General features: G+C 43.1%; 1 protein-coding gene and 2 long non-coding RNA genes across 9 annotated transcripts; 2 read left to right on the forward strand and 1 right to left on the reverse strand.

Annotated features, from left to right (window-relative positions):
• The first annotated feature begins 6,307 nt into the window (after positions 1–6,307).
• On the forward strand, positions 6,308–15,421 carry LOC122896874. Of its 2 annotated transcripts, none has more exons than XR_006382443.1 (3): positions 6,308–6,510; positions 7,018–7,121; positions 14,908–15,421. It is a non-coding gene; the product is annotated as an uncharacterized LOC122896874 (long non-coding RNA). The 2 variants fall into 2 exon arrangements; XR_006382444.1 differs by having other exon boundaries at positions 6,308–6,454.
• An 11,881-nt stretch (positions 15,422–27,302) lies between these two features.
• On the reverse strand, positions 27,303–76,440 carry ZNF674 (zinc finger protein 674). 6 transcript variants are annotated; one of them, XM_044235360.1, is made up of 6 exons: positions 76,415–76,440; positions 55,450–55,553; positions 53,590–53,634; positions 49,652–49,778; positions 49,255–49,350; positions 27,303–28,947 (listed from the first exon to the last, which is right to left on the reverse strand). In XM_044235360.1, exons 3-6 carry the CDS (start codon positions 53,602–53,604, stop codon positions 27,455–27,457), a joined length of 1,731 nt encoding a protein of 576 aa, XP_044091295.1. In that variant the 5' UTR covers positions 53,605–53,634; positions 55,450–55,553; positions 76,415–76,440; the 3' UTR covers positions 27,303–27,454. The 6 variants fall into 6 exon arrangements, with proteins under 6 accessions (XP_044091295.1, XP_044091294.1, XP_044091292.1 ...); XM_044235359.1 differs by lacking the exon at positions 76,415–76,440 and adding an exon at positions 56,272–56,359; XM_044235357.1 differs by lacking the exon at positions 76,415–76,440 and adding an exon at positions 56,117–56,263.
• Positions 56,856–63,666, forward strand: LOC122897179. The gene is made up of 3 exons (XR_006382478.1): positions 56,856–57,275; positions 62,902–62,986; positions 63,509–63,666. It is a non-coding gene; the product is annotated as an uncharacterized LOC122897179 (long non-coding RNA).
• Positions 76,441–144,179: the final 67,739 nt, after the last annotated feature.

A 144,179-nucleotide genomic window follows, 5' to 3' on the forward strand; every position in this document is an offset into this window, starting at 1 on the left:
GAAGTTTAAAATAGAGATATGAAAGTTTAAAATAGAGATATTCCTATGACCCAGCAATTGCACTACTGGGTATTTACCCCAAGGATACAAATGTAGTGATTCGAAGGGGCCCGTGCACCCCAATGTTTATAGCAGCGATGTCCACAATAGCCAAACTATGGAAAGAGCCTAGATGTCCATCAACAGATGAATGGATAAAGATGATATGGTGTATATATACAATGGGGTATTATGCAGCCATCAAAACCCCCCCAAAATTTTGCCATTTGCAATGACGTGGATGGAACTAGAGCATATTATGCTAAGTGAAATATGTCAATCAGAGAAAGACAATTATATGATCTCACTGATATGAGGAGTTTGAGATATAAGACAGAGGATCATAGCGGAAGGGAGGGAAAAACGAAACAAGATGAAACCAGAGAGGGAGACAAATCTTAAAAGACTCTTTTTTTTTTAAAGATTTTATTTATTTATTTGACAGAGAGAGATTACAAGTAGGCAGAGAGGCAGGCAGAGAGAGAGGAGGAAGCAGGCTCCCCGCTGAGCAGAAAGCCTGATGCGGGACTCGATCCCAGGACCCTGAGATCATGACCTGAGCCGAAGGCAGCGGCTTAACCCACTGAGCCACCCAGGCGCCCCTTAAAAGACTCTTAATCGCAGGAAACAGAAGGTTGCTGGAGGGGAGGGGTGGGAGGGATGGGGTGGCTGGGTGATGGACATTGGGGAGGGTATATGCTATGGTGAGTGCTGTGAATTGCGTAAGATTGAAGAATCACAGACCTGCACCCCTGAAACAAATAATACATTATATGTTATTTAAAATAATTTTTTTTAAAAAAGGTAAGAGTCCAATTGCCTGAAGTTCATGGATTAGGTTTATGTGCAATTGGGTTTTTATAGTACTGCATTTATATTCAGGAATACAGTTTATTCTTTTATACAGATGATGTGTAATCTTCTTAGCTTTATTTAGAGTTGTATTTTTGCTTTTTGATGTGTATCATTCTTCCTAGGATATGTATTTTACTAGTTATCACTGACATGCACATGATGGCTAATCTAGATTCTATAAAGTCCCTAGTTGGTATCCAGCTAGGAGGTCCCTGCATACTGAGAATGATACAATTTTCATTTCAGAAAATAAAGTGACAATGCAAAGGTTGCTCTGAGATACAGAGGGTAAAGGAGAGGCATTTCAAGTAAAAGAGTGTTATCTATACCAAAGAAAAACACACAGACAAAAGAAAAAGCAAATGTAACTGGTCAAGGTTTCCATTTGAAGTCAGTGGTTGTTGAACAAGAGCATTTTCACAAAAGAAATTAGAGAACCACAATATTATATGTATGATTACAAATTTCCAAATAAGTTTAGTTACAATAAAGCAAGTTGCTTACACAAAAGAAACCCCCTTGAAATGAAATGGACATGAAAAGAATTCTACTCATTTGCTCAAGGACAGAGGCTGTCTTTTGGAAAAAAAAAAAAAGACAGACTTTTACGTAATGCTTAGACTTTATGTAACATCAGAGAATGCAGAAAGTGCAGAGAAAAGCCTACAATTTAAATCAATTTGCAAATGCAATTAGCTCTGGATTACAACTTATTCAGCATTAGAAAATTCATACTGAATAGAAACTTTGTTAAAATTAGGAACACAGAGGGGTGCCTGGGTGGCTCAGTCGGTTGGGGGTCTGCGTTTGGCTTGGGTCATGGTCCTCAGGTCCTGGGTTCAAGCTCTGTTTCTCCCTCCACCTGCCACTCCCCCTGCTTCTGCTTTCTCTCTCTTTGTCAAATAAATAAATAACATATTTTTTAAAAACGTTAGGAACATGGAAAAACCTTAGCCAATACCTACACATTACTCAACATAAGAGAATTCATATTGGAGGGAAATCCTGCAAATGTGTTGAATTCGCCAATCCTCACATCTTACCCAACATCACAGCATTCATACTGAAATGAATATAAATGAAATAAATATATATAAACATATAAAGGATGTGAATGAGGAAAGGCCTTGAGACATGACTTCACTCTTGTCAATGTGAGATAATTCTTCCTGGGGAGAATCCTTCAAATGTATTATATTTGGGAAATCCCAAATACAAATATGGCTGCACTGTTGGCAAGCGTGAGACAATTCATCTCAGAGAAATCCCTATGAATGTAATGAATGAAGAGAGGAAGGAATGCGTTCAACTCTTACTCAGCATCAGCGAATTCACATAAAATAGAGATAATATGAACCTAGGGTACGTTCTTTTACCCACTGCCCATACTTTATTCATCATCAGATAATTTACTATATGAAATTTAAATAATTATAATTCATGGGTCATCCCTGGCTTAGCTATGTGAAATTCATTGTAGAGATGGACATTAAGAATTTTGTTTTGTGCTTCAACATAATTAACCAATAGGAAATCCATATAGAGATAACCAAAGCGGGCAGAAATGTAAAAATCTCTTTGACTGTAGAAAATAATTTTCTTTTATGAACCAGTATTACACCAAAAGTTACCTACTGAAAAGATAACTGGCCAAAATAACTGATAAAGTCACAGAAGACAGTGACTTCAAGAGAGGAGGGGACTATAAAGCACAGGTTACTGCAGGGACTGGCCCCAAAGCCCTTCATTTCTGACTATAGCAGTGCCCCTCACTCCTGTCTGCTCCTGCCTGTGGCAATCCATAGGGTCTGCCGGACAGAGGGCAGTGCGGTGCAGCCAAGAGAACACCTGACATTGGCCTTCCATTCTTGACAGAAACTCATATAGTTCAGAGAGCAGAATACCATCAAAGCATTGTATGATGGGCCTGTCGCCTTGGCCACTGTGGGGAAGAACTCCAGGAAGAGGAAGGTACCAGGGACTCTCAGCAGAACATGGCACCAGGCCCTCTGCTCCTCAGTCATGGAAAAGCACTGTTCTGCCTTCTAGGCCTTCCAGATGCCGCTGCTGCGACCCATGCATTGCTGAGGGCGGACTCACTGGGTTCAGAAGGTCCACGTCCTGGGATGGCAAAACACACTAGAGAGTGAGGAACCATCTGAGCATTTGCAGCAACGGTGTGATACAGGTCTCCAAGGCCCCCCTCGGACTCCATGATGCCCTAGAATTCAGGACTCAAAAACACTGTTCCGCTTCTCAGAGGCGTGTGAGGCCTCCTGAGCTGTTTGATGCATGGTTAGGACTTACTGCAGGGAAAGCGTGCGGAATAGAAGCAGCAAAGGGAAAGGGGGAAGGGGCGAGGCCCATTAGCAGCCAGGCATGACATGGCAGTGATTGCCCCCCAAAGGAGTCCCAAGGTCACCGATTCATTCTCCCAGGAACGATGTGTGTGACAAAACCTGCCATGCCCAGCCAGCCAGAGAAGCTCGCTCCAGCCTTGGGGGCCGGGGCCTTGCTGGGAGGTTGTGCTGGCAGGGGGCATCCCTGTGACTGACAGTAGCTACTCAGGCTACCGCCCTCCAGAGGCCAAACTAATACAGCACGACCCAGGGCCTCACGCAGGCAAACCCAGACCTTCACCCTGAGTCACACTGTCTGCAGACGCTCTCGGGCCACACTGGAACAGCGACGCTCAGACTACAGTCTCACTAGGCAGAATGTGACAGGGGCTTAGCGGTGGTCTCCCAGGAGCCAGACAACGACCAGTGCTCCTGCAACAGGATTTTCTGTGGAATGTACGGGCCTCGAGCAATCCGGGCCTCCTGGGTTTACCCTTTACAATTAATTTTCACTTCATTAGAAGTCTAGTGGCCGAAGGAAAAAAACGTTTTCAGGTGAGTATGAGTGGGGACCCTGGGTAAGGATGGAACCGGGCACGGGCACGATTGTGCAAGAAGGCAGCAAAGGGGAAGCCCACGCTATGGGAAGGTACAGCCACGGCACCAACGTGCTACCGAGTGTGTGCGAGAGGGCGTAAACCACCAGCACAAACCAGGAGCCCAATGTGGGCTAAATCCTGGGCCTGGGGCTCTAAGATGTGCCCTAGGTCAGTCACAACAGCCCTTTAGGCAGGTGGTCCTCAGCTGTGACCCAAGGGACCAGAAAGTGCTGCAGACAAGCCTTCTCCCCTATGGACTGATATATCCGAAAATCCCGGGCAGAAGACAGACCGGAAGAACACCTTGCACGCTTCTCGGGTCTGAAATGGCAAAATCACACTAGAAATGCTACCGTTGCCTGAGTAACAAACACGTGTCCTGCCCCAGGCCCCACGCCAACCGCTCGGCCTAGTCTTACTGTGCGAGCACCTGTGCCCGTGTCTTACGAGGATCCGGGAGAGTCTGACCAGGGCCCAGCACCAGGGACTTCGGCAGCTGGAGGTTTCTCAGCTGTCCTCGGGACACTAGCATACCAACTCTGCTAAACCTTTCCTGCCTCCCGACGGTGATGGCCGAAAAGAAGGACGTGAGCACGTCTCTTCTCTAAAAGAAACAGGCGGCGTCTCCAAGCCTGGCCGTCACCTACAAACGCACACGGAATGCATTCACAGTGGGCAGCAGTACCCACTCACGCGCCTCAGGGAAAGCGGGCTCTTTCCCCGGGATCCTAAAGGCTTGGGCCGTCACTTCCCAGAACTCTGCGCTGTAGATCCGGGCTAGGAACCCCCCAAACCACCGGGGAACCTCAGTTCACTCCTAGAAGGCAAAGGGAAAGACAGGGAGAAAGCAGTATGTTCCCGTGGAAGCTTACCGACGTGTACGCGGGACTGCGTGATGGTTTCTGCCACAGGCTTCCCTCACAGTGCGTGGCACCTGTGGCTCCAGCTCACAAGGAATCGGGCACATCTGACCTGACACCCGACCACGCACGGCCCAGGGTTCTGCTCGGGGCCCAGGCAGCTACAAGGGCGCCCCACACCCTGACGGAAACAGCAAACTTTCCTCAACGGCACTGACAGGCTGTATTAGCGGCCACGCTACCAGTGCCTGCCACTGTCAGAGACCAAAACTCTCTGCTTCCTTAGGCGGTGCTGCCAGCAAAACCACACTCTCCCGGGACGCCCGGGGTCCCTGAAACTGGAGCAGCGCGATTTCTTTCGGGAGAATCGGGCAGAGGCGTCCGCGTCTGTGGGTGTGGCTGCCCTCCAGCCCGGGTTCCAGGCTCTCCTCCGGGACTCTTCCCCCGACGGGGCCTGACCCCTGCTCTCTGGCCCCCTCGGACCCGCACGGCTCCCAGCGAACGGCCCCGCCCCCAAGATGGCCATGCCCCTGTGCCGCTGAGGACAGCAGCGGGAGCCGCTACTGTTTTTTTTTTTTACCGTATTTATTTATTTATTTCAATTTATTTATTTTCAGAAAAACATTATTCATTATTTTTTCACCACACCCAGTGCTCCATGCAAGCCGTGCCCTCTATAATACCCACCACCTGGTACCCCCAACCTCCCACCCCCACCCCCGCCACTTCAAACCCCTCAGATTGTTTTTCAGAGTCCATAGTCTCTCATGGTTCACCTCCCCTTCCAATTTACCCAAATTCCCTACTCCTCTCTAACGCCCCTTGTCCTCCATGCTATTTGTTATGCTCCACAAATAAGTGAAACCATATGACAATTGACTCTCTCTGCTTGACTTATTTCACTCAGCATAATCTCTTCCAGTCCCGTCCATGTTGCTACAAAAGTTGGGTATTCATCTTTTCTGATGGAGGCATAATACTCCATAGTGTATATGACCACATCTTCCTTATCCATTCGTCCTTTGAAGGGCATCTTGGATCTTTCCATAGTTTGGCTACTGTAATTGCACTCCTGGGTATTTACCCCAAAGACACAGATGTCGTGAAAAGAAAGGCCATCTGTACCCCAATGTTTATAGCCGCTACTGTTTCTTATTCCGACGAGCTGAAGGAAGCGGAGAGCGTGGCTTTGCGGGGTGGCCGGTGCGCAGCAGAACGGCGCGGGACACAGCGCCTAGGCCTCCGAGGCGGCGGGACTGGAGCCGCTGAACCCCTCCGCAGGCGTCTCGCCGCCCGGAGGCCCATTCCCGCCCCGCCCCAGCCCGTCCCGCGCCTGAATGTGCGACTCGTCGCGGAAAATGTTCGCACGCTCTGGTCGCCGCTTCGCGCCGCAGAGGAACCCCGACAGGATCACTGTCCGCGCCACCGCCCATCTTGCCCATCGACAGTGCGGACCCGGCCCCCTCGCCCGGTCTCCGTGCGCGTGCGCCGCGCTCTGACCTCGGGCTGCGAGGAGACAAGAGCGGAAGTGCTCCGCTGACCCGAGGGCGGCGCGCCGTCGCGCGGGTTGTTGTTATCCACCGCGACCGTCGGGTTGTGGGAGTCGAGTACGGGAAGGCGGAGCGGACACGGGCTGCAGGGGAGGGCGGGGTTGGTGGGTTCGCGCCTCTGAGGGCTCGCGGCACTGGGCGACAGGCCGAGTGCGGGCATCGGAATGCGGGCGGCGGCGAGTGATACAGTCAGTGAGTTTGCTGAGTGCCTAGTAAGTGCGAGGCACCTTTGCGGTCCCCGCTCCTCTTCCTGACGGCCTGTGAGCAGGTGCTACGATTATCTTCGTTTTATTGCGAGGAAGCAAGAACAGAAAGGCTCAGGCAGCTGTCCCAAGTCACACAGCCACGCAACCCCGGGGGATCCTTCTGCCTGTTTCCCTCCTGCCTAGCGCTTGGCCTCTCTAACTACCGTTTCCGAAATTGATCAAGTTTGTGGTTGCTGTCTGTCTTGAATAGAGGTCAAATAGAGCTCCACAAGGTCGGGGACCTCTGACGAGTTTGTTCCCTGGTGGATCTGCAGCGCTTAGTATAGGCACATAGCGGGCCCTCCCCATTTTCACTGGACGAATAAAAGCGACAGAGCAGGCCGTGAGTTGATTGCAGAGGCAGTGCTCAGCTCCTTGTCTGGTGTTAATAGGGTCCTACTAAACATCGCTCTTCCAACTCAGATGAGGCCTTGGGCTTCCTCGCATAAAGTAAAACACTGGAGTTTTCCTCAGCTTCAGTCCATCACAGGGGTTGCTGATTGCATCTCCTGTGTGGTCCTTCTTTCCAGGAGCGGGGTGCGTCACTGGGACCACGGCTCACCGACTGCGGGTCCCAGCTCACCTGCACCTGGGCTTCTGAGTCTACAGAAGAGCCAGTCTGAGGCCTCAGAAGGTGAGTCCCCCTGGGTCAGAGGCACAGATGTGGTGCTGCAGGGATGGTCCCAGCTGAAACGCGTTTGTCTCTGAATCCTTAGGTCCTGCATCTTTAGGAACAAGAGAGCTCTTCTGAAGGGCCTGAGAGGAGGAACCTCAGCCCAGACCCAGAGCCCATGGCAGAGGGAGGAGCCTCAGAGCACAACCCCAGAGCTCGGGGCAGAATGGCAGGGACTCCAGACAGAGCCAGAACCCAGTGCAGGGGGTGTAGGTTCCCGGGACAGACCCGGACCCTAGGCCAGGGGGTGGAAGCTTAGAGGATGAGTAGGTCCAGGAAGAGCTGGACCTGTAGTGGCCTCTGTCCCTCCTCCAGCTGAGGGAGAGCATGCCCACTGTGTGATGGTGGGCAGTTGGACCCCATTGGAGGAGAGAGATGAGATGTCCAAGTGGATGGAGGGACGATGCCATGAGGCAGGGGGTCTGCCCCTGTCCTGCAAGGACAGGATCAGGGTGACGAGTGACACTGCCAGCCTCACAGGACTGTCTCCTCTGCTGACATGCCTGTGTGCACAGCATAACGGCCCCCTTTTTTCTAATTCGCTCTTTCTGACACCTGCCTCTGCACAAATGTTCACACTCTCCCTGGTATGAGTGAAGTGTGGAACATTTTTGTATTGTTTTCTTTTTGCCTTGGTAAAATGTGCAAGTAGTCTGGAGGTATGCTGTCTTCTGGTTCTGCTGCCTTGTTTTGGTTTATCCCAGGAGCACTTAATTCCCGTTTGAATTGTTCATGTTTTTTGGTCATTATCAGTGAAACTTGTGAAATTCTGTATAGCTATTTATGTGGACATATGTTTTTATATTTTTGGGGTAAATATCTGTAGTGAGGTTGCTTGGTCATATGGTAAGCATATGTTTAACTTTATAAGACATTGCAAAACTGTTGTCCAACATGGCTATACCATTTTGTTTTCCTACTAACAACACACTTTTCTTGTAGGTGTGTATGGGTAGCTCACTGTGACTTAAATTTGCATTTTTAAAAGATTTTATTTATTTATTTATCAGAGTGAGCACAGGCAGACAGAAGTGGCAGGCAGAGGCAGTCGGAGAAGCAGGCTCCCACTGAGCAAGGAGCCCGATGTGGGACTCGATCCCAGGACACTGGGATCATGATCTGAGCTGAAGGCAGCAGCTTAACCAACTGAGCCACCCAGGCGTCCCTTAAATTTGCATTTTTAAAAAGATTTTGTTTATTTATTTGAGAGAGAGCATGAGCTGGAGGGAGGGGGAGATGGAGAGGGAGAAGCAGACCTCCTGCTAAGCGAGGAGCTGGATGTGGGCTCAATCCCATGACCCTGGGATCGTGACCTGAGCTGAAGGCAGATGCTTAACTGACTGAGACACCCAGGTGCCCCTTAAATTTGCATTTTTATAATGACTGTTGATCCTGAGCATCTTTTTATGTGCTTGTCTGCAATCTGTTTATCTTTGGTGAGGTGTCTATTGTAATCTTTTGCCAGTTTTATATAATAATTGTTATCATTTTATACATATATAAATACATAGATCTTTAAATATGTCTCTTTGTTTTCTTTATATATTTTATTTGCAAGTTCTTTATCTTCTGTGCATTTTCCAGCATTTACTCCCAAGTTGTGGATTGTTTGTGTCTTTTGAAGACATTTTTATTTTTGATAAAGTCCAGTTTAGCATGTTTTTCTCTTATGGTTCATGCATTTGTGACCCATTTATGAAATTTCTTTCTAACCCATGGTAAGAATGATTTTTCCCATATGTTTTCTAACAGAATATAATTTGGTTCTTATAGTTAAGGCTATGACTGAAGGAGGCCTCAGTTGGTTGAATGTCTGCCTTCAGCTTAGGTCATGATCCCCGGGTCCTGGGATCGAGTCTCATGTTGGGTTCCTTCCTTGGCAGCGAACAGCTTCCTCCTCTGCCTGCTGCTCCCCCTGCTTGTGCTCTCTCTTTCTCTTTCTCTCTCTGACAAATAAATGGGTATAATATTTTAAAAATAATAAAAATAAAGCTAAGACTGATAATGAGTTAACTTTTATATCTGTTGTGAGGTAAGCATCAACTTTTTTTATTATTACTATTTTTTCATACTCAATTCCATTTGTTTCAGTGACTTTTTTGATGATAAGGTTTTTTAAACGTATTCAGTAAAGGTTTATGTTTATTTTTAAATTTCAATTCAATTAATTAACATATAGCATATAATTAGTTTCAGAGGTAGAGTTCAGTGATTCACCAGTCTTATGTAATACCCAGTACTCATTACAACAGATGGCCTCCTCCTCAATGTCTGTCACCTAGTTACTCCATTCCCCCCACCAACCCCTTACCCCCCAGCAACCCTCAGTTTTTTTCCTGTGATTAAGAGTCTCTTATGGTTTGTCTCTCCCTCTGATTTCATCTTATTTTATTTTTACCTCCCTTCCTCTATGATCCTATGTCTTGTTTCTCAAATTCCTCATATCAGTGAGATCATATGATAATTATCTTTCTCTGATTGACTTACTTTGCTTAGCCTAATACCCTCTTGTTGTATCCATGTTGTTGCAAATGGCAAGATTTCATTTTTTTGATGCCTGATTATTATTCCATTGTATATATATATATATATATATATATATATACAATGGAATAATATATATAATGTATATATATATATATACACCACATCTTTTTTATCTATTCATCTGTCAGTGGACATCTGAGCTCTTTCCATAGTTTGGCTATTGTGGACTTTGCTGTTATAAACCTTCGGGTGCAGGTATTACTTGAGATCACTGCATTTGTATCTTTGTGGTAAATACCCAGTAGTGCAATTGCTGGGTCATAGGGTAGGTCTGGTTTCCAATTTTTATCCTCCATATTGTTTTCCAGAGTGGCTGCACCACCTTGCGTTTCCACCAACAGTGTAAGAGGGTTCCCCTTTCTCCGCATCCTCGCCAACATCTGTTGCTTCCCGATTTGTTAATTTTAGCCATTCTGACTGGTGTCAGGTGGTATCACATTGTGGTTTTGATTTCCCTGATGCCGAATGATGTTGAGCATTTTATTATGTGTCTTTTGGCCATTTGTAGGTCTTCTTTGGAGAAATGTCTGTTCATGTCTTCTGCCCATTTCTTGGCTGGATTATTTATTCTTTGGGTGTTCAGTTTGATAAGTTCTTTATAATGATACTGGGCATTTATCTGATATGTCTCTTGCAAATATCTTCTCCCATTCTCTCAGCTGTCTTTTTGTTTTGTCGACTATTTCCTTTGCTGTGCAAAAGCTTTTTATCCTGTTGAAGTCCTAATAGTTGACTTTTGCCTTTGTTTCCCTTGCCATTGGAGACATGCCTAGCAAGAAGTTGCTGTGGTCGAGGACGCACAGGTTGTTGCCTGTGTTCTCTAGGATTTTGATCGATTCCCGTCTCACATTTAGGTCTTTAATCCATTTAGAGTCTATTTTTTGTGTATGGTGTAAGAAAATGGTCTGGTTTCATTCTTCTGCATGTGGCTGTCCAATTTTCCTAAGACCCGTTGTTGAAGCAACTGTCTTTTTTTCATTGGATATTCTTTCCTGTTTTGTTGAAGTTTAGTTGATCATAGATTTGAGGTCCATTTCTGGGATCTCCATTCTGTTCCACTGATCTGTGGATGTGTTTTTGTGCCAAGACTATACTGTCTTGATGATTATAGCTTTGTAATAGAGCTTGAAGTCCAGAATTATGATGCCACCCACTTTGGTTTTCCTTTTCAACATTCCTTTGGCTATTTGGGGTCTTTTGTGGTTCTGTACAAATTTTGGGATCATTTGTTCCAGTTCTGTGAAAAAAGTTGATGGTATTTTGATAGGGATTGCGTTGAATATATAGGTTATATATAGGTAGCATAGACATTTTCATAATATTTGTTCTTCCAATCCATGAGCATGGAACGTTTTTCCATTTCTTTGTGTCTTCCTCAGTTTCTTTCATGAGTGTTTTATAGTCTTCTGAGTATAGATACTTTGCCTCTTTGGTTAGGTTTATTCCTAGGTATCTTATGGTTTTGGGTACAATTGTAAGTGGGATTGACTCCTTAATTTCTCTTTCTTCTCTCTCATTGTTAGTGTATAGAAATGCAACTGATTGTGTATTGATCTTATATCCTGCCACTCTGCTGAATTCTTGTATGAGTTCTAGCAATTTTGGGGTAGAGTCTTTTGGGTTTTCCACATAGAGTATCATGTCATCTGCGAAGATTGAGAATGTAACTTCTTCTTTGCCAATTTCAATGCCTTTTATTTTTTTGTTCTTGTTGTTGTTGTCTGATTGCTGAGGCTGTGACTTCTAGTACTATGTTTAACAACAGTGGTGATTGTGAACATCCCTGTTGTGTTCCTGACCTTAGAGGAAAAGCTCTCGGTTTTTCCCCATTGAGAATGATATTCGTTCTGGGCTTTTGGTAGATGGCTTTTATGATATTGAGGTATGTTCCCTCTATACCTACACTGTGAAAAGTTTTAATCAAGAAAGGATGCTGTACTTTGTCAAATGCTTTTTCTGCATCTGTTAAGGAGATTGTATGGCTCTTGTCTTGTCTTTTATCAATGTGTCATATCACATTGATTGATTTGTGGATGTTGAACCAACCTTGCAGTCCAGGAATAAATCCCACTTGGTAAGTGAATAATCCTTTTAATGTACTCATGGATCCTATTGGCTGGTGTCTTGGTGAGAATTTTTTCATTTTTGTCTGTGAGATTTGCATACTTCACTATTATATGTCAAGGTGTTGACCTGTTTTTATTGATTTTGAGGGGGGTTTTCTGTGCCTCCTAAACTTGAATGCCTGTTTCCATCCCCAGATTAGGGAAGCTCACAAGTATAATTTGCTCCATTATTCATTCTCTCTCTCTCTCTCTCTCTCCTTCTTCTGGGATCCCAGTTACTCTAATATTGTTTCGCTTTGTGGTATCACTTATCTCTTACATTCTTCCTTTGTGATCCAGTAGTTGTTTATCTCTCTTTTTCTCAGCTTCTTTATTTTCCATTATTTGGTCTTCTGTATCACTAATTCTCTCTTCCGCCTCATTTATCCCAGAAGTTAGAGCCTCCATTTTTTATTGCATCTCATTAATAGCCTTTTTTAAAATTTCAACTTGATTAGATTTTAGTTCTTTTATTTCTCCGGAAAGGGATTCCCTAGTGTCTTCTATGTTTTTTCCAAGCCCAACTTGTATCTTTATAATCATTAGTCTGAACTCTAGTTCCAGCATCTTACTAATTTCCATATTGATTAGGTCCCTGGCAATCAATAGTACCTCTTGTTTTCTCTTTTGAGGTGAGTTTTTCTGTCTTGTCATTCTGTCCAGAGAAGAATAGATGAGCAGGAGAACAAAATACTAAAATGGCAACAACCACTCCAGAGGAATATACACTAATAAATCAGAAGACACCCGAAACTGAAAAGAAAATTAAAATTAAAAAAAGAGAATATAATCAGACAAGTGAACACAACAGACCAGTACAGTGGATCCTGTGTGTATTTTGGTCTGGTTGTTAGAAAACTGTATCCCAAAATTAGATGCAATACTTAGATGTGTACAAAAAGAAAATTTAATACAATGAAAGGATAGAATGTAACTGTAAAGATGAAATTTTAAAAAGACTTAAAAAAAAGAAAAAAGAATATCAGACAAGTGAAGAGAACAGAACAATACACTGGATCCTGGGTGTATTTTAGTCTGTTTACTAGAAGAAACCGCATCCCAAAATTTTAAAGAAAGAGAAATTTATATATACAAAAATAAAATACAAGGAAATGTTGGAATGTAACTGTAAAAATGAAAATTGAAAAATACTTAAAGAGTTGATAAAATAAGAAACAGGTTCAAAGGGAAAGAGAAAAAAATTAAAATTGAAAGACTAAAGAATAATGAGAAAAAAACTCCCATGAGTTCTATATACTATTTTCCTCTAGTGCTTGAGTTTTGCCATTCTGTGTGACTGTAAACTTGGTCTTAGCTGAATGTTTTTGCTGATCTTTTGGGGAAGGGGCCTCGGGTGCTGATTCTCAGGTGTCTTTGCCCCATGTGGAATTGTACCGCCCTTGCCAGGGATCAGGGCTAAGTAAGAGGTTTGGACTGCTTTGTGAATTTTTAATAATATTTTATTTATTTATTTGACACACAGAGATCACAAGTAGGCAGAGAGGCAGACAGAGAGGGGGAAAAGCAGGCTCCCTGCTGAGCAGAGAGCCCGATGTGGGGCTCGATCCCAGGACCCTGAGATCATGACCCGAGCTGGAGGCAGAGGCTTAACACACTGAACCACCCAGGAGACAGAGGCCTAACCCACTGAGCCACCCAGGCGCCCCATGCTTTGTGATTTTTGTTCCCTGAAGGCTTTCTGCTTTTCCACACCGCTTAAAGGATGAGAATGAAAATGGCGGCCTCCCAGTCTCCAGTCCCAGGAAAGTTCACACCCTACACTCCTGAGGGTACCCTCAGGGAAAAGCAGTGAATCACTCCTGTCTCCTTGGTCTCTGTCCACACTCCATGCTCACCTGGCCTGTGGCCGAGCTTGTCTATCTCAGGCATACTTCCCCACTTCGAGTCTCCAAACCCCGTAGACTTCTGTGGCGTGTACCCACTCCTGTGGGTGGGGCGTGGGGGTGTCACTGCAGTTCTGCTGCTTGCTGGGCCCCTGCCTGGGGAGCGGTCTCCCAGCTGTGCAATAGTTTGCAGTTTATGGCAACACCAAGCTGAACACCCACTCCTCAGTTCGCTGATTGCATCCAGCTTCCCTGCTGCAGTGCCTGGAAACTCTGCAGCACTCAGGTACCCCTGTCCTTTTTGTGACCCTAGGGATCCTGAGATCACACTGTCCTATGTAGGATTCTGTCCCGCTTGGCCACCTGAGCCCCTTTCCGACAGGGATATCCCTCATAGAAGCAGACTTTCATGATACTAATTCTGTGCTCTGCTGCTGTATCACAGGACCAACTGTTAGGGGAATTTTTCAGCTTCTAGGTTTCGTATTTTACTTCGCATGTCCATTTAGAATGCATCCCTATCTGTGGTACAGGACCAGGTTCTGATTTCTTCTAAGTAACTCCTGGTTCTTCTGTTTTCATCACCTGGAGGGTGACCTCTTTCCAGTTCCTATTTCAAAAGCTTCAATGTGCTTTATGACTTCCAGCTTTTATGAGGTAGCTCAGTTCTAGTACTTTGTCCATTTGTGTCCTGTGGCCTAGAACCCACTCTGCTCATGATTTAGAGCCAGAAATCCCCCAACTGCAAAGCCACAGAGCATCAGTTCCTGTTCACTCCTGACTTTAAATCTCCTCTTGATTTTTGTCACAATATTCTTTATTGATCTCCAGCTTGACTGGATGTTTTCTTTAAAGATTTTATTTATTTATTTACTTTATAAAAGGAAAGAGAGCACAAGCACGGGGAACAGCAGAGGGAGAGGGGAAAGTAGGCTCCCCGCCAAGGAGGGAGCCTGTTGAGGGACTTGATCCTAGGATCCTGGGATCATAACCTGAGTGGAAGGCAAGACGCTTAACAACTGAGCCACCCAGGCGCCCTTGACTGAGTGTTAACTATTTTCGTTAAATATTAGCCAGCATTTCTCTGTGTTTGCAGCCGGAGGAGGTGGCAGTGGTGGAGCACAGGGACAGCCCATCCGCATCAGCCCAAGCCCTAGTGTCAGGGGTTCACAGCAGGGCTTTTATGAATTAATTTTATCCCATAACACGATATAGAGTAGAAATGATGATTCATTGCATTTGTTTCCCTAGAATTCCGGCAAGTTGGAGACCGGATAGACAACCACAAGGAAAAAGACCAACCTCAGTGGCAAACTGCATTAGCAGACAAGGAAGCACGGAAGGATCAAAGTGGCCAAGAATTCACAACCTTCAGAAAAATCATTTATCAAGGCTCAGACTTTGTTTCTATAAGGCAAAGACTCTCTAAATACAAGTGTTCAAACATAATTTAAACTTTCTCCATGTAAGTAAAGGCTTTTTTGTTTCATAAAAATGTTACATTAATGGATTTTTCTGCTTCTCAGCAACACTCTTAAGCAAGGAGGATAACGACAGTCACACGTATCCTAATGTTTTACAGCTTGAGGAAACAATCATAAGGAGTGTGTCTAAGACGCAGAGGTACTAAGCAGTATAGCAAGCATTAGCCCCCTACTCCAAGTCACAGTCTGTGGCTCCTTTGTAAAGCCCGTTTGTGTGCTTTTCCACGAGGCCCTTCATCCCTCCAGACTTCACCCGACAGAATAAAGGTGGGAACATCGTATGTGGTTTATTTGCTACTGTCTCCCTTTTGTCTTGGATTTTGATGTTTAATAGAAAGTAATGAGCAGACTTGAATTTCCATGGACATTGTACTTGGTCTTGCCAGGCCAGCAATCACGACAGCTAGGAGGGGAAGGGGGATAAATGGTACAAGAAATATTTTGGAGCTGTTGCAGAGCTGTGGAAACAATGAAGACTAGATGAATTAAAATTCTAGAGAGTGAAGTGTGTTTTCTAGGTGACCAGACAACTTCTGTCTGTTATCTGGAGGCATTTGCTGATTCTGGGTATGAGCGGAGGATGGGGCTTGGCCCAAGCTGACAGACTTTACAAGGGGAAAGAAGTCCGAAAGAGCTTTTAGAGGTTATATAGGGCTGACTTGGAAATGAAAAGAGCCCCAGGAGCATGACGAGTTTTGTCCATAGGATGTTTGCTGAGTTCGTGATGGTGTAGGGGGGTTAGCGGCCTGGGCCAGGAAGGCAAAGTGAGCCCTTGTGTGGTGTCACGTGGCTTTCGGAAACAGTCTAGATTGAACCAGAGGCCTGTACGATGGTGGAGAAGAAGGCTAAAGAGCTCAGCTCAGTACCTATGAAGGGGAACTAAATCTCAAGCAGTCTCAGGCCTGGTCAGAGAGAGACCCAACAGGCTCTCAAGCAGAAGGGCAGGAGGGCTAGCCTGAGGAACAGCGCTACAGAGAGCTGGGTTATCTTAGTGCTGCAGTACAGCCCTCATTCGTTTGAGGTGACAGTCCCAGACTTTATCTGCTGAATAGAGGAAAAGGCAAACTCTGCAGTCTTTAAATACACAGTGTCTGATACATATTACTAGGCATGAGAAAAAGCAGAAAGATGTGGTTGTTAAAGTGAGCAACTGCGGTCGGCATGCTTCTAAGAATGACCCCCACGGCCTCTGTTTTGTGATCTGCCTCCTCCCGGCCCTTTGACTGTGGGTAAGACCCGTGAATGTGATGAGATCCCCTTTCTCTGGTATTGTTACATTCTGTGGCCAAAGGGAGATGATTTGAGTGGGTCTCATCTTTTCATAGGTGCTTTTGAAAGGTGGTTCCTCCAGCTGGGTGGCAAAAAAGGAAGTCAGATATTTGAAGTTATGGAAGGGGTTCAACACGAGAGATTCTCCATTGCTGACATGGGGAAGAATCTGTGAGCATTACCCAGGATCTGAGAGCAGCCCCTGATGGACAGCCAGCCAGGAAGTGAGGGCCTTGGTCCGGCAGCCCTGAGGAACTGAATTTGGCCAATAGCCGAATGAACTCCGAAGTAGGTTCTTCCCCACAGCCTCCAGATAAGAACCCAGCCCAGCCTATACCTTGAGTCCCACTTTCTGAGATGGAAGGTAGCTAAGCCCACCAGGATTTCTGAACTGCATAACTAGGAATTGATAAATGGGTGCTGCTCTAAGCCACCACTTGTGCTAATTTGTTTCAGCAGCGATAGAGAACTGACACACAAAACTCAGATGAGTTTGATATTGGACTCAGCAAAAAGCACTCTGATCATTACCATAACAGAAATCAAGGAGAAGACAAAATGGGTGAAAGAGGATTTAAATTGTTGGAATCTTTAAAAAGGGATAAATATGTATGCTACAACTGAAAAAAAATACAGTAACTAAGAACTCACTGTGTATGGGTTTTAACAGCAGATTAGACACAGCAGAAGACATGATTAGTGACTTTGAGGACCATAGACTTGTCCCAAAGAGAGGGAAAAAGTGCAAACAACTGTAAGTAAATTGTGAGAGGCATTTGGGAAACAGCTAAAAGGTAAAACACATATAACTAGAGCAGGAATGTTTATGAAACAGCAGTTAAGTTTTTCAAAAGCCAATGAAAGAGATCAAGCCATGGAGTTAAGAATGTCTAGGTATCCCAAGGAAGAGTAATAAAATCACACCATTTGAAAACTGTCAGCCCTGTATAGTGTATCTGTGATATCTAGTTGTTTACAGCATGTGGAGAAGTTCGGTCCTGGTTACTGTGTCATGGCCGGAAATGGAATGGTGCGGTGGAGTAACCAGGACCAACCTTCCCACCTACTATAAACAACTAGGTATCATAGATACAGTTTACAAGGCTAACAGTTTTCATATGGTGAACAAAGGCCATGCAGGATTGTAAAGCTGAGAACGAAGACTCTCGAGGTGGGCCCTTGGACCACCTTGGCTTTCTGCTGGGAGACACTTAGCAAAATACGACATAGGGAGAGGATCCCAAGAAGAGTTCGGTGGTTCATGGAGTTGAGGAGAAAGAGATGAGTGCTCAAGAAGGCTGAGGCAACTCGAAGTTTCAGGGCATAATAGTACACACAAAAAAGAGCAACAGAAGTAGGGAGTCCCCCTCCTCGAGAAGAGAATTCTCCAAAATCTGTAGGTGTTACAGGCAGTCCGGCAAGCATTTGGTGCATGTTTTGACTTGGCTTCTGGCCTCATAAGGCTATTAAAAATTCAATCTAGAAATTCCTTATGAAAAATTCCAGCAAAGCAGATTTAAAAGAACCTATATGGCCAATCACTATTCCTGTCGAGGTTCTGTAAATAATTCGGCCAAGTTGTTAAAATTAGACTTATTTTACAATCAAATGTTAATTTGGCTGTCTTTGGTAAAAATGAGGGTGATTATAGAGAAAAAAATGTTTCAGTAACATACCCGAGTAAATATTAGATTCTGATATTTTTTTAAACGAAGATCTTATTTATTTATTTGAGAGCGAGTGAGTGGGCATGCAGTGGGTCAGGGGTAGAGAAGAGGGAGCGTGACAAGACTGTGCTGAGTGTAGAGCCTGAGGAGGGGCTCAATTTCAAAATCATGACCTATTGAGCCACCCAGGTGCCCCCTAATACTGTTTATTATAGACTGGACCAGATCCTGATTTCTTCTAGTGCCTGACAGCAACTCTCCAAACCAACATTTTTTATTTTTCTCCCACCTTTGAGTTGGATTCATTTGAAAACGAAAGCTGAAGGCTTTCCTGGAGCCTTGCAAACTAAACATGAACAACTGGATGTAAGCTTAAGAGGAATCCCCACGACCACCCGCGCGAGGGCAATCTCCATGCCTGTTGCTGTGTGGGACATCTAGCGATCTCGAGACATTTGAACTGCAAACCAGGAGATGGGTCAGACTTGCCCCTGCTGCTCTCGGTATATCTGAAGTTTCAACTTGACAGCTAGCAATCTTTTCCACCAGCTGGAATCCACCAGCTGTCCTCAGGACTCAGAGACTGACTTCTATTATGACCTGATCATTCACCATTGGCTTTCTTTTGTTTCCGTAGGAGTGCCTCTTGTTTAATTCCTGATTTCTTTTTTTTCTTTAAAGATTTTATTTATTCATTTGACAGAGATTAAAAGTAGGCAGAGAGGCAGGCAGGGAGAGAGAAGGAGGCAGACTCTTTGCTGAGCAGAGAGCCCGATGTGGGGCTCGATCCCAGGACCCTGGGATCATGACCTGAGCCGAAGGCAGAGGCTTTAACCCACTGAGCCAGCCAGGCACCCCTAATTCCTGATTTCTTGAACCAGAGGCCTAACTTTGAAAACATATCTTCATTATCATCTCTCAGAATGAATTTAAACGGACCTGTTGTCAGGACTGAGACAGCCTCAATGAGACTAGCTCTTTCCTAGCTCAGCTTTGAGTATGTGGAACTTCCTGGGAAGTTCCAGATGGGGGAACTGAGTGGGTACAGGATGAGACAGGCCAAAATGTGCCACTTTGGCATAAAGCTTGGTGCCAGTTAAAAGTAATAAAAACTCAGCAGGTCAGGGAAGGTGCTCTGCCTCCCTCAGAATGGCCTAACCACACTGGAGAGGAGAGCCTACAACAGGAAGAGTAGTTACAGAGGCCCCCTTTACCAAGGGAACTCATCTGCATAATAGAACAATCTTGTTTTTCCAGACATCTCCTTTCACCTTCTTGCTAATGACTTTCTTTTCTTTTGTGTCCTCAGGCCCTTACCTTTCTCCTTAGCTCATAGACGCTTCTTGTTGCCATATCGTATTTGGAATTTTCTGTCAGTGTGGATTCCCCATTCTAAGGCCTGTTAAATTGCATTTTCTCCTGTTTAAAAAAAAGAAGGAATAGGGAGTCCCTATCAGGTTTTAACTGGATATTAAGGTGTGTGTGTATAATATATGTAATATATAATATATACAATATATTATATATACATATATAATATATGCATGTATAAAATATATGCAATATAATATAATATGTGTGTATATAATATATACTATATCACACACACATGCACACACACACATACATATAATATATAAACTCCACAAGGCCAGGAAAAGAACAACTGGGGAGCTAGGAAGCTGAGGGGTTCCCAGGCCACACAGGACTGGAATATGTGAGTTCTGGCAGGTCAGAATGGACAATTCCAGTTAAATACCCTAAGCAATCAGTGGACACATGGGGAGTCAGGAGCAAGTCTTAGCAGTGGGGGTAATTAGCCCTAGAGTAAAGGCTACCATAAACCTACCCTAACAAAGCTAAAAAACAACCCTTGAAAGAACTAATTTGATCTCCAAGTCTCTTAACTGCTTGCCAAAATGAAGGCCAGCATCCTTTAAAGCAATATAACAAAAATCTAGCCTTCAGCAGTGTAAGTTTACTATGTCCAGCATCCAATCAAATATTAAGATGCGAAGATACAGGAAAATGTGATTCATAGCCAAGAAAAATAATCAGATAATGGAAGCAGACCAAGAAAGGACAAATATGTAGACTTTAAAACACCTGTTAAAATATTATAAATACGGGCACCTGGGTGGCTCAGTGGGTTAAATCCTCTGCTTTCGGCTCAGGTCATGATCCCAGGGTCCTGGGTTCGAGCCCCGCGTCGGGCTCTCTGCTCAGCAGGGAGCCTGCTTCCCCTCCTCTCTCTCTGCCTGCCTCTCTGCCTACTTGTGATCTCTGTCAAATAAATAAATAAAATCTTTAAAAAAATATTATACTTGAGGACTGAAAGGAAACATGATGATGTAAGAAATGGAAGATAGTCTACGGCCATACCACCCTGAACGCACCCGATCTCGTCTGATCTCGGAAGCTAAGCAGGGTCGGGCCTGGTTAGTACTTGGATGGGAGAAATGGAAGATAAATATGTTGGAAATGATGCAGTAAACTTTCTTTAAAAAGATTTTATTTGTTTCTTTGCCAGAGAGAGCGCACGTGAGAGTACAAGCAGTGGGAGTGGCGGGCAGAGGGAGAAGCAGGCTCTCACTGAGCAAGGAGCTCCGTGCAATGTGGGACTCAATCCCACGACTCCGGCATCATGACCTGAGTTGAAGGCAGACATTTAATCAACTGAACCACCCAGGCGTCCTGATGCAGTAAACTTCATAAACCTCTAGCCAGATGGCTGACGAAAAAGGGGGAAAGATACAAGTTACCAATATAACAAATGAAAGAAGTACATACATCTTAGAGACATACTAAATGTATAAGAAAACCATGAAATGTGAACAATTGTGTCAATAAATTAGACCGTTTATAAGAAATGGACAAGTTATCTAGAAGACATAAAGTATCAGATTTTCCCCAAAAGAAATAGGAAATCTGAATAGCCCTATATCTAGTAAAGAATTTGGCTTCATAAGTTTAAATCTTCCTACTAGGAAAACTTTAGGGCCCGGGTAATTTCAGTGGTGAATCTTAGCTCACATTTAAGAATGATCATACAGTAAATAATTGAATCTTGCCCAAAGAAAGTCTAGGCTGTGCCCTTGCCTCCTGGGAGGTAATCTCTAAGCTCTTGGCTTGTCATGCCCGATAGTCTTGCTTTCATTTGTTTGGGTACCTTGGGCCAGGCAGATAGTAACACCATGATTTAGGGTACAAGCTTTGGGTCACACCAACAACATGTTTTAGGGTGTGGCCTTTGGGTCATGTATAAGCTCAACCTGCTGAGGACCTGGAGACTGGGCATGTGGGCAGTGAACTAAGCTCATGTGACAGAGCCCCAGTAGAGCTCTGGACACCAAGGCTCAGGGAAGTTTCCCTGGATGGCGGTACTCCGTGCGCATCGCTAGGCATCAATGCCAAGAAAGAAACACTGTCCAGGACTCCACGGGGAGACAACTGGAAGCTCCACGTTTGGTACTTTCCTGGACTTTGCCCTCTGTATCTCTTCCTTCGGCTGATCTTAGTCTGTGTCCCTTAGCTATGCTAAACCATACTCATAAGTATAATAACTTTTAGTGAATTCTGTGAGTCCTTCTATATAATTAATGAACTTTGGTGTTCAATGACTGTGGGGACCCCTGTTCTTTCAACTAGCATCAGAAGTGAGGGTGGTCTCATGAAGACTGTCCTCCAAGACCTTTATAGTGATGTAGTATCAATCCTATACAAACTCTTGAAGAAAAATAAGGAAGAAATAATTCCCAGTGAATTTTTCACACCAGCATTACTCTGACACCAGAATCAGACCAAGAAATTACAGGAAAAGAACAGACAACCCTCATGAAGACTGGTGCAAAAACACTTAAAATATTAGCAGCTGGAATCCAAGAAAACATGAAAATGAATGCAAGTTTAACATTCAGAATTCAATTTAACTAAATACATTAACAATAAAGGGAAGACATCATCTCAGTGGTTATAGGAAAATAACATGGTAAAATTAATACACAGTCATGATTAAAAAAAAAAAACCCTCAGTAAACTAGAAGTAGAAAGGAACTTCCCCAATCTATTAAAAGACATCTCCAGAGGGGCCTGGCTGGCTCAGGCAGTGGAACATATGACTCTTGATCTTGGGGTTGCAGGTTCCAGCCCCACACTGGGTGTAGAGATAATTTAAAAATAAAATCTTTGAATAGACATCTACAAAAACCCACAGCCAACATCCTATTAAATGGCAAAAACCTAAACACGTTCCCTCAAGCTCATTAAGTTCTCCTTGTCTGCATTGACTCTGCTGATAAGCCTGGAATCTCTAGGCGTAAAACTGATGGGCAATCAGTAGGAATGTTGTTTAACATTGTGATCAGAAAAGGGCAAAATTCAAAGAGCAGGAGTCCAAGGGCAATTGCTTTTTTAAGAAGGGTCCCTTGCTCAGTTCCCAGATCTGAGCCAAATTTAAGACCTGGAACAAATTGGAGAGTCTCCCATGTCCCTCGAAGGAAGGACCCTACAGCTGTAGCAGGTGTCTATTGCTCACCCTTGTCTCCCCACAACCAAACCTATCGCCATTTATTTGGGTGACTATTCACTGAGAAAAGGGGAGTTCCCAGATATTTTTAGGACTGCTGAACATAGCTTTCGGAGTTCATGTTAATACCCAGACACAAAGCATCATCATGGCCCTCCTGTTGGAATGGGGGCTGAGTGCTAGCTGAAGTCTGACTCACAGTGCCCGCTGCAACTGCAGACATACCCAGTGGTTGTTTCCCAGTCTTAGCCATTGGATTAACGTCCATGCTGGGTCCTTGGCCCGTGTACCAAGATCCTTGATAGTGGGGAGAACAAAATGGAAAACTCTTGCTTTCGCCCTCCCCCACCAACCAAGACGGTAAACTGAAACCAATATTGCACTCTAGAGGATGATGGAGATCAGTGCCACTAGTAAAGGCTTAAAGGGATTAGTGATCCTTAATCATGTTTCTGTTTAATTCTTCATTCCCACTCTTGGAGAAAGCAGCCAAAAGAATGGGACAATGGAATAACGTGTTCAAACTACCACAAGTTCAAACACACAAACTTCACAATAGGGAAATACAGGCCTCTTTGGCATCTGGAGGGAACGTATTCCACACCAAGTACATCTCTGGCCCATGTACCAAGTACAGAAGGCTGCCAGCTTTGAGGAGGCCCCAAAGCAGGAAAGACTGTAGCCAGCCCAGGTTGTAGCGCAAGCAGACTTGTTGCTTGGACCCTGTGATCTGGCCGACTCTGTGGCATCAAGGGTGTCAGTGGTAGGGAAAGTTGCAGTGTGAGTCTCAGGTCCTTAAGATCTGGGAGGGAGGCCATGGAATCCACAATAGAGAATACTACTTTTGAGGAACCACTGCTGGACTGTTAGACACTTCTGTCACGCTGTGCTAGATCACTTACTGCATAACACACAACTGCCAATTTTTAGTGTGGCCCAAAGCAAGAATGTACTTAAAAAAAAAAAAGATTTTATTTATTTATTTGACACAGAAAGAGAGATCACAAGCAGGCAGAGAGGTGGGGGGTGGGGAGAAGAAGGCTCCCTGCTGAGCAGAGAGCCCAGGGTGGTGCTCGATCCCAGGACCCTGAGATCATGACCTGAGCGGAAGGCAGAGGCTTAACCCACTGATCCACCCAGGCGCCCCAAGAATATACTTTGAAATAGGTCTCGCCTACCACATGCCATGTCTCCTCGGCTACATGACCTAGCATTATCAAGGTGCTTGAAGTGGCTGTGGCAGATAGAAATGATGGATAGAGCCTTTGGAAGGTCCCTGTATGAGAGTCATAGTACCGTCCATGAGGATCTGGGAGTATAGCAACACTATAACAACACTTCTGCAGATAACTAACTATTCTTTGGAGAAGTTTCTAGCTTGATTTGGGGCTCCTTCCTCTGCCCTTTCTCAGCCACCCCCCCTCAGTTAATAACTACCCTAAATTCTAATACCAGAGGGAGAACCTCCATAGATTGGATGGTAAGTTTGTGACCCTGGAAAAATGAAAAAAAAAGGGGGGGGGACCATTTAGAAACGCCAAGAAAATAAAGCACTAGGCAAAAAAGTAAATAATTATTGGAAATAATTTGCATTTTCCCAAGAATTTCATCTTGTATTTTCTTTTTTTTTCTAGATTTTATTTATTTATTTGACAGAGATCACAAGTAGGCAGAGAGGCAGGCAGAGAGAGAGAGGAAGGGAAGCAGGCTCCCTGCTGAGCAGAGAGCCCGATGCGGGGCTCCATCCCAGGACCCTGGGATCATGACCTGAGCCGATGGCAGAGGCTTTAACCCACTGAGCCACCCAGGTGCCCCTCATCTTGTATTTTCTTGTTTGTATTATTCTGTTATTTTAAAGACCATGACTGGGGGCACCTGGGTGGCTCAGTCACTTGGGCGTCTGCCTTTGGCTTGGGTCATGATCCCAGAGTCCTGGGATCAAGCCCCAAATCAGGCTCCCTGCTCAGCAGAGAGCCTGCTTTTCCCTCTCTCTCTGCCTGCCACTCTGCCTGTGTGTGCTCTCTCTCAGTCAAATAAATAAATAGATAAGATCTTAAAAAATACAAACAAACCATGACTTGTGTTTCCTGTCTGAATTACTTGGGGGTCTGTTTCTACTGTCTACATTTTTCCTGACTCTGGATGTGCTTGGCAATTTTCTGCCAAATACCACGGTGTGTGAGAAATCGTATAAACTCTAGATGAGCTCTAGTTCCTGATGGGCGGTTATATAAATTACCTTGATTCAGTTAGCTAGTGAGCTAATTCAAGTTGGAGTATCAATCTTTTAAAGCTCTGGTATATATTTACCTCTTCCTAATTCCTCAAGTCCTTCAGAGATTCCAGCTGGGGGTCTTGTGGTATTTACCAGGGCTCTTCACCACTGGTGGGATCTGAAGTCCACGTTAGATCATCTTGGTACATGGTCTGCTGAAAGCTCTCCTCGGTACCTCAGGCACGTGGCTGTTGTGCATCTCTCTCATAATTTATCTTGTGCCATTTACTGGTCTGCTCCTTATGGGAAACAAAGCTCTACTGGGCTTACTTTTCTTCACTTCTCTTGTCTCCAGAGTTTTGCCACTCAGGTCCTACTGTCTTAGCTCAGAGTTCCCTCAGGTCCTAGAAGCCAGCTGCCGTTCTTTGGCCCATGGGTTTCCTCAACATGGCTGCTTACCTCATCAGACCAGCAAAGAAAGTTTCTTTCCAGTCTGCTAAGATGGAGTCTCATATGACACACTCATAGGAGCAACATCACACCACTTTTGCCATACTCTATTGTCTAGAAGCAAGTCTCAGTTCTGCCCACACAAGGGGAGAGGATTCCATACGGCACAATTAATTGGAGTCACCTGGAAAGTGCCTGATACCAAGACAAGAAGAAAAGGAAGTAATGTGAGCAAGTGACATTCACAGATATCACAGTGAAATAAGCTTTATATTTGTTTGGTGTCAGTGGTCAGTTTTGTCTCATTACTTGTGCTATCTTTGACAATTCACTACATCTCATCTGTGAAAATCTGTTAGCTGATAACTTATGTCACAGGATTTGATGATCTATGGAGGTGTTTTTATTTTTATTTAAAAATCACATATAGATAATAAAATCACAGGATACCCATTCTCAACATGCAAATATATTCTCAAAACCAAAGGCAAAGCTGAAAGGGAAAATGGGTGGGAAGAAAGAATCCAGTATACACAGGATTACTGTAAATAATTTATTGGTAGTTTCTGGAGACTGTGCTCAAAACATTTAAAAACCGATTTCCCAACACCCAAATGATAATTTGTGTAATAATTTGGTATATTTCCTTCCTAGCTTTTTGTTCTATGTGTCTATTACCTACATACACACATCTAAATAGATATAAATACAAATAATATATTTGCACATAATTTTACTCATCATAAGGTTGCCATATTTCTACCACTCAGAATCACTGATACAATGGTGCATATCCTTCCTCTATGTATTTTTTTACACATTAACCATATATTGTTTTATAATCCATTTTTTAAAATTTAACAGATTACCACAAACATTTCCCCAAATCCTCAAACATAATAAAGAAAAGATGATTCTTAATTGGTCCATATTATCAATTGGCTATTATAGGATATTCATTTGTTTTTCAACTTAAATAATATTGCTCTTACAGGAGATACTCTGAAAATTAAAAATCTCTTATTGTGTCACCATAAAGTGATTACTCTTTCTTAAAAGACAAAGAATATTAAATTCTAAGCACTGTTTCTAAGCAAGGTGAGCCTTCTCTGTAAGGGATGTGCATTTTTGCACTTAAGATGATGAGTAACATGTATAAGATCTCTTCGAGCCCCTTTGTTCCAGGGATCCTGATGATTCATCCTCTCTCACGCTATTTAAGGGAGCAATTTTTCTATTTAAGAAGTAACATGGGGGGGGGGGCGCCTGGGTGGCTCAGTGGGTTAAGCCACTGCCTTCGGCTCAGGTCATGATCTCACAGTCCTGGGATCGAGTCCCACATTGGGCTCTCTGCTCAGCAGGGAGCCTGCTTCCCTCTCTCTCTCTCTCTCTGCCTGCCTCTCCGTCTACTTGTGATTTCTCTCTGTCAAATAAATAAATAAAATCTTTAAAAAAAAAGAAGAAGAAGAAGTAACATGGGGGAGTTTGCCCCAGCTGGGATTAATGGTTTATACTCTGTACTGTTCTTTCAAAAATGTGATACTCTTTTCCACGGTGAACCTCACTTTTTATATTTAAGTGCTTGTTTGCAACCTCTGCACCTTTCCCACAAAATGTTTGGTGTAGAATATGGAACATGGGGGTGCCTGGGTGGCTCAGTTGGTTGGGTGACTGGCTTGGTTTTGGCTCGGAGCATGATCTCAGGGTCCAGGCTCAGCAGGGAGTCTGCTTGTCCCTCTGCCCCTCCCCCCACTCATGCACATGCTATCTGAAGTAAATAAATAAAATCTTTTTAAAAATTATGGAACATGTTTCTTTCATAATTGCTAACACAGTTTTCTAAACTCATTCAATTCTTAGTTCTTCCTAAGCATAAATACCCTGATAGGCAATGACATTTAAATTCTTTCTCAAGGTACTCTCACGTCAATACACTCACAATTTTGCCACCTTGGAATTCTCTGATATATAATTTTCCACTCACAGGTAAGAATTCTGGGTAAAAATCTGATCACATTTACTGCATGCTCCTGGAATTATGCTTTTGTACCATTTATTATATTAAAGGAACATTAAATAATGTCTTAAGAGTTTCCGACATTCTTGGCATTTATAAGGTTACTGACCGGGATGAACGGATACATAATGAGAAATAAGGAATAGTGACATTATCTCACGCTCAAGTGTCTTAAAAGGTTTTATCTCCTGTGTGGCTTCTCTGATGCTTAATGAGAGTTGACTTCCCACTGAAGGCTTTTCCACAGTCCCTGCATTCATAGGGTTTTTCTCCCGTATGAGTTCTGTGATGTACAATGAGAGTTGATTTCACGCTAAAGGCTTTCCCACATTCACTGCATTCGTAGGGTTTTTCCCCTGTGTGTATTCTCTGATGTTTAATGAGAGTTGACTTCCTACTGAAAGCCTTCCCACAGTTACTGCATTCATAGGGCCTTTCTCCTGTATGAATTCTCTGATGTTTTATCAGCGGTGACTTCTCGCTGAAGGCTTTCCCACACTCGTTGCATTTATAGGGTTTCTCTCCTGTGTGAGTTCTGTGATGTACGATGAGGGTTGACTTTTCACCAAACGCTTTCCCACATCTTCTGCATTCATAAGGCTTCTCTCCTGTATGAGTTCTATGATGCACAGAGAGATGTGATTTCCCACTGAAAGTCTTCCCGCATATGCTGCATTTGTAAGGCTTCTCTCCTGTGTGAATCCTCTGATGAACAGAGAGGTGTGACTTTCCCCTGAAGCTTTTTCCACATTTACTGCATTCATAAGGTTTCTCTTTTGTATGAGACCTCTGGTGTTTAATGGGGTTGGCTTTCTCGTCAAAGATCTTCTTGTGTTTATTGCACTCAGGTTTCTCACCCTTGTGAGTCCTTGGATGCATAAGGCTGGACTTACCACAGCGAATTCCTTCACAAAATGCTTGTCTAAGGTGTGTTTTCTCATGTCTAATAAGGTGATAGGAACTCTTAAAGGCTTTTGCACATTCACCACATACAAATGGTTTCTCGGCTGTGTGAGTTCGCTTGTGTTTAATCAGAGTCGACTTCTGGATGAAGGTTTTCCCACATTCACTGCATTCATAGGGCTTCTCCCCTGTGTGAGTTCTCTGGTGAGCAATGAGGGTTGACTTCTGGCTGAAGGCTTTTGCACATTCAAAGCATTCATAAGGCTTCTCTCCTGTGTGAGTTCTCTGATGTACTACAAGGTTTGCTTTCTGGATAAACACTTTACTGCATTCAGCACACTCATAGAGTTTCTCCTTAGTTTGAAATCTTTGGGTTTTATTAAGTGCTTGCTTCTGGTGGAGGGTTCTTCTATGTTGATTAGGCTCAAAAAATTTCTCTGCAGGTTGAGCATTATTGAGATTAGAATGGAAGCACAATTTCCAATGTGCCTGACGTTCACCATCTTTCTTTCTTACATAGCTTCTATTTTGACAAAGAAAGCTTAAATTGTGTTTTGAACACCGTCCCCAGGAACAATATTTAGGGAGTCTTTGTCTTATAAAAATAAAGTCTGTGTTTGGATACACGATTTTCCTCAAGGTTGTGAATTCTTGGCCACTTTGATCCTTCCGTGCTTCCTTGTCCGCTAATGCAGCTTGCCACTGAGGTTGGTCTCGGCTTTCCTTGTGGTCGTCTATCTGGTCATCAGCTTGCCAGAATTCTAGAAAAAAAAATGCAAGGAACTCTTCAAACTTGTAAATACTTCTACTACAATGTTAGGGGATAAAATTAGTTCATAAATGTCTTGCTGTGAACTCCTGTCAACAGGCTGTGAGCTGATGCGGGCGGGCTCCCTCAGTGCCTCACTAACGCCACCTCCTCTGACTGTAAACACAAGGAAATGCTGGCCCACATTTAACAAAAGTAATTTAATACACAGTCAAGCTCAAAACCAAGAAAAGTACTAGGTGTCAAAAGTGAAGCAGAAATTGAAAGCGATGAGGTGAAGAGAAACTGAAGCTTGAGGATGTGCAGTAAAATCCAGACCAAAGGGTAAAAATGCTCAGGAAACTGGTATGTAATTCCCACTTACAGCTGGAATTACAAGGGGCTTCCATGTTTGCTAATGGGGAGTTAGAAAGACTCTCCACTGGTCAAGGAAACTGGAAAGAAAGGTTTTATATATAAGAAAGCAAAAGCCTAGTAATGTAACTCAATCTGAAAACATCATAGTTATAGTACAGAGGCCCACAAGCTGAAAAACTAACATAAAAATTGGTCCTATTATTCACTGATTCCTAGCAGTAGCAAACTTGAAAGATATATTCTTATGTTTTTATAGCTAAGGACTCACAGAACTTCTAAGGAAAACCAATTCTCACTGAAGTGTTCACAGTAAAATAATTTAGATGAACCATCTTGAGAGATACTCAGCAGATACATTTAAAGATGCCCCATTCCTAGAACTGTAGCTGAAAGAACAATCTAGAGTTTATAATTTCAAATACTCAAAGAAATAGCGTAAGATCTACATTATGGGGTTAAAAAAAAGGAACATCTGAGAAAAGAAACATGTAAATGGAAAATATAGGCATTGTTGAAACTCTAAATAGAGAGGTTGAATGGTAGAATAGTCACAGATTAAGAGATTTAATGAATCAGATGACAGATCTTAGGAAATCACCCAGAATGTAACATACAGAGCTAAAAAAATGGAAATATGGTAAGACAAATAGAAAAACGTAAGTTCCAACACAGATTTTAATATAAAATCCAAATGGAAAGAAAAGACAGAAAGCGCCAGGGGCAACATGCCCAGGAAAGGATTAATAGAGCAGCCCCGAGACTCCCATACTTAGGCTAGCCTGGGATGCTTGGGTGGCTCAGTTGGTTAAGCGACTGCCTTCAGCCCGGGTCATAATCCTGGAGTCCCAGGATTGTGTCCCACATTGGGCTCCCTGCTCAGCAGGTCCCTCTGACCTTCTCCCCTCTCATGCTCTCTCTCACATAAATAAATAAAATCTTTAAAAGAAAAATAAGAAAAAGAAAGGCTAGCCTGCAAGGTTGGACCTTGGCTGACATCTGGGAATTTGGAGTTCAGGAATATCTCCACCATTCCCTAACGGATAACGCTGCTTGTACAAACCATACGATTTATGCTGAACATTTCCTTTCCTTTTGTGAGTCTGGAGTTTTGGTATGTGCCATGCAGAGTAACCAAGGGTGCTGAGTTTCTAATGGGCTTCTGTGTGCACACATGTTATTGCATTTTCTCTGCTGGGAGAAGTGTGCCCTGTGTGACCCTAGATGGGAGGGAGGGAGCACAAGGAATCCTGTACATGGATGCATTCAGATTCTGCTGGTGTCTTTTTCCCCTTGTGATCTAGTAGACTATCTTTACTACATTGCTGTAATAAAGCATAGCTGTAGATACAATGGTATGTGGAGTCCCAAGAGTCCTTCTCAAAAATTTCTAAATTTGGTAGTAGTCACGGGGATGCCTGAGTTGGGCAATATTTGAAGAGACAATGATTGATAGTTTTCTAGATGGAAGAAAGGTACATCCTACCACTGAATGTCCAGAGTCCTGAGTGTGGTAAATAAAAGGAAAATTGAATCTGGGCATAGTTTAGCGGAAAAACAAGAGTTTTAAGTCAGAAAGTAAGTATGGAAAGCTACCATGGAGACATTTCTTAAATCACCTATAGAGAAACAATGAGATCAACATTAGATTTCATCAGCAAGGAGCCAAAAGATTAAACAATGTATTCAAAGTCCTGAGAAAAGCTTGATGTCATCTTAGAACTCTATCCCCACATAAATTATCTCAAAGAAAGATGATAAAATAAAAGTGGTTTTGGACAAGAAAAGGTAGGGAACTTACCACACCACAAAGCCTGGCTAACAATAATGCTTGATACTTAAATTTTTCAGGAGGAAAATAACCAAAGGGAAAAAGTTGGGGAGGGGGTTAAAAATGCAATAAGGGCAGGAAAAAAGAGGTAAAGAGAGGGCACCTAGGTGGCTCAGTAGGTTGGGTATCCGACTCTTGATTTTGGCTTGGGTCACGGGGAGCCCCGTGTTGGGCTCTGTACTCAGCATGGAGTCTGCTTGGGATTTGCTCCCTCTCCCTCTGCCCCTACCCCTGCTTGCTCTCTAGCTCTCTCTAAAATAAAGTCTTCTAAAAAAAGAGGTAAAGAAAAAGCAGGATATGTAGAAAATACAAGAAATACTAACACAGTAATGGCACAATATATATTAACCCCATTCATTAAAGGGCAACCGTATTAAATTATACTTTTCTTTTTTAAAAATATTTTATTTATTTGCCAGAGAGAGACACAGCAAGAGAGAGAACACAAGCAGGGGGAGTGGGAGAGGGAGAAGCAGGCCTCCTGCTGAGCAGGGAGCCCGATGCGGGGCTTGATCCCAGAACCCTGAGATCATGATCTGAGCTGAAGGCAGATGCTTAATGACTAGAGCCACCCAGGCACCCCAAATTGTATTTTTCAAAATCAGCTTTATGTTTTCCAAAGACAATTAAAGCAAAATGAGAGAGAAATGTTGAAAATAAAATTATGGAAAGAGATGTACTGGTACTTAATAACCAAAACACAGGTGGTAAAACAATGCTTATGTTACATAAAACAGATCGACTTTGATGCCAAAAGCAAATAAGGACAGAATAGGAGTATATTTTAAAGCAATTTCGCTTAAATAGATGCAAAACTTTTTTTTAGAAGATTTTATTTGCAACACGGGGCTCAAACCTACAACCCTGAGATCGAGAGTCACACACTCCACTGACTGGGCCGGGCAGGTCCCCAAACTGATGAAGAACTCTTAAATATACAAGGCAAATTGATTCTATGGAGTAACATCCAGTAATGTTGAAAAGGTACATACCCTACTATGTATTCCACTTGTAGTTCTACCACAGAGGAAATTCTGCTGGTGTGAGCCAGGGTACATGTACAAGAATGGCAACAATTCTAAGGAACAACGAAGTTCTCAGTAATGGAGGTATGGACTGATGGACTGTAACAGTCAGATGGCGGAATGTTATACCAGAGTTAAAATGAATGAACTACATGTAATGTATCAGTATAGATAAGACTCAAAGGGCAATGCTGAATACAGAAAGAAAGTTTTAGAAAGAACCTTATAGTTCAAGTCCGCTAATCTGACTACAGATACAAATATATGTTCTGCAAGTATAAAAACTTCGATGAGAAGGATACTCACAATTCATAATACTGTTTGCCTGGGGAGTGAATAAGGGCAACAGGCCTCAGGAGAGGAAAAGAGGCCTTCACCTTTATTTGTAAACCTCTATTTCTACAGTTTAAAAAAAATACCACCACCAAGTATCAAAATATTGACATTTGCTAATTCTGGGAGGTAAGTACAAGGGTATTAGTTACGATGATGATTTTCTGTACTTTTCTGTAGTTTTTTTTTAAAAGATTTTATTTATTTATTTGAGAGAGAGAGACAGTGAGAGAGAGCACGAGCGAGGAGAAGGTCAGAGAGCGAAGCAGACTCCCCATGGAGCTGGGAGCCTGATGCGGGACTCGATCCCGGGACTCCAGGATCACGCCCTGAGCCGAAGGCAGTCGTCCAACCAACTGAGCCACCCAGGCGTCCCATGTACTTTTCTGTAGTTTTAAGAGAAATGCCCTAAGGCAGGACTTCTGGAAAGGCAGTGAGGATCTCAGTAAATCTCCCCCATGGAAATACTGGCAAAATAATCAATATCCATCCTTTGAAGACTTCGGAAATTGACCAAAAGCATACAACAAATTAAGAAGCATTTACTCAAAAAGAACCAGTGAACCTGGGTGAGAACAGCCAAATCTGTGGTGTTTCACCTGGCACTACTCACCTCTTCTCACCCAAGCCACTAGCTCTCCAGGTCTGACCCGTAAGTGGTGAAAACTGGTGGCCTCACAGCAGCCTGCGGGGCTGTCCTGTTCTGGATCTCCACCTAAGCCCCATCCGCACATCGGCTGTGCCATCTGACCTAACTTGAAGCTCAGCTCTAAGAAGGAAAGGACACGATATGGGAACGCAAAGCCACATGAAACGAAGAGCACCAGTAAAGGTAGCGGGCAAGTGAGGGCTCACACAGCAGTCCTGGCTCCTGGCTCAAGTCCAGGAATTCAGCTTTTGGAATGTTCCCTATATTGATGACTATTTTGCCTGCTTGGGGGCACCGGACACCTCTTGCTCTTCTGGGAGCCTAGATGCCTGACCATTAGAGGCTGATTTGAAGATGATGATTTTCTGACCCAAGGTGCCTGTTTTTACTGGGTTACCTTGGAATCTTCCACAAAGTGAAAAGGGCTTTAAAAAAAAACAAAAACAAAACAAAAAAACAGGCTTGCCACTTAGACCTGAAATGTAGCTGTCTAGCTCTTCAGCATCTTGGCTCTGCACTAGAAAGGAGCCTAAGCCTGTGGGGATTTATCTCTTACCCCAATGCCCAGCAATACTGGTGAAAAGGAACCCGTATCAGGGCACATGGAGAAATGTCAGAAGGCATGACATAAAGGGTGAAGGGAGAAGTGTACAGACAGAAAAAAAATTGATACCAGGTATCAACAATCAGAATATATTCAGAGCCCTAAAAGGAACACTGAAAATCAGAAGACAATGGTGCAATGCCTTCAAAAGTCTACAGGAAAGAAATGTCCATCCTAGAACTCTACCCCAAGCTCAGCTCTCCATCTAGGACAAGGATAACAAACATGTCTAGATATAAAAAAAAAAATCTCAAAAAATTTACCTCCCCTGGACCTATATTCTTTCTTAGCTAGGTACTGGAAGAATGCTCCAGTGACACGTGGAAGAAGTCATGGCATAAAGCAAATGGGGAAATCCAACAATGCAAAAAGTAGAGGAAATTCCCAGAATAATGGGGAGGGATGTGAGGACAGCAGCTGCCTGAGCAGGAGTAAGGAGAAGTCACCCAGAAGGGAGAGGGTCAAATGGCTCCGCACAAACTCGGGGGCGTGAACTGATGGAACACCTGCTAGCTGGGGAGCCACTCAGAGTCACTCTCGACAGCTGGATAAGGGAGTATTAGAGTTGAACTGGTGGTAAGGACATAGAGAAAGAAGCAAATGGAAGAAACAAAACAATTATTAACCAAAAGAAACAAAAAGTTATGCAGTAAAGCTAAATGAATCCTAGATTACTGCATGGCTCAACTGTGTCCAGTGTTTACATAGTCCTAATGCCATAAACAACAGTACTGTTGGAAACTGTATTTGTGGTATAATCGTACTGGGAATATTGGGGGAACCAAAAGTCTCTGTGTGCCAGTGTGTGTGTGAGTGGTAGGAGCAATGAGGTGAGCTAAGTCTCAATCTTCTGCAGCAGAAAATTCTGTATAATTATTTGAAGATACAGTAAATTATAGTGATACAAAAAAAAAAAACCAAACCACCACCTGCCTATCCTCCACTCATTAAAAAACAAATTATCATGGGGTGCCTGGTTGGCTCAGTCATTAGAACGTGTGACTCTTGAGCTCAGGGTCGTGAGTTCAAGCCCCATGAGTTGGGTGTGGAGCCTACTTAAACAACAAAAAACCCCAATTATTGTTACCTTTGAAGCTGATATGCCCACTGCATTTTCTTTCTTCTCAGGTAATCACTATTCTGAATTTTATGTTTATATGCCTTTGACTTTCCTTATAGTTTTATCACACTTATTTTATTCTTTAAACCTTGGCCATGATTTACTTTGACAAAATCAAATCTATTTTTCTTTTCATCAAGGGAATCCTGCCGTAAGTCAGTAAATTAGAAATCTCAAACAAAACATAATTGGCTAAAAAAATGACTAGAACTGGCAGAAGAGGTACAAAACATGAATAAATCAGCAATTATTTTAAAAATGGTTAAATATACTCTTTGATCAAAAGTCTTGCCCTAGGGGCGCCTGGGTGGCTCAGTGGTTTAGCCTCTGCCTTCCGCTCAGGTCATGATCCCGGGGTCCTGGGATCGAGCCCTGCATTGGGCTCTCTGCTCGGCGGGGAGCCTGCTTCCTTCTCTCTCTGCCTGTCTCTCTGCTTACTTGTAATCTCTATCTGTCAAATAAATAAATAAAATCTTAAAAAAAAAAGTCTTGCCCTAAAAAAGGGCATCCTATCTAGATATTTTTGTAGATGATATCACCTCACAAGAACAGGTATGTATCAGTCAATACAGTTTCAGGAAGTAGAAAAAGAAGGAAAAGTACCCAGTATGTTTTATGCAGCCCATATAACTGTGTATAGCAGAGTAAGAGGACAGCACAAGGAAAGGAACCCTAAGCTCCTTTTCCTTTCTAAACATTAATGCAAAACTTTTAAACATGAGGAGACCAAATTCAATGAATTAAAAAAAAATCCTTCACAACTAATTAGAGTTTAGCACAGGAATGCAAGAACAGTTCAATATCAGAAAATCTAGTAATATAATCCACCCCATTAACAGATCAAAGGAGAAAAAATTATCTTCTCAATAGATGTGGAAAAGAGGCATTTGAGAAAATACAACATCCATTCATGATTTTTTAAAAGATTTTATTTATTTATTTGAGAGAGAGGGAGAGCAAGCGATCACATGAGCAGGAGAGGAGCAGAGGGAGAGGGACAAGCAGACTCTGCACTGAGCACAGACCCCGATGTGAGCTTGATCTCATGACCTCGAGATCATGACCTGAGCTGAAATCAAGAGTCAGATGCTTAACCAACTGAGCCACCCAGGCATCCCTCACAATTTTTGAGAAAGTCTTAGCAAACTAGGAATATAAAAGAAGCTTTTGGTGAAAGGGAGCCTTCAAAATACCGAAGCAAATATACTTAAGGAGGAGTTGGAGAAGCTCTCTCATCTCTCTGTGCCTCAGTTTTCTCATCTATAAAATGAGGATCACAACTAGCCTAGTTAATAGAGTTAATCAGAGGACTAAGTATGTACGATGTATCCAGAACGCAGGAAGCATTCAGATACTGCCTATCATTATATTACTGTCACTGTCCCACTATTTTCATTAAAATCAGAAACAAATAAGGAATTCATTATCACTGCATCTATTAAACACTACACTATAGGCCCTGACTAACATAAGAAAAAGAAAGAAATGTGTAATTGTTTTTCTTAACTTTTAATTTAAATCACAGTTAACATGTAGTGTAGTATTAGTTTCAGGAGAATGTAGTGATTCATCACTTACATACAATACCCAGTGCTCATCCCAACAAATGCCCTCCTTAAACCCCATCAACCATCTAGCCCATCACCCCCTCACATCCCCTCCAGTAACCCTCAGTTTGTTCTCTATAGTTAAGAGTCTCTTATGGTTCGCCTTCCCCTCTTTTTCTTTCCCTTCCCCTGTGTTCATCTGTTTTGTTTCTTAAGTTCCATATATGAGTGAAATCATATGGTATCTGTCTTTCTCCGACTGACTCGTTTCACTTCGCATAATACACTCTAGCTCCATCCATGTCATTGCAAATGGCAATGATGGTTGAGTAGGATTCCATTGTGTGTATATATATATATATATATATATATATATACCGCCTTTTCTTTGTCCACTCATCAGTTGATGGGAAAATATATAATTGGAAAGGAAAGGACAAGATTGTTTTTATGAAGAGAAGTGTTTACACAGAAGACTCAAGGGAGGGTACCTGGGTGGCTCAATGGGTTAGGCCTCTGCCTTCAGCTCGGGTCATGATCTCAGGGTCCTGGGATTGAGTCCTGCATCAGGTTCTCCGCTCAGCAGGGAGCCTCCTTCCCCCCTCCTGCTCTCTGCCTGCCTCTCTGCCTACTTGTGATCTCTCTCTGTCAAATAAACAAATAAAATCTTTAAAAAAAAGACTCAAGAGAATCTAAAAACTATGATTATTAAGAAAAACATCTAGAAAGGTTTCTGTTCACAAGCTGAATGTATAAACATCACTAGCGTTCTCATGTACCAGTATTTACCAGTTAGAAACTGTCACAGGGAAAAAAAAGATCCCATTCACAATTGCTATAATAACTAAGAGATATCTAAAAAGATGTGCAAGCACTTCCTGAAGACAAATTCAAAACACTACTGAATGGCAGAAAAGAGAAGCTGAGTTAAGAATTCGCTGATGGGAAAATTCAATAGTGTCGAGATGCCAATCCTCAGCCCACTCCCAGCTCGTCTCTAAACACAGTGCAGTTGCATTAGGGATCCCAAACAGGGTTTCCCATAAACTTGAGAAACTAATCCTAAAATTCCTATATGGACGACCAATGAGTCAAAGGAGATAAGGGGGAGCATCCGACCAGCTACTACTAATATCAGTAACGTAAGAACGGTGGAGCAGCTGACGTTTATATCACATTCACTAAGTGCCAAGCAGTTTTCAGAGCTTCGCATTTTTTTTTAACTCATTAGAATAATGATAGTGGCAGAAGGACAAACAGACCAATGGAACAAAATAGAGAGCCCGGGCACAGACCCACGCCTCTGAGGAACTTGACCTCTGACTGAGGCATCACATACCATGGTAGAAAGAGTTCCATACGTGGCATGATACGAGTGGGTGTCCGTGTGGTGAAAAAAGGTGAACTCAGGGCTCCTTCCTCATGAATTACATAAAAACAAATTCCAGGCAGATTGTAAGAAAGTAAAAAAGCAAAATTTTCCAGTGTCAGAAGAATACTATGTGACAATATCTTTATGACCGCAACCAAAAAAAAAAATTATTTCAATTTACACAAAAAGCACCAACTAATGAAAAACTGATAAATCGGATTACATTATAATAAAAACTTCTCAAAAAATGCCATCAATAACCCAAACTAAGATACTGACTATACACAAAATTGGAATCTAGAATATATAAAGAAGTCATTCAAATCAATAAAAAAAGACAAACACCCCAACAAAAACACCAAGGATATGAAGAGCGAAGCCACAGAGAAGGAAATCCAAACAGTCAATGCCATTTAAATGATAAATACCTTTACTAGAATGGAAAATGGAAATTACAATAAGATACCAATTCACACTTAACAGATTACTAAAATGGAAAGAGTGTGTCCACACTACAATTTTATATATACAGCGGAAACACTGCCATCAGTGCAAAAAGTTCTACTGGGCGGCACTTGTCTAAATCACGCCCTGTCTGTACTAACAGTTCGGCCACAAAAAGTTACAGAGCTTTACATTTTAACATCTTTGCTTCCTGTTCCAAACCTCAAGTTGCAGACATTTCAGGAAGCCCTGTCTGCCCACCCAGCTGCAACCCATGCTCTTAGGGAATTGGTTTAACATGGTATTAAAACCCATGTAAAGCAACATGACTATAATTAATAATACTGTATCATGTATTTGAAAGCTGCTAAGAGAGTAAATCTTAAAAATTCTCATCACAAGAAAAAAAAAGCTCACTCTTTTTATTTCAAAGGCTGGTAATACAATTCTACCAAGCACTTCTCCAGTCCAGAGTCCCTTGCAGGACCTAACAGGAGCAGGTCAAAACCACTTCATGTCCCTCAGCACTAACATATACCTCAAGAGGTTAAGGTCAAAGAAGCTTCCGGGAGAGCTGTGGCAAAAACATAGCCTTTTCTCTCTCCAACATTACGGGTGGGAGGAGTATATCCATCTGACCCTGAGTCTAGTAAGGACTTCAAGTAGACAATGTGCTTGACACATGTTGGCTAGAGTTTGGGGGACACAGAGGACTTGGCACCTAGTGTGCTCCTAGAAAACCTATAAGTGTTGGTGGGCTCAGGCAGTCCGTGGCAGCAAAGAGGTTGCATCGGGGCTAAAGAGATCAAGGTGCTGGACATGTATGGATGGACACACAGACACAAACTACAGGGCTGATGTGGCCCCTTAGGATGTGAACAGGGCCGGGTTACTCTGGAAAGAGGACTTCCTGCTAGCATCAAGGTGACCTCAGCAAAGAGAGACTGGAGGTGTGCCATGGGGCTGGAGGTTTGCTAAACGGGGAGGAGATACGCTAAATGCCTTGCTGGAGTAGAGACACTGCCTCTAAGGAGAAAATTGCAATCAGGGCACTAGCCAAAGCATCTCCAGGAAACCACAAAAGTGCCAAGGACAGGAAGAAGAATTGGTCTTTGGAATGTGCTGTGTGCAGAGGGCCCCAATACCAGATTACATCTTTATCAGTCAGGTCAAACTATTTTTGTCCTTTGTACATCCTTCCTTCCACACTTGCTTCAGCCAGGGATCCAGGGAGCCAGAGATGGCCTAGTTGTGGAGTGGGGGATGAGGAGAAGGGAGAAGAGCTAGTGAGGAGAGTAAAGAAAGAAAAAGCTGAGCATGCTTCTTTTGCCACGAAAACTGCTCACCCAAAGCACTGGCTGGGGGAGAGATTTCCCTTCCAATGAAGTTCACAGTTTTCACTATTACATGTCATTGGACCTTTAAAACGAGAATGAGGCTACCAGGGACCCTCAGACATTAAAAGGAGAGTAAAAGAATATTATGAACACCTTTATGCTAAGAAATTTGACAACTTAGGTGAAACAGACAAACCCCTTGAAAGACACAAATGACCAAAGCTCATTCAGGAAGAAATAGTATGAATAAACCAATATCTGTTAAATAAATTGAAACTATAGTTTAAAGCCTTTCCACAAAGAAAACCCCAGGCCCAGATGACTTCACTGGGGAATTCTACTGAGCATTTAAGGAAGAAATAATACCAACTTCTATTCAAATTCTTCCGATGAACTGAAGAGGGAAGAAATCCTTCCCAGCTCATTCTATGACTTCGTTATCTTTTTTAAAAAAAAGATTTTATTTATTTATTTGTGAGAGAGAGAACAAGCAAGCATGAGAGGGGTAAGGTCAGAGGGAGAAGCAAAATCTTCCCCCGATGTGGGACTCGATCCTGGGACTCCAGGATCATGACCTGAGCTGAAGGTAATTGCTCAACCAACTGAGCCACCCAGGCACCCATGGCTTCATTATCTTGATTGTGGTAATGGATTCATGTGTGCACATGTCAAAACTGACCAGGTTGTACAACATAAAATGTGCAATTTCTTGTATACCACAGTAAAGGGGTGAAAACAGCTCAAGTAGTACTCGAGACAGTCAAAGGTTTCCCAATGCTTACATTAGAAAAGGAAGCATTCAAAGCAATGACCTAATTTTCTACCATATGAAACCAGGAAAGGAAAAAATTCAATTCAAACTAGCAGAAGGACAAAAATAACAAAGATAAAAGCAAGAAGGAATAAAACCAAGGTTTTCATTACTGGCCACAATGGAGGAGATCTACCACAGCCTCTCTCTCCTATTGATCCTTGCAGTGAATAACTCTGGACAAAATACATAGAGCAACTTCTTGAGGATTCTGAAAAAATAAACAATGCCGGCACTCTGAGGGGGAGTCAAAAGGTAGAGAAGCAGCTCATACAGTGGGTTTCCTTTTTGTCCCCCCTCATATTTTTGCAAGACTCTGTCCCCATGGCATATGAGCTCATCCAAGGGTTATATGTGCAGGGGTAAGGAAAGCCTTACACTAAATCTTTAAGAACTGAACTAAACTAAGATTTAAACAGCTCCAGGGAGGCCTGGGTGGCTCAGTTGGTTAAGCACCTGCCTTCAGCTCAGGTCATGATCCCAGGGTTTTGGGATCAAGTCCCACATTGGACTCCTTGCTTGGTGGGGAGCCTGTTTCTCCCTCTGCCTGCCGCTCCCCCTGCTCGTGCTCTCTCTCTCTGACAAATAAATGAGTAAAGTCTCTAAAAATAAAAATAATAAAAAATTATTATTATAATAAAACCCACAGCTCAAGTCTGAGAGTAACACTGGAGTGACAAATGTATGAGACAGACCCAACGCAGAACAGCAAAGTCTTTGATAATTGCACAAAGACTTAAATCACCACTCAAATCTCAAACTAACCCTTGAATGGTGCATACACAGGAAAGATCCAAACAAGCATGGCAAAATCTTTGAAAACTGAACTGAATGGAATTAACACCCACAGAAGGTGAGACAAAATTGGTGGTCTGAATCTAACCAGGTGTATTACGTAGTAAACAAAGGTTAAAAACAAAACCATCTCCATTATTCAAGATAGAATCCTTGAATAATCCTTAAAATTATTCAATGTAACAACCAACCAGCAAAGTCTGACCAATTATTAAGGGAAAACACAATCAACTGATGCCAATCCTGAGATCACTCAGGTACTAGAATTATCAAAGACATTTAAGCAACAATTACAACTAAGCTCTATGAGATAAAGGTAAATACACTTGAAATAAATGGATAAATAGAAATTCTCAAGATTACAGAAACTGTAAAGAAGAAATTGAAAATTTAGAACTAAAAGACACAATTATCTGAAATAAGAAAACCAACTCATGGGATGGACTTAGGAGAATGACAATGACAGAGGCAAGAGTCCATGAACTTGGAGTTAAGCTGACAAAGATGATCCAACCTGCTAACCAGCAGAACAGTGAGGAAAAAGACTGGCTCCCTGCTCAGCAGGAAGTCTGCGTGTCCCTCTTCCTCTGCAGACCCCATCCCCACTTGTGCTCTCTTTTTAGCGTTCTCACTCTCTCTCAAATAAATAAAATCTTAAAAAATACTTAAAAATAAAAAAAAAAATTTTTAAGTCTCCAAATTTGGAGAAAGACATAAATTTACAGATTCAAGAAGCTCAGCACAGGGGGTACCTGGGTGGCTCAATCGGTTGGGTGTCTGACTTTTGGTTTCAGCTTAGGTGATGATCTCTGGGTCATGGGATCCAGCTCTACACTGGGCCCTCTGCTCAGCCAGAGTCTGCTTGTCCCTCTCCCTTTGCTCCCTCTCTCTAATGAATAAATAAAATCTTACCAAAAGAAGAAGAAGAAGAAGAAGCTAAGCACCCCAGAAAAAATATAATCAAATTGCTGGAAAGGAAAGTTGAAAACAAAACAAAACCTTGAACTGCATATGAGGAAACAATGATCCAAATGACTGTGAAGTTATCATCAGAAACAATGGAGGCCAGAAGATAATGGAACATCTTTTTTTGTTGTTTTCAGAATATTTTTTAAGAGAGGGAAGGTGGGATAGGGCAGAGGGAGAGGGAGAATCTGAAGCAGGCTCCATGCCCAGCATAGAGTGCCATGTGGGGCTTGATCTCACAACCCCAAGATCATGACCTCAGCCGAAATCAAAAGTCAAGGACACTTAACTGAGCCATTGAGGCACACTGATAAAGGAACATCTTAAAAATACTATAGGTGAAGAAATGTCAACAGAATTCTATATCCAGCAAAAATATCCTTCAAGAATGAAGATAAAATTTAAAAATTCACACAGGGAAAGTGAAGAGATATTGTCACCAGTAGATCTGTTGTAAGAGGAATGATGGATCTTCAGAGTGAAGGGAAATAATATCAGAGGGAAGCACAGAACTTCAGGAATAAATAAAGAGCAGCAGAAAGCATGAAATATCTGCATAAGCATAACATTATTTTTCTCCTTTTGAAGTCTTTGAGATACGTACGGTAGTTGGAAGCAAAAATTATAACACTGTCTGGGGGGGTTAAAATGTATGTAGATATAATACATTTGAAAACTATAACGAAGAGGAGATAAGGTAAAGGGACCTATATTAAAACTTCCACATATTGTTTGAAATGTTAAAACATAAGCCTGAGTAGCCAGGAGGAACTGCACTGTGTGTGGTCCCGAAGGCTCCATTAACTCTAACCCTGGGGCAAGGACCATCTCCAAGCCTGGTGAGGGCAGCCTTCCTGCCCCCTCTGGACCCTCCTCCCCCAGGCTGCTTCCCAGGAGGAGGAGGCATGGCCCAGGCTCCTCTGAGTTGCTGGCTGCTGCTAAGCCTGCCAGAATCTGTTGCCATGGCAACCTGCTAGGTTACCAAGGCTCCTTAGTGGGACGTCCTTGGAGCAGCTGGTGACATTTGAATACAGACAGTGTGTTAGCTACCAGTACTATATCAGTGTGAAAGTTCCCAATTGTGGAAATCCTGGTTTTTAGAAAATATACAGTGATGTGTTATGGGTGAAGGGATATTGGACCTCCAGTCTTCAATGGTTCAGAAAAGTCTATTTAAATATATGCCTATAGATAACAGACAGACATGGGCACAGGACACAGCAAAGCAAACAGGGCAAAATGCAACCCGCTGGTGAATCTGGGCAAAATCAACAGGAGTCTTTGGTATTGATTTTGAACTTTTCTGTAAATTTTAAACTATATCAAAACTGAAAGTTATAAAAACAACAAAGCTAACTAAAATACAAGTCTAAGCAGACTATAAAAGGTTAACTATGTATCTTAATCCTTAGAGCAACTATTGAACTAAAACAATGAGATACTGACAAAAAGTAAATGTATTAAAAAGAGAATAAATTACAAGTGTACATCCCATACAAAACTACAATATCACTGAGATAGATTTTAAAAGACCTAAATAAATAGATACATCATGTTCATAAATTGGAAGGCTCAATATTGTTAGCATTTCAATGATCCAGATTCATTGCAATCCCAAACAAAATCCCCGGAGGTTATTATGCAGGAACTGACAAGCTGATTCTAAAATTTATATGAAACTCTTTAAGGATCTAAAATAGCCAAAATGTTATGAAAAGGAAGAACAAAGCTGGAAGAGTCACACCAGCTGATCTGAACATTTAACATAAAGCTGCAGTAATTAAGAAGTGTAAAAAAAAAAAAAGAAGTGTGGTACAGACCAACACATATGTGTTCAACTGTTTTCAACAAGTGGACCAAGGTAAACCGATAGAGGAAATACAGTATTTTCAAAAATGCTGCTGGAGCAATTGAATATGTTTAGGCAAAAAGAAAGAACACTGATCTTTACCTCTCATCAGGTAAAACATACTTCTCTCATTATGTCCATTGGCCTAAATATAAGAGCTAAAATTGTAAATCTTCTGATTTAAATCACATGAGAAACTCTGTTACCATGGATTAGAATGAGAATTGTTTAACAGGGCACAAAAGGCATGGATCATAAAAGCAAAGCTTGACAAACTGGGCATTATCAAAATAAAGCATGTCTTTTTTTGAAAGATCATATTAAGATAAAAACAAGCCACAGCCTGGGAGCAAATGCACAGAAAACACATAGGTGCTAAAGGACCTGCAGGCAGAATATATAAAGAACTCGGAACCATTTGATAGTAACAAAAATGGCAAAATGTTACCACAGACAGTTCACCCAAGACATAGAGATGGGAAATAAGCACTGGAAAAGATGATGAACATTAGTTAGAAAGACTAACAGTATTCATAACACCAAGTGCTAGCAACGATGCAAAACACCTAGAACTCTCGCACTGTTGATGCTCGATATGAATGGTATAGCCACGCTGGGAAATGGTGTGGTGAGGTCCTGTGAGGCGAAACATATGTTCACTATATGACTGAGTAATCCCAGTCTGGGTATTTACCCAAGAAGATAAATACGTGTCCATACAAACATCTGGACATGAAATTTCATACCAGTTTCTTTCATAATAATGAAAAATTCAAAAAATTCAAATATGCATGAACTGCTTAGTGAATAAACAAATACAACGTAATTTACCTTTGAAAAGGAACAAAATGCTAATATATCTTAAACATGGATGAACCTAAAAAAGCATCAAGTAAAAGAAGCAAGACACATGAAGTTTTTTTTACTATAAAATGCATTTATACAGTAGTGTAGAAAGAATAAAACTAGAAGAATAGAAACGAGAAGAATCCAAACCCAAATCCCAGATATGGGAGTGAGAAAGAATTTTTAATTACAAAGGGGCACAAGGTGATGCTTTAAGGGAATGAAGAGGTCCAATATGTTGATGGTGTTGGTGGTTACATGACTAAATCTTTGTCAAATCTACAGAACTATACACCTAACAAAGGTGAAGTTTAGGATATATAAATCACACCTCAATAAACCTCACTTAAAAAAAGAACAGTCATTATCTGCATAAATACATAAGGAAAATATGTGAAAGATATGTATATTAAAACATTATTGTATATAAACAAATACCATATGCTGCTATTTATGAATTTCCTTTTATTAAAATATCTATTAAGCATTAAGACTAAACAACATAAAAAACTTGTGACCTCTAGTTAATGATTTACCTGTGGAAGTATTTAGGGGTGAAGTGTACCGATCTCTGAAACTTACTATGAAAGTCGTCACAAAAAGAAAGGACTGATGAAAGCACAGAGGAATTAGTACTTAGAAGACAAAGCAAATATAGCAAAATGGTCACTGTAGAATCTAGGGGAAATTCTGTGGGTGTTCAAGCTATAATTCTTTCAGTTGTCCGCTGTAAACATTTTTGTAATAGAGTGTTGGGGGGAAAGCCTAGATAAAGAATAGCAAAGTAAGGGGCCCGTGGGAGACTCAGTCATTAAGTGTCTGTCTTTGGCTCAGGTCACGATCCCAGGGTCCTGGGATCAAGCCCTGCATCTGGCTACCTGCTCTGTGGGAAGCCTGCTTCTCCCTCTCCCACTCCCCTGCTTGTGCTCCCTCTCTCGCTGTGTCTTTCTCTGTCAAGTAAATAAATAAATAAAATCTTTAAAAAAATAGCAAAGTAAACCCAAAATATGTAGAAAAAAAGAAATAAAGGTAAAAGGAGAACTGAGCAAAAGAGAAAACAGAAGACAGGGAAAATTCAGAAAGGCAAAGACTTTTCTGTGAAAAGCTCAACAACATTTTTGATGGACTTCAGACTTCACAGCACATGTGAAGTACTGTGAATCTCACTACATGGGTTTAGACAAATCGGATTACTACAGTGAGGCCACTCCTGGGACTAACTCTTCCTAGAAGATTTTTTATTTCAGAAGAACCAGAGAATTTTTAAAAAGATGTATTGAGAGAAAGAGAGCGGGAGAGACAGAGAGACAGAGAGACGGAGAGGGAGCAGAGGGTAGGGCTGAGGGAGACGAGCAGACTCCCCGCTGCGTGGAGAGCCCAATGCAGGGCTCGAGCCCTGGACACCCAGATCCCCACCTGAGCCAAAATCAAGAGTCACACACCCAACCAGCTGAGCCACTCAAATGTCCCATCAGAACAACCAGAGAATTCCTGGGACCTGCCAGAAATTTCTTCCAGGACCCAGGGGAATAGGCAGTCTGAGGTAGCTTAAATTCTGGAGGAACGAGAGAAGAGAAAAAGCTTTCCTGTAGTGAGTCCCCCTGCTCCCATCGTCTCATCCCACCTGACCCCATGCTCCTGGGTGAGGCCTGGTTGTGTCTCCTGAGCCTCTGAACCCTTCCCAGGAGATATTTAAACCAGTGCATCCTACATGGCCATGGGCATCAGACTATCTGCAGTGTGACTCACAGTGCACAGAACCAGAACCACCCCAGGCTTTCTGGAACAATTACCACAGGATGGGGCCTAACCGTGAGGATCCTGAGAGGTTCACAGGTCACTACATGAATGCCTTGAGTTAACAAAGACGGTGGTAAGACCTATTTTACCATCAGCAACAATAGAAACAGTGGTAACATCTCCGGAAAGCTCCTGGGGGCCAGGCACCCTTTTTTGGTGCTTTACTTCATCCCCTCATTAAATTCTGGCAATCTCACAAGTTCTAGCATGAGCCCCATTCTATAAACTGGCAAAGGGGCTCTGAGACGAGTGTGCAGAGGGACAGCTAGCAAGTGAAGATGCCAGAAATGCAATCTGGGCTGTGGCTCCAAAGCCAGAGCTAGTGACCGCCAGCTGTGGATGAATGCTGAACCTCCGTGCTCCGCCCTCCTCCAGAAGGGAAGATTATCTATCGAATGTCCTACCAGAGCCTCGTAGGTAAGATGCAGGCGTTCTCTCTAGGGTTTTGTGTTCTAGGCAGAGAATAAGTCACAGACACTTAGGTAGGTTTAAAAACAGTTACCAGGGGCACCTGGGTGGCTTGGTCATTAAGTGTCTGCCTTCAGCTCAGGTCATGATCCTGGGGTCCTGGGATGGAGCCCCGTGTCGGGTTCTCTGCCAAGCAGGAAGCCTGCTTCTCCCTCTCCCACTCCCCCTGCTTGTGTTTCCTCCCTCGCTGTGTCTCTCTCTGTCAAATAAATGGCTCAGTCGTTGGGCATCTGCCTTCGGTTCAGGTCATGACCCTGGCGACCTAGGATTGGGCCCTGCGTCGGGTCCGATGAGAAGCCTGCTTCTCTGTCTCCCACTTCCCCTGCTTGTGTGCCCTCTCTCGCTGTCTCTCTCTGTCAAATAAATAAATAAAATCTTTTTTAAAGGATTTTATTTATTCATTCATTTGTCAGAGAGAGAGAGCACACAAGCAGGCAGAGGGGCAGGCAGAGGCAGAGAGAAAAGCAGGCTCCCCGCTGAGCAAGGAGCCCAATGCGGGACTCAATCCCAGAACCCTGGGGTCATGACCTGAGCCAAAGGCAGCGGCTTAACTGACTGAGCCACCCAGGCGTCCCAAATAAAATCTTTTAAAAACAATAAGAAACAATTAAAAAATTTAAAGTTACCAAATGGAATGCAGAAATAGAAGCTTAGCTCTGTTACTTCCACATTAATGTAACCAACAGAGAAACTACAAATACTTAACAAGCCTTGTGAAGAGCTGAGGAGAAGGCCAAGGTGTACTTGAGATAAATCCTGACTTTTCATAGAGGGAGTTAACTAGCAATCTCCAGAAATGTAGGTGTGAAGGGATTCCCGGGACCTAGGAGGTAGCCATCCACAGAATGACAAAGAGAAACCCCGAGAAGAGGCAGAACTTGGAGGTGGGGTTGGGAATGTGCTGACAGGACACCGAACGCGGGGACAGCTCCTTCCGACATGTGCGGTTACTGGACTCAATGACTGTGCCTCTGACTTGGCGCTTCCTCCTTCCAGGCCACCACTGAACTGAGAAGGAGACTCAGTCACTTCGATTCCTGAAAACCCTGGAGGTAGGAAAAGGCAGGCCACAAGCAGAGCAGCAATGCTGACAAATCTGAACAAGGCAGCGGATATGGGGTTGAGGGAGCATGAAGAGGACACTGTTCCCCCAAACAATCATGGGAGAGGCCGGTGCAGGCAAGCCCAGGTAATCCCCAAGAGAAATAGGGTACATGGTCCAGTGAAGGCGGGCTCTAAGGAAGCCCTCCAGGATGGGCGCCCAGAGTGGCTGTCATAATGATGCCAGGAGATGAGGAGGACAGGCGTGTGAGGGTGTGTGGATCCCCACAAGGGGCCCAGAGCCAAACCAACCAAACCCACGAATGAGGAACGAGTTGCAGTGCCCAGGACGGAGGCAGTGCTTGCTGGAGCAGGCCGCCTGGGAGGAATGTTCTCTCTGGATCCCTTGTGTTCTGAGTAAGGACAGAGATGACATGGAAGACAGAGCAGGTGGGTGGGAGGGAGGCGGTGTGGTAAGAGCAGGAAGCTGACGACAGGTGGAGTGGAGCTACAATTACAAGAGATGGAGGGACTGAGAAGCGGGGACTCGATCCCATGAAGGTTGATGCTGTGGAGCACAACAGGAGCGCAGAGAGAGCATGGGGGCTGCCCGGCCCGGCCAAGCTGGAGGCTGCCAGCAAAGCTTTTGGTCCCCACCAGCTCCAGCAAGCCAGGCAAGATGACTTCCCGAGGCTGAAGAGGAACCCCAGCGTCAGCTGTAAAGGGCCCACAGGATGGCACATAAAGAGGACGTGTCACACTGACAGCACATCTCTTCTGAGGAAAGGGCAAATGCCCAAGGAAGGAAAACACCCTCAAGGCTTCCAGAAAGAAGAGGGAGCAGGAAAGGAACACCAGGATTTGGAAATGGGATCTGAACAGCAGTGGTGGCCGCGCAGTTGGAACCCCAAGAAGGACAAGGGGGCTGCAGAAGGGTCCTGGGCGGGGGCATCATGTGGATACCATGGTGGCCGGTTTCTGTGAACCCAAGTCATGTCCCCGAGCCTAGGGGCTTTGAGAAGCACTCCCAGGCCTGCCCCTGACACCCAGCTCCTGCTGACCTTCTAGGTCCCCAGCCCTGGCCCAACGGGCCCTGTGCGTGCTTACCTGGATGGTTCCGGGCTGGTGGCTCTCCCTCTGCCCCCATGGCCTCTTCTACTTGTCTCGGTCTCAATACCTCATCTGGTTTGGTAATAAGGTATCCTGAAGAAGGAAAAGGACACAGGACGTCATTAGTAATGCCGGAGGTGTTCCGGAACCAAGAGCCAGCCTTGCCAACCGAGACAGTCTGGCCTTGGTGCGGCCCCATGAGGACAGCTCTGTGCCCCTCAGTGCAGAACATTCGCCAAGAGGACGAGAGCAAGACACCCCGGGTGGGACTGTAACTTCCTAGTGGTGAACCCGAGGCCCTGGCTCATTCTGGGCTTCAGAGGCCCCAGAGCAGGTAGCAGCTGAGGGGAGCTGAATGTGTGTGTCCCGGTCACCCTGCACAGCCATCCCTCACCCACGGACACCAGGTGGCTGTAGTTCTCCAGTGTGACATCTCTGTAGAGGTTCCTCTGAGCGGAGTCCAGTTGCTGCCACTCCTCCAGGGTAAAGTCCACGAATACGTCCCTGAAGGTCAAGGATTCCTGCAACGGCACATTCTGTATGAGCCCGGAGTGCTGGGCTCGGGGAGCGGGACACTGTGTCCCATCCACAGTCTTCCACACATGGCAGAGATTCAATCCGGCGCCCACCCTAGGAGACCCCAGACAGTGGAAGACAGACTGGCTTACCGCAGATGGAAGGTCACTTGCCCAGGGTCAAAAAGCAAGGAAAGAGGGATGAAAATGCATGTGTTCTGCATTCTACATCCACGTTTCTCAACACGACACTGCACTGCCTTTCTCGACACAACTGTTCCCTGCTGTTCCCTGCCCAATTTGAGACCATGTAGTGTAGGGAATGCTTCTGTCACCTACATTATTTTAAACTTTATAAAGAAACAGAAAAGGTGGTAAAGATATCTTCCTCCAGAAATGCAATCTCAGCTCACTGACTGAACACCAACCAAGCCGCTAAGTCTGGAGGATATCGAGATTGATAAAAAGAGACACCCTTTCTGAACTGAAGGCGTGTCCGTCTGGTAGAGAAATACCAAGTTTAGAAATGCACACAGGAAAAGGACAGAGGGCAGGAGGGCTGGCTACCTGTCCTCTAAGGGCAACGGGAGAGGCAGTATAGGGAAAAGAGAATAGAAAGAAGTCAGTTTTGCTCAGGGCAGGCAGAGAAGGCCTTGCAGAGGACAGAGAGCTAGGACAACAGTTATAAACACAGCTCTTTGGTCAGGACTGTGAGGAGACAGAAAATATATCCTAGTCTTGGCTCTAGGTCCCTGTTGCAGAGCCCCCAAACCCTTACAAGTCCCCACATGAGAAGAATACAAGGAGCATCTCATGCTCTTATGAGGAGACTAGAGGTGCACGGCAGGGGCTCGGGACCAGAAAGGCCAAGACATGACTAGAAGCTCTGGATTTTCAGCCCCACCACCTTCTCCAGAGATGGAAGAGGGGCTGGAAATGGAGTTGACAACCGATCACTGTTGTGTTATGAAGCTGCCATAAAATCCCCAGAGCATGGGTTTCGGGGAGCCTCCAAGTGCGGGAACGCATCCACATCTTGGGAGGACGATGCTTGCCGAGTCCACACGGACAGAAGCTCTTGTGCTCAGGGTCCTCCCAGACCCTACCCTACGTGTATGTTCATCTGGCTGTTCATGTGTATCCTTCCTCATATCCTTTAATAAACCAGAAGTGTAAGTCAGCATGTCCCCGAGACGCTCTAGCAAACAGTCGAATCCAAGGAGGGGGCCACCGGACCTCTGACCTATGGCCAGTGGGTCAAAAGCCTGCAACTGGGGGCTGGCATCTGCCAGGAGGTGTGGGGGGCGGCAGTCTGGTAGGATGGAACCCTTAACCAGCAGGATCCGATGCTATCTCCGAGGACACAGTATTCCAACTGAGTTATGGGTAGGATACCCAGCAGGTGTGGCAGAGTGTCTGGTGTGGGGGAACCTTCCAGATATCAGTGACCAGAAGTGTCAGAGATAAAGTGTTCTATGTGAGACCAGAGGAGACATGCTGGAGAAAGACACAGTAGAGAAGGGCTGGGCTGTTTCCATATAGAAGAAGGCCACACAGTCACCCGACCGCTAATTGTGGCTAATCAGCCTGAGAGGTAACCGGAAGCAGGAGGGTGGGAGTCTGCATGGGCAGCAGATGGAGGTGAAAAAGGAAAGGTCTGTGTTTGGTCTTGGCAGCACCAAACAAATGCTCACTTTTAGGAGGGCCTGTTGTCCTATCAGAGAGAGAGCAAGACCCCCCCTGCTGACACCCTGACACCCTGCCTGTTCCCCCTGCACTGACTGGTCTTCAGTCCGGGTGGCCCGGGTGGCACCCATGGGGCCCCAACAGGCCACATGGGGCAGCCGGTTTCCCAGCGCTGCCGATGGAGACGAGCCAGGACACGCCTTGTGTGGCAGGACAGTGACAGGCAGGTGTCGCCAGCAGGAGGAGTACTCAGAGCGGCCTACCCCTCCTGTCACCTTCCCAGGGGACAGCGCAGGTGTCAGGGACCATGACCACACTGGTGAGCAGAGGGGAACCACTGGCTCAGAGGCCCTCAGCTGTCAAAATTCACGATGCACAGAGCCTCTGACCTAGAAGCCTCACCCCCAGAAAGCTATCCTGCAGAGGAGACCCGCTCACAAGGAACCAACAGAACCATACACGGCTAAGTATCACTGCATCCTTGATGATATCAAAAGACCAGAACATCCTCAATGTACACCCTTGGCAGAAAGCAAATATATAATATGGTAGTTCCAGCCAGTGGAATGTCATAGAGTCGTTAGTGCCAATGGCATACCACCCAGGGGTGATAAAGCCCTTCAGGGTACAGCTAGAATACCTGCAAGGTCTGTAGAAACTCTTCGTTGTCACCACAAGGGGCAAGGGGTGGGGATATTGGCATCAGGGGAGTCCATGGCAGGGTCAGTTAGATATCCTCCAACGCACACAACCGCCCTCCACAACACAGTACTGCCTGGCCCCAAATGTCAAGCGTGCCCAGATGGGAAAAAGAGTTGTTCAGACACACAGTGAAATACAATGATTGTGGAAAAGTCCAGAATGTGTCGTACTATACAAAGAAGGAAGAGATCCAAAGTAAATGGTACTCTTACGTGGAAAGAGATGTACACACCTGATCTCTCCAAGATCATATGAAACAAGGAAGGAGATGGGGCATGGGGTGACAGGGAGAATTCATTTTCACCTTTTGTTAAACAAGCTTTTAATGTTTTACCATATACACCAATCATCTTTCAGAATGCTCAGTTCAATGTATTAACCCTGTATTCAGAGTATGTGTTTAGGATCTTGATCTTTAGGGTCTCAAGTCAATCAGGTGTATCATTTATTTTCTGTAGCCTCTTTATCAAATCCAAGGTTAAAGGGCTCCATAAAACCAACTAGTTTCCTTTTCAACTTTCAACAGCCCGGGAAAGCTGAACACAGAAATGATCTGGTCTTTAACATTTTGCGACAGTCGTAATTAGTCTAGGATCTGGAATAGCCAATTCAAGTGTGAATACCTTTGACCCCCAAATCCAACTTCCCGATATAGCCTCCATAAACACCTGCACTACTGAACATACACATAACAAGTCATTCAGGAGCCACCATATAGAACAGAAAAAGAAAATTCAAAAGCTGAGTATGTACAAACAGAGCAACAGGTGAATGACATGCCCAGAACACTGCACGAAACGGAAATCTTTCTGCGCTGAGGAGGACCACCACCCAGAAGAGAACGAGGCAGGAAAAGGAAGATGGCAGTGGGACTCGGATGGCACTTGTGCAAACACTCATCCAACAAAGCCTATAGACCCGTTTTCAGCTCACGAAACTGAGGGAAACACAGCCACCCCACCCCATTCGCATACTGTACCAGCGGGCACTTGGAGGAGAAGCATGGCACTGGGCACAGAAGAAACGGAGATGCTGGGACTCTTCCTAGTGCACAGAATGTCAAGCACGGATTTACTTTCATTATTTGAATAGAATAAAAAAGTAAACAGTGAGGTGGAAGTGAAGACACAGAAAAAGTGGGTCTCTGGGCTTCAGTGAGCTTCCCTGAGAAGCAGAACAACAAAGAGGAGGTGCATTTCCCAGAGGAAGCAGCAGACGAGACCCGTCATTTTCCTTCCATCTTTTCTCATTTTAGATTGTTGGTTTTTGTGGTGAGGGGAAGGACTGGAGAAACCGGAACTGGATTACAGCTGGAATGGAAAACAGCCGCAGCAGAGAGGAGGGACAGGTTTGTCGAGCTTACAATCCAAATGTCCCAAAGCTGCCTCAAGTTCCTTGAAAACTAGAGGGAGGGGGATAAGGAACTTACCTGGGCTGTGGCCATCCTGTTCTGCCCTGGACAAAGGGCGGAGATCTAGAAAGACAGAATGAGGGGGGTCGCAAATTCAGTGTGTTCAGCCATGAGACCATCCCCACCAGCCTGAGGGCAATCACCCGTGCACCTGGGGAGAATAATGTGCAGCAAGCCTGGAAGCTCCAGCCTGGTCCCTGGGATGTGGATAAGCTCGTGTGGGCTTTGCACAGGACCTGTGTCTATGGGTTTCCAAAATGCCCAATGTGAATCTAGTTTCTCTTCCTAACATATATAAAAGCAGATTACAAAAACGCAGGTGCAGCACAAGCTCATTTGTTTCCCAATTATGTACATACTGAGGAACGGCAGTGTCCCAGAGTGGTTACTAAAATATTGACACTGGTTTTCTCTGACTGGCGATTTCAGTTCTCTTTTGTTTACCTGCATTTTTGAATGTGGATATTATCACTCATAAAACGGATTACACTGAGCCCCAGAAGTGACAAAGCCTGGGCAGAGTCTGGAGGACAGGGACCCCTGCTTGTGGTTTGCAGGAGGGAGACAAACCAGGGCTGGAAAAGGGGCAGGGAATGGGTTGCAGGAGGCAGAGAGGGAGGTGAAGAGCCCAGCACTGGTCATTCCCTGAGGAGCTGGAAGCCACTGACCCTGGCCGCCTGTGAACACTGCCCTTCACTGCCCTCCTCCACCCTGTTCCCGGCTGGTGATGTCTTCCTTTCCTGCTCTTCCCTTCTGGGCAGTTTTCTTTCTTTCTTCCCTTTTTTTTTTTTAAAAAAGATTTCACGTATCTATTTGACATACAGAGAGTAAGAGAGTGAGAGAGCGCATGCGCGCAAGCAGGAGACGTTGCTAGCAGAAGGAAAAGCAGGCTCCCCACCCAGCAGAAAGCTCCAATGGGGCTCAATGCCAGAACCCTGGGATCATGACCTGAGCCAAAGGCAGACGCTTACCCACCTGAGCCACCCAGGCATACCGGCTTGGCAGTTTTCAAAACAAAGTCTCCGCAAGGAGTTTCTGCACAGAGTAGCTGCTGCCATCGCAGCACCCCTGGGGCAGCCTCAGGACACCAGGGTTCAGCTGCAGGCAGCTTAACGTCTCATGCTCTCAGACCCAGTCACAGCAGCACCAAAACGAGGCAGCAGAACCAGAAGACAGCGGACCTCTGACTACTTGAAAATTTTACCAAAAAGAAAAGAAAACCATACAAAAGTGTTCTGCACTTGACTCAGACCAGGGGGAGTGTCAACATTTGTGTAGAGGTGGGTGTTAGAAACAGCGAATTGGAAAAAAGGGGGCTGTTATGCTGTGCACACAGGCATGTCAGCAGAGGAGACAGTCCTGCGAGGCTGGCAGTGTCACTCGTCACCCTGATCCTGCCCTTGCAGGACAGGGGCAGGCCCCCTGCCTCATGGCATCGTCCCTCCATCCACTTGGACATCTCATCTCTCTCCTCCAATGGGGTCCAACTGCCCACCATCACACAGTGGGCATGCTCTCCCTCAGCTGGAGGAGGGACAGAGGCCACTGCAGGTCCAGCTCTTCCTGGACCTACTCATCCTCTAAGCTTCCACCCCCTGGCCTAGGGTCCGGGTCTGTCCCGGGAACCTACACCCCCTGCACTGGGTTCTGGCTCTGTCTGGAGTCCCTGCCATTCTGCCCCGAGCTCTGGGGTTGTGCTCTGAGGCTCCTCCCTCTGCCATGGGCTCTGGGTCTGGGCTGAGGTTCCTCCTCTCAGGCCCTTCAGAAGAGCTCTCTTGTTCCTAAGGATGCAGGACCTAAGGATTCAGAGACAAACGCGTTTCAGCTGGGACCATCCCTGCAGCACCACATCTGTGCCTCTGACCCAGGGGGACTCACCTTCTGAGGCCTCAGACTGGCTCTTCTGTAGACTCAGAAGCCCAGGTGCAGGTGAGCTGGGACCCGCAGTCGGTGAGCCGTGGTCCCAGTGACGCACCCCGCTCCTGGAAAGAAGGACCACACAGGAGATGCAATCAGCAACCCCTGTGATGGACTGAAGCTGAGGAAAACTCCAGTGTTTTACTTTATGCGAGGAAGCCCAAGGCCTCATCAGAGTTGGAAGAGCGATGTTTAGTAGGACCCTATTAACACCAGACAAGGAGCTGAGCACTGCCTCTGCAATCAACTCACGGCCTGCTCTGTCGCTTTTATTCGTCCAGTGAAAATGGGGAGGGCCCGCTATGTGCCTATACTAAGCGCTGCAGATCCACCAGGGAACAAACTCGTCAGAGGTCCCCGACCTTGTGGAGCTCTATTTGACCTCTATTCAAGACAGACAGCAACCACAAACTTGATCAATTTCGGAAACGGTAGTTAGAGAGGCCAAGCGCTAGGCAGGAGGGAAACAGGCAGAAGGATCCCCCGGGGTTGCGTGGCTGTGTGACTTGGGACAGCTGCCTGAGCCTTTCTGTTCTTGCTTCCTCGCAATAAAACGAAGATAATCGTAGCACCTGCTCACAGGCCGTCAGGAAGAGGAGCGGGGACCGCAAAGGTGCCTCGCACTTACTAGGCACTCAGCAAACTCACTGACTGTATCACTCGCCGCCGCCCGCATTCCGATGCCCGCACTCGGCCTGTCGCCCAGTGCCGCGAGCCCTCAGAGGCGCGAACCCACCAACCCCGCCCTCCCCTGCAGCCCGTGTCCGCTCCGCCTTCCCGTACTCGACTCCCACAACCCGACGGTCGCGGTGGATAACAACAACCGGCGCGACGGCGCGCCGCCCTCGGGTCAGCGGAGCACTTCCGCTCTTGTCTCCTCGCAGCCCGAGGTCGGAGCGCGGCGCACGCGCACGGAGACGGGGCGAGGGGGCCGGGTCCGCACTGTCGATGGGCAAGATGGGCGGTGGCGCGGACAGTGATCCTGTCGGGGTTCCTCTGCGGCGCGAAGCGGCGACCAGAGCGTGCGAACATTTTCCGCGACGAGTCGCACATTCAGGCGCGGGACGGGCTGGGGCGGGGCGGGAATGGGCCTCCGGGCGGCGAGACGCCTGCGGAGGGGTTCAGCGGCTCCAGTCCCGCCGCCTCGGAGGCCGAGGCGCTGTGTCCCGCGCCGTTCTGCTGCGCACCGGCCACCCTGCAAAGCCACGCTCTCCGCTTCCTTCAGCTCGTCGGAATAAGAAACGGTAGCGGCTCCCACGGCCGTCCTCAGCTGCACAGGGGCGCGGCCATCTTGGGGGCGGGGCCGTTCCCTGGAAGCCATGCGGGTCCCGGGTCCGCGGGGGTCAGAGGGCAGGGGTCAGGCCCCGTCGGGGGAAGAGTCCCGGAGGAGAGCCTGGAACCCGGGCTGGAGGGCAGCCACACCCACAGACGCGGACGCCTCTGCCCGATTCTCCTGAAAGAAATCGTGCTGCTCCAGTTTCAGGGACCCCGGGCGTCCCGGGAGAGTGTGGTTTTGCTGACAGCACCGCCTAAGGAAGCAGAGAGTTTTGGTCTCTGACAGTGGCAGGCACTGGTAGCGTGGCCGCTAATACAGCCTGTCAGTGCCGTTGAGGAAAGTTTGCTGTGGCGCCCTTGTAGCTGCCTGGGCCCCGAGCAGAACCCTGGGCCGTGCGTGGTCGGGTGTCAGGTCAGATGTGCCCGATTCCTTGTGAGCTGGAGCCACAGGTGCCACGCACTGTGAGGGAAGCCTGTGGCAGAAACCATCACGCAGTCCCGCGTACACGTCGGTAAGCTTCCACGGGAACATACTGCTTTCTCCCTGTCTTTCCCTTTGCCTTCTAGGAGTGAACTGAGGTTCCCCGGTGGTTTGGGGGGTTCCTAGCCCGGATCTACAGCGCAGAGTTCTGGGAAGTGACGGCCCAAGCCTTTAGGATCCCGGGGAAAGAGCCCGCTTTCCCTGAGGCGCGTGAGTGGGTACTGCTGCCCACTGTGAATGCATTCCGTGTGCGTTTGTAGGTGACGGCCAGGCTTGGAGACGCCGCCTGTTTCTTTTAGAGAAGAGACGTGCTCACGTCCTTCTTTTCGGCCATCACCGTCGGGAGGCAGGAAAGGTTTAGCAGAGTTGGTATGCTAGTGTCCCGAGGACAGCTGAGAAACCTCCAGCTGCCGAAGTCCCTGGTGCTGGGCCCTGGTCAGACTCTCCCGGATCCTCGTAAGACACGGGCACAGGTGCTCGCACAGTAAGACTAGGCCGAGCGGTTGGCGTGGGGCCTGGGGCAGGACACGTGTTTGTTACTCAGGCAACGGTAGCATTTCTAGTGTGATTTTGCCATTTCAGACCCGAGAAGCGTGCAAGGTGTTCTTCCGGTCTGTCTTCTGCCCGGGATTTTCGGATATATCAGTCCATAGGGGAGAAGGCTTGTCTGCAGCACTTTCTGGTCCCTTGGGTCACAGCTGAGGACCACCTGCCTAAAGGGCTGTTGTGACTGACCTAGGGCACATCTTAGAGCCCCAGGCCCAGGATTTAGCCCACATTGGGCTCCTGGTTTGTGCTGGTGGTTTACGCCCTCTCGCACACACTCGGTAGCACGTTGGTGCCGTGGCTGTACCTTCCCATAGCGTGGGCTTCCCCTTTGCTGCCTTCTTGCACAATCGTGCCCGTGCCCGGTTCCATCCTTACCCAGGGTCCCCACTCATACTCACCTGAAAACGTTTTTTTCCTTCGGCCACTAGACTTCTAATGAAGTGAAAATTAATTGTAAAGGGTAAACCCAGGAGGCCCGGATTGCTCGAGGCCCGTACATTCCACAGAAAATCCTGTTGCAGGAGCACTGGTCGTTGTCTGGCTCCTGGGAGACCACCGCTAAGCCCCTGTCACATTCTGCCTAGTGAGACTGTAGTCTGAGCGTCGCTGTTCCAGTGTGGCCCGAGAGCGTCTGCAGACAGTGTGACTCAGGGTGAAGGTCTGGGTTTGCCTGCGTGAGGCCCTGGGTCGTGCTGTATTAGTTTGGCCTCTGGAGGGCGGTAGCCTGAGTAGCTACTGTCAGTCACAGGGATGCCCCCTGCCAGCACAACCTCCCAGCAAGGCCCCGGCCCCCAAGGCTGGAGCGAGCTTCTCTGGCTGGCTGGGCATGGCAGGTTTTGTCACACACATCGTTCCTGGGAGAATGAATCGGTGACCTTGGGACTCCTTTGGGGGGCAATCACTGCCATGTCATGCCTGGCTGCTAATGGGCCTCGCCCCTTCCCCCTTTCCCTTTGCTGCTTCTATTCCGCACGCTTTCTCACAGTAAGTCCTAACCATGAATCAAACAGCTCAGGAGGCCTCACAGGCCTCTGAGAAGCAGAACAGCATTTCTGAGTCCTGAGTCCTAGGGCATCATGGTGCCCAAGCGGGGCCTTGGAGACCTGTGTCACACCGCTGCTGCAAATGCTCAGATGGTTACTCACTCTCCAGTGTGTTTTTGCCATCCCAGGACGTGGACCTTCTGAACCCAGTGAGTCCGCCCTCAGCAACGCACGAGTCGCAGCAGCAGCATCTGGGAGGCCTGGAAGGCGCGGCAGTTGCTTTTCCATGGCTGAGGTGCAGAGGGCCTGGTCCATGCCCTGCGTGGGAGCTGAGCAAGTCTGCTTTCTTGCAGTTTTTAATTCTACTTGTATAGTTACCCTAGAGCTTATGACAGACACCACTGATTTATTAGTCTCTTGTAGATGAATGCCGTTACTTCCTCCCGAATTCAATGATGTAAAAAATTGTTGCTCAGTTCCATCCTTTTGTTTTGTTGTCAACGTGGTTTTTAACTCTACGTATATTTTATTCCTCTCGATGTAATATTATAATTGTTTAAGACCGTCAGTATCTATATAGATTTACCTACTTATTTTCTCTTTGTAGTCCTCTCCATTCCTTTTTGCCCTTTTATTTTTTAAGGATCATTATTTTCTAACTTTAAGGCGTATCTTGAGTATTTATTTTAGCGTCAGTTGCTGAAAATTAATTTGATCAGTTTTGGTTTTTGTGAAACCAACTTTATTCCATCCTTATTTTAAAAGGGTGTTGTCTCAGGGTGCCTGGGTGACAAAGTTAGTTAAGTGTCAGACTCTTGGTTTTGGCCCTGGTCGTAATCTCTTGGTCATGAAATCAAGCCCTGCCTGGGGCTCCATGATTGGCTCGGAGTCTGCTTGAGTTTCTCCCTCCCTCTCCCACTGCCTTTCCCCACCATGTACTGGGCCTCACTCTGTCTCTCTCTCACTATCTCAAATAAAAAAATAAATCTTATAAAATCTGGGAATAGAATTATAAGTTAGCAGTACTTTCATTTCAGCCCTTTAAAGATACCATTTCATTCAGTCAGTTGAGTGTCCAGCTCTTGATTTCTGCTCTGGTCATAATTTCAGGTTTGTGGGAAGGAGGAGCCCCTCACTGGGCTCTGCACTGAGTGTGGACCCTGCTTGAGATTCTCTCTGTGGGGTGCCTGGGTGGCTCTGTTTGCTAAGCATCTGCCTTTGGCTCAGGTCATGATCTCAGGGGCCTGGGTTCAAGCCAGTGCATGGCGTTCAGTACGCGGTGGGCAGTCTGCTTCTCTTTCTTCCTCTGATTCCCTCCACCACCACCCCCTGCTCATGTTCTCTCCCTCTCTCTCAAATAAATAAATTTAAAATCTTTTAAGAAAAAGAGATTCTCTCCTTTTGCCTCTTCCTCCTGCTCACACGCAGGCTCTCTCAGAAGAAAAAAAAAGAAAGAAAGAAAGGGAAAATAAAGATAGCACTTCATTGTATTCTGGTTTTCATTGAATTTGTTGAAAAGGCAGCTGCCATTTTTATTGTTTCTCCTGTGAAGGTGATATGCCTTTCTCTCTGGCAGCAATTAGATTTTCCCTTTTTCTCTTTTGTTTTCAGCAGTTTCACTATGATTTGCCTAGCTCTGATTTCCTTTGTATTCATTCTGCTTTGCATGAGTAGAGAGCTTTTTGAATCGATGGTTCATTATCTTTTGTGAATTTTGGTATCTCTTCAAATTGATATCCCTTCCATTTAAACATACATTGGATCCATGTCTTACATTCTTTCCATTGTTTTTCTTTTTTTTCCCCACAGTGCTTCAGCCTGGACATTCTCTACTAACTCTCTTCCCATTCACCAAGTTTTTATTATCTAACATCTATTTTTATTTAACATCTAACATCTATTTAGTGCTTAATTTAAGCTATGTTTTCAGTTCTAGAATTTCCATTCCATTCTTTGTAATAGATATCAATCATTTTGTCACCTAATTTCTTGACATAGTAATCATAGTGTCTTTTTTTTTAAAAGTTTTTGTCTGATAATGCAAATATTTGGATTGCTGTTGGGTTTATTTGTATCATCTGTTTTATCTTGGTTTCCTTCATCTAATTCATGGCAGCCTGGGATTTTTTTTTTCTCGAACACCAGAAATTGTATATGCAAAGTTTTAAAAGATTTCTCTGGGGTGCCTGGGTGGCTCAGTGGGTTGGAGCCTCTGTCTTCAGCTCAGGTCATGATCCAAGGGTCCTGGAGTCGAGCCCTGCATTGGGCTCTGCTTGGGAGGGAGCCTGCTTCCCCCCTCTCTCTCTTCCTGCCTCTCTGCCTACTTGTGACCTCTGTCTGTCAAATAAATAAAATCTTTTTTAAAAAATTTTTAAAAAAGATTTCTTTGGATGATATTATCTTCCAGAAACAGTTTCCTTTTTTCTGGCAGCCCAATAGAGTAGAAACCAATAACCTTGATCCTATCAAGGAATAAGATAATTTGAGGCCCTACTTCGTGTTTATGAGACCTCATCTTTATCTGCTTTGCTCCTCCTAGGTCAAAGCCATTCAGGATTTTTACCTGAAACCCTGACAGACCTTGATCTCTGATTTTTGTCTCTCTGTCACTATGAGATTTCTAAAAGCTCTCCTTAAGTTTTTGGCCACTTACTTGCTTGCTTTCTTTTTTCTTTTTTTTTTTAAAAACCTTATTTTTTTATTTGACAGAGAGAGAGATCACAAGTAGGCAGAGAGGCAGGCAGAGAGAGGGGGAAAGTAGGCCCCCCACCAAGCAGAGAACCCAATGTGGGGCTCGATCCCAGGATCCTGAGATCATGACCCAAGCCAAAGGCAGAGGCTTTAACCCACTGAGTCACCCAGGCGCCCCTACTTCTGCTTTCTGCTTGACTTCATGACATCTTGTCTTGTGTAGTTTAGAAATTGAACTATGCCCACTATTTGGAGTTCCATTTTCTGTGGTGCCCTTTTTTTTTTTTTAATTGGTCTTGACCTTCAAGTTCTGGTTACCTTAGCAGGAAGCAGTAAAAACAGTTTTTATGCCCTACTTCATGAGACGTCTCATGAGACTTCTCAAAGCTCTGAATTACCATTTCTGCTTTTTTTTTTTTTAAAGATTTTATTTATTTATCAGAGAGAGAGAGGGAGAGAGCAAGCACAGGCAGACAGAATGGCAGGCAGAGGCAGAGGGAGAAGCAGGCTCCCTGCTGAGCAAGGAGCCCGATGTGGGACTCGATCCCAGGACGCTGGGATCATGACCTGAGCCGAAGGCAGCTGCTTAACCAACTGAGCCACCCAGGCGCCATTTCTGCTTTTAAGCTTGGCTCCATACAGCTTCAGGATTAACAAATGCATCAAGGGAAAAAGCAGCAGCTCACTTCAGTGTGTTTCTCTTCATTTAATCATCTAGACCACAATAAAGATGTTTCCTGGGTTTATATCTGACACCTTTAAAAAAGCTGAGGTTTGGGGGGTATTTTATCTCGTTTTTATGGTTTCTATTAGCCAAAGAATTAGTATGAGACGAGATAACCTGTCCTTTTTGGGAGAAGAATCCTTTCTATACAATTTCTGTAGCTACCAGTTACCGGTTTAAGAAAGTTCCCTTCTATCCTTGGTTCACAGAGAGGCTTTAAAATGAATGCATGTTGCATTTTTAAAATGTCTTTTCTGTATCTGGTGAGATGTGAATTTTCTCCTTTATTCTATTGGTGTAATGTATTCATTGATTTACAAATACTGCATTTCCAGAATAAACCCAGTTTTGTAATGATGCATTATTTTTAATGTATTTATGGATTCAGTGTACTAACATTTCATTTAGAATATATTGAAAAAGATTGAACTGAATTTTCCATTCTTGTAACATTCTTGTTAGCTCTTGGGTCAAAGTAATGCTGATCTCAAAGAACAAGATGAGAAAGGTTCCTTCTTTGGAAGAGTTCTTTTTCTTTGGAAGAGTTTGTGTAACATCAGTGTTCTTCCTTAGCCACCTGATAAAATTCATCAGGCAAGCCATTGGAACCTTGAGTTTTCCTTGTGGAAGAGTTTTTAATTACAGATTAAATGTGTATAATAGATACAGGACAATTTAGATTTTCTAATCATGTGTCCTCTCCCTGACAGGATCATTGAGCCATTGCGTCAGTCACAGACTAGCTATCACCAGGCTCCTTATTAGATGAACAAACTAACCATCTTGCTTTTCCAGGTGATTATGAGCCACCTTTCTGTCATTTATAGCTGGAAATATTTTTAACTGATAGAGAATGATATTCAGTAGAACTTGATTGTAATCTGATGTGACCACAGTGAAATATCTGTATAAAAATAAATTATATTTCTGTATACCAGCAAAAGACATTTAGAAAGTGAAATTAAAAGAACAGTTTACGGGGTGCCTGGGTGGCTCAGTGGGTTAAAGCCTCTGCCTTCAGCTCAGGTCATGATCCCAGGGTCCTGGGATCAAGCCCCACATTGGGCTCTCTGCTCCGCAGGGAGCCTGCTTCCTCCATCTCTGCCTGCCTCTCTGCCTACTTGTGATCTCTGTCTGCAAATAAATAAATAAAATCTTAAAAAAAAAAGAACAGTTTACTCCTAGTACCCAGATCTTGATTTTTAGTACCATTCCCCCTAAAAGGAAATGAGAGGGTTTTAGAGAAATGTCTTGATTCTGGGGCTGGGAGGCTCCATGGTGAGCATGGGTAACTTACACGCTGATCTTATGCTCTAGAAAGCAAAGATGGACTCAAAGCCTAATGGGACATGTCTAAAGGACGCAGGAAGCATCATGAAGGACCTTCGCTGGCCACATCTGAGATCATTTGAACACCAAAAAGTAATGGCTACAATTTATTGTAATACTTTAAATAAATAGATAAAAATCCCTGAGTTCATTGTGATACTCAAAAAAGGAACAAAAAAAGATAAAAGAAGAAAAGAACAAAGCTCTTTTTTTTTTAAATATTTGCAAATCCTAATTCTTTTTTTTTTTTTAAGATTTTATTTATTTATTTGACAGGCAGAGATTACAAGTAGGCTGAGGGGCAGGCAGAGAGAGAGAAGGAGGAAGCAGACTCCCTGCTGAGCAGAGAGCCCGATGTGGGGCTCGATCCCAGGACCCTGGGATCATGACCTGAGCTGAAGGCAGAGGCTTTAACCCACTGAGCCACCCAGGCGCCCCAGAACAAAGCTCTTTGTCTTATTCTTAGAATGAGTTCCAACTTAATAGCGAGGGAACTGCATACAGATTTATTGGGGAAAAACATCTGCAAGAGGGTGAAAAAGATAGGCTTGGATAGAGGGAGGATTTGCCGAGAATGTAATTGCAACCAAGGCCTCAGACAACCCTACGGGGAGCTCCAGAACTGAGATGGCCCTTCAGAGTTGTCCCAAGTTGAGGATATTGGGCTGGACTTCTGTATTCCTACATCAGACACTCATTGACTACCGCCTGCTCCCTGGGCAGTGGTGGGGGGTGAAGTATAACTTTGAGTGAGGCAGTTCTCTGTGGCTGAGAGCAGTTTCCAGTAAGAGACAGGTGTGAGGTCAGAAGCTGATTCTCCCAGAAGCTGGGGGGATAATGTATTGGCCCTCAACAGGAGCTCTGAGTGAATACTACAGTATTCACTACAGCAAATCTTTCTCTGTTTCTATTAAGAAGCAAGACACCAAAGAGGGCGTATTGTCTGACCCTTTTTTTAAAAAGATAAAGAAGATGTGGTCCGTATATACAATAGAATATTACTCAGCCATCAGAAAGGATGAATACCCAACATGGGTTTTCATCAACATGGATGGTACTGGAGGAGATTATGCTGAGTGAAATAAGTCAAGCAGACAGTCAATTATCATATGGTTTCACTTAATTGTGGAATGTAAGGAATAACATGGAGGACATTAGGAGAAGGAAGGGAAGATGAAGGTTGGGGGATTGGAATGGGAGATGACCCATGAGAGACTGTGGACTCCGGGAAACAAACTGAGGGTTTTAGAAGGGAGGGGGTTGGGGGAATGTGTGACCCAGGTGATGGGTATCTATTACATGGAGCACTGGGTGTTATGTGCAAAGAATGAATCTTGGAACACTACATCAAAAACTCATAATGTACTGTGTGGTGACTAACATAATAAATGAAAAAAAAAGATTGATTTATTTGAGTGCAAAAGAAAGCAAAAGAAGGGGAGGGTCAGAGGGAGAAGCAGACTCCCCACTGAGCAGGGAGCCCGATGTTGGGCTCAATTCTGGGACCCTGGGATCATTGCCTGAGCCGAAAGCAGATGCTTAACCAGTGGAGCCACCCAGGCACCCCTTTCACTACAGCAGCTATTCTATAAGAATGCCACCTAATAAATATTAAAAATTGATGTAAATATAAAATCACTTTTTTACATCCCTCCATGTAACCATAATTGATTCAAGCAAGGAAGCTTAAGAGATATTTTCTTAGTTTGAATTGTTAAAACAAATACCATAAACTAGCTTATCACAGCAGAAATTTACTTTTCATAGTTCTAGAGGCTGGAAGTCAAAAATCATGGTGCCAGTATGGCTGGCTTCTTGGCAAGAGCCCACTTTCAAGTTGCAAATGACTGTGTTCTTGTATCCTCACATGGTGGGAAAGGGGTGAGCTAGCTCTCTACCCTTTTCTTATTAGGGCACTAATTCCATTCATGAATCCACGCTCGTGACCTAATCACCTCCCAAAGGCCCCCACCTCCTAACACTATCATATTGGGGGTTAGGATTTCAACAAATGAATTTGAAGGGGGGGCACAAACATTCAGTCCACAGCAGATGTTGAAAGCATTTGATAAAAGGTGGTTTTAGGGGCAGCTGGGTGGCTCAGTGGGTTGGGCCTCTGCCTTCAGCTCAGATCATGATCTCAGGGTCCTGGGATCTAGTCCCACATCGGGCTCCCTGCTCAGCAGGGAGCCTGCTTCCCTTCCTCTCTCTCTGCCTGCCTCTCTGACTACTTGTGATCTCTGCCTGTCAAATAAATAAATAAAATAAAGGGGAAAAAAGGTGGTTTTAGAACAGGTCCTTAAATGTAGAATCAAAACATCACTCTAAGATTATTTGCTCCTTGCATAGAAAACTTAGCATCACAAACAGCGGGTTGCACTGTAGCACCTATGACATATTCTTGGCAAAAATGCTTAACCTGGGGGCGCCTGGGTGGCTCAGTGGGTTGGGCCTCTGCCTTCAGCTCAGGTCATGATCTCAGGGTCCTGGGATCCAGCCCCGCATTGGGCTCTCTGCTCAGCAGGGAGTCTGCTTTCCTCTCTCTCTGCCTACTTTGATCTCTCTCTCTGTCAAATGAATAAATAAAATTAAAAAAAAATGCTTAACCTGAAACGGATCAAGCCTGGAGACCTAACTTCAATTCTATAGAAAGTACAAGAGATAAAGGAAAAGTTTAGGTGACATCATGAAGAAACAGAGGATACAGAGTGTGAGACATTCTACAAGCCAACTGGACTAGCTTTTCTTCTAAAAGTCAGTGTTAACTGGGTTGGGGGATGGTGCTGATGGCAGTGTAGTTTTTGATTTCCCTAAACACGGTCTCAAAACAGAAGCATTACAGTGAAAGAAAAAAAATCACTGGCTACCTTTTGAACAAAACAAGGTGACAAGCATCCCCAAGAGCCCCAGAATGCAAATGGGTGAAACCAAGCCATTGACAAGAGCAAGAGCTTCGCAAGTTCTGCACAGGCTTAGCAGTGATACAGAAGAGCAGCAGAGGGACCGTAGGGTCATTCTGGTGGTCCCATGCCAAAAGACATTAAATTCATACAAACACCCCTCAGCTCGGTTACTTACTACCTCAGTTTCTACCACAGGAGTTACTCCTAGGCCCCAGTCTCCTCCACTGATAGGCTCTCAACTTAGGGCAAGATCCCTCAAGATTCTTCCAGGTGGCTGCCTTCTGTGGCATCCGCCTGACCCCTGGGAAAACTCACACCCTCACTCCACCAGACTCTAGAACTGCACACTGTCTACACTGCCGCTCTCTTTCTTCACCCGGCCATTCCAGGCTGCCACACCATCCTGCTCTTTACAGGTTCATCTGGGTGGGAGCAGTCATCAGTATAGCCTCCCACCCCCAAATCTTAAGGGCAAGCCTTACCAGAAACTCTCAAGCTGTGCCACAGAGACAACATCTGCAGATCAGATGTTAGTCTTCCCATCTAGAAGGCAACCTCCATGATTCTGAATCACCTTGGGGTCCCCTCTCTTAGCTTGAGGTGGCGGTGCAGAGGTCCAGAAGAAAGGGGCAAAGTGCTCCCTACTGCAAAATTTCCTTTCAAAAAATATTTTTTTAAAGAATTTAGTTATCTAATTGACAGAGGCAGTGAGAGAGGGAACACAAGCAGGGGAATGGGAGAGGGAGAAGCAGGGAGCCCGATGCAGGGCTTGATCCCATGGCCCTGAGATCATGACCTGAGCCAAAGACAGACACTTAACGACTGAGCCACCCAGGTGCCCCCAAAAATAATTGTTAAAAAAGAATCTCCAACCCGCTCTCACATCAGCTGGAGGAGGAGGATGGGCTGATAATCCAAGAACTTGCTGGCACCTCACAGTTAAATTGTCTAGACTATGGGTAGACACCTCATGAATATGAGTATGCCTGGAATTAATGGATACCAATAAAATATTTGTGCTCTTCTTATTTTATCCTTGTACCTGCCTCTAGTTTGGTTTACCTGGTATTTTGTAAAGCCAAAAATAATCTTTTTTTTTTTTCACTGATGGATGTGTTTTTCTGGAAATAGTAGTCCTTCAGGTTGCCAGAAAATGACATTAGATAATTCTAATGCACTTGAAGAAATTAAAATCTCCAGAAAAGGTAAATATGTAGGTAAATTTAAAATACTGTATGTTTTAAAATCTTCTCTTAACAGATTTAAAAGATATAATATTGCATAAAATAATTATAAAACTGTGCTACTGAGCTTATAACATATAAAGATATAATATATATATGACAACAATGAAACAAAGAGGGGAAAGGAGGAAATGGAGCTATATTAGTGCAAGTTTTCTATATTTTACCTAAAGTAAATTAGTACTAACATGAAGTAGATAGTGACAAGATAGATTTTATAATCCTTAAAGCAACAATTAATAACGTGATTTTTAAAAATGCAGTAAAATAATTCAACAAAGGAATTTAAATGGTATAATGGAAAAAAAATCTAACACAAAAGAAGAAAGAGAAGGAAGAGTGAAACAAAAAAGACACCAAACATATAGAAAAGAAATAACAGAATGGGAAATATAAATTCATCATGTAAATAATCAGATTAAATGTGAATAGATTACATATTCTGGTAAAAAAGCACGGACTGTTAGGTCAGAAAACAAGATTCAGGAGTGCCTGGGTAGCTTAGTCAGTTGAGTGTCTCTGCCTTCAGCTCAAGTCATGATCTCGGGGTCCTGGGATCGAGTCCCACATTGGGCTCCCTCCTCGGCCCCTCACCCCCACTTGTGTGCTCTCTGTCATACTGTCCCTCTTGCTCCCAAATAAATAAAATCTCAAAAAAAAAGAAAAAAGAAAAAAGATTCGACTATATGCTGTCTACAAGAGACACACTTTATTCTGGAGGACATAACTACATTGAAAAAGGATGAGGAAAGATACACCATTCAAAGAACAACTGTAAAAGTGCTTGGGTAGCCATACTAATATCTGACAAAATAGACATTAAGACAAAAAATATCAGAGTCAAAGGGGGTATTTTGTAATGATAAAAGTATAAATTTACCAGGCACATAGAACAATTTGAACCTATATGCATGTAATAACAAAGCCCCAACATACATGAAGCAAGAATAGACAGAATTAAAAGGAGAAATGGACAATTTAACAGTAACAGTTGGAGCTATCAACACCCCATCTCTCAATAATGAAGAGAAAAGCCAAGCAGAATATCAGCAGGGATATAGAACACTTGAACAACACCATCAACACACTTGAACTGACTGACATCTATAAAACAGTGCATCCAGCAGGAGTAGAACACAAATTCTTTTCATGTGCCAATGGAACATTCTCCAGGATAGACCATGTGCTCAGCCATGAAAAGCCTCAGTAAATTAAAAAGATCTGAAATCATATAAAACAGATTCTCCGAACACAGCAGACCTGAATTAGAAACGACAAAGAATGAAATTTGGGAAGTTTCCAAATATTTGGATATTAAATAACACTTTTTTTAAAAAAGTAGGCCCTATGCCCAATGTGGGGCTTGAACTCATGACCCCAAGATCAAGAGTCTCACGCTCCACTGACTGAGCCAGCCGGCTACCCCTACATCACATACTTCTAAATAGCTCATAAGTGAAAGAAAAAATTGCAAAAGGAATTTAAAAATATGTTGAAGTGAAAGAAGATGAAAATACAACATATCAAAATTTATGGGATGCAGGTAAGGCAGTGCTTAGAGGAGTGTTTTCTAGCTTAAATACCTATATGAGAAAAGTAAAAAAAAAAAATCCAAATCAATAACTTAAGTTTCTACCTTAAGAAATTAGAAAAAGAAGAGCAAACTAAATCCAAAGCAAACAGAAGAAAGAATATAATAGAAATTCGAGCACAAATAAATGAAATAGAAAAATGACAACAAGAAAAAATTAAAATCAATGAAACAAAAAGCTGGTTCTGGGGGAAAGTCCCATGCATTTTAACAACCTTTGGTTAGAGTGACCAAGAAAAAAAGAGAGAAGGCACAAGTTCCCAATCTGGAATGAAAAAGGAATCATTTGTATTGGTCTAACAGTAAGTAAAAGAACTGTTAGGAAACATCATGATCAACTTTATGCCAACAAATTAGAAAATGTAGGTAAAATAGATAAGTTGCTAGAAATACACAAATTACCAAAATGGACTTAAGTACAAATAAATAATTTAAATAGACTTATAATAAGTAAGGGCACTGAATTAGTAATTAAAATTCTGCTCGTGGGATGCCTGGGTGGCTTAGTCATTTAAGCCTCTGTCTCTGGCTCAGGTCATGATCCCAGAGTTCTGGCATCAAGTCCCGCATCAGGCTCCTTGCTCAGTCGGGAGCCTGCTTCTCCCTCTGCCTGCCACTCCCTCTGCTTGTGCTTGCGCGCTAGCTCTCTCTGACAAATAAATAAATAAAATCTATAAAAAATAAAAAATAAAATAAAATTCTGCTTTTGAAGAAAAGTCCAGGTTCAGATGGCTTCACTGGTGAGTTCTATGTAATATATAACAAGAATTAACTTTGACTGTCACAAATTTTTCCAGGAAATGGAGAAGAGAACACTTTCCAACTCATTCTATGAGAATGGTATTGCTCTGATACCAAAGCCAGATAAAGGCAGCACAAGGAAAAAAAAAGCAAAAACTGACAGATGTTCTTCATGAATATGGGCATAATAATCTTCAACAAGATATTAACAAACCAAATCCAGCAACATATAAGAAATATCACACCCTGTGACCTAGTGGAATTTATTTCACAAATGCAAGATTGATTTATCATTTGAAAATCAATTTATATAATAAGTCATATCAATGGCATAATGGATTAAAAAACACACTTTCATCTCAAGTAGATACAGAAAAAATCATTTGGTAAAATCTTACACCCATTCATGATTTTAAAAACCAAAAAATAAAACCTCTCTGGAAAATAGTAATAGGCAGGAACTTCCTCAATTAGCTAAATAGCATCTATGAAAAAGCCACAACTTAAATCATACTTGATGAAAATTAAATGCTTTCCCTGAATTGGGAACAAAGCAAGAATCTTCACTCTTTCCATGTCATCTTTATTCAGTATTGAGCTGGATGTTCTAGCCCACGGGGGTAAGAAAAAAAGGAATCCAGATTGGAAAGGAGGAAGTAAAAATTATCTTAATTTGCAGATGATGTGATTTAAAATTTTTTAAATTCCTAGGGTATCCACCTGTATTTCAAAATTTTTTAAAATTTTATTGTATTTTAAATTTTTAAAACTTTAGAATTTTATTTTAAAATTCCTAGGGTATACACAAAATATTACTAGAGCTAATAAGCAAGTTGAACAAGGCTACAGGACATAAGATCAACACACAAAAATCAATGATGTTTTTATACACTAGTAATAAACAATCTGCAAATGAAATTTAAGGAAAGGATTCCATACACAATAGCATCAAAGATATGAAATATTTAGAAGTCAGTGTAACAAAAGAAATGTAAGATTTGCACAAAACGTTGAAAAATTAAGGAAGATCTAAGTAAATGAAGAGACATTCCATGTTGATGGATTAGAAAACCAAATACTGTTAAGGTAGATCTATAGATTGGTATAGATAGCAAATAGATCTATAGATTTAACTCAATCCTTATAAAAATCCCAACTGGCTCCCCCACCCCCAGAAATGTACAAGCTGATTCCAAAAGGACCCAGAATAGCAAAAATATTTTAAAAAAGAACAAAGTTGAAGGACTTTCACTTCCGGGTTTCAGAAATAAATAAATAAAAACAACAAAGTTTCAGTAATCACGACAGTGTGGTATTGTCATGAGGACAGAATGGTATAAAATTGAGAGTCCAGAAATAAACCCTTACCTTTATGGTTAATTAATTTTTGGCAAAGATGCCAAGACAACCCAGTGGAGAAAGGAAAGTCTTTTCAACAGATGGTGCGGAGACGATTGGCTATCCACACGCAAAAGCATGGATTTGTACCCTTACCTTGCAACATACCCCAAAATTCCCTCATGGTGGGTCATGGATCTAAATGTAAGTGTTAATAGCACTGGGTGTGGTGCATAAACAATGAATCTTGGAACACTGAAAAAATAAAACTAAATTAAAAACAAAACAAAACAAATAAATGTAAGTGCTATAGCTATAAAACTTTCAGAGAAAAAACATGGGAACATATTGTGGTTTATGGTGGATTAGGCAAAAATTTCTTAGGTGTAACACCAAACAGTACATGAAAGACCACATTGATAAGTTGATCTTCATCACAGTTATAAAACCTTTGTGTTTCAAAATACACTGTGAAGAAAATGGAAAGACAATTCACAGACCGGAAAATTATTCGCAAATTATATTTCTGGCACAAGATTTGTGTCCAGAGTATACAAAAAACTCTTACAATTCAATAATGTGACAAAAAGCTTGATGGGCAAAAATTTTGAATGCACATTTCACCAAGGAAAATCTACAAATGACCAGTAAGTGCAGGAAAAGATGCCCTACACCATTCATCTTCAGGGAAATGAAAATAAAAACCACAACATGACACCTTTCCTACCCAGAATGTTAGTGAAGATGTGGGAAAATCAGGAGCCTCATGTATTGCTGGCAGGACGGTTAAAACAGGACAACTACTCTGGAAAAAGTTTGTCGGTTTCTTAAATAAACAAAGTTACAGTAAGACCGAGCAATTCTTGAGGTATCTACTCAAGAGAAATGAAAACATAATTGGCGAAGACTTATATGCCCACGTTCATAACCACGCTATTTGTAATAGCCAAAAAGTGAAAAGAATTAAAATGTCCATCAATTGACAGATGGATAAATAAAATGTGTTATATCCATTCAATGGACAATAAAAAGGGATGAAGTACTGATACATGTTAGAACATGGATGCATCTCAAAAACATGCTGAAAGAAAGAAACTGGAGGCAAAGACCATATACTGTGTGATTCCGTTTTCTATGAAAAGTCCAGAGGAGGCAAATCTATAGGGACAGAACGCAGTTTAATGGTTGGCTGGGGCTAGGTGGTGAGAGAGGGGATGGCAAACCCCATGTAGGATATTTTTGGAGTGATGGAAATGTTCTTTTTTAAAAAGATTTTATCTACTTATTCATTGAGAGTGAGAGAAGAGCATGAGCAGGGAGGAGGGGCAGAGGGAGAGGGAGAAGCAGACTCCCTGCTGAGCAGCGAGCCCGATGCAGGGCTCTGTCCGAGGACCCTGGGATCATGACCTGAGCCCAAGGTAGGTTATGATGCTTAACCCACTGAGCCACCCAGGTGTCCCAGAGATGTTCTTTTTTCTTAAACTGGATTGTGTTGATGGTTTCTCAACTCTATAAATTAAAAAAAAAATTAATCGAGTCATACATTCAAAATGGGCCAGTTTTGCCGTGTACAAATTATTCATCAATAAAGCTGTTTTTTTTTTAAAAAAAAAAAAAAGTCAAAGCAGGCCCAGTTCTTATCCACAAGATGCAGGGTGCCTGACATTTAACAGAAGAGACACACACATCTGCAAATGTTATATTTTGAGCTAATTTCATTTATAAAAGTGTATTTAATGTGTAATGGTTTTCTAATTATGTTTCACACCTGGTCTCAAAGTCCAACCTTCTCCTTGGAAAAGGTGGATTTAAATAAGAGCATCCTGAAATCTCTCATATTAAGCCTCTCTCTTTCTCTCTCTCTCTCCTCTATCTGTTAATCCATCCATTATCTATCTACCATTGAAATAGTGTAGAAGACGACATGGAAAGACTAGATGAAATGCTTGCTTTTGAGTAGTTTATATGTAAGTACACGAAGAGCGGTGGTTTCCCCCCCATTCTCTCTCTGTCTCTATCTCAGTCTCTGGTTTGTTTGTTTTTTTTCCCTCCAAGTAGAAGACGCTGAAATGATTGGTTTGACTAAGTTTTCTGAGTGGAGTCTGGAAACATTTTGCAGAAAAGATGAATTTACAGGTAGAAATTTCCTGGAGTGGAAGGAATTGGTATGGTGGAAAGCATAAAGTAAATGCTCCAGGAAAGGGAAATACATATGGGAGAATAATTTGATTCAGTTGTTGTTGGACTGTGTATGGAGAAGAACAAATGCATTTGCTTGGCTAACCTTATTCTGTAGCAGATTTTTAAGGAGTGGGTGGAAGATGGAGAGGTTAGTTAAAGAAGACTTAACCAGGGGCACCTGGGTGGCTCAGTGGGTTAAGCTGCTGCCTTCGGCTCAGGTCATGATCTCAGGGTCCTGGGATCGAGCCCTGTGTCAGGCTCTCTGCTCAGTGGGGAGCCTGCTTCCTACTCTCTCTCTGCCTGCCTCTCTGCCTGCTTGTGATCTCTCTCTGTCAAATAAATAAATAAAATCTTTAAAAAAAACAAAAAGAAGACTTAACCAGTTCGAAATTTGGTTGAAATTCCTCACAATTCGCACAGCTCATAGCTAAGACATTGATTAAAACTGATTTCCAAAATCTGTTTACTGAATTCCAGGATGAACCTTTAAAAAAAAAACAGTTTGGACACTGCAGAAACAGAAATCAGAATGCCAGAACAAGGGTCTTCGATTTAAAAAGGTTAAACCAGAATTTAATACTGGGATCTCTTAAGCTGTCCTAGAGAGATTTAATGTTTTTTTTTTTCCAGTTTTTATCATAGGACTTCCCTTGGGACACGGTAAAGGAGAAACCCCCCCAACCTTACCCAACATATTCCCCAAACTAGCTAATTTCACATGTCTGATGTTGGTATAGGAAATCTACATTCATGTGGTTGCTGATAGCAAAGGCTGCACTGCGGCCACACTGGGGCAGCAGACACTTTGCTTTTCTAGCTTTCTCGCCTAGTACCGTAATAAATGGAGCGATCATACACATTACTTTCTTTTATTTAAATGTCTTTTCCAGACTGCTATAGTGAGAGAAAGGACTGTCCTTAAAATACTAACAACAGAGAACTCATGTGTTAATTAAGAGGTTGGGTAAGAGCTTGATTTTTTTTTTTTTTCCTAAGAGGCTAGTTTTTCAGAGGTCACCAAAAGTAAGGGACTATTTCTAAGTCATTGGATAGCCTCAGGGCAATCATAGCGCCTGGGATCTCCTGAGAGCTTAATAAATTTTGGTTAGTGTTTTTAGAAGGCAACTGCTCCAACTGAACAAAGCATAATCTCTAAGCTTTCAGACCACCGCATCCAGAGGGACCTGCATCTTTTCAGCAGAGGGTACTCACACTGTCTAGCAGATCTGCACCTTTTCTATAGTTCTAAGGTCGTGAATTTGACGGGATTCAGTTCCCAGCTTCTCAAGGAACCTAACAAACAAAAATTGGTGATTCTGAGAAAGCATATGTGGCATGGTTACTTTTTATCTACTTATGAAAATTAACAAAAGGAAACCTCATTAAAGCGGACTCAGGATGCTAGAAGGGGGGACCGGTAGAGGAAGCCTCCCAGGAATGTCAGTTATAGGAAATTGTCATTTACAGACCCCTAACAGAAGAATCTGCGGGAAGAAAGAATGATCAATTAAGAAGGGCAAAGATATACGTTGCATCTCTTACAAGAAACAGACTGCCCCTGCAACTCAGCCACTGAGAAACCTATCATCCCTGAACTCTTGCTTCTCTCGAATGGACTTTTGTTCAAAACAACCCCTCCCAACTCCCTCTTTCTTCTCCATAAAATAATGTTCCTCTCTTTTCTTCGTTGAACCTGCATATGGCTTTGCCGAACCTTGTTTGTTTGGGATTGCAATTCTCTGCTCTTCCCAAATAAACCTATTTTTGCTGGTAGAATAACTGGCTGTTTTATTTTTAAGGTTAACATCCTATATGGTGCCAGCACGAAAACTACAGTTGGAGGTCTGGGGGTGGGAATTGAAGGTGGGAGGGCAAGGTTGCAATCCTGTGCCCACTACTCCATCTGTCTTGCTTATTCCCCTACCAGCTATAAACACTGGTCTCCTGGATGAGGTGTAGCACTCATGAGGGCACCAGCTGCCTTCACTCTTGTGAAAATTAAAAGGGGAAACCTCCCTAAAGTGAAACAGCAAAGCTAGAAGGGGGAGCATACCACTCAATGTCAATTACAGACCCTAATGGAAGAGTCCTCAACAGGAAGGAAGGATCAATTATAGGCCCCAAGAGGAAAAGAAGTGCTTTCGCCTTCTGTTAGAAACTGACTATCCCTGCCACTGGACCAAGGAGAAACCATCATCTTGCTGCATTCCTGCTTTTCTCAGTGGACTTTCATTCTAAACAACCTCTCTCAATTTCCTCCTTCTCCAAAAAATAGGATTCTCTCCTCCATTTGTTGGACTTACCTGTGGTTTTGCCATCGCTTGCATGTCCCAAATTACAATTTTCATCTACTCTGGAATAAACCCATTTCTTTCTTTCTTTTTTTTTTTGATATTAAGATAGCTGGCTATTTTCTTTTTAAGGTTAACACTTTTTTACCTTTCACTGGCCCAACACTATTTGTTTAACCCATTTGTTGAATGCCTACTTTTTCTTAGGTGCTCCTTACAGATCTCAGGTCTTAAGTCTTTACACTGTAGGAAAGCTGGCTCACACCCTCGTTTCGCAGGTGCTGTTCCTTCTGCCTGGAATACCCTTTTCTTCTTCTGCAGCTAATTCCTCTATGTCTTCACAGTCCAGCCCAAGGCATGCTGCAACTGTCCATCCCTACTGCAGTTGAGACGCGGCTACAATGTGTTCGTAGCCCTCAGCCTTACCCTCAACATAGGACGAGATCACAGACTCTTCATTTTCCTCTGTTATGAGACCATAAGCTCCTTGAGGCCAGAGCCCTGCCTTATTCGGCTTTGCATTCGCAGAGTCTAGCCCCATTTCTGACACACTGGAGTGGCTCCATCCATGTTGGCGGAATGAGTAAATGAATCAATCCACTTACCACTGAATGAGATGTTTCATTTCCTTCCCTTCTTCTCCCCAGTTAAAATGCCTTGGTATTAAAAAAAAAAAATCCCTCTTAGGAAGGAAATTATTTTAGAAAGAGGCAGTCAGTTCCTACCTCCCACACAAGGAACATCAGAGAATACAAATGAGCCATAATTTACAAGTGGGACTTCCTGAAGGAGGAAATTTGTAGCATAAACCTCTCAAAGTCTCAGCCACTGTGGAGTCCTATGGTGATAGAGGCCAAGCTCCAGGCCTTCAGCTCTGGGAGATGCCCCATATGGGGCTTCCAGAAGCCCCTCAGTGTTCTAAGGATGCTATTTATCGATTCTCATAACATCTCTGAATGCTAAGCCTGAGAAACGGAGAATTTCTTTCCTTCCTGCCCTTCTCTCTTTCTCCATGAACCTTCTTAACAGTTTGTAAGTTAGAAAACAGAAAAAGACCTAAGCGAATTGCCTGGCATCATGTAAACGAGAACAGCCCAGCCTGGACGCGCTCTGGCGCTCATTCCAGAAATCCAAGTTTCCTGTAACTTAAACAGGTCTGTGTTTTAATGAATTCGTGGCATATGGGCCATAATATTCAAAGTGCCTGGCATTTCCTGCAATTTATGATGAGGTGGGGAATAGGTTGTTTTCTCCTTTTGAGTGAATTTTCACATGCCTAGCTTTGGAGTTAATAAACTTGCCATAAGAGAATATAGTTTCTAGAAGAGGTAATGCTTTTTTGTTCTTTCTGTGATCTGGACCCACATCTTCTCTTTCTCACCCCAGACCTCATCCCTACCCATGAACTTCCCTCACTGTTTCTTCTCTGGCCTTCTGAGAATGAACAGCAAGATATTGTTGTCGAAGTCTGCACCATGGGGGCAGGACAATAATTTTGTTTGGTGCCTTCTCTATGAACAGAGAAGCTTACAGGCCCTCTCCAGTGACCTACAGTTGCTGGACACTTGTGTGTCAATAAGGAGCTCTCCTCCGGACTTGACTTTTGTTCTTCTGGTTTCCAAAAAGCCTTGTTGATTCAGGCAGCAGTGAAAGTCTGTGAATTCAGAAATGGTCCGACTCATGCGGTCCGTGTTTGTTTCTCTTCGTTTTCAGAGTTGTCTTGAGCGTGAGAACAGTAGCTAAGTACTTTTTGGTTCCAGCTCGCTGAGAAAGTTGCCATTGCGTTATTTGTTGTGGGCATTTAATGCTCAGTGTATGTTATACCAATGATGTCAGTGAGCTTAAGCAAACACCTGTGCTACTAATATTGATGTTTGTCTTATGTTCTGGAAGTGAATTGAAGTTCCCTGTGAGCCTAACCCTCTCTTCTCCACCAGATCTCTTGTTGGCAAATGGTAGAAGTGATTTTTTTTTTAAGAACCTCAAATTGCCTTTCTCAGGAGTGCCTTCTAAAGGAGATTTTCCCATGCTTTGTTTTCTCTCTAATATCTTATGTGCGTGATTCTTCCCAGCTTGCAAGAACTCTTTAAAATGGAATCCCCAAATATGTCTGTGAAATGCATTCTTTTTCTGAGACAGACTGTCACGGGAGCTATTTAGAGCCTACATCATTCTGTTTGAGGGCTGAAGGCTGCACTTTTCTGAGCATATTCTTAACTCCAACAGCAAAAGGCTGCAAGTCTGCTGAGTATTTCCAGACCCAGGCAATTTGTCAGAGAACTGTAGAACTTCAGGATTTTCTCTTGCACTAGGAGTCCTCCAGAAGCGCCACTGGAATTTCCAGAACGAGCCCTAAGCATGTTGAAGCCACTGGCATGACCCTGGGTTCCCTGGAGTCCAGGAGAGTCCTTTTCTCAATGTTCAAACGACTCCTGCCCTATACCTGGGTTAAAATATTTGGAATTCCTGAGCTAATATAATAATGAGGAAACTTCTAGGTTTCAAAGATCCCAGTTCAAATATAAACATCAGGAAATCGAGGGAGTCAGTCTCCTGGGTTTGCAATTTGTTACAGATGTGCAATTCTCAGGGTCCGTGGGAGCATAAGAAGTCCTTCTCTCACTGCGGGGAGACGGAGGCCGGGGGAGAAGAGAGGAGTGCTTCCCAGGGAACTTAGTTCAGCCAGGTACACGGTATCTACACTGATCTTGTTAGTGCTTGATGGGGCACGAGGGTTCCCATGGTAATTCCCTGAGGTTAACCAGCTGTGACAGGGGAAAGTGATAGCCATGATTCATGAATGTGTATAAGCAAACTGTTCCAGGCAAGGTTCACAGGGTCACGTAGAGACCGGTGTCTGAGGTCAGATTTTAGGCGGTGTGCGTGTGCTATCCTGTAAGCAGACTGAGAAAGAAATGGTAGCTGTTGGCTTGAAGAATGGCTCCGCCATCCATGATTCAACACCAGTTAGGAATGAATTCGTAGAGGCACAAGATGAAGAAGTGGTGGTGTTTTTGTTTTTTTTTTTCCTCTCTCTCTCCTTTCCTTCCCTGTCACATGAGAATGGACTAGAAGAAAAATAGCTCATAATTTTACTTGGATCTTATTGAGTATAGGCTGGTATCATGTAATTTATTTGGATCTTATGGGACGTCTCAGATTCACAACTGATTTACCTGGCTTGTGGATTGATTATTTTAATACTTGAATGATGGATGGTAACATTCCATGGTTCATGGTGGAATGAATTTAGAAGGGGAAACAATGACCCATGGTGTAAGCCAGAGGCACGTCAAAATCAGAATCTGTGCTAATTAAAATAACTTCCTCTTGAATCTCAGATTACCTTGGGAAAGTGTGTGATTTTCTGTACCAGCATTTCGAAACATCTGAGCTTCCGTGATGCCTGCTTGACTTAATTCCAAGTGTATTTACCTCCTACAGATAGAAATGAGAGCAGGAGTTGACTTTGTAAATAGTATAGATCAAATGAGGCCCGGTGACTTGCTTGCCCAGGCTAATAATTGGTAAAACCAAGAGCAGAATATCGGAAAGCAGGGCTTTGTCATCTGAACAAGTTTTCTTAGTGTTCCCTCCCTTCAGCCACCTCAGTTGTTCAAGTTGGTGATGATAACATTTATCAAATGGAGTCTACTGTAGAGTCATTCAGTCTTACATTTTATGCCTTTGCTTACAAATAGTAGTACAGCAAAGAAATGTTGACATTGCATTGTCTACACTCGTGTTTACCTGTTACATCACATGAAACACATACAAAATTGAAGAAGTCATTTTTTTATAGTGTTAGGTCTAGAAATCTTAGAAGACACATTTATCAACGTTCCTGTTTTTTTTTTTAAATCTACTTTTAACATAAGAAACTGCAATTCAACCCAGTAGTCAAAAAAACTTGTTTTCCTATAGGAACAGGCTTAGAATAAACTGAAACCAGATTGAGGCAGGTTTATCAGCTGAAGTTTGAGAGGCGTTGCTCGTCTAATTTTAACATGTTTTTACTCTGACGGTTAAGTTGGTGAATTTTTTGCTCTTGAACAGATTCTATTAAGAGTTATATACTGCTTGAGATTGTTTAATCCCGCATAGGTTTTACCCTTTATTCTCTTAAAATTTAAAAAAAAAATTAAATAATCTCTACACCCAACATGGGGCTCAAACTCACGACCCCAAGATCAAGAGTCATGTGCTTTTCTGACTGAGCCAGCCTGAAGCCGTCTTCTGTATCTTCAGTTAATCTCACAGTTGGTAGGGAAAGGTCCTGGTTTATAATGTGAGACAATCCCTCTTTCTCTTTCTATTTATTTCGGGATTTTGTTTTCAAGTCATATTCTATTTTTGCTCGTGTAGGAATTACAGAATGCTTTTTATCCTTTCTCGGAGAATGGAAATCCTATTCATGTTCCCAGACTATGTTCAAATACTACCTTCTTTATGAGACATTGTTGATTTCTACCCCTCCACAGGTATCAGAAGAAATTCCTTCGCCTTCAATATTCTTTTTTTTTAAGATTTTACTTATTTATTTGAGAGAGAGAGAGAGACAGAGTGAGACAGCATGAGAGGGGAGGTCAGAGGGAGAAGCAGACTCCCCATGGAGCTGGGAGCCTGACGTGGGACTCGATCCCAGGACTCCAGGATCACGACCTAAGCTGAAGGCAGTTGCCTAACCAACTGAGCCACCCAGGTGCCCCATGCCTTCAATATTTTTAAACCTGTTTCTTTATACATCTCCTCCAGTGCTTAATTTAAATCTGCCTCTGGGTTTCATTTATTTGTTGAGTACCCACTACATGCTAGGCACTGGTCTAGGCCCAGGTGTAGAACATGGGACAAAACCTCCAGTCTCATGGAGATTATATTCTAGAGGGTGTAGATAGACAAAAAGTGAATTAGTATTGAGAGAAAGACAAAGTTAGGTAAGGGAGGTAGGGACTACTGGAGAGAGAGAAAGAGAGAGAGAGAGATGTGTTACTTTTTTTTTTTTATTGCGTGGCTGGGAAATGCTTTGGAGGGAAGGTGACTGTTAAGCAAAAATCTGAAGGAAGGGTGGGAGTGAGCCATGCAGTGATTTTTGGGGAATCACATTTCAAGCCCAGGGAAGAACAAGTACAAAGGCCCTAAGGCAGAACTGTGCTTGGCATATTTGAGGAGTAAACAAGGAAAAACAAGGATGTGGAGTGAGTGAGGGGAAAAGCTGGAGGAGATAAGATCAGACTAGGAGCAGGACTTGGATTTTTACTCAGGGTGGAATGCAAAGTCCCTGGAAGGTGTTGAGTTGAGGCATGACAAAGCTATGGTGTTGAGAACAGACTGTTGGCAGGCAGAGGGAAAAAAGAAGATAATGGTGGTTCCCACTGGGAAATAGTGAGAGGAGGTCAAATTCTGGATATATTTTGAAGGTAGAGAGGAGTAGGAGAATTGATGGATTGGACGTGGAGTGTCAGAAATCAAGGTTGACTCCGAACTTTCTGCCCTGAACAGCTGGAAAAATGAAACTGCCAAATACAGGGGAAAATAGGGAGCAGGTGAGGGGCTCAATATCAGAAGGGGTTTGTTGTTCTTGTTGTTCATTATTTTTGATTAAAAACAAATAATTTTTAGAGGCACCTGGGTGGCTCAGTCGGTTAAGCATCTGCCTTCGGCTGAGGTCATGATCTCAGGGTCCCGGGATTGAGCCCGCCTCGGGTTCCCTGCTCAGCAGTGAGACTTTTTCCCTCTTCCTCTGCCTCTGTGATCTTTCTCTCTCTCTCAAATAAATACAATAAAATCATAAAAAAATTTTATTTTTAAAAAGGTTTTTATTTATTTCACAGAAAGAGAGGGAGAGAGGGAGAGAGAGAAAGCGCACACAAGTAGGGGGAGCAGCAGAGGGAGAGGGAGAAGCAGGCTTCCCACCAAGCAAGAAGCCTGATCCTAGGGCCCTGGGACCATGACCCGAGCTGAAGGCAGATGTTCAACCGACTGATCCACCCAGGCGCCCTAAAAAGTATTTTTAATTGTAATATCATATTCTAAGAGAAAAATAGTCACTGACTTTTCACAAAGTGACTTCCCCTGAAACCTGCATCCAGATCAAGGAATAAAACACTGTCAAAGACACGGAAGTAGTGATTTCAAGTAGGTATCTGGATAGCAGTTGTGTTGTTCAGGGGAGATATAAATTCGAGATTTGTCACCATGTAGATGGTGTGGTAGTTAAAGCCATGAAACAAGACAAAATCACCTAGGAAGTGGGTGTGGGTAGAGAAAAGGTTTGAAGACAAAGCTGTGGGACCTTCTAACATCTAATGATTGTGGAGAGATGAAGAGAACACAGTAAAGGAGACTGAGAAGGAGCCGACAGTGAAGTAGGACACACCAAAGAAGGAGCGGACAGTGAAGTAGGACACACCGAGAGAGTGAAAAGAAAGGAAGAATCTAGGTACATGAATTCTGCTAGATATTGGAGATAAAGCAGTGAGTAAGACTGACTGTGTCCCTCCCCTCAAGAAGTTTGTCAAGTAGGTTACACAGGTAAAAAAAAATCATCTTATCTATCTATCATCTATCTATCATCTCATTATAAAGTATGAAACGAGCTCTGAAGATAAAGCACAATGACAGGGCACCCGGGTGGCTCAGTTGGTTAAGCCTCTGCCTTTGGCTCAGGTCATGAATTCAGCGTCCTGGGATCAAGCCCGGTGTTGGGGGAGGGGGTGTCCCTGCGCAGCGGGGAGCCTGCTTCTCCCTCTCCCTCTGCTACTCCTTCGCTTGTGCATGCTCTCTCTCTGTCTCTGTCAGATAAATAAAATCTTCTTAAAAAAGAAAAGTCAAAGGGGCGCCTGGGTGGCTCAGTGGGTTAAGCCCCTGCCTTCGGCTCAAGTCATGATCTCAGGGTCCTGGGATTGAGCCCCACATCGGGCTCTCTGCTCAGCGGGGAATCTGCTCCCCCCCATCCCCTGCCTGCCTCTCTGCCTACTTGTGATCTCTCTCTCTGTCATATAAATAAATAAAAATCTTTTTTAAAAAAAAGAAAGAAAAGACACAATGAAAATATTTATAGGGGGGATCTGCTTTAGTTAGGAATGGCTTCCTCTGAGGAAGTGATATTTAAGTTAAAGCCTGAAGGATAGAAAGGGATTATCCAAGATAAAATGTGGGGGATGTATGAGTTTGCTAGGACTGCCATAATGACATACCATAAACTGGGTGGCTTAGAAACCACAGAATTTTATTCTTTTACAGTCCTAGCAGCTGCAAGTCAGAAATCAAGGTACAGCAAGGTCAGGCTCTCTCTGGAGGCTCTAGGGAAGCATCCTTTCTGGCGAATTCCAGCCTTTGTAGCCCCAGGCACTTGTTGACCTGTGGCAGCATCCGTCTAGTCTCTGTCCCTGTCTTTATGTGGTCTTTTCTGTGTCCTCTCTTCTCATCCAACATCAGTTACTGGATATAAGTCCTCCATGAAATCTAGCATAATTTCCTCATAAGATCCTTAACTCATTGCACCAGCAAAGACCCTATCTCCAAATAAGGTCATACTCTGAGATTCTGAGTAGACATGAATGGTGGGGGGCACTATGCAATCCATTACAGAAGATGACTTGAAGATATAATACGTGCAAAGCATTGATGTGCTGGAGCTGGTTTGAACCCACTTGGAAGAGCTGATTGTAGAGTTTTTAGCAGTTTTGTTATCTGGTTCACTTTGCATCAGTAGCTTGAAACTGGCACCATGGAAATGAATATTTCCACCATGGAAACTGCCAAATGCTACAAATCGGGTTTAGTTATTTTTCTTTTGGAGAGACTTTTTTTCTTTTTAAGTTTTTATTTTAATTTCAGGTAGTTAACATACAGTATTGTATTAGTTTCAGGTGTACAACATAGCGATTTCAACACTTCTGGACCTGGTGCTCATGGAGACAAGTGCGCTCGTTAATCCTCATCACCTGTTTGACCTGTTCCCCCCAGCCACCTCCCTTCTGGTAACCTGCAGTCTGTTCTCTAGAGTTCAGAGTCTGTTTCTTCGCTTGTCTGGAGAGGCGATTGTTAAACATTCAACCAGTATACCATGAGTTGGAAGACCTTGAGTCCAAAAAAGACCTTGAGTCTAGTAGGGCTGGACCATACCGAAGGGTGGAGCTAGACCAAGGCATACAGGGCCTTGAATACCAGGACGAGTCTTTCGGATTTTCACCCAAGTACAGCTGGGGTTTATCTGAGAATTTTAAACAGTAGAGTGGCAGGGTCAGATTTATGTTATTGTTCTAGTTGTTTATATGCCAGTCTTTCTGAGGAGAGAGCCAATTCCTAGAGAAGGATTTTATATTCATTGTTTTTTTGCATCCCTCATGAAATTTTGCACATAAAAGATATTTGATAAATGCCGGTTCATGTAAACAGGGTTTTATAAGTACCACACCGACTGGTAAAAACAATGGTTAGTGAAGCCAATAAACTCGATCAGTCATGAATATGTCATGGAGGAATCACAGGACAGTTCTACCATTATGTATGCTGTCCATTTAGCAGCCATACATTCAGAATTTACTGTCTACAAGCACAGGGGTGGGGGTGAGGGAGCGGTATGGGGATACGGCCATGACAAATACGCAGTCTTACCTGTAACTTGGAATCTTGTAGAAAATGCAACAAAAGCCCGTCAGAGCCCCTTTGTGATTAAATGTGTGTGACAAGGTGAACACAAGGGGTTATGTTGAATTTGGGGGGTTTGGGGGAAGTTCCCGTACTAAGCACAATTTTTAGAGAAAGTATTGCCACCTGAACTGTGTTGTGAATTCAGTATTGCCCCCTTAAAAGGGTGGTGAGCAGACTTAGAGCTATGAGGAAGCTGAAGGACTTCGTGTCTTTGAAGTGACCTTGGAGGCTTGTTATGCCCCCTATTTGCCCACATCCACTGTTTCCACCATCTTTGTCCCTGTGGGCCCAAGTAGGAAGAATTCTAAGATGGCTCCCAATGAACCTCATCTTTGTATAATCTTCTCCCCTTGGAGGGTGGTTAAAACCTGTGAATAAAAGATAATAGGCCCCTGCTGATGTTCTGTTACACAGCGAAAAGGAGATTATCCTGGGTAGGGCTGACCTAATCAGGTGTTCCCTTTAAAAGCAGAGGAAAAAACAGGTCCTTCCCTTCAAAAGAGCAAGGCAGAGATTTGAAGCACGAGGATTCAATGCACGGTTGCTGGCTTGAGGATGAAGGGGGCAGTGTGAGAAAGAATGTAGGTGAATTTCTAAGAGGGGAGCCTCGCCCCCAGTTGAGAATGAGCAAGGAAATAGGGACCTCAGTCCTAAAGCTGCAATGAACTGCATTCTGCCAACAATAAGAATAAGCTTAGAAGTGGATTTTCTCCCCAGAGTCTCCAGACAGGAATTCAACCAGGTCAACACCTTGATTTCAACCATGTCACACTGTGAGCAGAGAACCAGCCACCCTATGCCGGACTTCTGACCTACAGAACTGTGAGATACTAAATTTGCATAGTTTTCAGCTGCTGCTCCATTTGTGGTTAATTTCTTACCTAACCAGAGAACTCGTACCAGAACATCTGCTTCGGAGGGCTGGCTCAAGAATAGTGAAGACAGGGGTCCCTGGGTGGCTCAGTGGGTTAAAGCCTCTGCCTTCGGCTCAGGTCATGATCTCAGGGTCCTGGGATCAAGTCCCACATCAGGCTCTCTGCTCAGTGGGGAGCCGGCTACCCACCCCCCACCCCCCACCCCCCGCCCTCTCTGCCTGCCTCTCTGCCTACTTGTGATCTCTCTCTGTCAAATAAATAAATAAAATCTTTTAAAAAAAGAGTAGTGAAGACAGGGGTGCCTGGGTGGCTCAGTGGATTAAGCGACTGCCTTCAGCTCAGGTCATGATCCCAGGGGTCTGGGATCAAGCCCCACGTCGGGCTCCCTGCTTGGCAGGGAATCTGCTTCTCTCCCTGCCTGCCACTGCCCCTGCTTGTGCTCTGTCTCTCTCTCTCAAATAAATAAATAAAGTCTTTAAAAAAATAGTGAGGACAAAATTTCTTTCACTTACCCTACTGAGGTGAGGTGAAGAAAGCTCAGTGCTAGTTTGCAGAGCAGGAGCTGACCACAGAGAAATGTCTATGAGGCTCCAGAGGCTCCTACAGGGGCAGGAATGACATTATTACAAGGTGTTATATGATTCTGACTTCGCAACTGTCCTGTAAATTCAAGTCGCGTTTATGGTATTCTGTGCCAATTCTTATGTGGTGTGCTCTTACAAATAACAGGCATGCCATGCTGCGGACCTGATGCAAATCCTGGCCATAGAAAAAGAAATCACATTAAATGCTGCATCATGTTCTTTCACAATCCAAGTTCTTCTCTTGGAATATAGTTTTTTTCTTTTTGCAGGTTAAGGAGGTACCCAGGAGGGTGGGGGGTCTTGAACAGAGCTCCAGACTTCTAGTTGTTCTATAGAAACAGCAACTCGCACAACAGAAGCCTTGTTAAGATAGAACGGCAATATTTCTAGAGATTTCCAATCGGTGCAAAGAGGCATTCTCTAGAGAGAATTTCAGATGCTGTGAGATGTGGTTGTGGCTCATTTTACTTGTAGCTTTTGACATCACTGGCTTTCTGAAGTCGAGCTGATCTAATGAGTGATAAGTGTTGTTGGGGCGACAGACCTTCCTCTGGCCCTTCTAGCCGGACACCGGTTAGTTTTTGTAATGTTCATTTCCTTCCGATTCTCCCTAAAGATGCATTCTGATTCAGATTCCATACTTCCTAGCTTAGTTTACTTAAGGTTGGGTCTCTATAGGAGTAATCAATCTTGCTCAATTCTATGTCAAATCAACGCATGTTGGGTGGGCGTTACAGATGACAGGGTATGGCTTACAGGGAATCGTAAAGGAAACAGAAGCATCTGGCCCTTCTCCCATGCAGATATCCTTGAAAAATAATGTAATCATCCCATAATAATACCTTTCCTTTATATAGTACTTTTGAATCAAAAACATTTATTATCTCCATTGGACATACACATAAACAGTGAAAGTCAATAGCTTCCCATTGAGAAAAAATAGATCGGCCAAATATCTAAAACGAGATGTGTGAATGAGGAGAGAATTAACACAGCAAAGTACTGGTGATGCAGAGAAGGAGGGAGGAGGAAGAGGATTTTAGAAGAGGGTTGGGTGGGAGAAAACTTGCTGGGTGTGTACCCACAGATTTTTAAATCTGTGTGCTTTGGGGCGCCTGGGTGGCTCAGTCAGTTAAGCATCTGCCTTCAGCTCAGGTCATGATCCCAGAGTCCTCGGATCTGGCTCCTTGCTCAGCAGGGAGCCCGCTTCTCCCTCTCCTTCTCCCCCGACTTGTGCTCTCTCTCCTCATATAAATAAATAAAATATTTAAAAAAATAAATAATAAAGTGTGTGTGCGCTTCATTTCAGGTAACTTCCTTGAGAAGGAAGACACCTCCCACTTGGTAAAGATAAATTCAAAGGGGCAAAATGAATTTTATTTCATAAGCCTAAAATACTTCTTGCAGACAATATTTCATGGTGGTGCAGGGGAGGAAAAACTGTTTCCCCTCTACCCTCCTAGGTTCACTGGCTGAGGCCTGTGAATGAAGCTGATGAAAGAACCGATTAACAGGAGAAAACAGTTTTAATTACATACGTGCACACAGGAGTTCACAAAGAAAAATGTGGCTCAAGGAGGCAGACCGTTGTGAGGCTTATATACCAGCTTAGGCAAAAGGAAGGAAAAGAGGTTTGGGGTTTCTGGGCAGGGGAGGTGGGTTATGGGAAGGTAAGGGGAGAAAATGTACGGTAATAAGTGTTGTCTTGTAAACAGGTAGGAGTCTCTCTGGTGATAAGTTGTCTCCTGAGGGGCGGCTATCTTCCCGGTAGGAGACATCTTTATAAATGGAAATTTCCTTTATAAATGTAAATTTCCTTTACAAAAGGGAAAATTTGTACTCTATTTTTAGGCAGCGAGGGGGAGGTGAAGACCTTCTCCTGTGTCTGCTGGTTCTCCATTGCCTTTAGTTCAAAATAATTCATATGTCAAAGAGGCACATTTTGGGCTGGCATCCGTGATCTCTTCTGTGAGTACGTATCAAGTTTTCTTTAGAAGTGGCTTTTTCGGTGTCACTTATTTTGCAAATTATTTTCACGTATTTTTGCCTCTTTAAGTCAAAGATAGAAGGAAAAACCCGTCCAGTCAATTTATAGCAATATTCCTCTGTTTGTTACTTGAGGTGAGATGGCTCTGAGGGAACACTTGAGCAGGGACAGAAGAGCTCCGGGTCAGTTCACTCAGCAAACAACAGCTGAGCCAGATGTACAGATAAGGCCCCTGCCTTCATGGAGCTTACAGTCTTGTGGAGAGAAGACAGAGACTTAAGAAGCGAAACTTAATAAGATAATTTAAGGTGGTAAAGAGGGTCAGAATATACCCCCTCCCCCAAATATACCACTTTGGCATAAGGATTATTTTGAACCAAAGGCAACTGAGAAATGATAGACACAAGAGGAACTCTCAGCCTTCCCCCTTTCTGCCTAAAAGCAGGGCAAAAATATCCATCTTGTCAATGGCATCTCCTTCTCACATACCAGGAAGAAAAGAATAATCCTTAGTCACCAGAGTTGACTCTCATCCCTGGAGATGGCATTGACCTGAGTCTGCATAATGAACTGTATAAAACAGCTCTTATCTACCATTAGTCTCCCCCATATACTTAGCTTCCCACAATTTACTGCCCCTAGGAACCCAAATCCCTTTTCCTTTGTCCCATCACTTTTTCACAATTTATCATTCCTTTCCTCAAATGGGATATAAGCCCCTGGCTCTAATCAGCACTTTGGAGTTTTCACTTCTTTTCCACATAGTTTCCCACCCTCTGTTATGCACACATGAAATTAAAAATATCAATGAAATGTGTATTTTTCCCCTCCTGTTAGCCTGTCTTTTGTCATTTTAATTCGCAGCCTTCCGGAATTGAACCTAAGAGGGTAGAGGAAACACTTTATCCTCCCCTACATTGGTGATAACAGTTACTAAGAAAATAAAAGAAAGTAGTGAGGTAGGGGATTGCAGGAGGTGACTTAAGGTAGTTAGGGAAGGCTCATCTGAGGAGATGACATCTTCGTTGAGGCCCGTAAGGTAAAAAGGCACAGGCCATTCCAAAACCTCAGGAAATGCATTCCAGGCAGAGGGAAATATCTCCGGGTTAGATACTGTTGGGCTGGCAGAAAGAGAGGGCTACTTAAGATGGTGAAAGTCCCCGCCACGAAACCTGAGCTCTGATAGGAGAACAAAGACCCAAGCAGGAATCTGAAAACCCTCCCGCCCTGGGACTCCCATGGACCAATGGGACCCTGACAAGCGGGAATCTGAGACCACCCCCCCCCCCGCCCGGCTCCAGTGGACCAATGGGACCCCCACAAGCAGGCGAAATATCCAAATAAGGGAAACTTGCCAAAAGTCCCCTGAACTCCCCTGGAGGCCCCTTAAAAGCCCCCTTCTCCCTGCCTTGGGCGCGACTTCCGCCACTCTGCTTTCCAGAGTCGCGGAACCTCGCCCCAGGGGGCCCACCTCCTCCCGGTGCAACTTTCCTGGCTCCCCTTCTCCTGAGCCCTGAAACTTCGCCCTAAATCTTGCCTTGCACCCACTTTGCCTGGTGTTGTGTTCATCTCGCCGGAAAAACTTTACAGATACCAGCCTGGAGTATTCAACAAGCAGAAAGACAAAGCCAGAGCCATTGGAGTGGACTGCACTGGGGAAAGAGTTGAACTAGATGAGGTCAGAAATGTTGGAAAGGGCCAGACTGTGCAGGATCTTGTAGGTCAGTGGTTCCCAAACTTAAGTGAGCATTGAAATCACCTGGAGGACTTGTTAAACTCAGTACAGGTTCTTGGGCCTCATCCCTAGAGTTTCTTTTTCTTTTTCTTTTTTAAGATTTTATTTATTTGTCAGAAAGAGAGAGAACACAGGCAGTCAGAGTGACAGGCAGAGGCAGAGGGAGAAGCTCTTCGGGGAGCCCCATGTGGGACTTGATCCCAGGACGCTGGGATCATGACCAGAGCTGAAGGCAGCCATTCAACCGACTGAACCACCCAGGCGGCGTCCCATCCCTAGAGTTTCTGATTCTGGGTATCTGGGGCAGGTCCCAGAATTTGCATCTTGGAAGGACCTGAGTTCTTATCCTATTTCGCCACACCTGGAGTGAAACCATTGGTGTCACTGAGCCTCAATTTCCTACTTGAATATTAAACATCAGAAAGAAAAAATCTATATAGGGTGTTAAAGGATCTCATCTATGTGCTAGAACAGAACAGGGAGAATTTAAAGCCTTATGATTGTTAACAAAGATTACATTTCTGGGTTGCAAACAAAGGAGATCTCAAATGTAGTTGTGGAATACACTAAATGAAAGAAGGATGTGCAAAAGAATGAGCAGGCATGGAGAGTAGGCATGATTTTTTAAATATTAAATTTAAGGTAAAAAAAATTTGTTAAAAGGAGGTCTCAACATGGACCAGAGGATAGGTTTTTAGACCAAGCTTGAATGCCTTAGTCTTGAATGCACTTATTCATAGAGTTCTGTGACTTTGATCTTTGAAAAAATAAAACACTCTGTTAAAGACTCAAAAGACTTTTGTCAGAGGAGACCAGTAAGCAACCCTTAAAACCTTTTTGAAGTGGAAATGATTTGAACTGCCCAATATTTTACCCATCAGGGGAGAGGGTTTGGTGAGGCTCACCCTAGGCGCTGTCTTGGACTGTACCCTTAATGCTGATAACAGCTGGGAATTTAACCTAAAGGTTTTTGAGCATAATGTGTCTGTACGGGAAGAGTCAATATTTATTTAATTTTAGATAACACAATTGAGAAAGATTGGAGGTAGAAAAGAGGTTGTGTGTGTCTACATGTACACGTGTGTGTGTGTGTGTGTGTGTGTGTGTGTTCACAAATATGCAGGCTATTCCTGTTTCTAGTCTGATAGCAGTCAAAAGAAATCTACTTGATCCATGGAGAAGTTGCAGATGAGGGTAGAAGTTAAAGTACTCTTCCTAAATGCCTTGACACCAGTCCTCACACATTTTCAAGGTCAGAGAGACCATAGTTTTTATAGTTTTATATTTAAGCTATCCTTCTGTGCCTTGGTTTGGTAAGAGCCTAGTAGTAACCCCTATGTTTTATGTTTGAATTCTTTGAAATGAGAACCCGTTAGCAGGGAGACTTTTTCTAAAAATTTCTAAGGAAAGGGCAGATTCCTGTCTTGTAAGAATAGTGCCTGTATCATGTTTTGTGGGTGTGGGTTAAATCAGAGATTCGAGATGTATCTAAAGTGGTCTGCTAAATCCTCCTTCACCTGTGTTCTCGAGTGAAGGGACGGGGTTGGAGAAGGCTTTACTTGGGTATTTCTTGTTGGAATTCAAATCCTAGGAGCCTGTCACACTTTCAGCTCTGATCACTTAATAGGGATTAAGGAGCTGGACACCTAAAGTTGGTGAGGTGCTAAGCCAGAAGGGAAAAAAGGAAGTAATGGGCTGGTGCCAAAAGGCAGACTTTGGCCTGGAGCCCCCTCCTTCACCCCAGGTACAGCAGGCCCTACATGATGGCGGGGGGAGAGTTTGGGTAGGACTCGGGTTTCTTAGACTAGAAACTGGCACCACTGTAGTGGCTTCTTGATGAAACTTTTCAATGTGTAGAATAAATACCTACCTGATATCTTGTTCTTTTGATATTTCTCTCATGTGTCCAATAGTTACAGAACTTTGAACTCTCTGCCCTCTCTTCCTTTCCCAGGAAGGACAGGAAGATTCTTAATCATGGAAGACAACTGTAGACTCTTATCAGTTCAGAGACCACACTGGAGGCACTACTAACTAGTCCCAATTTTCCATTCATTTCCCCATATATTTGCTTTCCCACAATTTGCTTCCTCCCCAAACTCAAAGTCCTTCTCCTTTGTCAGTTCTCTAAAATGTATTGTTTTTTTTTTGTTAAGATGCTGTGTAAGTCCAAGTTCTAACCACCTCTTTGAGTTATTACTTAATAATACTCATCACTGAATAGTCCTGTGTATAGGTATGATGTACATGTTAATCAACTGTTTTCTCTTGTTAATCTGCCTGTTGTCAGTCTGATTTGCAAAGCCCCAGTCCAAGAACCTAAGAGGGTAGACGAAAAAAATCAAAGTTTTTCCTCTTCTACAACAACAAATGCCGATTATAAAAATTTTGAACATAGCAAAAAAGACAAAATATGGGGGCACCTGGGTGGCTCAGTGGGTTAAGCCTCTGACTTCAGCTCAGGTCATGATCTCATGGTCCTGGGATCGAGTCCCGCATCAGGCTCTCTGCTCAACAGGAAGCCTGCTTCCTCCTCTCTCTCTCTCTGCCTGCCTCTCTGTCCACTTGTGATCTCTCTCTGTCAAATAAATAAAAAAATCTTAAAAAAAAAGACAAAATACACTGGGCAGTTAAGGAGATGATTTTATTAAGGCTATTGCAAAAGGAAGAATGTTTATTAATTAGAAACATCTCAAAGAAGAAAGAGAACACTTGAGATTTTATAGAGGCAAGTGAGCAAGGGTGTCCTGGGGCAGGTGGGCAAGGAAACTAATGGGAGTCATCAGGAGTCATGAGAAAAGGTGGAGGTAGGTCTTATCTCTGAATTCCAAGAATAGGGTGGTCCTTTGCATTTGTTCTTTCCTAGAAAAGGAGGAGGCATTTCTTAACCATTGCTGCTTCCTGGGAGCATGGGGCTCAGATAAAATTTAATGTAGTCAGCACTCACCCCCACTTTTGTTGAAGGCAAATAGCATGAGTCATTTAACAACTCAGAGGTGATCATAAAAACCCGAGTGGAGGAAGCAGGGTCTAAGAAATAGTCTTTCCTAGACTCTTGTTGCCATTGTTCCTGTAAAACCAGTTAAACCATCAGTTGAGATTTGCTGGCAAAGGTAAGTTGTTTTAGGATCCTGGAGATCAGGCATTTCAAAACAGGGTTGCCTGAAGTGAAAAAGAGAAACGCTGATATAAAAATTAAAAAAAAAAAACAAAAAACAACACTAACTATAAAGTTTATCAACTGGAAAGACATCAGAGAAGTTTTGGGGGAACAAATGGGTAGCAGTTGCTTCCAAACAGTACAAACATTCTCTGGAGGCCAGAATTCTGTGAGTACCAGTCAGGCAGCACAGCTCACTGACCTTCTGGAAGCTCTTAAGTTAATATGTTCACACTCTTGGTCATGCTGCCCAGTCTTGGTTACCACTCACATCAGGGTATGCGTGACCTGAACATTTCACTGGAGTTCTTTAGTGGTCCAGACCGTGGTTCTGGTCTGTTGCAATAGTGGGTCTTTCAAGGTTTAGATCAAGTCTTTGATTTCAGCTTGCATGGTTTCTTCAGGTCCTAGAAGGGAAAAGCCTGTTGCAAGGCAGTCCAGAGTCTCAACAGCTAGAGTCTCTGGCCATTCAGGTTTTAGTTCATGGTCATTCTAAGTCAGGTGGGAGGGAAAGAGACTGGATCTATGAATTTGAAGTGTTGTAGCCAGATGCTGAAGAAAACTGGAAGAATTGACAATTTAGAAAGAATGGTAATTTGGGCAAAGTAACAGGATCCAGTCCAATTTGGAGGCAAGGACCAACATTGTTTCTTTCCAGAGGGAGAAGAAGTCAATGAAATCTCTGTCACGGGCGCCTGGGTGGCTCAGTGGGTTAAGCCGCTGCCTTCGGCTCAGGTCATGATCTCAGGGTCCTGGGATCAAGGCCCGCATCGGGCTCTCTGCTCAGCAGGGAGCCTGCTTCCTCCTCTCTCTCTGCCTGCCTCTCTGCCTGCTTGTGATCTCGCTCTGTCAAATAAATAAATAAAATCTTAAAAAATAAAAAAAGAAATCTCTGTCAGACAAGATAGAAATTGTATATCTATTGATTACCAGCAATTTAGAAAGAGATGCAAACTAGTTCATTGACAACGAACAGGGCCGCAGTCTGACAGCCTGGAAGGGTGTGCTAGAAATAATGCAGAGATCTTTACTGAAACAAAATTTGTCTCTGCCATTGGGAATTATTTACTTACCAATTCTACGAACATTGTTACATAGTTGAGACCATAATGAATTTTTAGCCCAGTATTTTGATTTATTTTTTGTACTTTTCACTCCTCCATTGAATAGGAATTCTTTAGAAGGGGAAAATGTTAGATATGTATAGAATGACACATCATTCTGAAAACAGAATCTATTTTCAATGCCAAAAATTAGCAAACAAAGTTTAAACATCAACAGGATATAAATTAGGAAATTTAGAAAGGAAGGAAATGATACCACAAAATGCCAAATATTTATGTACTGGACTCTCACAAGTGACTTTTCACATATTTATTTTTGCATCCTTCCAGTAGGAATGTAGACATCAGCACTGAGAAGCCCTTTATTGAAGTACAGGAAAGAGTGTGTTTTGATCCTAATTAGAAACAGAAATTTGTCTGCCTCAATGAGTGGAGAAGCTGAAGAAACAGTCATTGTTCCTGCTAATTTGGTGTTATGATTCAATGCAAGGTTGGAAAACTGTGCCCCTTGGGTCAAACCCAACTTTGGGGGAGAAAAAAAAGCCCCACCTTTTTCTCTACCCTCTTAGGCTCTGTTCTTGCAGGCCTGCAAATTAAATTGACAAAAGTTGGATTAGCATTGATTCACAGAGGCACTCAGTAGTTCACAGAAAAATGTGACTCAGAGGGAAGTTAGAATTTGGAGCTTATATATCATCTCAGTGGGGTATGGGGAGGAGCAGAGGCCCTTAGGAGAAGAGATGAGATGGGAGATAGGTAGTGTTGTGGCCCTGTTTGGGTGTGGTGTCACCTTCTCCTCTCCTAGAGAAAAGAAGACCAGAGTTGTTCCCAGGAAGGGGATTAAGACAGTTCAGCTCTTTGGGGAGGCTTTGCTTTTAGCACATAAAAGATTCCAGGAACTCAAATGCCTTCCACTCAAAATAATTTTTATATCAAAGTGACATATTTTGGGGTGATATCCTGATCACTTTCATGGCCTGTTTTTATAAATAATGCTTCATTAGAATACATCCATGCCCATTTATTTATACATTGTCTATGGCTACTTTTGCCATAAAAGTAATGGAGATGGGGCGCCTGGGTGGTTTAGTCATTAAGCATCTGGCTTCGGCTCAGGTCACGATCCCTTGGTCCTAGGATCAAGTCCCTCATCAGGCTCTCTGCTCACTGGGGAGTCTGCTTCTTACCCCCCACCCCCCGCCTGCCTCTCTGCCTACTTGTGATCTCTTTCTGTTAAATAAATAAATAAATAAAATCTTAAAAAAAAAAATCATTCAATCTAGCTATTCCCTGGTCTGATTTTGAGACTTCCCGGTCTGAAAAAAAATAATTTCAAGCACTGTCATGATGTCTTTAACAGTTTTGAAACCTATATTTTTCCATTCATATTGAAAACAAAAATATCAGCTATATAAGACTCTTCAGAAAGGGGATATATTAGCAAATTAAAAAATGTAGCACTCAATCCTAAGGACATGGTAAATTAATGTTGGATGGACTGTGAGTTTTGTTTTTCTTTCTTTTTTTTAAGATTTTATTTATTTATTTGAGAGAGAGAAAGAGAGAGAGAGAGAGCGCAGGGTGGAAGAGCAGAGGGAGAGGCAGGCTCTCTGCTGAGCAGGGAGCCCGACCCAGGACCTGATCCCAGGACCTGATCCCAGGACTTGGTCCCAGGAATCTGAGATCATGATCTGAACCAAAGGCAGACGTTTAACCAGCTGAGCCACCCAAGCTCCCTGTTTTCCATCTGATGTTTGGCTTTCTCTAGACTAGAGAAAACCTCTGTGATTTTTATAATGACATTTTCCATGAGTTAACCATGCCACTGTCTTTTGAATGTCTGGAAAGAATAGGCCACGGAATTGGTGGGAGTGAACAGTCAGTCTCTACCAAAGGGAGGCAGAGTTGCATAAAAAGAGGCATCAGAAAGACAAGGACTTCCCCCTGACTTTGTCACTCAGTAGTTGTGTTAGCCTCTATATACCTAGTTTGACAGATTAGTTAGCCCCTCAATGCCTCCGTCTCCTCCTTTTAAGATAGGAATAAAAACATTGCCATGAAAGTTAAATGATCAAATGCTAGTAGAAAGCAGCTGGTATGGGGCTGGCCATGGTCAGTGTCAGCTACAGTTATAGTTCTTTTTTGTTTTTTGTTTTTTTAAAAGATTTTATTTAGGGGCACCTGGGTGTCTCAGTTGTTGAGTCTGCCTTCAGCTCTGGTCATGATCCCAGGGTCCCAAGATCAAGCCCAGCATCGGGCACCCGGCTCAGCGGGGAGCCTGCTTCTCCCTCTCCCGCTCCCCCTAGTTGTGCTACCTCTTTTGCTGTGTCTCTCTCTGTCAAATAAGTAAGTAAAATCTTTTTTTTAAATAAAAATTTTATTTATTTGAGAGAGATAGAGCAACAGAGAGCACAAATGGGGTGAGGGGCAGAGGGAGAAGCAGGTTTCCCGCTGGGCAGGGAGCCCGATGTGGAACTTGATCCTGGGACTCCAGGATCATGACCTGAGCCGAAGGCAGATGCCCAACCAACTGAGACACCCAGGTGCCCCACAATGGATATATTTCTATTGGGGCTGGTCATCCTTTGCTTCATGAGCAGACCTGATGCTGATGTGGCTGGTACTCTGTGCGCCTCTGCTGAGCAACCCAAAGGATTCCCATTTTTTAATTTCTCTTCTAAAGATACCACATTAGCTCTTCTGTCTCTTTTGGGGGAAATTGTTTAGGTATGGGGAAGAGTTTGTTTTTCTTGAAAAGTTTGAGTTTTCACTTCCCCCATTCTTCCTTAAGTTCAAGTTTTTAGAAGGTGAACTTGAGGCTTAGTGTCAGGATGAGATGTCTAATAGACTGAAGCTTTATAGATTTATGTGTCTTCCCTATGGATATGTTAACCATTTGAACATGATCATCTCTCCACTCTTACTATCTACCTTGGAAGTTTGGAGTTAGTCTTCTAAGAGTATTTATACTACTCCAGGTGAAAACCATGCTTTCCACATTCTGCAAGAACATTGTTGTGTTATTGAGGATTCTCCAGAGAATCAGAACCAGTACAAGAGATAGATACATAGATGGATACATAGATAGAAGAGATTTATTAGAGAAATTGGCTCATGTATTTATGGAGGCTGAGAAGTCCCATGATCTTCATCTGCCAGCCGGAGAACCAGGAAACCTGGTGGTCTAATTCTGTCTCAGTCCAAAGTTCTGAGAATGAGGAGCACCCATGTCCAAGGGCAGGAGAAGTTAGATGTCTCAGTTCAAGCAGAGAGAGTGAACTTGCCCTTCCTCCCCCTTTCTGTTCTATTTAGGCCCTCAATGGATGGATGATTCCCTTGCATTGGTGAAGGTGATTTTCTTTATTCAATCTACTGACTCAAATGTTAATCTCTTCCAGAAACACTCAAAGAGAGACACACCCAGAAATGATGCTTTGCCGACTATCTGGGCATTCCTTAGCACAGTCAAAATAACTCATAGAATTAGCAATCACAATTGACCATCCTCCTGAAGGACTTCCTGCTTTCGATTGTGTGTTTTTTGGGAGGGGGACAGGAATCCTTTCAATTAAGTAGTAAAGAGTTAGTATAGAAAATAAGGCCTTTGCTTCTCCCCTTACAGCGCCACCAGCACAAGCAAAGTCGTGATAAAATACATAAGAAAAGGTATGTTTTGTTAGGTCGTTTTTAAATGCACTGCCTTCTAGTTTCTTGGGTGCCTTTGGCCTGCTTTCCATAGGATTTGGGAATTTGTGAGCAAATATACTGGACCTATTTGCTATGGGGAGGTTACTTGTACTTTTGGCCTTGTGAAAAGAGTGGTGTGGGAGGGCCGATAAAGGGCTATGGTCCTGAAACTCTTCTCATTGGAAACTAGATAACTCTTGTCCAAGCCAAAAAAATCAGAAGGGAAAAAAAGGGATGCTGAGTGCTGGAATTATGTCTTCAATTAAAATATATTTCCTAATTGGAGAAATAATTGACACAGACAGTCATATAAGCATGAGTTGACTGTGAAAGCAAAGTTGTTACCTTTGTGTTTTCCCCATCATGTTTTCAGAGAACTGGCAAATTCTATCATTCTGGGGAGTACTGGCCTTTTTTGAGTAAAAGTTGAAAAGAGTTGTGTCTAGAACAAGATCTAGGAGGGCTTTCATGTGTCATGCCTACTTTGATTTCAAAGCATGGTATGTCTGAGGATGGTTGGCTGTGAGGCGGAAGTTGTAAACTTTGCTCCTGGCCCGTCTCTGTCTTCTGTACTATTTTGAGCATGCTTTTCCCTAGGAGTTTTTTGTACAATTAGGGACAGAAAATGATGTGCTCATTCTCGCTTAATTAAGACATGTTCAGCTTGTACACAGTTTGCATAACTGAGTTTTTAAAAAGATTTTATTTATTTACTTTTAGAGAGAGAGAGAAAGAGCAAGTGAGAGCAGGGGGAGGGGCAGAGGAAGAGGGAGAAAGCGAACCTCAAGCAGATTCTGTGCTCAGCGTGGAGCCCAACGTGGGGCTGGATCTCAAGACCCTGAGTTCATGACCTGAGCTGAAATAAAAGTCAGACACTTAACTGACTGAACCACCCAAGCACCCCCCCCATAACTGAATTTTAAGACCAATATTAGCTGGTCTATTGTAGCAATCATATGCATTAATTTTCTCTGCCAGTTTGATTTCATTTGCATTTTTTCCTTTCCAATGAGTATTTTTTGAGGATAACATCTCTACTAAAAGCTCTTTTTCCTCCCAGGTAGCTTTGAATGAATTAACTAAACCTGTGTTTAACTCAACAAAACACTTCTGTCCATTTGTTTAACTGTATGAAAATAGCTTTTCTCTTTCTTAGTGAGGGTGAATTATTTTCTCAACTCTTTGATTTAATATCAAACTTTCTTATTAATGTTTTTGTTATTATGTGAGGGTCTAACTAATGACCTACAAAAGGTTATTTATGGGAGTGAAAAAGCTGACCTTGTCAAAGATGCCTTAAGTGGAGGAAAATGTGACCTCTTCCCCACATGCAGTCATGGCTTGGAAATATTGGTTTATGGTCCCTGAGACCTAGTTATCTTGTTTTGCTTTTAAGTTTGAGTTCTTTTTTTAAAAAAAAGATTATTTATTTGACACAGAGAGAGAGATCACAAGTAGTCAGAGAGGCAGGCAGAGAGGAGAGAAGGGAAAGCAGACTCCCCGCTGAGCAGAGAGCCCGAGGTGGGACTCAATCCCAGAACCCTGAGATCATGACCTGAGCTGAAGGCAGAGGCTTAACCCACTGAACCACCCAGGCGCCCCTAAATTTGAGTTTTTATTGTCTGTAAATTGCCATCTCAGTGCATGCATACGTAACACATATGCATATACACTCACACAACATGAACCTTGACAGATTACTTGACTAATGAAACTAAGCAACTGGACTGGTAGGTTTTTCATAGTTGAGTCAGGGTGTCTGACGCTTAGGGGAAAAAGGACTGTTATGTGATCAGTTTGATGCTCGGAGCCACGCATGAGGGAATTGGTTCCCTTAACTTCATAGCAAAGAGCCCAATTCTTCCCGCCATATCATAGATTTCAGTAGAAGCAAGCCTTTACTCAAGAGCTCTGTAACTATGCCTCAAACAATTGTGGAATGGTGGTTCTGGAAACCAGAAATAGATATGCTCTTCTTGTAGTCATATACTGCTCTCACAGAAGCAATATATCCAATGGTTAATTGAGTACAGAAGTCCTTATTTGTAGAAGACATCATGAAGCAGGTTCTCAAAAGAAGCATTTTCAAAAATTAAAAAAAATAAAAATAAAAGGGAACATGCTAAAACCTAATGCACATATGTTTGTAGATATTTGACTTAAATATTGACATTTTGGATCACTAAATATAAATGGAGAAAGACCATTGGCAATGTTGGTGATGAGGTCATATTTATATTGCTTTTTTCTTTTCTTTTCTTTTTAGAGAGAGAGAGAGATAGCAAGCTGGGGATGGGGAGGGCAGAGGTAAAGGGAGAGAGAGAGTCTGAAGCAAGCTCCATGCCTAGCATAGAGCCCAACGCGAGGCTCAGTCCCACTATCCTGAGATCATGACCTGAGCCGAAATCAAGAGTTGGACACTTAACTGACAGTCACCCAGGTGCCCCGAGGTCCTATTTATATTTCTTTTATTAAATTTTGACTACATTTTAAAAGATGACATCTCTTTAGTTTGTCTTACTGCTAATGATAACTATATGATAATGATATTGCTAATGATAACAAGCTAACATTTCACATCTGGGAGACATTCATGCTCTTATACTTCCATAACACAATGTTCTCTTCTGTTTGTATATCAGCTGACTGGCGTATTATTATGTGGCAAAAATATTATTACCTTCTGCAGTTCATTCAATCAATAATACTTTCTGAGCACCTACTATGGCAAGGCACAGGCCCAGGAGCATTAAAGAATACAGTCCAGAGTTTTTCCTATTTCCTTCTCCTTGAACATATCTTGTTCTTTTCTATTTCGATTCTTCATTTACTTCTGACATGCCCACTATAATGCCCTCTTCTCCATCTCTCTAAATCCTACCCATTTCCCTTAGACTTAGGTCAAGTGTCTTCTTGGTAAATCTTTCCCAAACTACTTCAGGGCTCGATGATTTCTCCCTTGTCTAAATTCTCATGCAGTTCATTAATTCCTGGCAATGTTTTGGTATATTTTTGTTTTGATTCATTCACCTTAATAGAAAAGAAAGCCCTTGGGCGGAGTGGATGGACAAGGTTTAACATTTGTGTTCCTCACAGTGACTTGCTGGCTGTGCATTGCCACTGAGAAGTGATTTGGGAATTCAGATAAGACAGTGATGTCTGGGATAAGGTCAAGGAAAGGTGCAGAGGTGAGATTTGATCTGTACTTAAAAGGGTAGGTAAGATTTAGGTGAGGGGAGGAGGTGGAGCTCATATTTCAAGGGAGGGTTGAGTGAATGAAGGACAAGTATGAGTGAAATTGAGGACTTAGCATCAAACAGAAATGTATACTCTCCAGATTGTTAAATCCTGCCAAGGAGATGGATGGGTTATGGAGCATACTGGTATATTGGCCTCCTGAAGCAAACAGCCGAGTTTCTAAGCCCAGAAAGTAAAAGACAACAAGTGATGCCCAGTGTAATTATTTCTCATTGGCTATAAGACAAACTCTACTGTATTTAACTTTCCTGGTATATACCTTTTCTCTTCCTCCCTTTTTCCACTATGATTTATTTACTTTTAAATTTTTCTGAAAATATTTTATTTCTTTATTTGAGAGAGACACTGAAAGAGAGTGAAAGCATGTGAGCACAAGTTAGGGGAGAGGCAGAGGAAGAGGGCGCTCCCTGCTGAGCCTGATGTGAGGCCCGATGCCAGTACCTTGGGATCATGACCTGAGCGGAAGGCAGATGCTTAACCAACTGAGCCACTCAGGATCCCCTTCCATTATGATTTAAAGAATTTTTAAAATGTGGGCTATTAGGTAAGAGATTCAGAGGTTTCCAATTTCATCATGGGAAAAACTAGGAATGACCCTCATAAAGATTAAAACTTCCTTTGCCATATCCTAGCAGAGAGGCCAGTTCTTAGTTAGGGGCACACAAACACAGAAATAATCACTGACCAGTAAATAAACTTTCCCATCCATTACTACTGTCCTACTTTATGACATCAAAGAAGAGCGGGAGGTTTTACTTTCCTCTTGCCTTGAGCACCATGATGAGGAATGCCCATGGGCTGTTTGGAATCGGGAAGGTGACAATCAGGAAACAGGATTAGGAGAAACTCTGGGATTTGAGAAATTAAAGATTAATGAATCAGTAATTTTCCGTTCACTAAATTAAGGAAATTGCTACATAGATTTGGCAACATGGGTGGAGCTGTGAATTCCTCCATCCTGGAAAAGTCTGAAAGTAAATAATTATGGTTTTCATCCATGAAAAGTAAAATTTTATTCAGTTGGACACTACCAATGAAAATTCTTATGATGCTTGAGAGTAAGAGGTATAAAGGGAATAAAAAGATATCAAAGATTTTCAACTGCTTGTCATTAGGGATGTACAAATTACAGACATATATTATCCCATCCTTGAAGTAGAACCCCTAAAGATTTTTCCTACTCAACACTTTGTTAATATAGTCCAGTTACACAGAAGTAATATGTTCTGTCCTTCATGTGTTTATTCATTCATCCAACAAATACTTGTTGGTATAATAAGTACTTGTTGGTACTTAGCTATGTACCAGGTGCTGTTCTAGCAGCTGGGGATATAGTGGTGAATAAGAAAAAGAATGTATTCCTATGAAGATCACTTCTAATAAAGATAGCCACCAAGTAGAAGAGAAAACAGACAAATAAATAAATAAAATAAGTGTTTTATGTTATTGTCTTATAAAAAAGAATAGAACAGAGGCACCTGGGTGGCTCAGTCAGTTAAGTGTCCAACTCTTGGTTTCGGCTCAGGTTGTGATATATGGGTCATGAGATCAAGCCCTGCGTGGGTCTTGGTGCTGAGCCCGGAGTCTGCTGGAAATTCCTTCTCCCTCTCCATCTGCCTCTCCCCTTACTCCCTCTCCATCTGCCCCTCCCCTTACTCCCTCTCTGTCTCACTCAAATAAATAAATAAAACTTAAAAAAAATAAAAAAAAAGAATAGAACAAATCGAATGGGTAGAGTATTATGAGACAAGAGGACAAGTATAATTTTTCACAGAGTGGTGAGAGGCAGTCTCCTTGAGGAGATTATATTCGAGATGAAAAGACAGAATTATAAAAATTCTATCGAATATTTCATAATTATGTTGAGGAGAGTCACATAATTTAGAGTATTGAGTTTCAACATCATAATTTAGCATATCTGGTACTCAATCAGAATATCTTTTTTTTAAGATTTATTTATTTATTTGACAGACAGAGATCACAAGTAGGCAGACAGGCAGGCAGAGAGGAGGAAGCAGGCTCCCCGCTGAGCAGAGAGCCCGATGCGGGGCTTGATTCCAGGACCCTGAGATCATGACCTGAGCTGAAGGCAGAGGCTTGCACACTGAGCCACCCAGGCACCCCACTCAATCAGATTATCTTTGATGAGGTTTCATACTTTGTTTAATATAGGTCTTACATATTTCTTGTTAAATTTGTTCTTAGCTTTGGGCCCCTGGACGGCTCAGTGGGCTAAGTGTCTGCCTTTGGCCCAGGTCATGATCCTCGGGTCCTGGGATTGAGCCCCATATTGGGCTTCCTGCTCAGTGGGGAGTTTGCTTTTCCCTTTTCCACTGTCCCTCCCCCGCTCATGCTCTCTTTCTCTATGAAATAAATAAATAAATAAATAAAATCTTTAAAAAATTGTTCTTAGGTTTAAAATGGTTTTTTTTCCATTGTAAGTGGAGTAGTTTTCATTATAGTATCTATCTGATTATAGCTAGCATAAGAAAGCTATTAATTTTTTGATATTTATCTTGTATCTTGTATATTTTGTATAAGACAGTTACTCAGCTTATTAGGTCAGCCTTGGGAGGAAACAGTCATATCACCTTTTTTGTGTTGACTGTGTTCCCTAGAACAAAATGTTATGGTAATAGTCATTATGATCTTTTTTTAAAAAAGATTTTATTTATTTATTTGTCAGAGAGAGAAAGAATGAGCATAAGCAGGGGGAGCTGCAGGCAGAGGGAGAAGCCGGTTCCCTGCTGAGCAAGGAACCTGATGTAGGGCTCTATCCCAGGACTCAGCGATCAGGACCGGAGCCTAAGGCAGACACTTAACTGACTGAAACATTCAGGCATCCCCATTATGATCATCTTTTAAAAACATTCTGACATTAAGAATCCTTATAACAGGGGCGCCTGGGTGGCTCAGTGGGTTAAAGCCTCTGCCTTCGGCTCAGGTCATGATCCCAGGGTCCTGGGATCGAGCCCCACATCAGGCTCTCTGCTCAGCAGGGAGCCTGCTTCCTCCTCTCTCTCTCTGCCTGCCTTTCTGCCTATTTGTGATCTCTGTCTGTCAAATAAATAAAATCTTAAAAAAAAAAGAATCCTTATAACATTTATTTCACCAATAAGTGGGATGCTTGATGTTGCTTTCTTGTATAAATCTTTTTTTTTTTCAAGTTCAGGAAGTTTCTTTTTATTATTTGTTTGCTAAGATGTTTAGCAGGAATGAGTGTTGAATTTTGTCATACACTTTTTGGTGACTTTTTTAAAAAGATTTTATTTTTATTATTTATTTGACAGAAAGGGACACAGTGAGAGAGGGAAAACAAGCAGGGGGAGTGGGAGAAGTAGGCTTTCCAATGTGGGGCTCGATCCCAGGACCCTGGGGCCACAGCCTGAGCCAAAGGCAGTTGCCTAATGACTGAGACACTCAGGCGCCCCTGCTTTTTGGTGACTTTAAATGCTAGTATGTGATTTTTTCCCCTCACTTTATCTATTTATGTGAAGTATTAGATTAACTTTTTTTAGTGCTGAAACACCCTTACTTTTGTGAAACAAACCCCTTTGGGTCAAAATGGATTAATGCTGGAATGTAATTGGTAATGTTATCACCATTTTTATCTATATTTGATAGTGTAATTGGTATATAAATTTTGGGTCCATGTGTGCATGTGTGGTGTGTGTGTGTGTGTGTGTTATATGTTCACTTGGCCTGATTTTGATGTCGCAGTTAATGCTAGCCACATAGAATGAACTGTGCAACTTTTAGTTCTTTCTGGATTTAGATTGGAACCTTGAAGTAACTGCCCTTGAAGTTTTGATAGAACTTTCTCTTAAATACCTTTGTGTGGTGTATTTATTTTGGAGACAGTAGCACTTTGAATAACTTGAAATTTTTCTATGGTCGTTAGGTAATTTAGGTGTTGTGCCTCATCTTCAGTCAATATTTGTGATTTGAATGGGAGAGGGTATTTATAAACATATATAATAGAAAAAAGATTAGTAGCCAGAATATATAAAGAATGTTCCCAGTGGTTATTTTTTTTAATCTGGTTTTATTAGTCTGTTACAACCCTTTTTATCTTTATTCAAATATTGTTGAGGGGCTGGAATTAATCTGGGAGGGAAAGAGAAAGGGAAGTGAAGATGAGCAGCTTACCAGTTTCGACATGATGGTTTCTTTGGTCTTTATTCATAAATAGTTCATAATTTCAGCTTTTATTTCTGTTTTAACTTGAGTCATTTAGTAGTTTTTTTAAAAAGTTATTTATAGTTTCTTAGTACATAGCTCCTTTTTGGTTGTTCTTCTGTTGTTAATGTCTAATTTTATTTCATGTTGTGAAAGAATAGGTCTATATGATATTGACCTTTTGAATTTATTGAGTTATTCTTTGAGCTGTAATGCGTGGTCTGTTTTAGTAATTGCCCCATTAGTTGGAAAGAGTAAGCAGTCTATTTGTTGGGTTCTGTGTTCTGCATAAATTTGTTAAACCAAGCCTATTCATTGGGTTCAGTTCCTCCATATTCAAGTGTATTTTAAGGCATCAATCTGTGAAAATATGAGTGAGCACATAAATCACCCACAAGGATTCACTCATTAGTTCAACAAATATTTATTAAAGACCTGCACGTGCCAGGCCCTGTTTTAGGTGCTGAGGGCATAGCACTGAGTGAAACCAAGAATGTGCTTTCAAGGCACTTACCCTCTGGTTGGAGGAGTGACAATAAATAAAGAGACAAGGGGTTCCTGGGTCCCTCAGTTGGTTGTGTGTCTGATTCTTGATTTTGACTCAGGTCACGATCTCACCATTGTGGGACTGAGCCCTGCATCAGATTCCTTGCTCAGTGGGGAGTCTGCTGGAAGCTGGAGATTCTTTCTCACCATCTCCCCTGCTATCCTCTCTCCTGCTTTCCTACTCCCTCTCTCTAAAATAAATAAATCTTAAAATAAACAAAGAGACAGACAGACAAACATATCTGTAATAATTCAGGTGGTAAAAAGTGGGAAGAAGGGGGATGCCACGGAGGCTCAGTTAAGCATCTGCCTTTGGTTCAGGTCATGATCCCAGGGTTCTGGGATCGAGCCCCACATCAGGCTCCCTGCTCAGTGGGGAGTCTAACTTCTCCCTCTCTCTCTGCCTGCCTCTCCCCCAGCTTGTACACTCTCTCTCTCTCTGTCAAATAAATAAAATCTTTAAAAAAAGAAGTGGGAAGAAGAAAAATAGAGCAGATAAAGGGATAGAGAATGAGAAGGATGGTGGAAGTGGGGGATGGATACTCTTTTGGAGTGTAAGAACAGGTCTCTCTGATGAGGTGACATTTGAGTATAATTGACAGGGGGATGGGGAATCCAGTGCCACTAATAGCTGGGACTCACTGTTCCAGAGGGGGTCCAGGACCTAATTATCTCAAATACCAACAAGAAAATCCTTGTAAGTGCTTTTACCCTATCTGTGCAGAACCTTGAACCTGCTCTCAGGGGCCCTGCACATGAGCAGAGACTTGAAAGAAGGGAGTGTTGGGAAAGCATGTGGGTTTCTGGAGGAAGGATGTCCTAAGCCAAGGAAAGAGTCTGTGCAAAGGCTGAGGTGAGAATATTTTGTGAAATAGCAGGATAAGTCAAAGGAGCTGCAGGTACCATGGTCAGGGAGAAGTAGTCCAATGACCTGAAGGTCAAAGTAAAGTCAGTAAAGCTTTGGATTTGTGCTTTTTGTCAATTCATTTCTGTATCTGTCAGTTTTTACTTTATATAGTTCAGTCCTTGAAAAAATTGTTTTGATCTGTGCATATAAACTTAAGACTGATATAGCTTCTTTTTTTTTGAAGAGGGAGGGAGGGTGAGAGAGGGAGACAGAGAGAGAGAGAGAGAGAGAGAATATTAAACAGGTTCCATCTCAGAACCCTGAGATCATGACCTGAGCCAAAATCAAGAGTTGGATACTTAACCAACTGAGCCACCCAGATGCCCCTGATAGAGCTTCTTTGTAGACTATCCTTTTATCAGTACAAAATACACTTTGTCTATTTTTTTAAAAAAAATCCACTATAAATAATATACACTATTATATTAGTTACTGTTTTTTGACTTGAATTCAGTTTCATCTGATATTATTTTTGTTTATATTTTTATAGAAATGTCATGGCATATCTTTGGCAATTCATTCATCTTCAATATTTTTTTTGCCATTTTGCCTTTTAAAATATCAAAAAGCCCAGTATTTACTTTTGTTTTAATAGAGGAATTTAAGCTTCTCACTTTTATCACGATTGCTGATATATTTAGACTTTTTCAGTCATTTTATTTCCGTTTACTGTAATACCCTGTTTCTTCTCATTTCTTTTTTCCCTTGCCCTACATAATGTAATACCACCATAATCTGGTGTCTCTGGCCCCATCACTAATAACTCCTGCCCTGGTTTACTCAGCTACAGATACACCAGTTTTCTCCTGTGTCTCAGGGCCTTTGCACTGGCTAGTGCCTTTGTCTGGGACACTCTTCCTCTAAACATCCACTTGGCTTCCTCTTTCTCCTTTAGGTGTTTCCTCATATACCACCTTTTACCAGGGCCGTTTGTGACCACTGTATTTATAACTGCACTCTCAAGACTCTCTACACCATTTCTTGCCTTATTTCTGGCCATAGCACTTTTTACTATCTAACATATGATGAAGGCACAGATGTGTGATCTGATTTATTCACTGCTGTGTATTTAAGTTTATCATATTGCCCAGCATGTATTTCCACACTTAGTAAATATTTGATGAATAAATGAATGATTGATTAAATGAATGAGTTTTGTTCAGTAAGCACTTTTCAAATAGCAGCTAGATATTGACAGTGTTCAGAACTAGGGAGATAGAAATTACTGATGAAGGCACAGTTTCTGCCTGAAGGGCCTTATGTCTTAATAAAGGGCACCAACGTGGAAAGATACTATCACTATATGATAGAAATAATGGGATACTGGGGGGTACAACAGAGCACCAGTGCTCTAGGGATGGGAGAGGATTCAGGAAGCTTCTGAAGAAGGTGACATCAACATTGAGTCTTGAAATATGAAAAAAAAAAATTAGCCAGATGGAGAAAGGAAAAGCACTGCAGGCAAATGAACATAATTGCATTTGGCTGTGGTGGTGGTTTTGGTGGTAATTATTAAAAATGAAAGACTCGGGCACCCAGGTGGCTCAGTCGCTTAGCAACTGCCTTCAGCTCAGGTCAGGATCTCAGGGTCCTGGAATCGAGCCCTTCATCGGCTCCTTGCTTGGTGAGGAGTCTGCTTCTCCCTCTCTCTCTGCCTGCTGCTCCCCCTGCTTATGCTCTCCTCCACCCATCAAATAAACAAATAAAATCTTTTTAAAAAAGTGAAAGACTCATGGAGCACCTGGGTGACTCAGTCGGTTAAGCATCTGACTATGGCTCAGGTCATGATCCTCCTTCTGGTATATCGTCATAAGGTCAGTAGTAGCCTACCACTACATCACAATGCCTACATCATTCACCTCACTTTATTTCATCACATAGGCATTTTATCATGTCACATCATCACAAGAAGAAAAATAAGATATTTTGAAAGAGACCACATTCACATAACTTTTATTACAGTATATTGTCATAATTGTTCTATTTTATTATTAGTTATTGTTGTGAATTTCCTATTGTACCTAATTTAGAAGTTGAACTTTATCATAGGTAATGCATGTATAGGGAAAAGTATAGAAGGTATAGAGTTTGCTACTATCTGTGTTTTCAGGCATTGCCAGGGGGTATTGGAAGATATCCCCTTGTAGGCAAGGAGCAACTGTTGTACTCCTTTGTTCAGCCCTAATATACATGTAAGGTATTTGGGGAATGGCTAAGCACCATGAGAAATTTATCAACTAACTGGGACGCCAGTGGGTTAAAGCCTCTGCCTTCGGCTCAGGTCATGATCCCAGGGTCCTGGGATCGAGCTCCACATCGGGCTCTCTGCTCAGCAGGGAGCCCGCTTCCTCCTCTCTCTCTCTGCCTGCCTCTCTGCCTACGTGTGAGCTCTCTCTGTCAAATAAATCAACAAAATCTTCTTTAAAAAAAAAGAGAAATTTATCAACTAGAATGCAGTGTTTATGTATGGTCCTTTTTGTATTTAGCATTAGAGTGTCAGAAAAAACTGTTTTCCCAAGTGAATCAGAAATGGTCAAATACATAGATAAATGGGGAGAAGAGACAAGTCTTGCTTACAAAAGAATTCTAAATAATACAGGTAGATACTCCCTCCTGCAGGAAGTGAACTTAATGCCCCATCTCCTAGGGTGGGCTAGACTTATCAACTCATATCCAGATTAGAGTAGAGGAAAGGAAAAAGAAAACTTTACAGCAGAAAGACACGGCAAACACTACATTAAGCAAGTGATGAAGGTAACAACATCAGTAATAAGTTATGTTGATAACGTATGTCACCAGATATATTAAAAAAGCACTTCCTCTTTGTGGTATTCTTCTCCAGCCTGATAACACTAGTATAATCCTGGGAAAACCATCAAACAAACCCAGATTGAGGGACATTCTATAAAACACAAGGTCAGTATGCATAATGAGTATCAAGGTCATGGAAAACAAGGAAAGGCTGAGCAAGTGTTAAGGACCAGAAGAAACTGGGGAGACATAACAACAAAATACAATATGGTACTCTGGATTGGACCTTGGAGCAGAAAAAGAGGATTTAAAAAAATTTTTTTTAAATTAACATATAATGTATTATTAGCCCCAGGGGTACAGGTTTGTGAATCGCTGGGTTTACACACTTCACAGCACTCACCATAGCATATACCCTTCCCAATGTCCATAACCCCACCACCCTCTCCCGACCCCCACACCTTGGCAACCCTCAGTTTGTTTTGTGAGATTAAGAGTTTCTTATGGTTTGTCTCCTTCCCAATCCCATCTTGTTTCATTTATTCTTTTCCTACCCCCCACACCCCCCATGTTGCCTCTCAACTTCCTCATTTCAGGGAGATCATATGATAGTTGTCTTTTTCTGATTGACTTATTTCGCTCAGCATAATACCCTCTAGTTCCATCCATGTTGTCGCAAATGGTAAGATTTCATTTCTTTTGATGGCCGCATAGTATTCCACTATATATATATATATATATATATATATATATATATATATATCTCACATCTTCTTTATCCATTCATCTGTTGATGGACATCTAGGTTCTTTCCATAGTTTGGCTATTGTAGACATTGCTGCTATAAACATTCAGGTGCACGTGCTCCTTCAGATCACTACATTTGTATCTTTAGGGTAGATACCCAGTAGTGCGATTGCTGGGTCATAGGGTAGCTCTAAAGAAAAAGAGGATGTTAATGGGGAAATTAGTAATATCCAAATAAAGCCCACTGTTTAGTTAATAGCAATGTACTAATTTTGGTTTCTTAGTTGACAAACGTGCCATGGAAACAACGGGGGGAAACTGTGAATGGTATACAAAAACTCTTTGTACTATCTTTGTAACTGCTCTATAAATCTCAAATTATTCCAAAATAAGTTTATTTGTTTCAAAAAGTTAAGTAGGTCAGCTCCTTTTCCCCTCACAACCTTTAGTGAGGTTATGTCATACATTTGAAATATACGGAAATTCACTTGTCATGGGTTCCATCTTATCCTGGAGTGCCCTGACATCTTGGTTGATTTTATTTTTTTAAGATTTTATTTATTTATTTGAGAGAGAGAGAATGTGTGTGAGAGAGAGCACACAAGCAGGGGAAGAAGGGAGAAGGAGAAGGAAGAAGGGAAAGGAAGAAGCAGGCTGTCTGCTAAGCAGGGAGCCCAGCAAGGGGCTCAACCCCAGGACACTGGAATCAAGACCTGAGCTAAAGGCAGATCCTTAACCAACTGAGCCACCCAGGCACGCCATTTTGGTTGATTAAAAAAAAATATTGCATACAGGAAATTTACTCTTTGTGGCACAGAATTCCAAGGTGCTTTTTTTTTCTTTTCTTTTCTCTCTCTCTTTTTCTTTTTTTCTTTCTTTCTTTTTTTTTTTAACAAATCATGTATCCACCACTCCAGTACCAGACTGAGGAGTCAGTTCCACCATACTAAATTTCACCTGTAAATCCATTTGTAGTTAACTAGTCCTCTATGCCAATCTCTGGCAACTACTGATCTGTTTTCCATCCTATAATTTAGCCTTTTGCAGAATGTCATATAGATAGGATTCTATAATATGTAGCCTTGTATCTGGCTTTTTTTCACTTGCCCAAAATGCATTTATGATTCATCCATCCCATTGCTTGAGTCAAGTGTGTTCCTTCTATTGCCAGATAGAATTCCATTGTATACATGTAACATAGTTTGTTGTTGTTGCTGTTGTTTGCTTATTTGTTTTTTGTAATCATCTGTTGACAGACATCATGGTTGTTCCCAGTTTGGAGTGATTATGGATAAAGCCTCTTAAAACACTAGCATACAAATTTTTTGTGAGTGAAGATTGTCTTTCCATTCTTTTGGGTAAATACCTAGAAGCAGGATTTCTGGGTCATATGATAAGTCTACTATGAGTTTCCATTATAAGAAACCACCAAATTATCTTCCAACGTGGCTACCCCAGTTTGCATTTCCATCAGCAATAAGTCAGATTCCTATTACTCCTATTCTTGACAGTATTTGGTCTTGGGGTCAGCGGGTCCCCCAAGACCACCTTTAAGTTCAACAATTCACTAAAAGGACTCACAGAACTCAGAAATGCTGTTAAACATATGGTTATGGTTTATCAGGGAGGAAGGATACAGATTAAAATCAACCAAGGGAAAAGGCATGTAGGACAGGGTCTAGGAACATTCCAGGGGGGAAGCTTTTGATCGTCCTCTTCCAGTGAAATCATAGCAGAGCTGACTCCTCTCAGCAGTGACCTATAGCAATATACACAGAGTGATGTCATCCAGGGAGACTCACCTGAGCCTCAGTGTCCAGAGATTTTACTGGAGATCTGTCACACAGACATGGCTGGCCACCTGTGTGGCTGACTCTAGTTTCCAGCTCCTCCAGAGGGGGACTGATACCCCATGAGCCAAAGCCCCCACCATAGATCACATGGTTAGATTATCTGTTATGGCCTGACGCTCCCCTGTCAAACTAAGACACTTAGCAGATCCGACTCATAAGGACTTAAACGTTAGTTCTCAAGAGCCGCGGACACAAGCCAGACCTCTCTTTGGGGAAAGTCAATTCTACACAAATAAGAACTGAATATTTTCTAATCCATTATATGAGCTTATGTTCAGAAAACTGAAGTTTTTTTCTATGAACAAAAATAGTTAACTTTTCACTAAAACTCTATAGTATTGTGGGGTGTGTGTGTGGAGAGAGAGAGAGAGAGAGAGAGAGAAGATAGGGGGAGGGACAGAAGACGGGCCAGGAGAGTTTAAGATTATAGTAATAGTATATTTAGAAAAATTTCTGGGGCACCTCGATGACTCATTCAGTTAAGTGGCTGCCTTCAGCTCGGGTCATGATCTTGGGGTTCTGCGATTCAGCCCCTGGGATCGAGTCCCATGTTGTTTGTCTCCCTGCTCAGTGGGAAGTCTGCTTCTCCCTCTCCCTCTACTCCTCCCCACTGCTCTTGCAAATAAATAAATAAATAAATAAAATCTTTTAAAAAAAATTTAAAAAGGAAAAAGGAAAATTTCCCAGATTGTATAATTGTCATTTATGTATTTGGTTTCCTGCCCAATTTTGGTTGCTAGGAGGTATGGGATGACGATACAGTCTTTTGTCTATTCTTTCATCTCTTATAAACTTCTGACATCAGTATCATTTAGAATTCAATTAAGTTATACATTTGTTTTTCACTTTATTTCATTGCATCATTTATTTATTATTATTTCTTTTTTTTAAAAAGATTTTATTTATTTATTGACAGAGAGAGAGAGATCACAAGTAGGTAGAGAGACAGGCAGAGAGAGGGGAAAGCAGGCTCACTGCTGAGCAGAGAGCCCAATGCGGGACTCGATCCCAGAACCTTGAGATCATGACCTGAGCTGAAGGCAGAGGCTTAACCCACTGAGCCACCCAGGCGCCCCTATTATTATTTCTTATTTTAGGATTGGTAAGACACAGACATGCTGGGCAAGTTATTTGAAGGTCATTGTGAGATTTCAGGTACCAGAGGAGACACTGACACTTGTATTTGCCTGGCCTTTCTTCCAAAATCCTAGTGGAACATCCAAATAGATATTTTTAAAAATACTGATCTGTAAAAGGTCTAAAAAAATAAGTGTACCATCAGTGGCCCAGAAATTTGAAGCAAGTGGGAAGATTTCTAGAATGGGAAAGCCAAAGGAGGACAGTAGGTTAGACGGTAACCTCCTCTTCCCCAGAGACTGAAAGACAAGCCCAGCTCGGAGTCCGCAAGCACAGAAAGGAAGAGAGGGACCATTATCGTAGTAAGGTGGTACTCTAGTGAAGACATAACAGCTACTTAGAGCCTCCTAGTTCATACAGCACCTTAGTGCATACAAAATGCATATAAAATGTCATTCCTAGGCAAGTGAATTACAGAAGGCACATCTTCCTCAGAGAAAGGAAGCAGAGAATTTACCTCCATCATGGCACTGGATTTTGAAAGGGGAATATGACTGCATTTCAGCCCTACTCCCCACCAGTGGGATGCCTCTGTCGAGGACAAAACCTCCACAACATTATTTGTTTTATTTTTTCCTGTTTTATTGCATTGGCAAGATAGGTACACTGAAGTTTCTCTGCCCTTCCTAGGTAAGGTGGTTCTTCAGTGCTGTGTGGGAGGGGTTCCTGTAAGGCAACACAAACATCATTCTGTGTTTTTAATATCCAGGCCCTCCTTAGAGACTGTCAAGTCTGCTATTCACTTCTGGTTCTCTCCCAAGTGATGTAGCCCCATTCCTTCTGGGTCCTTCCTGTTATGACAAAAAAAAAAAAATCCTGGAAATAACACACAAACCAGCATAGGAAGACTCTGGAAGGTAGAAAGAAGAAGGGGGACCGCTTAGGGATAGCAGGATTGAGGAACGACATGGGAATGAATTTCCTTCGTGTTCTCATTGCCTCCTATTATATCCTGGACCAGGGGCTGCAGAAATCTTCAGGCGGCCGACAACAGGCACAGACCAAAAAGAAGCTCCAGGAAAAGCCTGTTTTCTCTAGCCAAAGGAACAGGAAAAGGGTGGCCTTATGGAACAGCAAATCTTTTTTGATAATCCCCACTCTGCTCCAGCCAATCCCATCACAATCCAGTGAGGCCAAGCAAGGAGCTGATCGTCCACCTAATTCCTACCCCAGGCTCAATGGAAGCAGGCAGTGTCATGCCAGCAGGCAGTGTCATGCCAACATCCCTGCTTGGTGGTGTCACGTGGCTGAGCAGATCACATTATGTAGGACATTTTCCGTAACTGGAAGGACTTGGATTTTTGACTCAGAATTCAGTGGGGGCTTTTGAGCAGGGAAGGACTCGATCTGACTTAGATTTAACAGGATCCGGCTGGTGTGTTGAAAATAGACAGAAGGAGCGGGGAGAGGCAGAAGCAAGCTGTATTTTCTTTGCAGAACCGCAAGACAACTCGACGCAGTTGCCAGGGCACATTTTATCATGTTACTCTTGTGGTTAGGACAGCTGAGGCTCAGGTAAGAGGCCTGTTCAAGGTCACATAGCCAGCATGGCCCGGAGCTGCATGGAGCACCTGGCTCTTCAAGTTTCCGTGAAAGGAGTGACTAAATGTACAGAACTTCAAGAAGATTTTAAAAGGGCTCCTGCTAAAATACTGCTAAGTGTTTGTGAAAATTGCATCAAACAGAGATTATGGGGAAGAGCGGAGAAAGAAGTGACAGGGAAGAAGGATGCTAAAAATGGGCCTGCGTTGTCTCCCTTCCACCATTAGATGGCGAGTTTCTATTTGCTACCGAGGAAATGGTGCCGCGGTTTCCCCGGCATTTGACAAAAACGATGGAATTAAGGACTGAGACTAATGAATGAAGGGGTCAAGGCTTTGGAAAAAAAAAAAAAACAAAATCCAATTGATTCAGCCCATGTGTGTGGAGCAGTGGGAGAGGAGGATCGGGGCTCTGAGGACGGGGGTGGAATGAACACAAAAAAATTGATAATCACAGCTGACAGCACAAATTAGAGCATTGATTTTCAAACAGCAGGTTGTAAAGGGTAGTAAAAGAGTAGTTCCTAAAATCAATTCAGTGAGAGGGCAACTAGTAGTCTTTTAATTAAAAAGAACAGAATAAAATACAAAGTAACAACAGAAAACGTCAAAATACACTGCACAGGGTAAGATCGGAATTTGTGAAACTTGTCCCGTTTTATAAAAATAAATGTGTATGTATTGAGCCATAATGCAAAATATGTTTACAATTTTTGTTTGTCATGGGTATGGTCAGAAAAAGTTTGAAAGACACTAGAGGACATGAAATGGAAACAAACAGAAGGATTTTACCCACTTGATCACAGGATTTTATAGAGTTGTTTCTCTGAATTATGAACTTTCTCCCCCGCCCCTTCCCCAGTCTCAGGGCCCATTATAGGCTGAATTGCATGCCCCCCAAATACACGGAGCCCTAATCCCCAGTACCGCAGAGTGTGACTATCTTTGGAGATAGGGTCTTTAAAGAGGTGCTTAAGTTAAAATGAGGCTGTTAGGATGGAACTGAATTCAATTTGATCCGTGTCTCGGGAAAATTTGAACACAAAAGAAACACCAGGACTGTGCACAGACAGAGGAGAGACCATGTGAGGACATGGGGAAGACGATGCAGAGAGTTCTCAGGAGAAACCAAACCTACGGACACCTTGATCTTGAACTTTCAGCCTCCAGATCTGTGAGAAAATAAATCTGTGTTGTCAAGCAACCCAATTTGTGGCATTGGGTTATGGCCGTTCTAGCAAACTAATACAGGGCTAGCGTCTGATATGTATTTCTGGGACCGGGGACAAGGAAAGACCTGGGCCAACTGAATGTCCTGCTGCTTTCTAAATGAGAGTTCCTGGATTCAATTCAGTTCTTCACAGAGGGAAGCGCATAAACTCTTAGGCCAAATGTACCTGCATTCTTATAGCCACTCCATCATTTTAATAGACATTATTTTGGCTTAGTTCGCCTCTCCAGATTAAATTTCCTCGTTTATAAAGTTGGACTAATCATACCTTTCCTGCAACGTTGATGTAAAGATTAAATGAGTCAATTATCTAGAATTCCTAGCAGTCAATAAATCATTGTCATTTTTTCCTGTTGTCATTGGAGTTGATGTTGTTGCTTGTTGCATTTTCTGTCTTTCCTTTGAAGGTACACTGTCTGAAATGGTTAAAGGGTAGAGTGGGAATAAAAGAAGCCAAAAAGACCAAAATGATTTGATCCAGCATAGAAAGGGTTGATGGGGGGTGCGGGGGAAGAGGGGTGCTTGTTACATGGTTGTGTGATGTGATCATTCAGATCCGATCAAGAAGAGGTTAATTTGTAAATAGATCTGAGATCGAAATTATGATAAAAACATAACATCATACAAATAATAGGAACAAATAATAGGAACCTATGAATACAGTTTTTTTTTAAATTAGAAATCATTGCATATTCATATGCCGTTGTAAGAAATAATACAGAGAGATCCTGTGTAACCTTTACCCAGTTTCCCCTGCTGATAACATCTTGCAAAACTATAGCACAAGTAGGCAAATTCTCGTAGAGATAAAAAGTAGAATAGAGGTTACCAGGGGCTTAGGGGAGATAGGGAATGGTGATGAATTACTTAGGGTATAGAGTTTTTGTTTCAAGTGATGAAAAGGTTTTGGAAATAGTGGTGATGGTTATGCCACACTGTGAAAATGTTTCACGCCACTGAATTTTATACCCTTAAAAGTAGTCTAAATGGTAAGCTTCATGCTATGTATATTTTATCACAATAAAAAAAACTAAAAACCTGTAATGAATCAAATGTTTGGGCCTTCCCCTCCAGTTCCTATGTTGAAGTCCTACCCTCTGGTGTGATAGTATTTGGAGGTGGGGCCTCTGCCAGTTAATTAGTTTTAGCTGGGGTCTTGAGGGTAGCGGGCCCCATGATGGGATTAGTGTTCTTAGAAGAAGAGGAGGAGACACTAGAGCTCGGTCTTCCAGGCCCTGGAGAAAAAAAGCAGCCATCTGCAAGCCAGGAAGAGGGCCCTTACAAGGAATAGAAGTTGTGGCACCTTGATCTTGAACGTCCAGTCTCCAGAACTGTGAGAAATAAATGTTGGATGCTATCGTGTTTTGTTACGTAGGCCAGAGCACACTAACCCACCAGTAGGACAATATCACAGGATATTGTCAATATCACCAGGATATTGACGCGGATACTGTCAAGATGCAGAACAGTGAATCCCCAACAGGGATCCTTCTTGTTGCCTTTGCAGCCACACCCTCCTCCCTTATCTCTGATTTACCACTAATCTGTTCACATTTTCTATACTTTTGTCATAGAATCATATAGCACCTGACCTTTTGATACTGGATTTTTATTTTATCTTTTTATTTTTATTTTATTGCTAAGTGATATTTTATTGGTATGGATTTGCCACGGGTTGTTTAGCCATTTACCTACCGAAGGACATTTGAGTTATTTCTAGTTTTAGGCCATTATTAAGAAAATTTATAGGAACATTTGTGTACAGGTGTTTGTGTGAACCTAAGTGTTCATTTCTTTGGCATATATACTGAAGAGTGCAGCGGCTAAGTTGAATGGTAAACTATGTTTAGTCTTCTGGGAAAGTGCTATGCTCTTGTCAGCACGGCTGCACCGTTTTCCATTCCCACCAGTGATGTATGAGTGATCCAGTTTCTTCAAATCTTTGAAAGCATTAGGTATTTCCACCACTTTTTATTTATAGCTATTCTGACAAGTGTATACTGATATCTCATTGTGGTTTAAATTTGTATTTTCCTGATGGCTAATGATGTCAAACATATTTCTATATGTTTATTTGCCATTACCTATTTGCAGGTGACATGATCATGCAGCTAGAAAATCCTAAAGAATCTACCAAAAAAAAAAAACCCTCCTAGAAATAAGAAGTGAATCCGACAAGTTGTAGGATACAAGATCAACCACAAAATTAATTGCATTTCTGTATACTAACAAACATGTAGAAGCCAATATTCCAAATGTGATACCATTTACATTTGGAATATTGGCTTCTACATGATCATGTCACCTGTAAATAGGTAGTTTCATTTCATTCCTTTACAATCTATATGCCTTTTATTTCTTTATTTCTTATTACAGTGGTTAGAACTTCCAACACTATGTTGAGTTAAGAGTGTTAAGTGTGCATATTGTCAGGGCGCCTGGATGGCTCAGTGTGTTAAGCCACTGCCTTCGGCTCAGGTCATGATTTCAGGGTCCTGGGATTGAGCCCTGCATCGGCTTCCCTCTCTCTCTCTCTGCCTGCCTCTCTACTTGTCATCTCTCTCTGTCAAATAAATAAATAAAATCTTAAAAAAAAAAAAAGAGTGCATATTGTTGCTTGTTCCCAATCTGAGGAAGAAAGAATTCAGTCTTTCACCATTAAAGGAAGTTGTTAGCTGGAGGTGGTTTTTTTTTTTTTTAATTTTATTGTTCAGTAATCTCTACACCCAACATGGGGCTTGAACTCACAACCTCGAGATCAAGAGTTGTGCACCGACTGAGCCAGCCAGGCGCCCCAGTTGTAGGGTTTTTGTAGATGTTCCTTAACAAGTTGAGATGGCTGCCCTTCGTCCCTATTTTGCTGAAAGTTTTTATCGTGACTGGGTATTGCATTTTGTCAAAAGCCTTTTCCATGTCAGTTGATATGATCATACAATTTGCCTTCTTTAGCTTGGTAGATACAATGGTTTATTTTCAAATGTTCAACCAGCCTTTCAAGCTGAAAGTAAATCCCACAAGGTTATGCTGTATAGTTCTTTTTTATACATTGCTGGATTAGATTTGTTAATGGTTTTGGAGGTGTTTTGTGATATTAAAGTTCACAAGACATATCGCTCTGTAGTTTTTCTTTTTCTTTTTTTTTGTACTGTTTCTGTTTGGTTTTGGTATCTGGGTCATATTAGTATCATAAAAGGGTTTGCAAAGTTTTCCTGTCTGTGCTATGTTCTGGAACAGATTGTGTGAAATCAGTGTTAATTCTTCTTTAAACGTTAGGTAGATTTCTTAGTGAGACCATTCAGGAGCTTTTTAATTACAAATTCGTTTTTCCCCCCAGTGGTTATAGAGCTGTTGAGGTTGCTTGTTATTTCTCTGTGTTGGTTGAATGTGGTGGCTTGTGGATTTGGAGGAATCAGTTCACTTCTAAATGTTCAAATTTATGAGCATACAGTTATTTATAATATGCCTTTATTACCTTTTAAATGCCTTCAGGATCTGTAGTGATAACCTATGTTTTATTTCTATATCAGTGATTTGTGTCTTCTAGCTTTTTGATCTTTGCCAGTCTTGCTAGAGGTTTATCAGTTTTATTGATTTCTTAAAAATAACTTTTTTTGTGTCATCGGTTTTTCTGTATTGTTGTCCTGTGCTTCATTTCATTGGCTTCTGCTCTTTATTATTTTCCTTCTTCTGCTTCATGTGGGTTTATTTTGCTCTTCTATTTCTCATTTCTTGTTTTTACCCATTCCTATGTTCTTCTTTCCTTTCTAAAGTTCCAAGCATCTATTATCGTTTCTTTTCTATTTAGAGAATCTTCTTTAGCCATTGTGGAAGGGTAGGTTTGCTAGTAACAATTCTTTTCATTTCTTTTGACTAAAAATGTCTTTACTTCCTCTTTATTCCTGAATGATATTTTTGCTTGATAGAAAATTCACGATCAGCAGGTCTTTTCTTCCAGCACTTGAAAAATGTGCTATTTCCTGCTGGCCTTCATGGTTTCACATAAGAAATACCCTGTGATTCAAACTGGTGTTCCACTATAAGTAATGTATTATTTGTCTCTGGCTGCTTTCATATTTTTTATTTACTTATTTTTTTGTCTCTTTAGTTTTCAGAACTTTTCAGAGGTTTTGTGTCTGGTCATGGATTTCTTTAGATTTATCCTATTTGAGGTTCACTCAGCTTTTTCTTTTCTTTTCTTTTAAGAGAGAGAGCAGCAGGGAGGGGCAGAAGGAGAGGGAGAGAGAGAATCTCAAGCAGGCTCCACACCCACTGTGGAGCTTGTCATGGAGCTCAGTCTCACAACCCTGAGATCATGATCTTGGCAGAATCCAAGAGTTGGACATTTAACACACTGAGCCACCAGGTGCCCTGAAAGTTCAGCTTTTTGCCTCTTTTTGAATTCACCAAATTTGGGAGGTTTTTACCATTATTTTTTCAAATACATTTTCAGCCCCCCTTTCTCTCTCTCATCTTTGATGTCCCATGATTTGAATGTCAGTTCTTTTTTTGTTGTTTGTTTTAGAGATTTTATTTATTTATTTGACAGACAGAGATCACAAGTAGGCAGAGAGGCAGGTAGAGAGAGAGGAGAAAGCAGGCTCCCTGCTGAGCAGAGAGCCCAATGCAATGCAGGGCTCCATTCCAGGACCCTGGGATCATGACCGGAGCCGAAGGCAGAGGCTTAACCCACTGAGCCACCCAGACGCCCCTCAAATATTTGTTCTTTTGTTATTGTCCCATCAGTCTTTGAGACTCTTTCCATTTTTTTCTCTTGTTGCTCAGAGTGAGAAAATTCTATTGATGTGTTTTCAAATTCACAGATTTTATCTTTTGTCATCTCTACTCTCTCGATTATTATATTTTTCAGTTTGATCATCTCTGTTTGGTTCTCTCATATAACTTATATTTCTTTGCTGAGGTTTTCTATATTTTTCATTTGTTTGGAGAGAACTTATAATTGCCTGTTGAAGCATTTTTTGATGATTACTTTAAAATCCTTGTCAGATAATTTCTTCATTGGATTTGTCTTCATTCTGCTGATTATCTTTTCTCATTCATGTTGTGAATGTCTTCGTTCTTGCTATGATGACTTTTGATTATATCCTGAATGTTTTAGATGGTATATTTGTAGACTCTGGATCTTATTAATTCTTTTTTTTAAAGAATAGGCGGTCCCTGGTTGAGGTACAGAAGGAAAGCCAAGTGGGCTTAAAGGTTCAGCTTCTTCTGGTCTCTAATGATCCTGCCATGGCAAGTGTGAGCACTGATTTCATTGCCTCATTATAGATATATGGGATGGAAGTTCAGCTCTGTCCTTGGCTCCATTAACATGTTTCCAGTGAAAATGAGGCACTGATTCATGACACCTCCCTGTCTCCTAGTGTGGATGTAAACTCAGCTCCTCACTGGTCCCCACGGACATTGGTGAGAAGGAAGGCTAAGTGTTGACTCATTGCTTTTTTGCTACAGGGTAGGGGCAGTACCTCAGCTTTGAGCTGGGCCCTTCAGACACAAGGGAGAGAAAGAGGAAAGTGGAGGGCCACCAAACCCCAACCATCACCACCTCCCTTTGCCCTGTTGATGCCTGGTGAAAATGAAGGTTCGTTTCCTGATGGCGCCCCACTAATACTTGGGTAGAAGAGGAACAAAGTTTGGATTAACTCACCTCACACCACTTCGTTCTGCCACATTAATGTTGGGTGGTGCTGGAGGCCCACCTCTCCACTGGGACCTGCTGATGCGGGGGGCGTTTGGGGGAGAGGGGAGTGGCTACTTGCTCTGTTTCATCCCACCTTGTTCATCCCATCTTGTTGTAACTGGGATGGCATGGAGGACATTCAGCTTCCTACTGGCCCTTGCAGACACCAGAGGCAGGGCAATAGTGGATAGTGAAACACTGACTAGACTAGACTCTACTGGCACCACATTGTTCAGTGTGGTTGATGCCAGATTTGGGTGGGTACTTAGCTCTGCATTGTTGGGGCTCTGCTAACACTTGGCATGAGGGAAGATTAGAGTACTGAGCATCAGTACCCCTGCAGGGGAATCCAAGCACCACCTGTTTCTGCCAGTAGGGGTTGGAAGATCCCATGGGGTGGGGGAGGGGTGCAGTTTTTCTTTTTGATTGGTTGGGGTAGTGGTGATAATACCCAAAGCTTTTCTGTTGTTATGTCATCCTTTTCCTGGTCCTTTGGCTAGGGATATAAAGCTTTTCTTGGACCTTGTTTTTTCATTTGTGCCTGCTGGCAGTTCTGGGTTGGAGGTTTCTGCAGGGCCCTGTCTGGGATATATAAGGGAGGTAATAAAGAAACCCAGAGAATTCCTTTGTTGCTGTCAAGTTTGCCATCCCCAGGAAATTGGTTTTCTTTCCACCTTTCAGAGTCTTCTTATGCTTGTTTGTTGTGTTATGTCCAGGGTTTCTTAGCTGTAAGATAAAGACCTTAGAGGGAATGGGGCAGTCCCTCTTGGCCAGAACCAAATGTTCCTTGTATTTCCTTTTAACCTGGGAGTAGAGAAAGCTTTTCAAACTACAACTCAATACCTGAATCGATAAATAGAAGATTAATAAATTTTATTTACATTAAAGACACATAATCATAATCAAATGCAAAAGGACAAATTTGACATGTATATGACTGACAAAAGGTTAATCTCTGACTCAATAAAGAGATCTTAACAATTAAGAGGGAAAAGACTAAAATTGTCATAGAAAAAAAATTGGCAAATGGCAGAGTTCACAGAGAAAGGCAAATGACATTTGGAAAGATGTTTACTTTCACTCACAATAATAGAAATACCAATTAAAACTACACTGTTACCATTTTACCCAAATCACATTGGCCCAAGTCCCAAAGTTTGACAAAACACACTGTCGACAGGCCTGTGAAGAAATGAGCATTCTCGTGCATTTGCTGGTGGGAGTGTAACAGGGTACAATTCCCAAGGAGGGAAATTTGGCAATATCTATCAAAATTACATTTACCCCTTGACCTAGCAATCCCACATCTGGAAATTCACCCTGTAAGTATGCCTGTATAATTATGAAAAAATAAATGCACAAAGTTACTTCTTGTAGCATTTTTTTTACTGAAGTGTAGTTGACACACAGTGTTATATTTGTTTCAGGTGTACAATATTCGACAATCCTATACATTACTCATCACAATAAGTGGAGTCACTATCTGACACCATATCTTATTGCAGTGTTCTTGACTCTACTCCCCACACTGTGGGATTCTTTTTAATAGTGAGGACTTGAACTATTTGAAATGTTCACCAGTGAGGGATCTGTTGAATAAATGAAGGTATGACCTCATAATGAATATTATACAGGCATAAAAAGAGTGAGAGGATGTCTATGTATTGGTAAGGAAGCTATTTTGTTAAAAAAAATGTGCAGGGCATTTATATAGCATTTTATCTTTTGTATATGAAAGGGAGGAAATAAGATATGATATGGATTTGCTTTTTTTTTTTTTCCAAAAAATACTGGAGGGTCACCTGGGTAGCTCAGTCATTTGAGTGACCAACTCTAGATCTCAGTTCAGGTCTCCATCTCAGGGTTGTGAGTTTGAGCCCCATGTTGGGCTCCATGCTGGACGTGGAGCCTACTTCATTAAAAAATATATATACTGAAAGATAAATCAGAAACAAATAGAAATGGTGACCTATAGAGGGCTTACAGAGGGGCTGAGGGAAAGAGAAGAGGAACTGGAGAGAGATTTCTCTGAGTATGCCTTCTTACATAGAATTCACTTTTGAAATATATAAATGTTTAGCAGCCAAAGAGTACAGTGAAATGAAAAAGAAGACAAAGCAAAGCCTAAAATTGGAAACAAACAAAGAACTTAATGGCATATTAGAGGTGACAGAATCACAGAGAGACAAGAATTCTTTTCAAATAACTTATTAACATAGTACTTAGACTGTACTGAAGTAAAAAAGAAGTGAAAAGAAATCCTAAATGTTACTTGGTAGTTTTATTGTTAGTAGCAACCTTGGTATTAAAAATCTGAAACTTATGTAGGTGTATGTATGTATTATAGGTAGAGCAAATAACTAATTATGTTAATTATATTTGGAACCAAAATTTCCAGTGTAGTAGAAAATATGTGCGTGTATAAAATAAATGTTTGGGAAATTCTATGGTGTTGAATTTGAATGAAAAATATCAACACAATCTCTTGATTAATATATATGTATATTTAGATCATATATATCAATATGATCTCATGATTAAAAAGTATATAATATATTGTAAATATAAATATATATTATACATATATATGGTTTTTCCAAAAATCAGCAACATAATTTTTGGCCCAGTACAAAATGAAAATGCAGGGTCTCTTGTTCAAAAAAGCAGGTATAGGGCACCTGGGTGGCTCAGTCATTAAGCATCTGCCTTCAGCTCAGGTCATGATCTCAGGGTCCTGGGACAGAGAGCCCTGCATCAGGCTCCCTGCTCAGCAGGGAGTCTGCTTCTCTCTCTCCCTCTGCCTCTCCTCCTGCTGGTGCGCTTTCTCATTCTCTTTCAAATAAATAAGTAAAATCTTAAAAAAAAAAAAAGAAGCAGGACCAAAGTGCCGTTAAAGCACTAAAATATAGGGGTACCTGGGTGACTCAGTGGGTTAAGCCTCTGCCTTCGGCTCAGGTCATGATCTCAGGGTCTTGGGATTGAGCCCTGCATTGGGCTCCCTGCTCTGCAGGGGACTTGCTCCCCCCCCCACTGCTCCCCCCACCCCCGCCTGCCTCTCTGCCTACTTGTGATCGCTATCAAATAAATAAAATATATTTTTTTAAAAAGTACTAAAATTTCTAGTTTTTTCCTTTCTTCCACAGACCTTTACTCACTCAACTAGTCATGGTGTTTTTTATTTGCAATTTTGTGTTGTTCTAAGTAAAGAAACATTAAAATCTTAAATTATTAGCATGAATTTTACCCTTCATCTTTATATTGTGCAATGTCAGTTTTAAAAGCAAATTTAAGAGCATTTAATTCCCAAGTGGGATAACTGAAATTTCACAATTTTTATTTTGTGACTTGTCCTGGAGACTGCTTTGAGCTGGCCAGAAGAGACTAATATAAAGCAGATTCTAGAAATGCGAAGGAAGAAGAAAGGGTCTCCCTGGGCCCATGATACTCCCCTTTGCACAGGATACTCATGGCAGGTGGAGATGCTCAGAAGCCCTCCACATGGGGCATATGGGCCCTCTAACCTGGTTGTTGCTGGGTTCCACCTCCTGCCAGTCTCTAGACTAAGGCTGGGGGGTTAAGGAAGTCACGCCAGGCCTCTCGTCTTCCCCTGGGGCCTGCTGCCCAAACCCAACAGCTAATGCGAGACCTCCAAGTATATTGCAACCTTGGTGCTTGAATGCAATAGTGATGGGGATTGGTTATGGGTGAGGGGTTACCCTTGCCTAGCCATCTGCTGAATGTGATGTGGCCTTGCCAGCCTGGGGTGAGAATGCCACCACTGCACCTTGTCTCGAGATATTGTGGGGTAAACATACTCAACCCTGACTTTTCTTAAGCTCACACATGGGTTTTCACTAGGGACAAGGGACAGCAATGGTTGCTGGGAAGGGTTGGAGATCGAGAAGCTGGGCAGGACCCAGAGCACCAGCATGTCGGGGGAACAGCCCCCGAGAACCTGTCTTGGGGAGCCATGCATGAACCTAGGCTCCAAGCCCCTGGTGTGTGCTCCATTATCACTGGGCTTCACTTACCAAACACAAATACAGAGGTAAATTGGCAAAGAATTTCAAGACAGTGATTACAGGGCATTAAACCCCAAACACAATTGTGACTGTATGGGTAGCTCACCCATGAAGCTGGCCCTTCTCTTCTGTAGTGCTGTTCACTGCCCTGGCCAAGAAGCAATGATATCCCAGTAGCAATAAGCTTATAGTGAAACCAGATCTTGATTTCTAAATATCATTCTCTAATAAAAGGAAACAGTGCTTCTTGGAGAAATGGTCTATTCTTGGCTTGGTTCAAGCAAAGTATAAGGTGAGGCTGGGGCTTCTTTTGTCAGAAATCAAGAAAACTCTGAAGACAAGTGGGATTGTGTCAGAGGGACACAGGAGCCAGCTTTTTTTTTTTTTTCAAATTTTAAAGCTTTTATTCATTTATTTGTTAGAAAGAGAGAGTGCAAGAGAGCACACATAAGCAGGGGGAGTGGCAGGCAGAGGGAGAAGCAGGCTCCCTGATGAGCAAGGAGCCCGAGGGTTCAATCCAGTACCCTGGGATCGTGACCCCAGCTAAAGGTAGACGGTTAACCGACTGAGCCACCCAGATGCCCCAACAGGAGCCAGCTTAAAGCGGCTCTCATTGGCCAAATGTGAGACAATTGAGCATAAAGAAGAATAATGACTGTACTTATTTATAATGATTGACTGAATTAAAACCATGAGTCCATCACGATATTCAAATGAGAGAGAAAACTCATTAGCTATTGGTGATGTCTATTATGCCAACACTTTGTTCTGAAAATTGGTAACTAAAGGAAAGAGGTAAGCACTTACCCTGACTTTGTAGGAAAGACTTCAGTTCATCTCTATTTGATTCTTTATAGGTGAATGCTGGCTACCAGTTGCAAATGAATTTTCACAATAGCATCATTTTGCAACCTTGCAAGCGTATAATCCACTTAGGCAAGATCGTCAAGGAATGCTACAACAGTTCGGTGTCAGACTGATGGAAGCAGCATACTCGGTGGTGCCGAGGCACCGCCCCCTCAATTTACTTTCTAATTGTGGAAGGAAAAACACAGCTTGGGAGTTACCTTAACCTTAACCTTAACCTTAACCCAGTGATCACACTCAACGTCAGTTTTAGTGAGACAGCCTGACATTATGTGATGTGATAGGAAGCGCAGGACATCACTTTTGCCGTATTCTTGCCTAAAATGTTCAACTGGAAATCTAATCTTTAGGTCTAGCATCCAGTTTAGTGGGTGTACTTGTTTTCTGTGGGAGCCATAACGAAGTGCCACACACTGAGTGACTTAAACAACAGAAATGTATTGTCTCACAGTTCTGGCATGTGAGATGGAAGTGTCAGCAGGGTTGGCTTCTTCCCAGGGTTGTGAGGGAGAATCTGTTCCAGACCCCTCTCCTAGCTTCTGGTGGTCTGCTGGCAGTCTTTTATGATCCTCGATGTAGAAACCTCATTCATCACTGCCTTCACGTTCATATGACATTCTCCCTGTGTGCACGTCTGTCTTCACAGATCCCCTTTTAGGAGGGAATTTCCAGTCAGTTCGATTAGAGACCCACCCTACTCCAGAATGATCCTATCTTAACTCATTACACTTGACCCTCGAACAACACAAGTTTGAACTGTGTGGGTCCACTTATACATGGATTGTTTTTGACAATTACAATACAGTAGTATAAAAGTATTTGATTTTACTTTAGATTTTCTTAGCAACATTTTCTCTTTTTTAGCTTATTTTATTATAAGTGCAGTATATAATGCATAGAACACATGAAATAGGTGTCATTGACTTTATGTTATGGGTAAGGCTCTGGTCAACAGTAGGCTCCTAGCAGTTAAGTTTGGGGGGAGTCCAAAGCGACACATGGATTTTCAACTGTGTGGGACGTCAGTGTCCTTAGCCCCCATGCTGTTCAGCGGTCCACTGTACATCTGCTACAACCTTATTTCCAAGGAAGGTCACATCTGAAGTTGTGGAGTTTAGGGTTCTAATGGATAATTTCGGGAGACAGACGTAACATCACCACAGGAAATCTACAGTAGAAGAACGAGTCAGTTACCACCAGGAGGAAATAATCAAAGACAAATCCAGAATGTGAGACTTTCTACAGTGTCTACAAAAAGAGAATGCCATACATGAAGAACTAGGGGGACTATTTTTAAAAAAAGACTAAAGAGACCAAATGTGTGAGCTGTGATTAGATCCTGGTTGAAAAAGAAACCCTATTAGACATCAAGGTGGAAACTGGGGACATTTGAATATGGACCAGGTATTCTGAGAGTTAAATGTTATTGGGGAATTCTTGTTAATTTTCTTTTTTTTTTTTTTAAAGATTTCATTTATTTATTTGACAGAGAAAGAGAGAGAGAGAGAGATCTCACAAGTAGGCAGAGAGGCAGGCAGAGAGAGGGGGGAAGCAGGCTCCCCACTTAGCAGAGAGCCTGATGAGGGGCTAGATCCCAGGACCCTGAGCCAAAAGCAGAGGCTTGATCCACTGAGCCACCCAGGTGCCCCTCTTGTTGATTTTCTTAAGGTTGCTAACGAGGGTTATGAGAGGGTTATAGAGGAGGGTTATGAGAGAATGAAATTGTAGGGGTGCCTGGGAGGCTGTACTGGGTAAGCATCAGACTCTTGGTTTTGGTTCAGTTCCCAATCTCAGGGTTGTGAGATCAAGCCCCATGGTGGTCAGCGTGGAGTCCACGTGGGATTCTTTTTCTTTCTGCCCCTCCCGCTCATGTGCACTCTCTCTCTCAAATAAGTAAATAAATCTTTTTTTAAAAAATAGGAAAAAAAGAGAATTAACTTATACTAGGATACACAGCCTGAAGTATTTGGAGTGCAGTGTCACAAAGTCTCCAGTTTACTTTTAAATATCTCAGCAAAAAAATTAAACTCAATTAAAAGCAAACCTGTACATATTGTGTATAGAAATAAAGCAAATATACCAAAGAGTTAACATTGGTTGTATTTAAATGGCGGGGCTGTGGGATGTTCATTGCATTAATCAACTTTCCATATGTTTGAAGTTTTCCATAATAAAAAAGGTAACGGCAAATGAAAAAAAGGGAGTTTGTGTGTGTGTGTGTGTGTGTGTCTGTGTGTGTCTGTGTGAGCGTTTGTTTTTTTAGAGAGGCTTCTGCCCACCTTTCTATTGAAAATGGAGCATGTGGGAAAAAAAAAATCCAACAGGCATTAAGGTGTAGAAGATGAAAATTTAACCAGTGAGAAAGAGAAATTTGCTGTCAGGGTTGTTCTGCAGTTGGGCTGGTTTCCAAGGGATTCCCCCTCAAAGTCTTTATTACTGTGATTTGGAGGCTGGAGCTCAGGCTGTCAATCAAGAATGATTTGCAGGCCCCCCAAAAGACCCACTGACCTCTAAGTATCTCCCCCACCAGCTTCCCATGTGGCCTGAAATCCTGGTAACCTGGGTCAGTTCTTAGGAATCAGGTCTTTTTCTCACTCTTCTGGAACTCCCTTTTAAAATGCAAAGCTGGGAGGGTGCCTGGGCTTATTAAGTGGGGACAATTGTTTGAGGGGCCAGCCCCCGCCCATAGGCCCTTAATTCTAACTGCTCCCTCCCAACCTCTTACCACCGCTGGGATGAGACAATGCATGCTCCAGGAAACCGAAATGGGACAATGTGGGCTTGAAGAAACGTCTTAGGTGAAGATACCATTTCAAGAAAGCTTATTTTCCGTGAATAAAACGGGGTGCATGAGGTCATTGCTGTTTTTACTTTGTGAACTGGGTGGCATCTAAAAGCTCCTTAAAACACTTCAAAGATGCCTCCTCAACTCTTGGGGCCTCCCAGCCCTTCCCTTTGTAACCGAATTCCTACTGACCCCAAAGCTTTTCATTGAATGAAGAGTTTCCAAGGGGTCTAAAAAAAATACCTGAGACAATTAGGAAAATGAAAACCAGGGGGTCAAGATGAATTGACCCTTGGCGGAGGATTTACATAAATAGGTCCTAACCTCTGGCTGCGAATAAAAGATAAAGGCCCCATTAGGGTCAGAACCACAGTTCAAGGGCATCCGCGGGGCCAAGCCTGGCTTCTCGGCTATGTCAGGAATGTCAGGAATGCCACTGATCATTGTGCGTTGGCAGAGCGCAGGGGTTCCAGCCGGGCTAACAGAAACTCGGTCCTGCCCACTGGGTGAAACTGTAGCTCTCCCACACAGCGATCTGCCTGTCCGAGAGCGTGGGAAACCTCCAGCTCGAAGGAATGCCTTTCAAAACGGGAAGGATGCCCGGCCCCCCAAAGGTGACCGGATTCCTGATTGAGACGGAGGCGTTAACCTGGGAGGTTAGAGGCAGGCAGGGACCGCATCCCCCCCCCGCCCCCGCCCCCGCGTGAAGAGCCAATTTGCTGCCTCCGTGGGGGCGCAGCCCTGGGAGACGTGTGCCCCTTCCCTGGAGATCGGCCGGCCCAAGAGAGAAGGCGCACGAGGGCGTTATGAGAGAACGTGCGGAAAATTGGGTAGCACCGGGACCCTCGTCCCGGATAAGAAAAGTACCACTTGGTGAAGGTTCTACTGTACTCCCAGGAGCGGAGGGAACGAAGCACATTTTACACCCGACTTAAAAAAAAAGAAGCAGCCCAGATTTATAGGGAGTAAAGAATGTTGAAATGAATTATGAATGGAGGCAAACTTAGTTTTTGTCCCCCGCTCCCCCCCACCGCCCACTAACAAGTCCAGGGGAGAAAGAAGCCCAAGTGAACCGCACAGAACAGAATTTGCATCTCTCTCCTTTACCTACTAAAACAACTCCTGGTGGAAGCAAGGACTGTAGGCAACAACGAGTCTTCCACTGAAGGATGAATTTTCTCTACACGGGCGAGAAATTTTTGCCTCTTTTTCAATAGCAAAAATTTTGCTTTTTAAATTTTTTTATTTTTTGAAATGTTGCTTTTTTAAAAATCAATATTTATTGCCTCAGAGAACCTTCCCCTCCATCTGCTTACCTCTCACCCCTACCCCGCTCCCCATTCCCAGCAACTTTTTCTTTCTTTTTTTCTTTCTTTCTTTCTTTCTTTTTTTTTTTTTTTAAGATTCTATTTATTTGATCGAAAGAGAGCACAGGCTGGGGGAAAGGGAGGCAGAGAGAGCACGGGGAGCCCGATGCTCACCATTTTCTACCTTATTTTATTTCCCTGTCACAGAAAAAGCACGCACAATCCTGGCTGGGTTGTTCCCATTAGGAGGCTTGGGGACAGAGAATCTGCTCGCTCTGCAGGTGTTGGGAGCAGCAAATGCCCTCCTTTTGATGGCCAGCACGAGCTCATTCTGCTGAAAGTCTCCAAAGTGACCCATTGCATCGTGGAAACAAAGAGCCAAGACCTCCTGAATTTTACTGCCCGGAGGGTATATTTTTCTTTCCTGTTGCATCAAAGGGGTTTGTGACGCTTTCCCAAAGTACTAACTCTGACTTGATACCTAAAGTAAAAGATGGAAATTTGGGCCCTTAAGATGGAGCTCTTTCCCCTCCACCTGCATTGGAAGGAAGAGAGGCAGAGAGATTCAAGGCAAAATCCTGTTGGAGAATTCCTTCTCGTTCCTGGATTTAATTTCTTATTTTTATATTGTTGCATAAGAAATCCCCTGAAAAAGCATCTGCTTTCAAGTCCGGGAAATCTTGTTTTAGGCTCATGTATTTAAAGACAAACAAATAAAACCACCAAACCAATGAGGCCAGGCTTTGGCTGACCACCCATGCCCTCTCCAGCCCCCGCACCCCCATTTTCCTCTGGAGCAGTGATTATGGAGCCACCGCACGAATTTTATTCGATCATCGAATGAACAAAGCCAGGGCTGGTGATGTTGAGAAAGCATGAGAGAAGGAAAAAAAAGATATCATGGTGACAGCATACTTCTTCAGAGTTCCGTCTAAAAGCAAATAAATGACCTACTTATGCTTCTATAAAGAACAGGGCAGATTCTCACATGGAAAACCTGCCCTCAGAAGGGTGAGGGAGACCCTGGTATGTGGAGAGGAATTTATGCAGGGCTCTCTTGTGTGGGTTAGTAGACATTCCTTTCTGACTCATTACCCGTTTTGCCCCTGTGCACCCCTTCCTTAGTGCTTGAGGTACTTTTTTCCCCAGCTTTCCTGGGCTGGGACAGAGATTGATGGTATCTTGGGGCTCTCCGAGGAGAAGCTGACTATGCCCCTTTGCACTTTTCTTTTGTGGCAAGTTGTTAAGTCTTGCTGCCAAGCTCCATCAAATCATTAGAGCACAGCTGCCTCTAAGCTGAGAGCTCTTACCTGTCACAGGCTCTGGTATATGTAGACTTTTCTGGCAGTCTGGCAGTCAGTACATATTTATCAACTGGACAGACAATAATGTAAGGGACAAAATATGCTGTACCCTCTTAAGTTCTTTACCAATAGGCCTGTGAATTAAACTGACAAACGCTAGATTAATAGGAGAAATTGATATCAGTATTTTTTACCTTCACAGGGACTTCACAGAAAAGAAGTGAAGCCCAAGAAGTAATTAGGCTTGTGTGCTTATATATCATTTTGACAAAGGGTGATAAGTTGTGGAGAAGTGACTAAAGTCTTGGGCTTTCAGGTGGGAAGGTGAATAAGAAATACATTGGAGAAATGAACGGCAGGTAAGGGTGATTTAATAAGGCTTGTTTAGGCAAACACATCTTGGTGCCTTCTCTGTCTCCAGGGATAAGTGTCATTTCCCTCTTCCTAGTGTGGGAGAGGGAGACTCCTCAACAAGGGAAATTTTTGCCTTGCTTTTAGGTAAAGAACTTTCAGTGTTTTATTTCTCTCAACTGGCTTTGGTTTGGAATAATCCTCATGCCAAAGTGGCATAATTGGCAGTGCATGTCCTGATCCCTTTAAGTGAGAAGACATCAAAATGGTCTGCAGGGCTTTCAAACACTTGTGCCACTAGAATAAAAAAACAAATGTCTGGCATGACCTAGAGATCCAGAAGCCAGGGAGAGGAAGCCAGCTTCTCCCATCTGAGCAGGGATGGGAGCCAAGGATGAGAAGGAGTTCTAGGAAGGGCCTGAGAAAGAGGGTCTTTGATCAAGAGTCACTCCTGGGTCCCAGCTGCCCTTAATGCCCCAAAGCTCCATCTTGGAGGTGGGATGAAGAAAGAGTTGAGGTTCAGCATCTCATGTCCTGAAAAGAGGCTGAGGGAGGGATAAAAGATGGAGAAAGGAGTCATGTGCAATGAATCTGTTCCTGCCCCTCGAGTTCCTGGAAGTTTCCTGTTGGATCCTGTGGTCTGTTGTTCTATACCCTCTGCAAAGGAAAGATGATATCTGTTGCCTTGTAGGTACAGACTTAATCACCAATGAAGGGGATCAGAGTACACTACCCCAAAATATGCCACTTTCATAAAGGTTATTTGGAGCAGAAGGCAATTGGAAAGCAGCAGTCGCAAGAACTTTCTCTTTCTGCCTAAAAACAGGGAATTAATTTCCCTCTGTAAAAGTGGTAACATTTCCATTTGTAAAGACATCCCCTTCTCCCATACCAAGAAGAGGACAAGACCCTTTGCAGAGAACACTTTGCACCCGTGTAGCAAACCCACTAAACAATCTTTACCTACTATAAATTTCCTATAAAAGTCTAGTCACCTTCCTACAGTTTGCTGCCCTAGGGGCCCAAACCTGTTTTCCTTTGCATGGTCACTTCTTCACAGTTTATTGACCTTGGTTAAAAGATCTTACTGCCTTTGGGTTTCATGTCTGTTCTCTGAAGCCCCTGTGCATGTGAAAATACTAACATCAATAAAGAAACATATGTCTTTTTCCTGTTAGTCCATCTTTTGTCTGTTTAATTCACAGGCCTCAGGAACTGGACATAAGAGGACAGAGGACATTTCTCCTCCACTTGCTTCACTTGACTTTGATTGCTCAGGAGAAGAGTTCTTGAACCCGCCCCCCTCCGCCCCGTTTCTATTAAACACATGGTTTAACACCAATTAGAAATCTTTGTAGAAGCTCCTCTAACACGTTGCTCATTCTGGGAGGACAGTAAGACCCTCATGACAATGGATGGGTTCAAGCTGCCCCGAGGGCCTGTGCTTTGTACCTTTGCAGTGCTGTTCTACTGAGTCACAGCAGTCCAGGAAAATTCCCTGGATTTAGACAATCCTATGATTCTGGAAAATTCATTTTTCCTTTCCCCCACATGGGCCTGCTTAGACAAAGGGACCATAGATCACAGACTATAAAGTCATGGTCAATTAAAGAAAACGACTCCTCCATTCCATGTCTTCGGGGCTAATGGCGGAGGCCCAGGGACTGCCGAGCTGTCAGACTAAGGCACTAGGCTAGTTTCCCAGTGAAACCAAACAGAGAAAAGCAAAGGGAGGAATCATCAGGGGAGCCATAATTATTGTTTGAGTTTTATGTTTGCAATTTAATTCTATGAATCAAAAAAGGAACATTCACCCTGGTTTGTTAGAACATGCGGTAATATCCCAGCATGGCCATCAACAACTTTTGGCTCTCTTCCTGATCAGTGGCCTCTTTGTAAAAGTGTATATTCTGAGTTTTGCAATACCTGACACATAAATTGTAAAGAAGAGGAGTTTTCCACAGGCTAAAGAGATATGAGAAAAGCAGTAAAACCTTCTAGAAGTCTGGAACATTTCTGAGGGGTGTGTGTTGGGTAGCGTGTCCAGTTATTCTGTGACTAACTTCATTCCTACGGTTTTCTCAAGAAAAGATCTGTGAAGATATCCAATTATAAACACCAACTGCCTCTCGTGCACTCTCCATGATGCCTCCATTGATTTCCCCTGACTATTTATATAGCCAGGATGTTGGAGAGCTTGGGTGTCATCTTCTCTGACAGAAACAATTTTCTGTGAAACCTTTCCATGTTAACTTGCGATACCTGATTCTCAAACCTGATATAAATTTAATGCATTCCCTTTTCCCACAGAATGCCTTTGATGCTGTTTTGCTATTATTCTTAAAATATACACTGTATTCTCCTAACCCTGGGCCCTGAATCCCACAGAATGAGGGTAAACCGCAGAGTCACAGAGAGAAAACACCTCTCTGTTCTGTGCATACTATTTTGTGTTGGGGAAATGGTAGCATTCACAATTTAAGTCTTCTGGATTTAATTTATAACTACTTCAGTTGGTGCCTTTTTTTTTAAACCTCAAAAAAGCAAAATGGCAAGCCCTAAATGCTTGTTTTTCTACTCCTTTGGCCCACGGCTCAGAGCATGTACATCATTACCAAAATACCGCCTTGTGTATATTTTTGAGAGACGGGGGTGAGTTCGTAATGTTTTACAGGCCTGGTTCAGAGCTCTATGTTGCTTTTCTTTTGGCAGTTCAATCTGTCCTCCATGTGACAAACTCTGTCCTCCATGTGACAAAAACGTGTTGTTGCGTGTATGTAAATAAGTTCAGAAGCAGAAGTCTACAAAAAAAAAAAAGAAGAAGAAGAAGAAGAAGAAGATTCCAAGAACTTGGGAGAGCCCATTAGATTCTGACCATCTGACAATCTCATCTCTCCACCTCCCAGTCTCCTGTGATTGTCAAGGTGATTGGAAACGTTGAGCTGCTGGTTTTATCCCAGAGTCCTTTTTCTCTGTGGGTGTCTCAGATCTGGAGACAGAGAACCATGCCGTCAGATAAAGCCACGTGGAAGGCTGAAGTTGGCTGGAATGACGCTCGGGCCCGTTTATGCTGCTGGAGGACTTTCTAGTGCCCTTTGGAACCTCTGAACTCAGCTCTTCAAAGTGAGAGCTGACTTATTCTGTCTTTCCCTTGAACAAATCTATTTACTGCTTATCATCTTTTTTTTTTTTTTTTTGGCCACCCCCGCCTTAATTGACTTAGCTAACATTGATTTATCAAAACAAAAGCACGGCTCCGACTGAGTCATAAGTTACACTTTTACCTGACATTACCTGGGCCTTCAGAAAGGAAGGCATAAAAATAATGGAGGTTTTGTGCACAGACTTCCGCACACGTACACACGTCTGTGTCTTTCGGTTTGCTTCATTCATCGTGCTGTCTCTATTCCTGCTGTCCCTCCCCCTGCATGCCTCACTCGCAGGAGTTTATGAGAGAGTTCGGTTTTCTCATGAGCTGGGGGGTCATTTTTCAAGTCGAACCCTATTAACATCCGTTCCCAACGCTCGTTTTTCAGCAGTGCTTCTTTGCGAAACTTTGTATTGGGGTCAGAAAGTTTATTTCTCTCTCGAGAGCCGGTGTGGCAAGAGGAAACTGAAGCTGGTCTCTGGGTGTGTGTTTGTGCTAATTTGCTGTACAATCAAATACGGATATAGGTCAATAAAAGCTGTTCTTTGATCTATTCCTACAAAGGATTCATTGTAAATACATTAGTGGATAAGAGGGTTACAACTGCGTAACTGCCCCTTGTGAACAGTGCCCTGTGCCACCCTTGAGCTTGTGCAAGGAATGAGACATCTGGCTTCCGCCTGCCTGGATTTTTTTTTCCCATTGCAGTAAAAAACACATGACATGAAATTTACCATCCTAACCATTTTGAAGTGTGCAGTTCAGTAGTGTTAAGTATGGCCTCCCTGAGTTTTACTTTGCTGGATTAAATTTTTCTTATGTAGAGAGAACGGGTCAAGGAGAGGCAGAAGGAGAGACTCTTAAGCAGGCTCCATGCCCGGCGTGCGGCTCGAGGCAGGACTCGATCTCATGACCCTGAGATCAATACCTGAGCTGAAACCAAGAGTCAGACGCTTAACCGACTGAGCCACCCAGGTGCCCCCTGAACTAATTTTTAGTAGGTAGTCACAGTATCATTTCCTTTGGGGGTTTCCCCATAATAGGATAGTGTTCAGGCAGAGAAATAGCTTGAAAGAACAACAGGAAAAAGAATTTAGCAGGCAAGGCCAATATTTCTGTAGGTAACTATTTTGAGTTAATACCTGTTATTATTATGTGTCTAGCACCGACCAAGGCCTTGTAGAGAATGCAACGAGACATGATCAGTGACCTCAAGACGTTTGGGATGAAAGGATCAGAATCAATCACATTCACTAAGATGAGAATCAAGACTTCCTTCCGCCTTATCTCCCTCTCTCACTGTTCGTATGTAGAGGCACGTTTCCTTTTACCCATAAACTTGTCGTGTGTGTAATTAAGCACCAGAGCAGAGCCGCTGGTTGAAAAGGTCATTGTTTGAAGTCGCAGGACCTATTTAGGTGTGACAAACAACCCTTAGTGGTGGGGGTTGGAAGGGGTTGGGAGAGAGGTTTGGAACCAGCCTCTGGTGAGCGCTGGTACTGGTGCGAGGCCGGTGGGGCTGGTCTCAGTCGGAGAACAGGGGAAAGGCCTTGGTCCTGGAGAGAAAGTGATACGACCTTGACCATGTATTTCAGGTTTCCACAGTCAGCAGCTAAGCCTTCCTCCTCTTACCTGCCTTTTAAGGCTGGAGCACAAACTGGAATTCCAAAGGTATAAGCTTGCCCCCCAAATTGCTTGATCATCAAGACAAATAAAAGAGAAACATTCTCTTTCCTTTCTTCCTTCTCTCCTTTCCTCCCTCCCTCCCTTCATTCCTCTCTCCTTCCATTCCTCTTTACCTTCCTTTCTTCCTTCCATTCCTTCCTCTCCCCCACCTTCCTTCCTTCTTTCCTTCCTTCCTTTTTGGAGATGTGTCTGGGTGTGGCATGAGCTGTTGGGAAGATGTGAATCATGAAATCCCTGCCACAAAGCTGGCATATATTCTATGGATAAAGACTGCCCATCTCCAGTCCCATCGAGATCACAGCCCTGCGGACTTCACCCTGCTTGCCACAGTCAGCCTTCAGCTACAGGCCATTAACTTAAGCCAAGGTGATCGTCTAACAAGTGGTAAGATGCATAAAAACATTTATAATCTCTAAAGTGCCAAGCAAATAGGAATGATATGATTTCAGTGTTTATATTATTAAGATCAACCTTTCCAAAGGAACTTCTCTGCCATTTCCTCTAAAGGCAGCCTCTTCGCCCTGGGTGCTAGGGGCAAGCAGGAAAGAAAGGAACCGACTTTTTCTGGTTCACATTGGAAATCGAATTGGAACGCACCTCTCCTCCAGTCTCAGTCAGGGACTCATTTGTTTTTATTTTTTATTATTTGCCTTGACCCACGGGGTAATCATCATGCATATGCATGCAATGCCCCCACAAGCAAACGCACTCAACAAAGCCTATCAGACTTCATCATTGCTATAGTGATAACCTTGGGTATGTCTGTCTAATCTGTGAAAGGGCCCATCATTCAGAACCTTCTATACATTATGATTATTAACAAATTACTTATGACTCACCTCGTAAATGACCCCAACAACACTGGTGCTCATGACCAAACGCTTCCAGCCTCAGTCTGGAGCTCCAGCAACTGAATTGTTCTGCCCTCCCTCCCACGGACTCCTGTTCTGGAAGGCTTGTGGACCCCTGCGGTTCGATGATTTCTATTCGATTCCACAAACATGCAGCTCCTGCTCTGCTCAGGCACTCAGATGGACTCACGGGATGCAGTTGGAAAGCAAACCTGGTTTCCACCTTCCTGATGCTCACAGTCTCATGGCAAACTGCTTCCAGAATATTCTCCCTAACTGTCTTCTCGTTTTTCCATTGGTGCCTTCTGGTCCCGGGTCTCTCTCTCCTCCCTGCAACTGAGGTCCCAGCAAGGCAAGCAGGAGACCTTTCAGGGGTGTCTGAGATTCCTCTTTGCCCTTATAGACCTCTGGATTTACGTTTACAGAAGTGCATTTTATGGCATCTTCACCTATATGCCAAATGCTTTTTGCTTAACCTTATTGGGTCCTCGCCACCCTATGAAGTAGGTGCAGATAAGGAAATTAAAGCTAAATAAGCCAAGGGTCTTGTCCAAGGTCACATAAGCAGGAGAGTCTTGGCCTGAAGGAGGGGCAATCTGATTCCACAATCATTTCAGCTATTCTCAGAGTTAAGTGAAACTTGGTGCCCGTGATCGCTAACCATCAAGTGGGAGGCGTTTAAGCAAATATTGTGACCATGATTATTTGAAGACCCATTTCCATATATTCCTGATTCATGCCACTGGCTCGGAGGATGATTTTATGACACCTATGTCCACTGAAATCTTCATATATTGATGACAAGGAGCGAAAAAAGTACAAACAACTTTTAAAAGACCAGGTATTGGGGTGCCTGGGTGGCTCAGTCATTAAGCATCTGTCTTAGGCTCAGCTCATGATCCCAGGGTTCTGGGATCAAACCCTGCATGGGGCTCCCTGCTCAGCGGGAAGCCTGCTCCCCGTTCTTCCACTCCCCTTGCTTGTGTTCTCTCTCTCCGTGTCTCTCTCTGTCAAATACATAAATAAAATCTTAAAAAAAAAAAAAAAAAGACCTGGTATTTACCAGCCTCTCCAGCAAGGCTAGGATTCTAGCCTAATCGGCAAGCATATTTTCTATGAGGCTCAGCAACCTGGACATAGGGCCCTGTGCCAGAGCCCACGGCAGATTCGAGCCCGGGGTGCGGGGGAGCCCAGGAATCCGAGGAAAAGCTTTTGGGGAAACACAGCCTCTACTGTCTATGTGAAGAGGCTTAGCTTTTTGTTTCGTTTCTGTGATGAGAAATGACCAGAGACCTGTCTGATATCCCAAGGAAGATCGAATCGACGAGAAGGACATTTTGTGACTGGAGACGCCCATATGTGGCACCTACCGCCTTGTGACCCTTTGCAAAGCTTTGATCTGGTAAATACAAATGGATTTCTCCACCCACTTTGCTTTTAAAATCTGCCCGGCTCTGGAAGAAATTGGTCGTTACCATGGTAGCCAGCCTACATAACAGAAAGTTTTCTACAGTATTGTTTTCTCTGCATGGGCTTGAGTTAATAACTCGTGGGGAGCTTCCGTAGACCTGGCTATCTGCTGAGGTCCACAGTCTAAGAACGGAGCCTGCAACTCTCCCACTTATGAAAAGTTAAGGCCAAGATTAGACTGGCCATGCGGGGAACCTGGAAGGTTCCTGGACCTCCGCACATTTCTTAGGTGAGTGTTGTTAAGAGGCAGGCAACAACCGCTGGCAAAAGCTCCCAAAGGAATGTAAACTTGTTATGGGCTCAAGAATATTCACAGACCCTCGGAAAGAGAGGCCTGGTGTCGGAAGGTCCAGGGCTTGCCTTCCTGTTAAAAAGCCCACTAATGAAGCAGGATGCCTTTGCCTCAGGCAGGGAAGAATGCATTGTTTTATCCTACTCTGCGCACCGCCAAACAGATGAAGAAATGGGGCTGGGCACTCCCCATAGAAGGTCCCCCGGCATCCTCTCTATTGTGATTGCCTGTGGACCTGTTTGCCAAATTCAGCTGCTAATTTCACATGGGCCGGGCTGGAGCTATGCCTGTCTCCTTCCCATAGCAAAGGCTCAATAAATATTTGCTGCTGAACAAATGAGTGCGGCTTTAACAATGCTAATTTGATGAAGAAATGCTAACAAACAATCTCTGTGTGACTCAGTGATGGGATCCGAGGCAGAACGGAGAGAAAGGAAAGCTGTGGAAAGAAACTGAGGCTCAGGGGCCACGTCCGTTTACTCAAAGATAGAAGAGCTGTGGGGAGCCTGGGAGAGGCAGGTCTCCAAGGATCTGGGGCACATCAGTGAGAAAGGCAGGATGGGGTTTAGATAACCCCCCAGGGAAGAGCCCTCGATGAGGGGAAATTTGTAATTTGAGGAGAAGCAAAGAATAGCGGGAAGGAGTGTGGGGATACAATCCAGACTGAAAAGAAGTCTTAGAGAATCAGAAAATAATCTTCCCTCCGGGAGGGAGGGGCCTGGCCTGCCACAGGAACAGGGTCAGCGACAGAGGAAATGGGCTGGGGACAAGAACTGTAGATGCCTTGAACAGCTGTTGCTTATGCCTGAGTCAACCTTGAGCCAACTTCACAGCCAAGAAATTTGGCCCCAAGGACCTGGCTCTTCAGCACTGAGGGTCCTGGAGAGGCTGCCTACCTCTGAAGGCTGTAGACTCAGGGTAGGCCAATCTCGGGACATATCCAGTTGGCCACCTGTTTCTGTAAATAAAGTTTTATTGGAACACAGCCACTCCCATTTGTTGACTTACTGTCCATGGCTGCTTTCCCACTACAGTGGTAGAGCCCAGATGGCCCCTAAGACCTCAACTCTGAAATATTTGGCTCTTTACAGAAAAAGTGTGCTGACCTTGGTGGAGCACGCCAGCCTGAATGGGGGAGGTGGGGGGGGGCGGGGTTTCTGTGTCCTCCGCTGTAATGAGCGGAGGAGTGGGCCGAACACAGCGTGTGGCATGGAAGTGGCCTTCTTGTCCCTGGCTCCAGTCTTAGTTCATTGGAGACAAGTCATCCAACTTTCCTGAAGCATGATTTGCCAATCGCAATGTGGTTGGTGATGACCACCTTTTCTACTTTGCCGGGTCCTGTGAGAAGGAAGGGAGAGAAGCTGTGGGAAAATGTCCCATAAAGCCTTCCCATAAGTTGTCCCCCAAGATGGCCAGCCTGGGCCTTAAGAAGTTGGTTGGCCACATGGGGCCAGCACAGAATTTTTGTGTTACCTTCTCTTAAGGGATCTCTATCCCATGATTTTTACCCCATTTTTTTTATTGCGGTACACACAACATAAAGTGTACCATCCTAACCATTTTTAGATGTACAGTTTAGTGGCATAAATACATTCAGAATGTTGTGCAAACACCACCGCCCTCCATTTCCGGAACTCTTTCTATCTTATAAAACAGGACATCCATACTTTTTTTTTTAAAAGATTTTATTTATTTTTTCTAACAGACAGAGATCACAAGTAGGCAGAGAAGCAGGCAGAGAGAGAGGGAGGAAGCAGGCTTTCTGCTGAGCAGAGAGCCTGATGTGGAGCTCGATCCCAGGACCTTGGGATCATGACCTGAGCCAAAAGCAGAGCCTTAACCCACTGAGCCACCCAGGTGCTCCGGACAACCATACTCTTAAACACTGATGTTAACTTCCCTGTTCTCCCCCTCCCTCTGCAGTGGCACACACCATTTTACTTTCTGTCTCCATGATTTTCTTTAAGATTTTGTTTATTTATTTATTTGAGAGAGAGAAAAAGAGCAAGCAGGTGGAGGAGGAGAGGGAAAAGGAGAGAGAGAATCTCATAAAGACTCCACACCAATCTTGGAGCCCAGTGTGGGACTTGATCCCTCGACGCGAAGATCATGACCTGAGCAGAAATCAAGAGTCGGATGCTTAACGACTGAGCCATCCAGATGCCTCTCTCTGTCTCTTTGATTTTGACTATTCTAAGTATCTCCTACATGTGGAATCATACAGTATTTGTCCTTTTTTGTCTGGTGTATCTCACTTAGCATGATGTCCCCAAGGTTCACCAACGTTGTGGCATGTGTCAGAATTTCTTTCCTTTTTAAGGCTGAATATAATTCCATTGTATGGATAGACCACATTTTACTTCTCCATTCATCTACCGATGGACACTTGGGTTGCTTCCATGTTTTGGATATTGTGAATAATGCCACAGTGAACACAGGCGTGCATACCGATGTCTCGAGACACTGCATTCACTTCATTGACTTTCATCACTGAAAATTGAGTTTTTCATAAAATCTGGGATGCTTTCAGCCATTATTTAAGTATTTTGTCTACCCTTTCCTCTCCTCTCCTTTCTTTTCAGCACGCCCACTGTGCATATATTTGTGTGCTGAGCAGTGTCTGAGTTGTCTCTGAGACTCTGCTCATTTTCTTCCTTCTCATCAGATTACGTAATCCCTTTTGATTTGTCTTCAGTCTTCCTGATTCTTTCTTCTGCCAGCTCAAATCTGTTGAGTCCCCCAGTGACCTTTTCATTTCAGTCATTGTACTTTTCCCAACGTTCTCTTTTCTCTTTGGTTCGTTTGTTCATTCATTCATTGATTTGTTTAGTTCTTTAAACTTTATTTTTTGCAGTATAATCGACATGCAATGTTACGTTGACTTCAGGGGTACAGCGAAGTGACTCGACATCTGTATATATTATGTTGTGCTCACCACAGCTCTGGTTCTTTTAAAAAATGTGTATCCGTGGATTGTTATTTTTTTTTAATTTCATGAGTCATGTCGTCATACCTCTCTGTATTTCTTTACACATGCTCTCCTCTGATTTTTGAACATATTTCTGATAGCTACTTTGCAGCTTTTTTTCTGCTTAGTCTAACTTCTTGGCCCTCTTGATAGCAGTTTTTATTGCTTTGTTTGCCCTGGGCATGGATCACTGTTTCCTCTTTCTTTGACTATCTTACCTTTTTTTATTATTGAAAATTGGACATTTTATAGGATATGTTGAACTGACTCGGGATTCTGATTACCCTGTTCGACTTCCCTCCCACCCCTCCCCCAAGCTCCTCGTTGTTGCTGCTGATTTAATGACATTTGTTTGCTTGCTTTTAGTGGACTAGGCTGCGCTAATTTTGTGAAGTCTGTTTCTCCTGTGGTGTGCAGCTTGTGACTGCTCAGCTGTTTTCTTTATTCTCATTTTAAGCTTGGCATCTTAAGGGTCATCCTCGGTCAGCTGAGGTTATTGGTCAAGTCAATGATTGGCCAGAAGTTGTGTCTATGCTCCCTCAACCAGTAAGCCTTCTGCCCTTCGCTGGTGGATCTGTGTGCGCTTGGGGACCATTTTCAAAGTTCAGAGACCTTGCAAGTAGGTTCCACATTTGGTTGGGGACCAGAAGCTCATGAGTACCTTCTCTGAAGGCTCCTAAGAGGGCACAGTCTTGCATACGCACACACCTTTCAGGAGGACTGGGGATGAGTCTGATCTCTGCAGGGCCCTCTTTGATGATCTCTTTTCCTGGATCCCCGTGTTACATTTTGGCCTGGTCTGCCATTTTGTTTGTCCACCTAGTAGCATGGAACCGTTGGCCTTCTCTTATTGCTAGCCTGGATGATCTCTGTTGTTTTCAGCAATACTCCCAGACACAGATTTCTCTACACTTTGTTCTAAATAAAGTCATCCCTCTTAGGCAAGAACTCAGTTCTGCCAGCCTTCACTGGTTTCTCATTCCTTCTCTACTACCCCAACCCCAGGGAGCTTTGGAGAGTCAACCCTCTGCATTACAGATTTGGAGCTGGGAGGGAGGAGCCATCAGCTTTCATGTGCTGCCCCACATAGAGTGGAAGCTTCACACTATGGAACCAGAGCTGAAGGAGAATGGGAACTGCTGGTCCTGGGCTGCCCCACCCACCCAGAGCAGATCTTCCACAATACAGAGCTGGGGGAGATGGAAGCCGTCCCTCCCTTCACCCCCCGCAGCCTCAAATATCACAGGCTCCCACTGTAATTACTGAGATTCAGTCAATTTTCTTGACTAAATGCTTCTGAATTTATTTTTCTCTCTGACAGTTTTCCCAAGTTTTATTGTTTTTCTGAGGAGAGGATTTGGTGAACTCTTTCCACAGCCACTCACTGCGGAAGCCCCACCTCCTAACCCATGATGTGTGGACAGCAACAGCTGGATCTTTCCTGTCCTGTGAAAACATCAGATTCACGGACTTTGGGGGAAAATCTTCAAAGTTCATACGGACGCTCACGGGTTCGTTCCCTCCAGTTGTGTGCCCTGGAGAGGCTCGTCTTTCGTACCATTTACTGAGGTGGACGGGTGTTGCCATAGCCTGTGGGGCCCTGGCAGAGCCTCTGCCTCTCTGTTGCAAGTATTCGACAGAATTCGTGCCTCTCGGGCTCTGGGAAGATTGACAACTTGATAACAAAAGACTGCTTGAATCCTTGTCTGGGACCCTGGTTAGGC

The sequence above is a fragment of the Neovison vison genome, chromosome X, assembly GCF_020171115.1.
Source record: "Neovison vison isolate M4711 chromosome X, ASM_NN_V1, whole genome shotgun sequence".
Taxonomy (NCBI): domain Eukaryota; kingdom Metazoa; phylum Chordata; class Mammalia; order Carnivora; family Mustelidae; genus Neogale; species Neogale vison.

What these genes read in the sequence shown, in the direction of transcription:
- ZNF674 (XM_044235360.1), bottom strand. An exon ending in CAGCCACCTGGTGTCCGTGG is followed by an intron (nt 49,351 to 49,651) that starts GTGAGGGATGGC and finishes TTCCTTCTTCAG; the next exon opens with GATACCTTATTACCAAACCA. An exon ending in ACCAGCCCGGAACCATCCAG is followed by an intron (nt 28,948 to 49,254) that starts GTAAGCACGCAC and finishes TTTTTTTTCTAG; the next exon opens with AATTCTGGCAAGCTGATGAC.